General features: G+C 42.6%; 2 protein-coding genes across 6 annotated transcripts; one reads left to right on the forward strand and one right to left on the reverse strand.

Moving 5' to 3' along the window:
- The first annotated feature begins 7,395 nt into the window (after positions 1–7,395).
- On the forward strand, positions 7,396–54,368 carry polr1e (RNA polymerase I subunit E). Of its 4 annotated transcripts, none has more exons than XR_013580442.1 (13): positions 7,396–7,548; positions 16,035–16,138; positions 16,303–16,379; positions 18,909–18,994; positions 22,298–22,353; positions 23,902–24,046; positions 27,176–27,283; positions 30,778–30,871; positions 31,166–31,305; positions 40,138–40,219; positions 45,746–45,877; positions 48,911–49,396; positions 49,453–54,368. XR_013580442.1 is itself a non-coding variant. In XM_078569922.1 (13 exons), coding segments are annotated over exons 4-13 (1,002 nt in total). In that variant the 5' UTR covers positions 7,425–7,548; positions 16,035–16,138; positions 16,303–16,379; positions 17,030–17,149; the 3' UTR covers positions 49,068–54,368. The 4 variants fall into 4 exon arrangements, 3 of the variants coding, with proteins under 3 accessions (XP_078426036.1, XP_078426041.1, XP_078426048.1); XM_078569922.1 differs by adding an exon at positions 17,030–17,151 and having other exon boundaries at positions 7,425–7,548; positions 48,911–54,368; XM_078569910.1 differs by having other exon boundaries at positions 48,911–54,368.
- fbxo10 (F-box protein 10) lies at positions 50,529–101,940 on the reverse strand. 2 transcript variants are annotated; one of them, XR_013580431.1, is made up of 12 exons: positions 101,701–101,940; positions 95,416–96,006; positions 85,753–86,613; positions 74,851–75,000; positions 73,390–73,526; positions 69,823–69,893; positions 68,734–68,886; positions 59,564–59,839; positions 57,355–57,665; positions 56,916–57,097; positions 56,431–56,567; positions 50,529–54,890 (listed from the first exon to the last, which is right to left on the reverse strand). XR_013580431.1 is itself a non-coding variant. In XM_078569847.1 (11 exons), exons 2-11 carry the CDS (start codon positions 95,998–96,000, stop codon positions 54,704–54,706), a joined length of 2,913 nt encoding a protein of 970 aa, XP_078425973.1. In that variant the 5' UTR covers positions 96,001–96,006; positions 101,701–101,939; the 3' UTR covers positions 50,529–54,703. The 2 variants fall into 2 exon arrangements, 1 of the variants encoding a protein (XP_078425973.1); XM_078569847.1 differs by lacking the exon at positions 56,431–56,567 and having other exon boundaries at positions 101,701–101,939.
- Positions 101,941–144,179: the final 42,239 nt, after the last annotated feature.

The raw sequence follows: 144,179 nt of genomic DNA on the forward strand, positions 1-144,179 counted from the left end.
TTTGTTTTATAATTGTTTATATATATATATATATATTTGGTAAAAGAAATATAGGAATTATAGATGTGGAAACATGTGACATTGTTTCCTTCTGTTTGTTTAAATAAAATGCTCACGTTTTTTTCAAAGTTTTAATTTAAAAAGAAAAGAGGGGAATCTGTCAAGGTGACAATCACCTTGTTAAAACAAAACAGTTAAACAGGTGATGGTCATTGATTATCCCATCTAAATAGAAAAAAGATACAGTTGGAACACTTTGTGTGGAAGCTACTTGGAAGTCAGTAGCACTGAGGAGTTGTCTTGAAAATAAACCAGCTTGAGCCAAAAGACCAGCCTGGATTTATTATTCCACCACAACCTCTTATTATGTATAACAGCCTTGTCTACATTACAACAATAATTACACTTCAAAAGTACTTTAAGAGCACAAGGCGTAGGAGCAGGAGTAGACCATATGGCCCATCAAGCCTGTTCCACTATTCAATACGATCATGGCTGATCTTGGGCTTCAACTCCATTTTCCCACATTCTCCCCATATCCCTTAATTCCCTGAGGGAGCAAAAATCTGTCTGTCCCAGCCTTAAATGTTATCACCTTCATTGGCTGTAAAGTGTTTTGAGACATGTAGTGGTCAAGAAAAGCGCTATATTAATCCAATTATTTCTTTCTTTTCTGAGTGAAGAAATTTCTCATTATTTCAGTCGTAAATGGCCAACCCCTTAACTTGAGACTGTTTCTACTAGTTCTAGACTCTCCAGCCAGGGGAAGCAATCTCTCAGCATCTACCCTGTCAAGCCCTCGAAGAATTTTATGGCCTGAATTTTACCTTTGGCGGGCGCGCCCAATTGGCAGGCCCAGGAGGGGTCGGGAATCAGACTGCCGACCGCGATCGGCCCCCAACCACAATTTCACGTTGGCTGGTCAATTAACGGGCAGCCAGTGTGAAATGTGCGCTGAAATGCTCAGCGCTGCTGGGGTGGGGGGCTGGAAGAGGGTGGGCGATAACGTCATCACGGGTGTGGATGAGTGCTGCGAGAAAGCTCCCTGAAGGCATTCAGCTGCCTCAGGCAGCTGTGACTCTTCAGATACTGAAGCAGCCCATGTCCAAATGCAGCAAGACCTGGACAATATCCAGGCTGACAAGTGGCAAGTAACATTCGCGCCATACGAGTGTCAGGCAATGACCATCTCCAACAAGAGAGTCCAACCATTGCTCCTTGATGTTCAATGGCATTACCATCACTGAATCCCCCACTATTAACATCCTGAAGGTTACCATTGACCAGAAACTGAACTGGACTAGCCATATAAATACTGTGGCTACAAAAGCAGGTCAGAGGCTGGGAATCCTGCGACGAGTAACTTGCCTCCTGGCTCCCCAAAGCCTGTCCACCATCTACAAGGCACAAGTCAGGAGTAAGATGGAATACTCTCCACTTGACTGGATGAGTGCAGCTCCTACAACACTGAAGAAGCTGGACACCGTCCAGGACAAAGCAGGCTGCTTGACTGGCACCACATCCACAAACATTCATTCCCTCCACCACCGATGCACAGTAGCAGCAGTGTGTACCATCTACGAGATTTACTGCAGGAATTCACCAAGGCTCCTTAGACAGCACCTTCCAAACCCATGACCACTGCCATCTAGAAGGACAAGGGCAGCAGATAGATGGGAACACCACCACCTTGAAGTTCCCCTCCAAGTCACTCACCTTCCTGTATTGGAAATATATCGCCGTTCCTTCACTGTCGCTGGGTCAAAATCCTGGAACTCCCTCCCTAACAACACTGTGGGTGTACCTACACCACATGGACCGCAGTGGTTCAAGGAGGGAACTCACCACCACCTTCTCAAGGGCAACTAGGAATGGGCAATAAATGCTGGCCCAGCCAGCGAAGCCCACATCCCGTGAATAAATAAAAAAAAAAGACCTGAAAATCATCAAAGGTTTTAAAAGCTGAAAAAAATTGTCAATGCGTCACAATTAATCACTTGAAAATATAGCTGATTAAAATGCTGCCCACAGATTTTTTTAAATTTTATTTCATAACGGAAATTTCATCCAGCCCTTGGATGAGGTTTGATGAAAAATGCAAAGTCCTCCTGGCCGATTCTACCATCCGCCAATCATGAGGTTGGACAGGCAATGAAAAATCTGAGACAATTGCATCATTGATGGGCTTAATTGCTCTCTTAATGGCATGCACGCTTCCGACTTTTGCGTGCATTACGCCGAGCGAAATATCGCGTGAGTGCATGATGATGTCAGCACGCTTGCCTGACATTTTACGCCTGATTGGGTCGGGTGCGCACCCGCCCATGGGATGTAAATTTCAGCCCTATATGCTTCAATGAAATCACTCTCATTCTTTTAAACTCCAGAGTATCAGCCTATTCTACTCAATCTCTCCTCATCGGACAACCCTCTCATTCCTGGAAACAATATTGTGAACCTTCATTGCCGCCCTCCAGCGAAGAATCTATTGTATTTGGAATGAGCAGTGGGTATGGGTTTGCAACCATCTACAAAGTAAAAATGTAATAATGAGTAGTCAGCATGGACTTCAAAAGGGAAAGTCTTGCTTGACCAACTTCATTGAATTCTTTGTTAACAGAGATAGTAGACAAGGGTAATATAGTAGATGTAACCTTTCTAGATTTTCAAAAGGTCTTTGATAAGGTGCTACATAAAACACTAATGAAATCATGTTATGAATGAGAGACTTTATAAAGCAGTAATGTTTTAAATTATCTCTTTTAATTTAACGTAAAACAGAATGTCCTGGAATGGGGGGATGACGTTCATTCTAAATGCTGCCTGGAGACAGCGGACAGAGGTCCAGGCCAAATCCCATAGAAACTCAAGTGTCATTTTTCACACCTCTACACAAAAGCAGGGCAGTTGGTATTGCTGAACCCATACTCTCAGACTCAGGCAGGCAAAGAGACTTGGAGAGGAAGACCAAAAAAAGCTACTGCCATGCCATGCAGAGGGAAAGACTGTTTTTGTGTTAATCACCAAGCAGAGTGCTGGTGAGAACAGATTTCCTGTTGAAGAGACAAGACTTCCAGAGATTTAAAAATCAAGGAGTGCCTTGCTGCTGGAATTTGGTTTGATGAAACTCAGGAGTTTGTGTGAAAGGATTTGCAAAGGGACACTGGAAGAGTCATCCTGGTGTGGCAGGGAGAAGAGAACTTGTTGAATAGGAGTTTGGGACTTTATCTTTAAGGCTATAAAGCTGCTGAGAGTGTGGTGTAATGTATAAACCTGGTGTGGTGTTTTCCGTTGTGTTAATTGGTTAATGGGGAAAGTACTTTTCTGTAGTTTGTGTATTAGTTGCTTATTTATTAATGTTTAATTGATGATGATTTTATTCATTCTCAAAAGTTATTGGTCTCAGCGGGGATTGTAACATTAGATCAGAGCAGGCAGAGTCGGGACAGTGGCAGAATAGATAGATAGCTTGTTGGAAGACAGAGAGCAAAGAGTAGGAGTAATAAAGTGTATCTATTCAGAGTTGTGGAAAGTGGAGTTCCACTGTTGTTCATTTATATTAATGATTTAGACTTTGGAATCGAGAACACAATTTCTAAAGTTGAAGATGACACAAAATTGTTGGGTGTGGGGTGGGGGCATATTCTATAATCCTGAGGATGGAACAAATCACAAGAAGACATTGAACTTGCAGAACCGGTATATAATTGACAAATGAATTTTAACATAAGTGTAAGGTGTTACCCTTTTTTAGTGGGAATAATGAGGTTACATATTAGTTAGAGATTAACAAGCTAAATGGGGTAGATGAGCAAAGGGGTCTAAGACAGCATATGCATGAAGGCTGCATCTGTTATCAACGCCACATTAGGCCCGGATAACCCGCATTGGCCACACACAGGGCAGAATCTTCTGCCTGTCGGGCGGGCTGGTTGGGCGCAGGCAGACATGGAGCCGATCACTGCCCACGATAAGCTGCACGCCGCCATTTTACGTGGGCGGGCCAATTAAGGCCCGTCCAGCGTGATGCATGCCCAGTAGCATATGCGTGAAAAAGCACAGGAGTCTCCCTGAGGTACAGAGCTACCTCGGAGAGTTAAAGTTCAAATTGAAAGTTAGGGGGGAAAAAAAATTATTCGGGCATGTCCCCTCATGTGACAGTATCACATGAACTGGGATTTTTTAATTAATAAAACCTTCATGAAACCTCATCCTGCCCATGGATGAGGTTTCAGGCAAAACGTGAAGGCTGCTTGGGCTCTTTGCCTGCCCACCAACCTTAAGGTTGGACGGGCAGCCCTGCCAATTAGTTTAATTGCTGTATTAATGGCCTTAACAGGCCTTTGACAGTTCGGTGGGTGCACAGCTGACTCCGGTGCGCGCCCGCTGAGCGAAAGACCGGAATGACGCGCGGTAACATCAGGGCGCATGCCCGACGTCACCCTGCGTCATTTTATGCGTCAGCGTATGGAGGTGGGCCCCGCTTGCCGAAGAGAAAATTCTGCCCACAGCGATACATTAATGACAAAGTAGCAATGCAGATCAATAAGGTCATAACAAAAGCTCTAGGGTTTATTTCTAGATGGATAGAATTGAAAAAGACAAGTTATGCCAGACTTGTACACCTCAGGCTGCCAAAGGGATTGACAAGAATGATACCAGAAATACAAGGTTACACCTATCAAGGAAGGATAAACAGGCTGGACCTCTTTTCTTGGCCAAATAGAGATCTGTAAAATTATAATACGTTTTGACAGAGACACAGAAAAAAATGTTTCCACTTGTGGGAAGAACAAAATCAGAGGCCAACAATATAAGATACTCACCAAGAAATCAAATATGAAATTCAGAAGAAACTTCTTCAGCCAAAGTGTGGTGAGAATGTGAAACTGGCTACCACAGGGAGTAGTTGAAGCAAATAGTATAGATGCATGTAAGGGGTGGCTTGAGAAGTATATGAGGGAGAAGAGAACAAAGGGTTATAATGATAAAAGCTAGATAAGGAAGAATAGGAAGAGGGTGAAGTAAAGCATAGGTGCCATTTGGACTGGTTGGGTCAAATGGCTTGTTTCTGTGCTGTATATTCTCTGTATATCTATGGGGGAGGTGATGACATTATGGTATTGTCACTGGCCTAGTAATCCAGGGATGCAGAGTAATGCTCTGGGGATCTGGGTTCAAATCCCACCATTTCAGGTGGTGAAATTTGAAGTCTATAAAAACCTGGAATTAAAAGTCTGCTGATGACCCATGGTAAAAACCCAACTGGTTCACTAATGCCCTTTAAGGGAAGGAAATCTGCTGTCCTTACCTGGTTTGGCCTACATGTGACTCCAAACCCACAGCAATGGGTCTTAAATGCCCTCTGAACAAGGGCAATTAGGGATGGGCAATAAATGCTGGCCTAGCCAGTGACACCCACATCCCACGGATGAATAAAAAAAATGTAATTTTGTAATTCATGTGCCACTTACTCCAATTGATGGATGTCACACAGCTACTTTGTTAATGCATATTTTTAACTAAAAAAATAAGATCTGGAAATGTACATTGTGGCGCTCATGCCATATGCTGTGAACTTATGGAGATGATGGATGTGTTTACTTTTTTAAAATAAAAGAACATGGCTTATGGACAATTTACCTTGACCCAAGATGGAATCCAAGGGGTCAGGTGAATTTTTGTGATTTCTGCTCAGGCAAGGACCAACTCATGTCTCTGGAAAGTCTTTAAAATGTAAATGTCCATGAGTGGAGGATACTTGTGGAATGTACAGCTCCTATTGTCTGGATATTTACTGATGTTCAAATTCAATGGTCACTCCAGACTCTGTCTGTGAACTCGAAATCTAACAGAGGTATGAAAAAGAAGTTTTTATTACAAGGAGGTGTGAACAGCCACCATTCATCTTCCATTGAGAGCAATGGTTCCTATCATTGTATCATCCGTGTGGATAATGGAAGTATTGATCATGTGGTCACATGATCAAAACTGACTTGCAATAACACATCTTATTATTCCAGGGGCCAGCCAGGGATAAGTGAGCCTGGAAACTAACAGGGCACATGAGGGACCATCCTCCAGCAAAAGGAAGAAATCCTGCCTAATGCAGGCATCTCAGGCAGTGGGAGAGGGGCTAACTTGTCATCAGCAGCAAGATTCGTTTTTACTGGAGCTTGGCCACAGCTTTGTGCAAAAACCCAGAAACGTTCAACCTAAGTTTATCTTCAGGAAACCAAGAGAAGGAATTTATCATGCTTGCAACATTTCCCATCTTAAAGAACTAATTTAAAACATTGGTTTGTTTCTTGTTATTTTGTTAATAAACTAAGTGTATGCATTATTTCTAGAACTCATCTTTTCTTGTATGTGTATGTATGGGGGAGGGAACATTTTGTTGTAGTTACATTTTATGTATTGTGTGAATAAACATATATCATTTCTTTGATTTAAACTTACCAGAAGGCCTGTTTTGTCTCTATTCTTTAATTTCACAACACTCAGAAGGTTTAAAACACTCCTTCTAAAAAAGTTAACGTTTTGAATCCGTATGACTCTTCACCAGAACTGGTGTTCGGCATAGGAAGGGTTAATGTGGGACTGGAGAACAGCATCTCCCACAGTATAATGTACAGAGACACATGACAGAGGACAGAGTTTTATGGAAAGACCAAGTGGAAGGAAGTCAGCATGAAGTTAGCTCCTAGTCTGGACTATATTTTATACATATGTTTATAGTTATGTATTACCAATAAACAGTACAACCTTACAAATCTCTGAACTCTTCACGAGACCTTTTGAACAACTAATAACAATCTTTGCCGCTAACTTTCTCACCTCATTAAATATTGGTCTTAAAGCCTACCATTTTGACCAAGCATTTGGCCATCTGCCCTAATATCTTCATACGTGGCTTAGTGTAAAATTTTATTCCATAACACTGCTGCGAACCGTTTTGGAAAGTTTGTACGTTAAAGACGTTATATAAATACAAATTGGTGTTTTTGTAATCCAAATCTTCAGTTGGTGATGTGCGGCTTTGACCTCTAGATGACGGTGTTCCAAAGGCACTGCGAGCACATCGTTAGCGGTGTTCCTGGCGACGAGCGGCCTCGGCCTGTAGGTGGCGGTGTTACTGCCGTCGAGCGGCCTAGGCCTGTAGGTGGCGGTGTTACTGCCGTCGAGCGGCCTGGGCCTGTAGGTGGCGGAATTACTGGCGCCGTGGTCTGGACCAGTAGGTGGCAGTATTGCTGGAGCTTGGTGGCTTAGGCCGGTAGGTGGCGGTATTCCTGGCGCTGAGTAGTCTGGACCAGTCGGGTAGGGGTATTGTTGGCGCTGAGTGGCCTAGGCCGGTAGGTGGCGGTATTCCTGGAGCCGAGTGGTTTGGACCAGTAGGTGGCGGTGTTGCTGGCGCCGAGCGGCCTGGGCCTGTTGGGTCCTGTGTTAGAATTAGCGGCGTGTTTGCAGTGGCTGTGGTGATGGCGGTGGTCGGTGTGTGGAAGTACAGACATTCAGCGGAGTTGAGTCCAGAACAGACGGCCACACTTGGTAACGCCTGCGAGTGCCCGATTGGGTGGAATATTTATCCTGGATTAGACGGGCAGCGGTGAAAGGCCCGGAACTGAGCGGTAGCGCGGAGACAGAGAGAGACATGGGCACAGAGAGAGTCTGAGTATTAGATTCACAGATGGCGAGAAAGGGGAGAAGAGAGCTGGAGTGCAGGGGGTGGGCTGAGGGGGGAGACACACACAAAGCTAAAGAGGGGTGAAGGAAAGAAAGACTTGCATTTATATAGCATCTTTCATGACCACCTAGATGTTTCAAATTACTTTAGCCAATGAAGTACTTTTGAAATATAGGCAGGAATTATCCAGGCCCATTGGCGTCAGGCAGCATGGCAGGCGGGGGGAGAATATGGCGAGAAGGCCAAAAATCGGTTTGGCGGCATCATGAAAGCAGGTTGCGATTGTCCGTTCCACCTGTCAGTAGCGGGCCATGTTTCCTGCTGCTGCACGTCAGGAACCTGAGTTTAATACTTTAGCATCTCATTATAAGCCCTGCTCACCAGAATCATCCCCCCACGCTGGATCACCAGGGCACGATCATGCCGACATGTTTCACAACTGTACATAAGGGACGTGCACCTGGCGAGCAGCACTTCACCCGGGGCTTCGAGGCTTGTTTGCCTACCTTGTGTGAGAGTTTAGAGTGATAAGATGGTTGCCTTACCCTGACGGCATGGATGAGATAATTCATCTGTTTTTTGCACTGGTTGGCTGACCTCTTGTGTGCAGCATTGGCACTGACTGCCACTGCCTTCCAAGCCGGAGTGGTGAGGCTGATAGGCCTCCCGCGGCCAGAGCGGCGGTAGAGGACATCGCGACAGGCTTCCATGGCATCCAGAAGGCGTCCAAGCGATGTGTCACTTAATCAGGGGGCTGTACTCTTCTTGCCTTTTGGGGCCATGTCTTCACCAGAGCAGCCCTGGGCTGCAAGCATTGAGAAGTGTGCCCACAGCTGCAGTTTAAATATGGTGCCTGGTGTGAGGAAACGGTGAGGCAAGTTGGAGGCCACCTGCCAGCGAGATGGCATGTTTCCTGTGGCTGCATAATTAATGAGGTGGGAATGGGACGATGTGGTGCAAAAACAAACTACTTTTTTCCTGCCCGCTACTGCGTTTTGTGCAAATCTGGGATGATTCCACCCATAATTACTGTGGTGATGCAGAAAACCTGGTAGCATATAGCCATGTGAAAATACGATGTTGTTGCGATAATGAAGCACTGGCTCAGAGAAGGGCAGTAATTGAAAAGCAGAGTAAGGCAAATGCTGGAGATCTGAAATAAAAACAGAAAATGCTGCAGATACTCAGTAGGTTAGGCAGCATGTGTGGAGGAAAACAGAGTTAATGCTTCAGGTGGATGATTTTCATCAGTAAGATTGGACGATATAAGAGTTAGCCTTCCAGGGCCAGAGTGAATGCTGATGGGGTAAGAACACAAACAAAAGATGTGCCTATAGAATATAAAAACAGAAAATGCTGGAAAAACTCAGCAGGTCTGGCAGCATCTGTGGAGAGAGAAACAGAGTTAACGTTTCGAGTCAGTATGACTTCAGTGTTAAACAGAAGTAGAAATGTGATGGATTTTATCCTGTTTAAGAGGGGGTGAAGCAAGGTAGAAGGTCAGGGAAGAGTCACATTTCTACTTCTCTTTAGCTCTGAAGAAGACCCATACGGACTCGAAACATTAACTCTGTTTCTCTCTCCACACATACTACCAGACCTGCTGAGTTTTTCCAGCATTTTGTTCTTTTTTTAGATTTCCAGCATCTGCAGTATTTTGCTTTCATCATATGTCTATAGCAGGAATGCTGCTGACTGAAAGCAAAAATTAAGAGAAAAATTAAGGAAAAGGGAATAAGATGGAGGCAGAGATTATGGTCTGAAATTGTTGAACTCAGTGGTGTATTTGTTATGATGCAAACTTCACATTATTGTTTCTGAGATATCTTTTTTCCTTATCTGAGGATTCCAACCCTCTTTTCCCGCATTGTAGTTTATAGGGTTCTTGACCTTGTCTGCCACATTTCTTGCACTACTCTCACTCCTTCCCCTCCCTCCCAGAACCACGATAGGGTTCCCCTTGTCCTCACCTTCCACACCACCAGCCATGGTATTCAGTGGATCATTTTCCACCATTTCTGCCACCTCGAGCACGACCACATCTTCTCTTCCCTTCCTCTCCCCTTTCACCATTTTAAAGAGACTGTTCACTCCATGATATCCCGGTCCGCTCCTCAGTCATCCCCAAAACGCCATCCCTTTCCCACGGCACCATTCCATGCAAATGCAGGAGGTGTAACACCTGCCCTTTTACCTCCTCCCTTGCTGTCCACGGCCCCAAACACTCCTTCCAGGTGAAGCAGCGATTTACATGTACTTCCTTCAATCTAGAGTGCTGTATTCATTGCTCACAATGTGGTCTCCTCTACATGGGGAAGACAAAACACAGATTGGGTGACTGCTTTGTGGAACACCTTTGCTCAGTCTGCAAGCATGACCCTGAGCTTCTGGTGACCTGTCATTTTAATTCTCCACCTTGCTGTTACACTGACATCTCTGTCCTCGGCCTACTGCACTGTTCCAGTGAAGCTCAACATAAGCTTGAGAAACAGCACCTCATCTTTCGGTTAGGCACTTCGCAACCTTCTGGACTCAACATTGAGTTCAATCATTTCAGGCCATAATGTCTGCCCCTATTTTGTTTCCATTTCTTTGCTTGTTTTGGCTTTTCGCTTTGTTTTGCTTTCAGACAGTAGCGCACTTGTTCTAGGCACATGGTTTGTTTCTTGTCCCATCATCATTCCCTTTGTGCCCGGTAGACTAACTTTTCTGTCATTCAATCGCTCCAATATTTCACCCTATCATAGACCTTCCTTTTTGTGTCCCACCCACCCCTTGCTCAAAATCTCTTATGTTTCTAACTTTTCCCAACTTTGATGAAAGGTCAACGACCTGATACGATCACTCTGTTTCTCTCTCTCCAATGGTGCTACTGACCTGCTGTGTGTTTCCAGCATTTTCTGTTTTTATTTCAAAGAAGGGTATCACTGGGTACTAAATATTCCTGGATACAAAGTGTTCAGAAACGATAAGGCAGGAAAGAAAGGTGGGCTAGCAGTATTGATTAAGGAAAGCATGGCAGTGCTGGGGAGAAAGGGAGGATGTCCCAGAGGGGTCAAGAACAAAATCTTTGCCCAGAGCTAAGAAACAATAGAGGCACATTGCTCGGTGTAGTCCATAGACCATCAACCAGAGGAACAGATTTGTGAGGAAATTACAGAGAAGTGCAAGAATTATAGAGTGGGTGTAATAGGGGCCTTTATTTATCTTAACATAGACTGAGATAGTAATAGTGTAAAGGACAGAGAGGAGAAAAATTCCCTAGAGTGTGTTCAGGTGAATTTTTTCCATCCATATGTTTCCAGTTCAATTAAAAAGGAGGCATTGCTTGACCTGTTTCTTGGGAATGAGGTGGGCCAAGTGGATCAAGTGTCTGTAGGGGAACATTTAGGGACAGTGGTCATTGCATCATAAGATTTAGGTTGGCTATATTTAGGACAAGGAGCAATTCAGAGTAAGAATAATTAATTGGGGAAGGGCAAACTTGAGTGGGTGAGCATGGATCTCACCCACATAAATTGGAATCAAAGATTGGCAGGCAAAACTCTAACTGAACAATTGGCTGCCTTTAAAGAGGACATAGTTCAGGTACAATCAAGGTGTATTCCCATGAGGGGGAAAGATAGGGCACACAAATCCAGAGCTGCTTGGATGACAAAAGAGATGGAGAGTAAGATGAAGCAGAAAAAGAGTACATATGACAGATGTCAGATGGGTAATACAATTGAGAATCAGATTCAATATAGAAGGTTTAGAGGAGAATTGAGAAAAGACATCAGAGAAGCAAAAAGAGAGTATGAGAAGAGACTGGTAGCTAACATAAAAGGGAATCCAGAAGTCTTCTGCAGGCATACAAATAAAAAGTAAAAGGAAAGATTCACAAGAATGGCTTGAAGGATGAGGAACTTCAGTTACATGGATTGGAGAAGCTGGGGCTGTTTCTCTTGAAAACAAGAAGGCTTACAGGAGATTTGATAGAGGTATTCAAAATCATGAGGGGTCTGGACAGAGTAGATAAGAAGAAACTGTTCCTATTGTATAAGGATTGGGAACAAGAAGACACTGATTTGAGGTGATTGACAAAAGAAGCTATGATGCCATGAGGAAAAAATGTTTGCCATCAAGTGTTTGGGATCTGGAATGCACTGCCTGAGTGGTGGAGGGTTTTTCAATGTGGCGTTCAAAAGAAAATTGGATCATTATCTGAGGAGGAAAAAATAGAAGGGCTACAGGGAAAAGGCAGGGGAGTAGCACTAGATAAATTGGTCTTGCAGAGAGTCAAATGGCAGCCTCCTGTGCTGTAACCATTCTATGATTCTATGAAATTTGTGCTCAGTAAGCTCCCATGTACAGCAGATATGATAATGACCAGGTAACCTTTTCAGGTGATGTTGGTTGACAGATAAATATTGGCTAGGACACTAGGGATAATGCCCTTACTGTTCAAAATAATGTCATGGGAACTTCTGTGTTAACCTGAGAGGGCAGGTGGGCCCTAGTTTAATATTGTCTCCGAGTGTCTGACAGTGTAGCATTCTCTCAGTTCTGCACTGAAGTGTCAGCCTTGAATTTTGTGCTCAAGGCCTGGAGTGGGACAAGTCAGAACCTTTTGACTTGGGTGAGAGGCTTACTCGAATGGAGTATTTTACCTAGGCAGCCCACAAAGATGGAGAACTTACTGGATTTGGTTATGAGTAATGAAGTAGCTTGGGTAGATGAATTGAGTGTGGATGAGCACCTTGGCAGTAGTGACCACATGATAAGAGTTAAGATCCAGCTGGAAAGGGAAAAAGTCAGTTCAAACACTAGAACACGAGATTGTATTAGATCAGATTTTTAAAAGATGGTGAGCAAGGTGAGGTGTAAGAAACTGGCAAACACAACTGAGCATCATTTACCAGCTAAACTACATTGATATTTAGTATAAGTATGCAAACATGCAATTTACTTTTAAATTGAAGAAGGTTAAGCCAGAGTGATGGGGGATGGGAGCCTGAGTGGGAAGGCACGAGAGGGAAACAAAGATAGAAATGGAAGACAAAAGTAAAAAGCAAAAATGAAAGGCAGAGGAAACAGGGACTAGCAGCAAATAGGGCCATACTACGAAAAAATATGTGTAAAAAGACAAGCCTAAAGGCACTGTATCTGAATGCACGGAGCATTCGCAATAAGATAGATGAATTAACAGCGCAAATAGATGTAAACGGGTATGATATAATTGTGATTATGGAGCCATGGCTGCAGGGTGACCAAGGCTCAGAACTGAATATCCAAGGGTATTCGATATTTAGAAAGGACAGGCAAAAAGGAAAAGGAGATGGCATGTCATTGTTAGTTAAGGATGAAATCAGTGTAATAGTGAGAGAGGATATTGGCTCAGAAAATCTAGATGTAGAATAAGTCTGGGGCTAAGAAGCAGCAAGGGGTAGAAAATATTAGTGGGAGTTGTTTATAGGCCTCCAAACAGCAGTGGTAAGGTAGGGGAAGGTAATTAAACAGGAAATTAGAGATGCATGTAACAAGAGTGCTACAGTAACCATGGGTGACTTTAATCTACATATAGATTGGGCAAACCAAATTAGCAATGCTACTGTCATGGATGAATTCCTGGAGTGGATTTTTAGACCAGTACATTGAGGAACTAACTAGGGAATAGGCCATCCTAGATTTGGTATTGTGCAATGAGAAGGGGTTAATTAATAATCTTGTTGTGCGGGGTCCTTTAATGGAACAGTGACCATAACATGATAGAATTCTTCCTTGGGTTGGAAAGTGAAGTAGTTCAATCCAAAATTAGGGTCCTAAATCTAAACAAAGGAAACTACGAAGGTATGAGGTGTGAGTTGGCTAAGAAAGATTGGGGGACTTAATTAAAAGGTGGATGGGCAATGGCTGATATTTAAGGAATGAATATATGCATTGCAACAGTTATATATTTCTTTCTGGCACAAAAACAACAGGAAAAGTGACCCAACCATGGCTAACAAGAAATTAAAGATAGTATTAGATCCAAAGAGAGTCATATAAAGTTGCTAGAAAAAGTAGCAAGCCTGAGGATTGGGAGCAGTTTAGAATTCAGCATTGGAGGACCAAGAGATTGGTTAAGAGGGGAAAAATAGAGTATGAGAGTAAACTTGCAAGGAACATAAAAGAGGGCTGTAAAAGCTTCCATAAGTATGTAAGAAGAAAAAGATTGGTGAAGACAAATGTAGTTCCCTTACAGTCTGAAACAGAAGAATTTATAATAGAGAACAAGCAAATGGGAGAGCAATTAAACAACTACTAGTTCTGCTTCAAGGAGGAAGACACAAATAACTTCTCAGAAATATTAGGGAATTGAGGGTTTAGTGAGAAGGAGGAATTGAAGGAAATTAGTATTACTAAAAAAACCGTGCTGGAGAAATTAACGGGACTGAAAGCCGATAAATCCCCAGGGCCTGATAATCTCATCCCAGGGTACTAAAGGAGGTGGCCATGGAAACAATGGATGTGTTGGTTGTCATCTTCCAAAATTCTGTAGATTCTGGAACAGTCCTGGCAGATTGGAGGGTGACAAATGTAACCCCACTATTTAAAAAAGGATAGAGGGAAAAAACAGGGAATAACAGACCTGTCAGCCTAACATCAGTGGTAGAGAAAATGCTAGAGTCTATTATAGAGGATGTGATAACAGGACACTTAGAAAGTATTAATGAGATTAGACAAAGTCAATATGGATTTATGAAAGGGAAATCATGTTTGACAAACCTACTGAAGTTTTTTGAGGATGTAACTAACAGAATAGATAAGGGAGAGCCAGTGGATGTGGTGTACTTGGATTTTCAGAAAGCTTTTGATGAGGTTAGTGTGCAAAATTAAAACATATGGGATTGGGGATAATATATTGGCATGGATTGAGAATTGGTTAGCAGACAGGAAACAGAGAGTAGGAATAAATGGGTCTTTTTCAGAATGGCAGGCAGTGACTAGTGGGGTACCACAGGGATCAGTGCCTGGGTCACAGCTATTCACAATATATACCAATGATCTGGATGAAGGAACCAAATGTAATATTTCCAATGCTGACGACACAAAACTCGGTGGTGAGGAGGATGTTAAGAGGCTTCAAGGCGATTTAGACAAGTTGAGTGAGTTGGTAAATACATGGCAGATGCAGTATAATGTGGATAAGTGTGAAGTCCATTTAGGACTGAGATGAGGAGAAACTTCTTCACTCAGAGGGTGGCAAACCTGTGGAACCACAGGTAGAGAATACTCCCCAGAAATACTAGGGAATCGAGGGTCTAGCGAGAAGGAGGAATTGAAGGAAATTAGTATTATTAAAAAGAACAGTGCTAGAGAAATTAATGGGACTGAAAACTGATAAATCCCCAGGACCCAGATAATCTACATCCCAGGGCACTAAAGGAAGTGGCCATGGAAATACTGGATGTGTTGGTTGTCAACTTCCAGAATTCTGTGGATTCTGGGAGGGCTGTGGAGGCCAAGCCACTGAATATATTTAAAAAGGAAATAGATACGTTTCTAGACTCTAAAGGCTTCAAGGGGTATGGGGAGAGAGTGGGAGTATGGTGTTGAGATAGAGGATCAGCCATGATCATATTGAATAGTGGAGCAGGCCCCAAAGGCCAAATGACCTACTCCTGCTTCTATTTTCTATGTTTCTATGTTAATTCAAATTACTGTTACTTTGAACTAATTGACAAAAAGAGACACCTTGTTCTGTTTTATTTAAATTACAGTACACAATGGTGATTTATATTTTTTCCCATTTAAAAAAAAAAGTTTGAATTACCAAGTGACTGGCATAGACTTGATGGGTCTAATTCCTCCTCCTGTGCAGTTCTGTTATGACCATGACTCTGTGTATAGGGTATGGTGACTTAGTAGCTCTTATTTTGGATCAGCAACCCACAATGGACAATGGGTTCAAATCCTATCAGGGAGAATTGTGCAATTGAATTCAATAAATTTAGTAATTTGTGGACTCGCCCCGGATAAAATAACCATCAAAGCTGCCAGATTATCATAAAAATTCAATTGCTTCATGAATGTCCTTCAGGGAAGGGAATCTGTCACCCTACTCAGTCTGGCCTACACATGACTGCAGCCCAAGGACATGATTGACCTTTAATAGGCTCAGGGCAACAAACTCTGCTTTGCTGGAATTAACCACAACCCAAGAATAAATCTAAAAAATGAATTTACTGATCTTCAGTTTAAAAATAAATCAGTTTAAAAATAAATCATATTGCATTGGTTGTTTTAAAAAAAAAAGTTACCAGAATCATGTACAACTTACTCTCTGGGCTGCTAATTAAGTTTATAAAAATGTTGTCCTGTTTTACAGTTCAGTTTTCCAATGGGAAGCTCACAAATTCAGAAAATGTGGAATTTCAGCTGCACAAAAATATACACAAAAATAACCCCCGGAAGAAGAATCAGCTTATCATGGTAAGAGTTAAGTGACGTAAAACACTTAACAGTTTGTGCCGTGGTTAAGCCTGGCAAGGCTGATTGCTCTGATTGTGCTATTCCTTAAAGCTGTGTTAACAACATTGCTAGTTCTTTGAAATTGTTCCACTTACTTGAGATGATTCTTTTTCATCCCCCTGTAGTCTGCTGAGACAGATAGATTGACGTACGTTGGGAATAATTTTGGATTGAGTGCCCTGAAGTGTAACTCACTGTGCAAGTAAGTGTGTTTCTTTGTTTCAAAGGCAGAATTCCAGTTAAATGTAAAGTGCTGAAAACATGGGTTGTCAGCATATCAGAAAAGGAAGCAGTTGTGATGACAAATAGGCACTCTCTTGTCACTTTTTGCATCTGCCCACACATTGAGTCCTGAGAGGGGTAATACAGATCAGCTGGAAAAAAATTGTCTTCCTTCTACTGTAGTGTAAAGTAAGTATAGTATCAACTAGTCAAATTTGCAGGATGAGGAATCAGTTGATATCTCTTTGAAAGAGCTGGCTCAGGCAAGTTGGGGAAATGGCTCTCTCCTGTGCCGGAAGGTACAATAATTAATTTTTCCCCAAAATACAGCAACATTTTGGACAAAGCGCATTTTTTGTTTCATTTAGCAATGGAGTCCTGGGAGCTGCATTTCCCATACACAGTACAAAGTTTGTTTGATGCTGGTCTTTGCAGTGAAAGCCAGATGTTGCAGTATGAAGTAGAGACATTCCTTGGTGTTTAGGAATAAACTACCCTTGGTAACTTGAGAAGGGAAGGGTGAGGGCGAGACAGGAGGAGGAAAGAGGAGGAAGTGTGTGCAGGTACAAGATATAGTTGTGCTGGTTGTCATTATAATGAGAATTTTTATCATTATTTTTATTTTAACAGATCTGCTATGGAATTGCTTACATTGAGTTGGAAGATACAGTATTTCATAACAATATGGCTATTCTCAACAAAGTGTGTCAGGGAAAGTGTTGCATTAAGTGTGGCAGGATCATGTGCTAGATGTGAGAATTTTAATATTTATATTAGTCTTACATTTGGCTGGCCTTTTGTCAAGTTTTTCTGTTATAATTCTTGTGTCCACATTTATAATATCTAATCTGTTTTTATAGTGGAAACTGCCTATGTAAATTCCCCCTCATGGGTGCAATTATAGTATGTCAACTGTGCATGGAGAACAGTTTGCAAACTTCTCAATATTCTCCTTGATAAACTTTAACACTATAATATATCATGAATATAAAACCTGGTGTATGTATGCACTTCCTGTACATCGTCTTTTTGAATGTCTCACACTGCCTAATTTAGGTTTCTGTGTCAGAACAGCAGTAATTATTTAGCATGTACAAACTCTTCAACAGGATATATCTGTCACAGCATCTGCAGCTTCTCAGTTGACTTGTATATGAATTCTTGAAGTATTACTTAAATTAATCACGCTTTGCAATTTGAGTGGGACACACACTCTTATGCCTTAATGGCAGAATAATACCTTGTGGTTTAATGGTATAATGTATGTGTCCTTACAATGCTGCACATCCTCTGACTTGCTCGTGTCCATATCCTGAACTTGACAATTTATATATAAAGTAAGAACAAGAAAGGGCCTCTCTGTTCTTTTTCCAGAACTTGCCCATCTCTTGCCTTAAAGATTCGGCATGCTCTATGTTAACTGCTTTTAGTTGGGGCTCTTTTTCAACTTCTTTATCCTTCCAGTACATCCACAGCTGTTGATGGCCCTTTGCTACCTTGTGTAAGTAGTTGCTGTTACAAGTATGAGCCTTGAGCCCTGTTTTCAGTCAACACTTACATTCATGTACTTTCCAGTAGAGACCGCTGGATAGTGATCAAGGTCAGGAAAGTTTCTCACCCATCTTATGGGCTATGGTGGCCAATTTAAGATCAAAATTCACCATCAAAGTGAACACATTATGAACTAGCATAAGTGGATAGTTTGGTCAAAGTGATGAAGAGTGCACCAATCCCTTGCACTTTGACTTTTTTTGTTCTCTGCCATTTTCTCCCTCTAAAGAGTTTTCGTAACTTAGTGAGCTCTGAACATTCTTTATGGATGAGCAATGAGTATTGAGAGGTTTTTGAACGCTGGGAAAGAGATGGGGGTGGGTGGTGGGAATCACAGTCAACCTTTATCCTGCTGTCATCTGATACCCAGATGCATGTTTCCAGCACAGAATGCTGGAGCACATCCCCATGCCAATTTTTCATTGTCCTGATGAGATGCTGGGTTCAATTATGGTACCTTTTCTACCTAAAATCAGCTAACCCACTGTAGACTCTGTTAAAACTAGGACCATTGCTCATTGCCATCAGAGACCAATGGTGCTTTAATTTTTATCTTGGCTCTTCTGGTAATCTTCTGAGAGTTCTGCGTTGACTTTCATTTTTTGAACCTGGGAAATTGACTAGGCAGAAAGTGACAAAAACAAGGTTTAACTTTATAATGTGGCTTACTCAGGCTGCTCAAGTTGCCCTTTGTTTTATATTTTTTTAATATGTAGTTAATTTGATTGTTCGCATGTTACATTTTGATTGGATTTTTAGCCTGTTCAGAGAGCTGAAGAATCTGTGTTACAGCATTGATAGGAGAGTGACTACGTGTTAACGTGCATGCGGTATTTTTGTAAAATAAAAGGTTAATGCTTGGAAATTACTGTTCCAAAAATGCAAATGTTTGGGAAGTTACTGCATAAAAATGATGATAAAGTTTTCATTGATCGGAATGTGTTCTTGACCCATTCAGGTATTTTGTTGGCGTGCTAAATAAAAGAACTGGGAAAATGGAGGTGCACGATGCTCAGTTGTTCAACATGCAACCCTTCTTTCCTGGTAAGTTCTTCAGTACATAGTTTTTGACCACCCAGTGAAGATAATTAGATATGGCTAAATCAGGCTTCTTTGCACCAACAACTTGGATGTATGTGCTACAGTTAATGTAGAAGCATTCATGGCACTTTGCAGAAATGTCATCAGCCAGAAAATGGGTACTGATTCAGAGAAGGGGATATTAGATGGATGACTGCAAACCTGTTGACAATTCTGCGTGGGGTGAGTGGGATAAGGAGCTTGGTAAAGTTAGCTCCCAGCAAGTGTGCTGAGCGGAGGTTGGCGAGAAAGGAGGATGAGGCAGCTGTGGATGCTGTTTCTAGGGTGGTAACAATGGGTGCCTAGATGGTTCGTTGAAAAATGCAACAAGAGGTACTGGGGATAGCTGTGGACTTATCCAAAAGGGATTGAAGCCTGGAATGACAGCAGGAGAGTAGAATGGGGCGTTGGGTCTGTGCAAAGTATCTGAGGGAAGAAATGAAGGGTGCCAGGAGAGTGGGGAAAATGGTAGCGTTGGTTTGGAGCAACAGCCGGAATGAGCACATGAATAAACATAAAGCAATTTAGGTTACATGTGACCTCATGATCTGTTGAAGGACGTTTTAAAGAATTTTTTTGAGTGGGTGGAAACAATAACTGGGATGAGATTGTTTTGAAACTGGCGAGTCTATCTTACCTTATTTTTCCCCAAGTAATACTAGCTGACCTCCTGTGACATTACTCTTGGGTAGTTTGGAATTCAGAGCAGGGTATAGTTGTTTGGGTGGAACTGTGCTTAATCGGGTTTGTCTTTTTTGAGACTACTGCTCAGGTGGTACTCCTTCTGATGGTATTACTTTTGATTGGTAAACGTCTTCTGGTTCTTGATGACTACTTAGCCAAATTGTGATTCTTGGTATGTCCACCTAGACAGTCTAGCAAGCTACTCGATCATCAGGAGCATCTCAGCTGGACTGCCCTCTGTCATTGTCTACATGTGCATATTTCCAGCTGGAGTCACTGGACAAAACCCTGGGTTTTGCTGCAGAGGCAAGTTAGGAGGCAGGTCTGTCAGCAGTTTCATTCAGCAGCATTGCTTGCTGGTTGTCCAATATGTTGCTGCCTTTGTGTGATTTTTCTGGAAGCAGCATCCTGAGGAAGAGGGACACCCGCCTGGAAGCAGCTGGACATCAAATAATCTCATTGTTAACCTGATTGAGTGATCTATTTCCAAATAGCTGCATCCAACTGCGCATGGGCCCCCTGTTGAAGCTAATGCCAGGCCATTGCCTGGAGGTGGCTTCCTGGTGACAGGTTGAGAGGCAGGGAGGCCTCCTTTAAATCCACCCACGGGCAACAGCGAGCCACAGTCATGGCTAGGTTTGCCAACCCTCCAGGATTGGCCCGGAGTCTCCAGGAATTGAAGATCAAACTCCAGGACACTGCTATGTGTAACCCTGGAGAAAAAATCATCAGGATGTTTAAAAAGGTTGTTTTATTTTGTCACTTTCTTTGAACATTTCTTGTTACCAGATATAAAAATATTGAAAATAGGTGAAAAAAGGCTGTTTTGGCTGACAGTCGAGCATTATCCAATTGGGTAATGAGCCTTTTGCTTTCCAGTTGGTGTAGAAAGGCAGTGTGTCAAAAGGGTGGATGCGTTGGCCAACCAATGGATAGTGTGTGGGGCAAGTCATGTGATGAAACCTCCAGGAATACATTTAATTACAGTTGGCATCCCAGTCGCAGCTGCAGGTTTCCTCATCACAATGATGGCCTGGCAACAGTGGCCTCATTTACTTTTAAAAATTTTAGAAGTCTTCGGAGGGCATCTCCATTTTGAGGCCCCCTTGAAGTCCCCTCCATGCATTGGCAGAACCCACGTACCCGGTGGAGTGCACAATTAACCCTGCCACTTGTGCAACTTGCCTGTTGTCCCCAATTAGACAGTGTTTCCAGAGGCAGCCTGTTAATCAGCTGCCTGCAGGAAAATCTCACAGGCGGGCAGGACTTGGATACCATCGGGGTTGGGACTCGTGTATGATCCTGACGCCTGCTGGAAAATTCAGCGTAGTGTGTGGGGATTGCACCCTGAGTAAACTTAGTATGAATTAATGATTGAACCTCAGACCTTTATGGTTTCTCTGGTTCAGTTCAATATGTGAAGCTTCAAGAATCCAGACTTTTGCTAGCTAGTTGCTAATCACTGTAATCCAGATCTCCGGTAACTCTTAAAAATAAGAAGGAGCCTGGAGAAGGCTATGGGCCAAGTGCTGGTAAACGGGATTAGTTAGGTAGGTCAGGTGTTTCTCACTTGTCGGTGTAGACTCGATGGGCCAAAGGGCCTCTTCTGCACTCTGTGATTCTGTGATTGTTATTGTCAGTTGCTTCCCTTTCTGGTAAGATTAATTTTCCACAATCAAGAGCATGCTATAATGTCTTTGCTTTTCCAGGTTTTTAAAGCTCTTCTATTATTAAATCTTATAACTTTAATGAATTTCATTCAGAGTATGAAAGGTAATTTTGAACTGGTTGATGCACATCCTGAAGGCTAATAGGAGAACTATTCCTCCCCCATCGCTGACTGCCTCTGTCGTTACAGCTATTTGAACACAACAAGCTCTGTACACAATGTAATGTAATTCAGCAACAACTTCCACTGATATGGTGCCTTCAATGTTGAAAAATATCCCAAGCTATTTCAGAGGCGTGATCAAAATACCAGTGCTGGGCCAAAGGAGGAGATGGCAGGATGGGTCACCCAAAGCTTGGCCAAAGAGATGGACTTTAAGGAGAGTAGGAATGGAATTTCAGAGTGTGGGGCCTGGATGACTCGAGGCATGCTTTGGCAATGGTATAGAAAAGGCAGTGTGCGGTGGGTGTGGCGTGGTGAATTGCACAAGAAAACAGGGTCGGTAAAACAGTTTGTATGGGTGGTGGAACAGGCAGGTGGGTTAGAGCTTTAAGAGGCTGCAAACCTGGAGAGGAATGAGGAAATGGAAAATTTAAACACAGGGTTAAGGATTTTAAATTTGAGGTGTTGAGGACCAGGAGCCAATCTTAGTCATTGAGAATAGAAGTAATAGGTGAACAGGATTCTATATAATGCACATAAGGATGTTTGTGGCATATGATCAGGCACAATATAAATGCACATTATTTTTATTTCTCTGGGCTTATTGGAGGATGTTTGGAATGGCTTTTTATTGTGGTCTAGCAAGGAACCACAGCACCATCACCTGTAAAATCGGTCTTCTAACCAAGAATTATTTGAAATGTCCATTTATGAATTGGAGCAGCATATTGATGCCAGTGTCATTTCCTCAGGTGAATCTGCTACAGAAGGAGATCCCAATGAAAAAAACACCTCTTACAGGGAGAAGGTAATTACTCTTTGTGAAGCATTTGACAAAGACTCCATTTGTGGGATGCACTGCAGCTACTTGCCAAGGCTGCTTCAGCAGCACTTCCCAAACCTGTGGCCTCTAGCAGCTGGAAGGACAAGGGCAGGAGGTACATGGGAGCGAGTACAATGAAGATTTACTAGACTGGTCCCTGGGATGAGGGGTCGTCTTATGAGGAGAAGTTAGCTGGACTAGGCCTATGCTCCCTGACCAATGAGAGAGAAGAATGAAAGGTGATCGAATTGAAACGTACAATTCTTAAGGGGCTTGACAGGGTAGATGCTGAGAAAACGTTTCCCTGGCTGGGGAATCCAGAACATGGGGTCACAGTCTAAGAATAAGCAGTCAGCCATTTCAGATTGAAATGAGGAAGATTTTTTTTCACTCAAAGGGTTCTGAATCTTTGGAATTCTCTACTCCAGAGAACTGTGGATGCTCAGTCATTGAGTATACAGTATTCTAGACTGAGGTTGATTGATTTTTGGGCACTAAGGGAATCAAAGGATATAGGGATAGTGCAGGAAGATGGAGTTGAGGTAGATGATCAGCCATGATCTTAATGAATGGTGGAGCAGGCTCCTAATTCAGCTCCTATTTCCTATGTTCTTAATTATGAATACGCCACGACCACAAGTTCAATAAACAAAAATATAGAGGAAGACACTGTAGATAAATCTATATTTATGAGTACAGTAGCTTGGTAGTGATATTGGACTAACATCCGGTGATTGAGACTTAAAATTTACTTAATAAATGATAAGTGTTTGAAAAAGAACAAGAAGATCGAGACAAAACCATTGTGAATATTTAGAATACAACTGGATATCACAATGGAAAAGTTAAGGTAGCAACCGGATGGGACACAATGCCTGATATTTTCTTACCCTGACATTTGTATGTTTGTAAAGTTCTTTCTCCTTCCCTTCTGCACACACAGCACCATTTCTAGGCTGAAGCATTGTAAACCCAGTGATTTTAAAAAAAATATATATCAGGCATCTCTGAATGTTGCTTTGTAAATAATTGCCAGTACTCTTGAGAGCAGCCTTAGATTTAACTGGTCTAGTCATTCTGCACCCCTTCATTTCTACTTTGTGCCTGTCATCAAGTGCAATAATGGAGCAAGTTTATCTTGACATTGGTGATGCTGCATCTCAGTGACAACACTCTTTAGCTGAGTGTTTGGGGCTTTCTCTCAGGCATTAACAAATCTGGCAGTCATCTAGCGGGAACCGCAGTTCAGTCCTTTGAGTTGGTTTGTGTTTACTTTTCCATCTCACATGGCATCATGTGCTCATGTGACAAATGAGAGCTCCTGAAATTTGCACAACAATGGTAAACAAGTGGGAGTAAGTGGAAAACCTCAGGTTCTTAATGCTTTTAGGGTGACTGCTTGTTCAGGAATTAGAATATTGCATTCAGTTTTATTTTAACCGGCCTGTACAGGCCTGTGAATAGGAAGGAGGTAATTAACCAAACCGATGTTTCGCTATTAAAGTATATTAACTGTTTGCTGTTGATTTCTAGGTGGATTCCCTCATTGAGGCCTTTGGTACTAACAAGCAGAAACGTGCCTTGAGCTCTCGCAGACTGAATCGGGTTGGGAATGAGACTTTGCAGGAAGCTGTGGCCAAAGCAGCAGAAAATATAATTGAAAAGAAAGGAATAACAGGTAAAGCAGCCAAATTGCAGGGCAGAGTCTACTCTATAAATATAAGATCAAACAGTCTGCCGACACAAAATAATTTTCAGTTACAGCAATCTGAGTTATTAAACTGAGGAAGATGCAAGAAGCAGAGCCACTGAGGTTTAACAACAATTTTGTCAAGTTATGTGGATAGATCACGTATGCATCTCAAAACCATCCATTGTGAAGATTGGTCAGTGCTAAGCTTTTGTATTACGTTGGGCATTGAGAATCAGCAGTCATGAGAAGAAGAATGCAACTTCGGAGACAGCTTTGGAGACAGCTAGTAAGATACGGCACCATTAAGTACATGATGCATGAAAGAATCTTTAATATAGTGAGACTGCTCATTTTGGATCTTCGCAGTTCTGGAGACTGCTGTTGGCTTTGAACAATTGGGGAACAACATCTATCTGGGAGAAAATCTATAAGAAGCAGTTTCCATGTTTACTTCGCAGTTTGTACTTAATACCTGAAGGTACTTCGTCCACCCACCCCAGGTTATGTTAACCTTTAAGAGATCAGTATGGGGACTATATTAAGACTTGAAGATTATTTAATCTTGTTACCATCTTTGTAGAGACTGATAACTTTTTAAAAGAGATGAATTTCCCAAACGACCAATGGAAATAACTGAAGGACAACTTTTCACATTTTAAGGCTTTTACTGTAGCAAACAATATAAAGACCTGAATCACCGTGAATGAAAGAGGGGAATAGTATTCTTAAGGCTGGGAAAAATTATTTTAAAGGGTATGAAAAGCACTGAGTAATGAAGACCAGGAATAGGCTGAAGTAAAGAATGGTGGGCTTATGTCAAAAAAATGGTATTTCTAAACGTGCTTTATATATCTATATTTTAAATAGCTTGTGGTCAATGTTAAAGAACTAGCAGACTTGTGCGGGTTTAAATAAATTTATTACACACTTGTTCTGAAAATATAAACGCTACCCCAGTCACAAACCACATGCTCAAGAAAGATGCAATGGAAGAAGATATTTCATTTCTCCAAGGTTAAACGAAAAGAATAGTTAACCATTCGCGTGTTTGGCAGTGTTGTAGGCGAACAGTCATTGCAGGCTCAGTAAAGATTCTTTTTCCACTCTTGAATTGTAGTTCAGATGGGTTCAAATAGCTGAAGCCAGATATCCTGATTATTGCAGGATTCCCTCGAAGAGGTGACTGCTCAGTAGGTCACAAAACTAGGCACTTGTGATTTTTGTATCAGGAAGGCAAATTTCTTTACAGACGGACTTGGAGTTTTGGAATCGGGCTGGGAGGCTTTTAAAACTTTATAGCTTCCCAGTTCTTAAAAGGTAAAAATGATACGAACAAGGAGCAGGAGTAGGCTATTCAGCCCCTTGAGCCTGCTCCGCCATTTAATAAGATCATGGCTGATCTGATAGTAACCAGAAATCTGCATTCCACTGACTGCCGATAATCTATCACCCCCTCGCTTACCAAGAATCTACCCACCTCTGCCTTAAAAATAACCAAAGACTCTGCTTCCACCACCTTTTCAGGAAGAGAATTCCAAAGACTCATGACCCTCTGAGTGAAAAAATTTCACCTCATCTCTGTTTTAAATGGGTAACCCCTTATTTTTAAACAGTGACTCGTAGTTATAGATTCTTCCACAAGAGGAAACATCCTCTCCACATCCACCATGTCAAGACCCCCCAGGATCTTATATGTTTCAATCAAGTCACCTCTTACTCTCCTAAACTCCAGCAGATACAAGCCTAGTCTGTCCAACCTTTCCTCATCAGACAACACACCCATTCCAGGTATTAGTCTGGTAAACCTTCTCTGAACTGCTTCCAATGCATTTACACCCTTCCTTAAATAAGGTGACCAATACTGTACATAGTACTCCAGATGTGGTCTCACTAGTTCCCTGTACAACTGAACCCAACTTTTGTACTCAATTCCCCTCGCAATAAATGATAACATTCTATTAGCTTTCCTAATTACTTGCTGTACTTGCATACTAGCCTTTTGTGATTCATGCACTAGGACACCCAGATCCATCTGTACCTCAGTTCTGCAATCTCTCACTATTTAGGTAATATGTTTCTCTTTTATTCTCCCTGCTAAAATGGACAATTTCACATTTTCCCACATTATACTCCATTTGCCAGATCTTTGCCCACTCACTTAACTTATCTATATCTGTTTGTAGCCTCCTTATGTCCTCTTCACAACTTACTTTCCTACCTATCTTTGTGTCATCAGCAAATTTAGCAATCATCCCTTCAATCCCTTCATCCAAGTCATTTACATAAATTGTAAACAGTAGAGGTCCCAGCACTGATTCCTGTGGCATGCCACTCATTTCATCTTGCCAACCTGAAAAAGACCCATTTATGCTTACTCTCAGCTTCCTGTTAGCCAGCCAATCTTCTATCCATGCCAATATGTTACCCCCTACACCATGAGCTTTTATTTTCCACAATAATCTTTGATGTGGCACTTTATCAAATGCCTTCTGGATGCTGCCTTTTCTGGAGCAGCTGGCTTGTGGGGGTTTTCTGCAGACGACCCAGGTGTTTTCTCAGTCTTTAGATTAAAACTCATTATCTCCAACTTGTTTCGATTACATGGTCAATGCTGGTATTGTCTAACCAGAATGGTTTGGAAGTCCAAAGACATCACTATACAATAGAAGATAGATAGTAGCGTTTCACACTTATTTTGTGGACAACTGGTTTCTTCAGCTCTCTTTTGTGAAACTTTGATCTTGGAGACAAGAAGTCTGGAGGTCTATTGACTTTAAGTTTTGGGTAAATCACAGACAATAGTATATGCAAATTCCACAGATAACATTGGTCTGGGTATGCCCATTCCAGGGGCTGGCCCACCCAAGGTGACTTGATTAGAACTTTCCGGAAGCTTCAGATGGTCTGTGTTGAATAAGCAAATGTCACCATATTCTTGGTGGCCATCTTAGTGCCTCGTGAGTGTCAATTTTAAAACACAAAAGACAGTTTCAGAAGCTTCCACAAAAATTATGAATGGGACATACCACTGTTTTTATGTGTTATTGTGGAATGTATTGAGTGCTGTTTTGTAATGTATATGTAATATATTTCCAACATTTTGTTTTCCTAAAGCTTTAACTAGCGAGGCAACGCAATTCGAGTCTCGGGACCAGTCGACTTTCCTTCCTCCCTGTCATGCTGATGCACATAAGCCTGAGGATGTTTATAAGTTTGAGGACCGTATCCTTTACTTGCTGAAAGTTGAACTTTTGCTATGTAGTTAGTTGCTCTTCACTGGTACAATATCACCGCTCCAGAAATGGTTTAATTTGTCTTTAGGAGACTCATAGACGTTTACACACTGAAGGAGGCCATTCGGCCCATCATGTCCACCCTGGTCAACAAAGATCTGACTACACTACTCCCATTTTCTAGCGCTTGGTCCATAGCCCTGGAGACTATGACAACACAAGTGAATATCTAAATACTACTTAAATGACTCAACCGCCCTTGCAGGCAGTGAGTTTCAGACTCCCACCACCATCTGGGTGAAAAAGTTTTTTCTCAGCTCCCCTCTTAGCCTTCTACCTCTTACCTTAAATCTATGCCCCCTGGTTACTGACCCCTCTACTAATGGAAAAAGTGCCTCCCTGTCCACATTATCGATGCCCCATATAATCTTATACACCTCTATCAGGTCCCCTCTCAACCTTTGCTGCTCCAAGGAAAACAACCCCAGCCTATCCAATCTTTCCTCATAACTCAGACCCTCCAGCCCAGGTAGCATCCTGGCAAATCTCCTCTGCACCCCCTCCAGTGCAATCATATCCTTCCTATAATGTGGTGACCTGAACTGCATGCAGTACTCCAGTTGTGGCCTAACCAGCGTTTTATAAATAACTTAGCTATTCACAAAGTTTGTAATGTTACTATTGTGCATTTCATGCTGTTATGAAAAGGGTTTTAGATTTGATGTTGTGGGGCAGGGGAGTGACAAAGTATTAAAATGTATTTACAGAATAGAAACAGGCAGTTTTGGCCCAACAGGTCTGTGCCAGTGTTTTATGCCGCACATGAGCCTTCACCCACCTTTCTTTATCCAACCCCATCAACAATTTCTTCTGTTCCTTGCTCCCTCATGCACTTATCTAATTTCCCTTTAAATGCATCTATGCCATTTACCTCAACTACTCCCTTGTATTAGTGAGCTCCACATCCTCACTATTCTCTGGGTCAAGAAAATTCTCCCTATCTGATTTATTAGAGACTATCCTATATATATATGGCCCCTAGTTCTTGTCTAGCCTGCAAGTGGAAACATCTTGTCAATGTCTACCTTTTCAAAAACAAAATAGTGTGGCTGTTGCAAATCTGAAATAAAAACGGAAAATGCTGGAAATACTCAGCAGGTTTCGCAGGATCTGTGGAGAGAGAAACAGTTTTGTCTTCGTTTTGGGAACTGCGGGTCGGGCTATTTCCAGGCATCACATTCCCTACTTCTAAAAGGGAATGCATTCATCTGGTGTTTTGGTCTCCAGGAGTCATGTGTGGGCTGGAGTTGGGATGCTGCCTCCCAAGGCGACAGTGGAAGTGGGCAGATGGTGAGGCCAACAGGTTAGAAAGTCCACCTCTGTTTACTGGGACATCGGCCCCATTCTATTCATGGTTGTTAGGCCCTTTAGCTGTGGCTCCTTCATATCTCCCATGACCCCTTCATATTTCCTATGCATCTTCCATGCTCTCTCACCCAGTATCCACTAGGTACAGAACCAATGAGCCAAATAATAAAACTGGCAAATCTTTGAAATGCTCATGAAATAAGAAAAATTAGTCCCTTTGAAAAAAATTGCCCCCCTCACATTCTCAAAACTGTCAATCAAACACAGGCAGTAAAAGTCCCGTTGAAAAAATCTGTAATTCACTTAACATCTTCTAATCTTGTCCACATAAACAAATAGGCATTGAAAAACCACTTCTAAGTTAGTTTTATGTGCTTGTAATATGGTTATCAGACAAACAAAGCTAGCAGTCCCCTATGAGGTGTGTAAACAGTCCCCTGCAGGGATGAATGTGTTAGTGTGTCTTGGAGGTTAGCCTGACATTCATAATGAGGCCTTCTGGCAAAATAGACGTCTGGCCATCTGTTCAGTCTGCTTTTGTTGATATACATGTCAGATGGCCTCATTATGAATGCTTGGTTGAGCTCCAATCCTTTTTGCATCTTCTTCGATGCCTCTATATTTTTAATAATATGGAAACCAGACTGTTCATTCTACTCTGTGTGGTTTAACCAAGGTCTACACAAGTTAACATAACTTCGCTGCTATTCAGTTATCCCTCTCTAGAGATGAATTACAGAACTATGACTTTTTTATGACCTTATTAACCCATGTCACTACTTTGTGACTTGTGGGTCTCTGACCCCAGATCGCTCTGTTCTCTGCTCAATTTAAATACTTAATTACCAAGGTGTTATGTCCTCATTCTTCTTACAAAATGTAGCACCTCACAGTTATCTATATTGATGTTCATTTACCAATTAACTGCCCATTCTGTTCTTCTAAGTGGTATAAGTCGCAGGTTTAGAAGTTGCCTTCGAAGGAGCCTTGGCAAGTTGCGGCAGTGATCTTGTAGATGGAACATACTGCTACCACTGTCTGCCAGTGGTGGAGGGAGTGAATGTTTAAGGTGGTGGATGGGTGCCGGTCAAGGGGGCTGCTTTGTCCTGAATGGTGTTGAGCATCTTGAGTGTTGTTGGAATTGCACTCATCCAGGCAAATGGAGAGTATTCCATCACACCCCTGACTTGCGTCTTGTAGATGATGGACAGATTTTGGGGAGTCAGGAGGTGAGTTACTTGCTACAAAATTCCCAGCCTCTGGCCTGCTGTTGTAGGCATAGTATTTATATAGCCTTCCATCAACACCAAAAGAATAAAGAAAGATTATGAATATTGCTGAAAAGAGACATGGTGCAAAGCTTTTCACCAGGACGAAAGCAAGAATGCCAAAATTCAAATGCTCTCTCAAACTATACTACAGGACCAAAGGGTGCTGATTGGTTTGCAAGTCGACTCTGATTGGCTGGGACATTGTCATGAAGAAAGCAATGACAGACTATAGGCTCCCTGAGCTCCTGGGTAATCAGAAACGGCGCAAGGCTTGAAGATATTCCTTTTGTCTGCAGGGAACGGGCTGCTGCATGTGAATGTATGTTGTTTCTAGTGACATAAAGATTTGGAGATTTTTGAAGCAGAATGTTATTAGGATGCAGAATGTCCTATCAGAAACAGTGGGGAAATCAGAATCCATAATAGTTTTTAAGAGGGAAGTTGATAAATATTGGTAAAAATGAAAATTAAAAGGGTATGGGAAAGGACAGGGAAATGAGACTAAATGATTAACAGATTCACAAAATGCAATCAGCTGAATCTCTTGTAAGAACATAAGAAGCAGAACTTGGTACAGGCCTTACAACTTCTCGAGCTCTACCATTTAAAAAGTTCAAGGTTGATCCCCAAAAGTGGCAAGTGCTGTAAAATTCTAAGATTGTGATAATTCGGTCCTGCAAAGATCCTAATGCTGAGACTTTCTTTAAGAAATGACAACCACTTGACCTGGTTACAGCTCTGGTGGTATGGTAGTAGACAGATGGACAAAATAATTAGGTGATTGTAGCTTGCGTCAGATTTTTTAAGGTTGTCAGACTTGGGTATCTCCTTAATTCACAACAAGTCATCTCACCTACTGAGTATCAAGCAATCGAAGCACACTGTGCACTGAAAATTAGCACTCCAGAAGAAATGTGCAAACTGGCACAAACTGGCAAGTAAGTTTAGTAGACAATCTGTTGGGATAATGTTGTCAGCCACAATAATTGCTGTAATTCTGATGCCTTTAACAAAAATTTCCTATTTGGAAGAGTACATTTTATAAAAGAAAATCATGATCTATACTCATCTTACAGTTCATTATGCCTGACCGCTCTTAATATCATCTTTTGTTACGTAATATTACATGCTTTAAGCAAATCAAGGTTGGAAACTCTGGAGTAGCAGAGGGTAGAAAAGGTTTGAAGCATGATATTTAAGAAGTGATCTAATGCTGTTGCGTTTATTTTTAGCTATTCCTCCTTTGTCCTGGAATCATTGAAATCCTTACCTCAGGATGAGGAAAGTCGTGATTATAAGTGTCACTGCCTGTTTTATGTACACACTCTGATCAGATTGCACAATTTAAAAAACCACAAATTGAAGCACAAAGGTAAAATTCATCTTTCCTTCCTTTGTATTTTTGTCAGTGATGCTAAAGATTGAAGTGTACATTAAGTCAGTTCAAAGAATTACACTTTGGAGAATTGAGAGCTTTAACATCAGTTGTGCAAAGGACAACATTCTCATTGCTTGTCTAGCATAAAAATACTAATTAGGGCCTAGGTTTAAATGTCATGAGTCATGATCAAGGTCAGGAATCAGAATTTGGTCAGATTTAGAACTCTTGGATTCTACCAGTTTCAGATGATTCAATTGAACTTTACACATCTTCAAATTAATAATTTATGTGAACTTTATATTTTTTTGTAGATATCAGATCCAGTTTACCTTCCAATAGATTTTACTTTTATCCCGGCAAAGTTAAAATCCACTCCCGATTGTTGATAATAGGCAAAGACGTTTTTGTTTTGTATCCACCATTTTGTGATGACAGTATGATTTCTGTTGTGATCAGTTTACGTTATCTGTATTACCACACTGTACAAAATGTTTACAAACAATTGGAAAATTACAGTTAGAAGTGCATGAACAGCTGTGCTACAGAGTGACTAAATAACAATTTTCCAGATGAATAATTACTAAATGAATCAATGTGTAAGTAATGATTTGGCAATTTGCTCATTTTCATGAGCTTAGATTGTGTGCTGATTTATCAACCTTCCTGGTGTCTGCAATGTTACAGAACTGGTCACTTAATTGTGGTGGTAATAGAATGGTTTTATTGTGTCAGCTTTGCTCATATGATCATAAGAAATAGGAGCAGGAGTAGGCTATGCGGCCCATCGAGTCTGCTCCGCCATTCAATAAAATCATGGCTGATCTGATAGTGGCCACTTTGCTGCCTGTTCTCCATGACCCTTGACTCCCTTGTAGATCAAAAATCTGTCTAACTCAGCCTTGAATATATTCAATGATCCAGCCTCCTCTGCTCTTTGTGGAAGAGAATTTCAAAGACTAACAATCCTCTGAGGGAAGAAATTATTCCTCATCCCTATCATAAACAGGAGACCTCTTATTTTTAAACTGAATCCCCTAGTTCTAGATTCCCACAGGAGGGGAACCATTCTGTCAGCATCTACGCTGTCAAGCCCCCTCAGAATCTTAAATGTTTCAATAAGATCACCCCGCATTCAAACTCCAATGAATATAGTCCCAACCTGCTCAACTTTTCCTCATAAGACAATCCCTTCATCCCAGGAATCAGCCTAGTGAACCTTCTTTGAACTGCTTCCCAATACATCCAATATGCAAGTATATCTCTTATTAACTAAGGAGGCCAAAACTGTACACAGTATTCTAGGTGTGCTCTCATCAATGCCTTGTACAGATGTGGCAACATTTCCCTTTTATACTCTCTCTTGCAAAAAGGCTAACATTCCATTTGCCTTCCTATTTACTTGCTCTATACCTGCATGCTAACTTTTGGTGATTCATGTACAAGGACACACAGATTCCTCTGTTCTGCAGCATTCTGTAGTCCCTCCCCATTTAAATAATATTCTGCTTTTCTATTCTTCCTGCCCAAATGGACAACCTCACATTTTCTCTCATTATACTCCATCTGCCAAATTTTTGCCCACTCACTTAACCTATCTATATCCCTTTGCAAACTCTTTATGTCCTCCTCACAACTTGCTTTCCTTACTATCTTTGTATTGTCAGCAAACTTGGCTACAATACAATTGGTCCCTTCATGTAAGTCATTAATGTAGGTAATAAAAATTGAGTCCCCAGCACTGATCCCTTTGTGCCCCAGTAGTTACAATTTGCCAACCTGAAAATTGACCCATTTATCCTGAAAAATGGTGGAACTCTGAGTCAGAGTTTATGGGTTCAAGTCCCGCTTCAGGACTTGAACATGTAATCTAGGTTGACTCTTCAAAGCTTTACTGCAGAAATTCTACACTGTTAGAGATGCCATCTTTTGATGAAACATTAAATTGAGACTCCATTTGTCCATTCAGGTGGGCATTCTGTCCAGGGGAGTTCTATCTGGCCAACATTTGTCCCTCAACCAATATCAAACAGATTATGCTGTCATTTGCTGTTTGTGAGATCATCCTGTGCACAAAATTGGCTGTTGTTTGTTTACAGAGCAAATGTGACTGCACTTCTAAAGTAGTTCATTGGCTGTGAAGCACTCTGGGATGAACTTAAAAAACGAAAAGTGTTAAGTAATAGAAGCTTTAACTTTTATAGCTCGAGGTCAGCCTTCCAATAACATGTCTCTTTTGCACTTTGTGGGAGTGCACGATGAAATGGAACTGCTTTCAGAATGTGGATTCAGATGAAGTAGGGAGATTTGGAAGTCAGCAGAGTGGTGGTGGAAGTGACTTGGAATCAATGAGTTTAGGCTGAGTTGTTGCTATTGTGAGTTTTGCTAATTAGTTAAATCCCAGGTCTCAAATATTGCCTCTAGTTTTATTACCATGCAGGGCAGTCACTGAAGTACTGATGTCCTTGGTTTAAATCTAGTATCTGATCCCCAGAGCATATAATAAATGAATGCAAACTGACGTGGTCATAGTGACTGACTTTGTACTCTACAGCATGGTACCAAGAAGTTGTATTTGAACCTTGGGATTTTCCTAATTGGAGACAAATTTTCAATAATTAAGAAAATGTCATCTCATTAATTTCCATAGTTAAGACAAAAATTGAGCAACTTGCCCCTAGGAAATGTGCTCCAAAAATCAATATGTCTTTATAATTTTAATTGATTTTTGAGCAGTTTTGAATTGCCTGCTGGGAGAGATGATAAGGGTATTTAGCATCAGTTTAAGATCCTTCATCTAGCTGACCCAAATTTCATCCAGTTAGTTTGGGCTTGAGTTCAAACCCATGTTGTTGGATGAAAGGTCACTGTCACTGTCCTCTGCACTGGTTGCTGCTTTCACAGCCTTTTTATTACTTTAAAATATATGCTGATTTTATTGGCAAGAAAGCATACTTGGGTTTGTGTGAATATTGTTGTAGTTTTCATAAATGTCTGGAGATTTCACCTAAACATGCCCGTGGGATTGAGTAAAATTCTTCAGATTTTTGTGACTGACTCTAGATGCAGTCATCTGATCCCTTGTCCAAAATTCAGCAAGGAGAGTTCCACACTCACATTATTCTGATGTATTATTCCCATATGCCATTCCCAATCACCCTTACTTAGAAGCTGATTCAGATTCAGGCAGTAGATTTCTCAGTGAGCTTGTCAGGATTCAACGATGTAACAAGATTACACTGTGGAGCATCCGTGAGTCTGACAGCATTGTGGATAGCATGTTTAGAGAGGCGGTCACACCGCAGATGAAGGAACTTGAGGAAGGAAGGGAATGGGTGACCACCAGGCAGTCCAAGAGAAACAGGCAGGTAGTTCAGGAGTCCCCTGGGGTCCCGCTCACAAATCGGTATTCCATTTTGGAGGCTGATGTGGACACTGGTTCCTTCTGGCACAAGTAGCCTGTCTGTACAGGAGGGGAGGAAGAGCAGTAATAATAGGGGTTTCTATAGTCAGGGGAACAGGAAGGTGCTACTGTGGCCGTCAACGTGACTCCAGGATGGTGTGTTGCCTCCCTGGTGCCAGGGTCTGGGATGTCACTGAACAGCTGCAGGGTATCCTGAAGGGAGAAGGTGATAAGGCAGAGGTCATGGTACATGTTGGTACCAATGACATAGGTAGAAAGAGGGATGAGGTCTTGCATCAAGAATTCAGGGAGTTAGGCAGTAGACTAAAAAGCAAGACCTCTCGGGTTGTAATCTCTGGATTACTCCCAGTGCCAGGTGCTAGCGAGCTCAGAAATAGGAGAATAGCGCAGATGAATATGTGGCTTAAGAGCTGGTGCAGGAGGGAAGGTTTTAGATTCCTGGATCACTGGGACCGTTTCTGGGGAAGGTGGGACCTGTACAAGCGGGACGGTCTACATCTGAACCAGAGCGGGACTAACATCCTTACGGGCGGGTTTGCTAGTGCTGTTGGCAGGGGGAGGAGACACAGAATGTTAGCAGAATAGAGACACAACATAATACAGTAAAACAATCAAGTCAGAGGGAGTACAGTTTCAAGGGAGTAAGGTGAGGCTGGATGGCCTCTAATGCCAGGAGTATTACAGATAAAATGGATGAGTTAAGGGTGAGGATTGACACATGGAATTGCGATATAGTAGCCATCACTGAGACGTGGTTGAGGGAGGGGCAGGATTGGCAGCTCAACATTCCGGGATATAGAATCTTCAGGCAAGAAAGGGGAAGGGGTAAAAGAGGAGGAGGCATTGCATTATTAGTTAAGGAGTCAGTTACTGAAGTAAGGAGAGATGATATCTTGGAGGGGGCATCGAATGAAGCTTTGTGGGTAGAGCTTAGGAATTAAAAAGGGGCAGCCACATTGTTAGGTGTTTATTATAGACCCCCAGATAGTCAGCGGGAAATTGAGGAGCAAATATGTGCACAATTTGCGGAGGTGTGTAAAAACAATAACGATAGTGTAATTAGGTGATTTCAACTTTCCCAACATTAATTGGGATAGACATGGTGTTAAGGGCTTGGATGGAGTGGATTTCTTCAAATGTGCACAGGAGAACTTTTCAGGTCAATATGTATAGGGTCCAACAAGAGACTCGGCAGTGCTGGACCTAATTCTGGGGAATGAAGCCGGACCGGTGGCTGAGGTGGTGGTGGGGGAGCATTTTAGTGATAGCGACCACAACATGGTACAATTTAAGCTTGTTATGGACAAAGAAATAAACAAGTTGCAAAAAAAGGTTTTGGATTGGGGGAGAGTGGATTTTAGTAAAATAAGGCAGGATCTAGCCAAGGTAGACTGGGAACAGGTACATGTGGGGAAATCTACAGAGGAACAGTGGGGGGCATTCAAAAAGGAAATGGGGCGGGTACAGGCTCAACATGTTCCGTCTAGGGTGATAGGAAGGAGTAACAAGCCCAGAGAACCATGGATGACCAGGGACATTCAGGATACGATGAGAAGGAAAAGAGAGGCTTTTAGCAGGTACAAGGGGAGCAAATCAGCGGAGGCATTAGTGGAGTACAGAAAGTGCAGGGTGGAGCTTAAGAAAGCAATTAGGAGAGCAAAGAGGGGATATGAGAAAGCTCTGGCTGGTAAAAGTAAGGAAAATCCCAAGATATTCTATAAGTATATCAATGGGAAGAGGATAACCAGGGAAAGAGTAGGGCCCATTAGGGACCAAGGGGGCAATCTGTGGGTGAGCCAGAGGACATCGGTAGAGTGTTGAACGAATACTTCACATCCGTCTTCACCCAAGAGAATGAGGATGAAGGTATGGAACTCGGGGAGAGAGACTGCGAGGTTCTTGAGCAAATTGATATAGGGAGTGACAAGGTATTGGAGGTGTTGGCAGGCTTAAAAGTGGACAAATCTCCAGGTCCAGATGATTTGTGTCCCAGACTGCTGAGGGAGGCAAGGGTGGAGATCGCAGGGGCTCTGACCCAAATTTTTAATTCCTCTCTGGCCACGGGGGAGGTGCCAGAGGACTGGAGAACAGCTAATGTGGTTCCGCTATTTAAGAAGGGTTGTAGAGAGAAGCCAGGGAATTACAGGCCAGTGAGTCTCACGTCAGTGGTAGGGAAACTATTGGAGAAAACCCTGAAGGAGAGAATCTATCTCCACTTGGAGAGGCAAGGTTTGATCAGGGATAGTCAGCATGGCTTTGTCGGGGGGAGGTTGTGCGTAACAAATTTAATTGAATTTTTTGAGGAGGTGACCAGATGTGTAGATGAGGGTAGTGTAGTTGATGTAGTTTATATGGATTTTAGCAAAGCCTTTGACAAGGTCCAACTTATAAAGAAGGCAAATGCACATGGGATACAGGGTAATTTGATAAGGTGGATTCAAAATTGGCTTAGTTGTAGGAGACAGAGGGTGATGACAGAAGGCTGCTTTAGTGACTGGAAGCTGGTGTCTAGTGGCGTACCACAGGGATCTGTGCTAGGTCCCCTATTATTTGTCATTTATATAAACGACATAGATGACTATGTGGGGCATAGGATTAGTAAGTTTGCGGATGACACAAGGATTGGCCGGGTGGTTAACAGTGAGGTTGAGTGTCTTGGGCTACAGGAAGATATAGACGGGATGGTCAAATGGGCAGATAAGTGGCAGATGGAATTTAACCCTGAGAAGTGTGAGGTGATACACTTTGGAAGGAGTAATTTGACAAGGAAGTATTCAATGAACGGCATGACACTAGGAAGTTCTGAGGAACAAAGAGACCTTGGCGTGTGTGTTCATAGATCTCTGAAGGCAGCGGGGCATGTTAGAGGGGTGGTGAAAAAGGCATATGGGACACTTGCCTTTATCAATCGAGGCATAGATTACAAAAGTAGGGAGGTCATGTTGGAGTTGTATAGTACCTTGGTGAGGTCGCAGCTGGAGTACTGTGTGCAGTTCTGGTCGCCACATTATAGGAAGGATGTGATTGCACTGGAGGGGGTGCTGGAGGGGGTGCAGAGGAGATTCACCAGGATGTTGCCTGGGATGAAACATTTAAGTTATGAAGAGAGGTTGTATAGACTTGGGTTGTTTTCGTTGGAGCAGAGAAGACTGAGGGGCGACCTGATCAAGGTGTACAAGATTATGAGGGGCAAGGACAGGGTGGATAGGGAGCAGCTGTTCCCCTTAGTTGAAGGGTCAGTCACGAAGGGACACAAGTTCAAGGTGAGGGGCAGGAGGTTTAGGGGGGATGTGAGGAAAAACATTTTTACTGAGAGGGTTGTGATGGTCTGGAATGCACTGCCTGGGCAGGTGTTGGGGGCGGGTTGCCTCACATCCTTTAAAAAGTATCTGGATGAGCACTTGGCACCTCATAACATTCAAGGCTATGGGCCAAGCGCTGGTAAATGGGATTATGTAGGTAGGTCAGGTGTTTCTCAGGTGTCGGTGCAGACTTGATAGGCCGAAGGGCCTCTTCTGCACTGTGAGATTCTGTGATTCTTCATAAATGCCAGCATTTTCTGTTTACTGCTGATCTGGTATTTGAGACTTAATCAGCATTTGAAGTGTAAGGAAAATTTTGTTCACGGTTTATGACAGATTAAAAGATATTTAGCAGTTTTCAAAAGCCTTCCGATTACTCAAAATTGAAGTAGCAGCTGCTGTGCACAGCCCATGAAGCTAATGTGAAACACTTGTAGCCAACCAACGTTTCTAAGCTCTCCTGGAGCTACAGGAGTTATACTTCAGAACAGAATTCTTTTTTTCAATTCTGAATTTAATTCAGTTTGCCACTTTTGTGCCAGATTAATAATTTCATAAGAGGTCTCCCTTCTGAAGGAACTCATTAAGTTAACAAAATATCAAAGTGAACATAGTCTGGCGTGTTACTGCCAAAGGGAGAAGTACTTCTATAACAGTTTGAAGGTTTAATTTGAGTACCTGGGAAGCACAGTCCACATGAAGCATTAGGATGATGAATAGAAAGAAAACAATGTCGTAGAAATAGAATTCAATATTTCATCCCTTAAGTGAATCAGGAAAGATTTCATCAGTGATTATTGCTCAAGAGCAAATGATCCAAGTCTTAGTCATTCTGCATTTTCTTTTTAGAAACATTCTCTCCATCCCTACTCCTCTGAAGGCTTGACTGCCTACTTGAGGTATGGTTCCTATCTCCCTTCAGTACTTTGGCCAAGTGGTCGTGGTTCTAGTGTGAGGTTTAACATTGATTATCGGCAGTTATTCAACAACACGAGATCCATGGCTAAACTAGGCGCTTCCCTTACCCAATTTCCGGTAGCCATCAAGGGGAGATACCTGTACTGGATTCTGAGACCAGTTGCACTGCCTCTTATTTTGTCCTCATTGAACAAAGAGTAAGAATGCAAACTTGGTGATCAAACGTGGTCTGTGCGGCACAGGCAGTCATTGATCCAACAGGGCAGCAACTTATTTGCAGGTTTAATTTCAGATGCTTTGCACAGTTCTGCCTTTTACTGCAGCAGCTGTCTGGTAACTGGAAAATCAAATAATTGTTCAGAGTTTGAAGCTATTGTGTATCTGCTTATCACTTACTCCGCTGACATACACGCATGTGTGCTGCAATCATCTTTTCTTCTTTTCAGCCTTTTGAAGAAATTTCTTTTTTGGGATAAGCCTTCCTTTGAAATATAATATATATAAAATAAAATCCCAGTCTGACTCAAATAGTTTGCGCTTTGACATACTTTTGAAGGTTTTTTTGTTCTGCACATTTCAGTTGAAATTTAATGGAGGAAATGATTTCAGTAACTGTTAATTATTTTGTCCCGCATTTTCTTGATAAACTTTCAATGATTGAAAAACTGAAGGATATTCATTGCCTGTTGTCACAGGAGAGTTACTGTTGGCATACATAAGCTCAAATTTGAATCAAGTCTTTCTATTAACTTTTCAGGTTATGTATTTTTTTTAAAGCAGTAAGCAGTACCATGAAATATTTTACAATTATAATCTTGTATCAAGTTCAGATGATAGTTATAAATTACTTAAGCTTTGTTCCCATCGTCTGAAAATCCTTGGTCAGGCTCCTGCCTTGTTGGTCACTACCCACATATCAGTTGACTTCTGACTTAACTCAAAGGATAATTGTAATGTTTTTAAAAGTGAAACTGATGAAGGGTAAGTAGTTTGTGCTAAACATCTATTTGTTTATATAGATTTAAAAAATCAGTATGCTAAGATAATTTTCCACATGTTTTTGTAATATTTTTGATCTTTTCCAAAAATGAAGATCCAATGCTGTGTTGCTACAATATGAGTAGTCCATTTCTGACTAAACTTCAGATTCATGTACAATATTAAAACATTGTCTTGCTTCAGGTTCCCTTGGGAGTGATGTTGCGGATGTTGTAAAAAACAGTTTGATGAAAAATTTCACAGTCCTGACTTACGACAGTGGACGGTAAAGATGCTTTAAATAGTTAAGCTTCTGAAGAAGGTGAATTGCATAGATTATGATTAATTGTTCAAATAGAAAGCCCTGAACATCGGCCGTGCCATTAACATTTCCTACAACATAATAAAAGAAAAAAGCTTTCAGCATCTCTTGAAAGCACATTATTACACTTGGAATATTGTTCCAAGATCTTTTATTCTGCTGTTCCTTCAATGCCCAGGAGTGCTGAGGAATCACAGAGTGCTATAAATGAGGGGGGAATTGATCAGTGTTTTGTTCCTGATAAAGTAAAACAGAATGGAAGGCTTTCTGACACTATTGTCCAGAACTTGTCTCATTCTTGTCTAGGTGGAAAACAGCCGGCTGATCTTAATTTCGCTGAAACAGTTAATATTCTGTTGTTAAAAGAAATCTATGAATCTATTAGCATGTGGTTAAGATGTAATTCGGATTTATCCTTTAATCCATTATTAATTCATTTTTAGAATACTTTTTTCTCATGTCTTTACCAATATTGGTAAAGGACAACTCCTTTGTGGTTAATTTTCTATTAATCTACAATATGTTATGCCTGTGTGTTTGTTCTGAATTTGGGTCATTTTAACTTAATTGGAGATTGGTGGTGCAGTTGCACTTGTGTTTGAGAGTTTGAAGTTCTTCTGCAAAGATTGGGGGACCCAACAGTAAACCCACTTACATTTGCCACCAGTCATAGTTCCCACTGGGAGGAAGGGAATGAAACCATCTAGTGAAATGATGCTTGCTGTCTCATTTGTGTTTCAGTGGCCAGAAGCCACTGGGTATTAATTTTGTATAGTAATTTGATTTGATGGCCTCCGTAAATTTGAATCCTAACTCACTGTAACTGTACTCAGCATTAAGGAGTATTTGTAACTTTCAGCAGCTTAGATTACATTCTGTACACAGCCCTAATTTATTACAATTTCATTTAATTTTGGGGTAAGTGGAGGTGAATGGTGGACAGATTATTACAAGCATTCATACTGCTTGTAATAAACCTCTGCTTCAAAGAGTTTACAGCCTAACGTAAGTGGCAGGGAAAGTTTCAGAGACCATAAACCAGACCAAAATTAATCGACGCTTGGAAAAACCAAAGCTTAAATGGATATTTGTGGACTGAGCGAAGGTGTTCCGCAAAGTGGTCACCCAGTCTGCATTTAGCCTCCTCACTGTAGAAGAGACTGTATTGGGAGCAGCGAACACAGTAGACCAAATTGAAGGAGGTGCGAGTGAAGTGCTGCTGCACCTGAAAGGAGTGTTTAGGCCCTTGGACAGTGAGGAGGGAGGAGGTAAAGGGGCAGGTGTTACACCTTCTACAATTGCATGAGAAGGTGCTGTGGGAAGGGGATGAGGAGTTAGGGGTGATGGAGGAGTGGACCAGGGTGTCACGGAGGGAACAGTCCCTACAGAATGCTGACAGGGTGGTGAGGGGAAGATGTGTTTGGTGGTGGTGTCATGCTGTAGTTGGCAAAAATGGCGGAGGATGATTCTTTGAATGACAAGGCCCTCAACCGTGTCTGATCCATCTCCCGCTCTGCCCTCACCCCTTCCCCTCCTTTTCAGAACCTAGATAGGGTGCCCCTTGTCCTCACTTTTCACCCCACCAGCGTCTGCATTCAAAGGATTTCAATTTCAATTTGATCTACTGTATTCGCTGCTCCCAATGTGGACTCCTGTACATCAGGGGGACTAAACGCAAACTAGGTGACTGCTTTGCGGAACACCTTCACTCAGTCAACAAGCATGACCCAGACCTTCCTGTCGTTTGCCATTTCAACACACCATCCTGCTCTCATGCCCACATGTCCTTCATTGGCCTGCTGCAATGTTCCAGTGAAGCTCAACGCAAACTGGAGGAACAGCACCTCATCTTCTGATTAGGTACTTTACAGCCTTCCAGACTTAACAACTTCAGACCATGAACTCTCTCCTACATCTTTACCCTTTTTTAATCCATTTTTTAAATTTTAATTTTTATATATTCATTCATTTTTTAAAATCCTTTTTCCCCATCTCCCCTGCCCTCCACAGGGCCGTCTGTCACTTGTTTCTAGGTTGTGCTTTCACAGAGCGCTGACCCTTGTTCTGCTATTAACACATTCTTCTATTTTACCTTTATGCCACTTCAGCACCTTCTTTAGCCTTTGCCACTACCATTAACACTCCCTTTGTCTTGTGTCCATGACATCTTTGTCAATCTCTCCTTAGCTCCCTTCTATCTTGCTCCACCCCCTCTTAAACAGTATAAAATCCATCACATTTCTACTTCTCTTTAGCTCTGAAGAAGAGTCATATGGACTGGAAATGTTAACTCTGTTTCTCTCTCCACAGATGCTGCCAGAACTACTGAGTTTTCCCAGCATTTTCTGTTTTTATTTCAAATTTCCAGCATCTGCAGTGTTTTGCTTTCATGTATAGTGATGTAATTTGAAAGGAGAAATGAAGAGAGGCAATTTATATTAAGTGGTGCAATTTTAAAAGAGGTGCAGGAATAAAGAGGCGTGGTGGGTTCACATACGCAGACCTTTGAAGGTGGTAAGACAAGTTGATAAGGCTATTCTTAAAAAAAATGGAGGCATAGAGTATAAAAGCAAGGAATTTATGGTAAATCTTTACAAATGATTGGTTACTCCTCAGCTAATTCTGGGCACCACACTTTTAGAAAGGATGTCATGGCCTTGGAGGAGCTGCAGAGGGGGAGATTTACTAAAATGGTACCAGGGATGGGGACTTGAGTTATGTGGAGAAAATAGAGAGTTACACTCCTTAGTGGAAAGGACGTGAAAGGGAAATTTAATAGATGTGGAGAAACTGATTCTACTGCAGGAGGCTTGGAAACCAGAAGACACAGATTTAATAAATGGAGAGAATTTTTTGATGCAGCAAGTTGTTACAGTCTAAAATACGCCTCCTGAAAGGATGTTGGAAGTAAATTCAATAATAATTTCCATAAGGGAATTGTGTAAATTTACTTGAAAAGGAGAAATTTGCATGGCTTTGGGAAAGACCAAAGGAGTGGGACTAAGTGGATAGCTCCTTCAAAGACCCAGCTTAGGCACAATGGGCCAAATGGCTTCCTTGCTCTGATGCTATGACATGTTTTGATACTTAAAAGCTTAAAGAGCCTACTGAAGCCTTCTTTCAATCAGGCTTTTGGTCACCCACCTCATTAGCACCTTCAACCTTTCCCTGTCTGTCTCCATTGTGAAGTGCCTTGGTGTCCTTTATGCTAAAGGCACAATATAATTGCAGGTTGTATTTGGATCGAGTCAAAAGATGAAAGACCCTTTTACTTAGTTTCTCGGATGAGGGAGAACCAGTTCTTTGTCAAGACTCTTTTTCTCAATGTGAAGAGTTGACCATTGCACATGAAAGTCTGAATGCTCTGTTTCTATGCATATTACTAACTAATGCCAGCTATTTGTGGGTTATATGTTCTCATTTTAAGTCTGTTTTGTGCTCCATAGTTTAGGTTCTTTCCTAAGCTCCCATTTTCTGCTTGTGACAATTTGTGTCATGCTAACTGTCTCTCTGGTAACCATCCCTGTGATAATAATGATTGGTGAGCTGCATCTCTGGTAACCATCCCTGTGATGATAAAGATTGGTGAGCTGCATGCAGTAGTAATGAGTGCATTATTTTTGTTCCTGATGAAGTCTTCTACTGGCTGCATCTCCATTTTCTTAGAAGCTAGGACCCATATGAGTTCCCATAGAAACACCTTTTATTTAAGGAATTGAGTGGTGTCAAATAAAAAGTTGTTCAGTGTGAAAACAAGTTCAGTCAGGCAGAGGAGAGTTTTGGTGGATGGGGACTGGTTGGGCCTCCATTCTCAACGAAAGCAGAGCACCCACAGGATGGACATTTGGAGGGATTGAACGTCCATGGTGAGAAGGAGGCAGGTTAGGAAAATGGTAAAGTGGTGGTGGGTGTAAGAAGAATCATGGATGTCAGTGAGAAGAGACTAGACAAAGGGAGAAAATAACTTTAAGACAGGAAGAAATCTGTTCCATGGGCAAGATCAGGCTGAAACGAGGGACTACCAAGGCAGTGCTATTTGTGGATCTTGAAGAGGTGAAAGTGAGCTGTGTTTGGGTTGCGGGGGACTATGAGGTTGGAGGGCAATTGAGATGAGGTTAGTTTTAACATCACTGTTCTTCAGTTAGCCAGGTAGAAATGCAAATTTGAAAATAAATTGTACTGTTATGCTCACTGGAGCTTTGGTATTTCTTTCAAAGAAGCTGCAAATTGATTGCGATTTTACAAGTAGATTACATACCCATATTCATGTTTCCCAATGCTATCTTTGCTGCATTATATTTTGCTCTCTCTCTTATCGTTACAATTTTTAGGAATGTTTGCTGCCACCGCTCTTGGTAGATTGAAAACAGAACTGTTGTGCTGTCATGGGTGCTATGCTGCTCTTAGGAGAGCAGCATAACTGATCAATTCATTTCATTTCATTTATTCCACTGTTTGGAAAAACACAACCAGCAGAGGAGAGCTGATTGAGAATGTGTAATATCGGTATTGAGTAACCTTTCTAGTGACATCTATCCAAGGTTTCCAAAATTGTTATTTTTAGATCTACATACTTCAGCATCAGATTAATTCAAGAAAGGAAACTACTATTTGGCCTGTGTTGAATATTTGCCAATTGCTTATTACTAATACAGTAACATTTGTTTCAATGGTGAAATTCCATTACAGTAATTCACTATATCTAGGTACTATATATGTAGCATGTTAGATCGACTGGAGCTCAGATCAACATTTGCAGTTAATCTGCCACTCAAATCTTTGCAAGAAACAAATGAGAGAAAAGAGTAGTGAAAATTCTAATGAGCCACCAAAAACAATGTCTTGATGCAATGGGAAAAGAAAGTGTTAAATTGAAAATTGATCAAAAAGATAAACATAAAAAGACTGCACAAATGAATAATAACATGCAGAGATTCTGAGTGGATTAAGCACTTTGGGATGAGAAGTACAATTTTCCTTTAACATGTGATGTACAATTCATTGTTTCTGGATTAAATCTAGACTATTATATATTGCTTTTGACTGAGTAATTTATTAGTATGTTTTATTTAGTCATGTGATACTGAATTCAGTCTCAAGAACTGTTAATGTATCTGTGTCTCTGGTTTTGCTGCATAATTTTATTTGGTGGAACAGATTTTTGTAAACATTAAAAACTGTCAGAATATTGTTTTTGAACTTTTGCAAGAGTATGACTGTTCTTGGAGCTCTTGGATTTAACATTTAAATCCAAGAGCATTCAGTAAGAATATATTTATCCTTCCTGTCTCTAAAATTAATTGTACACGACTCGCTTGATAAATTTACAATTTTTATGATTGGCACAGGAATTAATGATCAATGTCATATTTGACTGGTAGTAGCTTTATGGCTATTAATGGAAAAATGGGGTTTTGCAGTGATAGCTGCTGTGTGAAATCCTGCATTCAAACCTTGTATATAATCAATTCCTACTGTCTTTGTTTTCAGTATAAAAAACGTAATGCCAGCCTCCATGAAAGCTAAGATAGTGGCATACATTATTGCACTGGCTTTACACATCAACAGTTTTCAAACTGACCTCACGTATCTACAACGGGATTTAAAAATCAGTGAAAATAGGTAAGTATTCTTTAAGTATTTAAGTTCCTTTAAGTATTTTGTTAGTTGCTCAGTTATTTTGTCCCCTCAGATTATTAGTCAATTGGCGTATACTGGTTATTTGGTAACCAGCTCTTTGATTTGTGCAAGAGCAACCTGGGATTACTTGTCCCCAGATTTCCGTCTTCAGTGATGCCTTCCACCTAATGGTTAGGCCAAGGTTGGAAGCTTACCATCTGAGGAATTGCAAGTGTGCTCTTTGTTAACACAGAGGCTTTGACACACCAATATGCTACATCACTGGTGTACGATATCTATTTGATTCTATCCTGCATTGCTCTGGAAAAGCTGAATTCGATCTTTGGAGTGTTTTAAATTAATAAGGCCCACAGTTGCTATGTTTTGTGTATCATTATGCCTAATCTTATGTATCATTGTTGGGTGTTGCATGTGGGCCCCATTCAAGATGGAAAATTTGTATTTTGCCTAATTTTGCTTCAAAATTGATTCAGCGCAACATATCAATTTAACAGCAAGTAGTGGAGCCTGAAAGAAACTATTTAATAGCAAGCAGTACAGATTGGGAAGAACAGTGTATATTGCAAGGAAGGATTGGAAAGAGAAGTATGTTAATAGCAAGGAATACAGATTAGAAAGAATGGTGCGTTTAGTAGCAAGCAGTAGGTGTCAGCTATGGTTCTGTGGTACTATTCTTCCCATTGAGTCATAAATGCTGTGGGTTCAAGTTTGCACTAGGCTGACAATCCAGTGTCGTACTTTAGGAGTACTGCATTGTCAGAGGTGCCATCTTTCAGATGAGATGTTAAACTGAGGTTCTGTCTGGCCTCTCAGATGGATGTAAAAGATCCCACAGCAATATATAAAAGAAGAGCTGGTACTTCACCCAGGTGACCTGACCAATATTAATCCCTCAACCAAATCACAAAAACAGATTACCTGGTCACTACATTGCTGTTTGTGGAATCTTGTGTGCAAATTGGCTACCCTCTTTCCTGCATTACAACAGTAACCACACAAGTGCTTTGGGAAATCCTGGGATCACAAAAGGCACTATATAAATGCAAATTATTTCTTTAGATTGGAAACAGCAACCCAAATAATAGCAAGCAGTGCAGACTAAATAGTACAACCCAATTAATGGTCATTTTTTAAAAGGCACAAATTGTGACTATAGCAACGTGGCTCTCTCAACACAAGTAGGATTGTACATGTGCTCCCCATTGCAAGTTTAGATGCCACATGGAGAAAAACTATAAAAATGCTCAGATCCTGCACCCAGAAGTAGGCTGTACTCAGTGTTGTAAAAATGTATGCAAAGGTTTGAGATGTGAAGCACTTTAGGACATCGTAAGATATGTGAATATCAATGCTGATTTGTTCTAGTTCTATTTAAGATCTCAGCTATAGTACATTAAGCAGGAGTGCAACATGTTTGTGCCTTTATTTAGAAAGGAGCCCAAGTGAAGTGTTTTTCAGGTGTTATATGCCATTTTCAGATTGTTGTAATCTATTTTAAGTTTTTTATGTAGCTAAATATTAATAATTTTGTATAACATAAGATAAAGTTTAAATATGGTTATAATTTTTTAAAAATCCGTTACACAGATCCCTATATTTTCGAATAGCTCCCAGTAGCATTCAGTAGTGGATTAGTAGTACATTTAATATGGTTTTGACATCTGCATGCTGAATATAGATAACTTATATAAAATAAATTAAATGGTATCAATAAAAGCCTATTCATTGTGAAACCATCTTCCAGAACTCCTTCATTTAGCTCACTGGATTTGGACATGCATTTATTTTTTTGATTCCTTGCTGCTTTTGGAAAAAAGAACAATTGGGACTGCTTTGAAACGTAGGGCAGAATTTTGCCCTTGTCGGGCAGGCTCAGTGGGGGCGGTCGGGAAGCCGACTGCTGCCCATGATTGGGGCCGGACTGCGATTTCATGCTGGCGGGCCAATTAAGGCCCACCCAGCGTGAAACACGAGCAGCAGTGCTCAGCGCTGCCTGTGTGGGTGGGGGAGGAGGGCGAGCAGGGAACTTCACGCATGGGTGCGAGTGAGCGCTTGAAAACAGAGCTGCCTCAGGGAGATGAAGAGTTTTAAAAATTAGAAATAAAGATTTTAAAAATGTTATAAAAACATATCCCTACTCGTGACAGAGTCACATGAGTAGGGACATGGCATAAATGAAATTTAAAATTTTTTATTTGATGTTGAAAACCTCATCCCACTTGTGGGTGAGGTTTCCAAAAAAATGCAAGGGCCGCTTGACCTTTTTGCCTGCTTCCCCACTAAATCCTACGTTATCCACAGGAGTCGACGATCTCCTGCTCTGGATTCAAATGAGGCCTCAAGCCTTGCCAACCCAGCTGTTGAAGCCTAGGCAGCTCAGTCATTATATATTTTTATATGCCTTTTGTCTTTGAACTCTGTGGGCCTGGAGGTTTGAAAAGGGCTATTCTGAGCCCTGTTTTCTCATTGGTGAATAAATTCTAAATCAGAACACCAAGGCATGGGAATACAAATTAAATTTTGTATGTAGCCCCTGAAGCTTTATACTATGTTTCTTCTTGTGTCCCATGAAGGCAAAATCTTGAACAGTTCTGCTCCACATTACAGTAGGAATAAGAGTATGCCAATCAGCCCCTTGAGTCTGTCTCTTTTTCCCCCGCCCCAACCCCCTCCACCACCCTTTAGTTGATATGTATCTCAACTCCATTTACTTGTTTTTCCTCCATCTCCTTTGATAGCCTTACCCAACAAAAATCTATCTACCTATGGGGGGGGGGGGGGGGGGGGGGGGATATTGAACCCTTAACCATGGTAAGCCAAATATTCCCTTATCCAACAATTCAGATGCACAAACTTTGCTGATTATATAAATAATTAATTAGTGCATCAGCAAAAATTCCCCTCAAATGTGCTATTAACTGTTTTTGTACACATCTTTTTCTCACTCTTGGTCAATGTAGAGATTGGTTTTAAAAACTCTTCATTTCTCAACTTTTGTTTTGCTGTACTTTATAGAATTTTGGACATTGCAAGAGCGATGGGTTTAAATATTGCAAAGAAAAAGGTGGATATTCCTGGCAGTACTGCAGAGGATCATAAAATAGCAACACTCTCATTACCATTGGCTGTGCGAAGTAAACTTCAAGGTCGCAAAAGGAAGAAAATGATGTAAAACGTTGTAAACAGAGACACATAGCCAAAAGTCAAATCAGCTTTTGAGTCCACAAAGGCATATGCATGAAGAATCTCCAACAAGAAGCACATTATCTGGTATGAAGAGTTGGCAAATACTTCAAATATGTTTTAAATAGGAGGACCCAGTTACCATGACAGTGTGATTGAAATGTAATAGATATTTTGAACTATGAGTTAATAATTGACTGTTAAGATATGTCTCTTGTTTTCTTAATTAAACTTCAAAATAGTCAGTAACTTGATTGGAATTGAATATTTGTCCAGTTTATCAGGCAATGCAAAGGTGGATCAGAATTTGTATAACTGGTCACTTTGCACACCTCCACAGGACATCACTTTGTATCATTTAGTTATAATTTCAGACCAGATTCTTGTGGCTGTACTGAAACACAGTTGCTCAGTGAAGTTTGGTAATACATTGCCATTGAATAAGGTAAGGTTTGATATTCTGGAGTTTTACTCAATTACTTTTGAGGCTTGAGGGGGAAATTTTCAATGCTTTTCCTTGGCATTCAAAAATGTTGGCCAGTTGTAAGGTTGATGTAGCTGACAGCCCATTCATCTGCAGAAAAAAATTACCTTCCTATACAACATTCTAATATTTCTTAAATGATTCCACAGCTTCTTTATCCATCCCGTTTCAGTGCTCCTGAGTTGAAGAATTAGTTTAAACCAATCCTTAGTTTGCCTATCAACAGTTTGACTCTCTGCCTCCTTGTCCTACTGTCATAATTTAAGGTAGAAAATGTTCCAAAATGGTGTTAGCCAGGGCTAAGGGGTAGTCATGCTCACCTCTGTTGAAGGTTCACTCGAGAGACTTAAGCACATAATCCAGGTTGATATTTCAGTGCAGTACTGCGGAGGTGCTGCACTCTTGGAAGGTTCCATCTTTCACATGAAACATTAAAACGAGGCCCTATCTGCTCTCTAAGGTGGACATAAAAATACCATGGCACTTAATTCAAATAAAGGGGCATAATCAGCTGTTTTTCTTGCATTTTCTAGCAGCAGTTACTGAATAGTTTGATCATCAGCTGCTTGTCACATGCAGAACTTGTGTTTTGGAGAAATTATTAATTTAAACTACAAATGTGGCATATCTTATGCTGTGTTTTATGCCTTATGTTTTTGAGACTCTTTGATGCCTTTGATAAATATTGTCAAGATGAAAAAATCCTTAATCAACTGAAGTGCTTTGGGATGTCCTCAGGATGCAAAAGTGCTGTATAAATGCATCCCAAGAAAAAAATAACCTTTTTATTTATGTGCAACTGAATTGCATGTATAAAAGAACTGACAGTTTGGTTAATATAGTCTCTTAAAATCAAGACATCCCAAAGCACTTCGGGGTGACTTGACCAACAGTCAGTCGTTACATGGGTAAATATATCAGCTGATATGCATATAATGAATGAATAAAAAATCTTTTTATATGAAGTTAATTCAATAGTTGTAACGTTTAGTTTAATGTATCCAATCGATAGCAAACGGCACTCTTTAATTTTGATATCACAGGAACAGAAATTTTACAGCGGGTAGCATCTTGCCAATTGCCTCTCACCAACAGTTCAAAAAGTGGTTTGGTAAAGCAGGCTGCAGGTTTTTTACAATTTTGAAATGTTGGGAAATTCAGTACAATATACTTTCACTTTAAGATACTATGGTGAGGATCAAGAGTTCCTTGGGAGGCATTCTAAACCAGCTTAATCAAAAAGTTTCCTTATACAGATAAGCGAAAGTTATAAATTAAACAAATCTTCTATTAACATGGTGAACAGAGATCAGTGTTATTGGGATGTAGATGGAATCAGGAAGGAGCAGGCATGATGGACCAATTTTCTATCCTACCAGACTTTTTGCTGGGTGTATGCCAACGTCAATTTGGATCATAGAATCCTGCAGCACAGAAGGCTATTCGGCCAATTGTGCTTGTGCGGCTCTATGAGCTATTCAATTAGAGCCGCACTCCTTTCTCCATAGTGCTGCATTTTTCTCTTTTTTTTGTTAATGCATTTCAGACCTCGAATTTGTGTCCTATGGTCACTGAACTTCCTGTGAGTAGAAACAGTTTCTCCATATTTACTCTATCAAACCCCTTCATCTTAAAGCAGAGGTGTTCAAATTTTTGAACGTAAATCCATATTGCAGCAGCTTTTTCCTCTTGCAGTACTACTTTATCTCAGCAGATGGTGCTCAGGTTGAGAATGAGGTTCAGACTGAAACTTTGGGGTTGAAAGGTTGAAAGCATTGTTGTACTTACTGCCTCTGTGTTCAGTAATCGGGATATTGAATACCACAAGGCTTGTGTGTATTGTGGTGAGGTTTTTGGGGGGGAGAATCGTAAGCTTTACTTGTCTTTACTAGGCTCCCAAAATAATTGTATTCCCCTTTACTGCACTACTCCATACTTTGTGGGTTGGCTTGAAATTAGCAGGCACCCAAATACCTTTAAATACATTTACTTTATGTATGTGCATTTTTAAAAATTGTTTGAGACTGGAAGTTCCTTTCCTAGATTGCTGCAATATATTTATGTAGGCATAACCATTCTACTCTAGAGAGAATGGGCAGAGGGGTGAGCAACATCAGAGGCATGAAGAAAAGCATTTGGGCCATTGGGTGTATTGAGCACAAGGGAACACATTAGACAGATTATAGGTAATCTGGCAGAACGGATTGCCTCCCTGTTGATTTCAGTGCATTGAAGATCAATATTCTCTACCAGATAATCTGGAGTTCTGATACTGGGTAACTAGTGTTCCATTCCTTGATGCTGTTACTCTCACTTTGATTAGTGCAATCTGTAATAAATTCAGTACATGCAGCACTGTTTTTTATTGAAAACTCATGTGCCTATTAATCCTAGGTTGTGGAGTGCTAATTTTTTTTCCAATGTTAAAAGGTGTCACACATGTTGACTGCTATTTTATCATCCTGAGATCAGGTCACTTGGTTACTACAAATTACTTGATGTTTTCTAAGTATTTTTCTCAGTAACTGAAATTTCAAAAGAGCAAAATAGGAGTGTGAACAAAATTTTTAACAATACATATTTTACAACATGATTAAATTAATTCAGTGAATTATTTTTTATACTTCAATGCTTTTATTAAAATCTTTACTTGAAGACCTTACTCTTTCTATAAAGACTTGGACTTGATTTTTTTGCCACAGCTGAATTTGGATTATGTAGTCTGAGCATGTACATTTTATCAAAATCCCTTGGATGCATCAGTACAATTCAGTAGATTTTCATCAAATCATTTTGAGAAACATTTCAAAATCATTACGTTCTCTATTTAAATGTAAAGGGGCAGTAGGAAACAAATGATAAAACTGATCTGTTGTAGTTTTTATTTTGGAATACCAAACTTAGAGTGCATTAAGCTGAAGGGGAGGGAGAGAGTTGATGTTAATTTGGTTTTCAAAACTGAATAGCGGTTGAATTTTGAAGTCTACTAATTATTTAAAACCCTAAAACACAGATCCTAAATTGCTAAAACATCTGCTGCTGTGAGGATACAAAGATAGACAAAGGTTATTTCTGGAGGGAAATGGAGGTGGAGAATAACTTTACTGATAAGATTGTAATTAGTTTTCCATCCAGATTTTTGTCCTTTGCACCTGCAGGACCAGACTGAGCACTAATTGAAGGTCCCTCTTCACTGTGTAATGTAAGTGACTATTTATCTGGTGTGTTACTGAGTTAATCTTCCTCCAGTGGCATCACAGCCAAACTCGATGCATCCTTGCCCCAGATAATAGCATTTTTTTTAAATGGGGGTGAGAAGCAGCTGGACACCAGTTGACGTTTTATCACATGTAGACCACGCCTAGTTGCTGTTATCCCCACACCATCTTCTGGTATTGTAGTTTGCAGGATAAATATTGGCTAGGATACTAGGATAACTATGTCAAAATGTGCCAGAGATTCTTAGTTACAGATTGTGGGTTTTCACAATCATTTTTAATTTCTTAGTCATGAAGTGCAGAATATGAAGTGCAGAATATGAACTGTCACAGCTGAAGTGGTGCAAGCTACAGAATCACTAAAGGCTCAGTACACATGATTCAACTATTCATATTTACTTGTTTTTGCATCTACTTGCTTCAGTCATAGCACTCCTCTTAATTGGTTCAAGTTCCACACCAAAGACCTGAAAACATAATCAAGGCTGACACTTCACTGAAGTTTTCCCAATATCCTGGCCAACACCTGTATCACTAAAAAAAATGTAATTTGTGGCCCAATTTCAGTGCAAAATTGGTTGCTCTCTTTGCTTACATAACCACAATGTCTACAAAAGGTAATTCGCTGGCTAAAAATTTTTAATGCTGAGGAAGAGATATGTTAGAAAAATGAGAGTTCCTTTTTTTGTATTGAAATATAATATGGTTAGAGATCCCATGGCCTAAATTGAATTTACATTTACAAATTGACTCAGAGGCATCATGTGAGGTGGGACTAGAAAAAAATATTTTTCGTTATAAGCCAATAGGGAAATGAACAGCAGTGGTATCTTGATAACCTATCAATCTGCAAGAAGGCTTGGGAGAATTATTTAATTTAATAACAAACCTAGAAATTGAAAAACTCACTCCATATATAACCAATTTTAACCATTGTATCTGAAGAAAAACCAAATAGAATATTGTTTAAAATAGATACACAATTCAGCCTCTGTTGGGACTCAAATGGCCAGTGGTGGCTTGGTTTCCTTTTGAAGTGCCCCTGTTGTTTGAATGTTGCCTCCTTACTCTTAGGTTTCTAAATTTACAATAGTTGTTTTTATTTTCCTAGCTCATCCTTTTTATGTTAACACATTCGTACAATCAACTGAGGGCTATATAGAGAAAAGGTTGTCACTGCTTGTGTGAGGTAGCTGTTCACATTCTGACTCAAGTATCCCCCTTTGGAGTCATCCAAGCAGGAGAGTGATGAGACATGATCACAATGCAGACAGAACTCAAAGCAAACACTTCCCCAATTTCCCCCACCACCTGTAACTTCAGTAGAAGAGCTACAGTAACTCTTCCTGTTCTTCAATGATAAAGCCCACACCATGATGCGAAATGTTCTTTTACTCTTGAAGATAAAGCTTTAGGAGGAACTCATTACTGGTCCACAAAGAAAATGAAATGCACTGTAGCTTCTCAAATAAGTGAAATTCCATTCATAACCATCACTCTTTGAAGTGCTAGGAGAAATCTTACTTCTGTGTAGATGTCAGCTCAGAAAACATTCAGGTTCAGATTTGCATGGATACAAAAAATAAAAGTTGTCCCTTGTTACATTGCAGCCTGGAGTCAAAATACATGGATAAGATTGGCAGCTGTTAATAATGCAGACTGTAGTACGAAACTAGGAACTTTAATAAGCAGGTCTACGCTTCTATTAGAGGGTTGCACCATGTTATTAAACTCCAAAAGGAGGTTGCCAACAACTGTGGCATTCGTTTGATTATATTATGTTCAAGATAACCTGTAAGGAAGTGAATTAACAAAAGGCATGCCCCAAGTTTCTTTTCCATTACTGAAAACACATTTGATACAGGAATTGAGACATTAAATCGTTTTAGTGGCACATTCTGTACCAATGCTGATTTTAATTCATTAAAGTATGGAACAGAAAATGCTGCCATTATCATGGCAGCCCCCTTCGACCCTTGCAGCTATTCGAGTTGTCATGGATGCAACTCTTTGACGAGTCTGAACCATGGAGGTGGCTCGATTTGATCCATCGACAAGTGGCCTTGCTGGAGGATTGTCCAGTTTCCAGGCTATGCCAGATCTGCAAGAGCTAACAGAGAAATGTTCCATCAGGGACATAAAATGAGAAATATTGTTTACAGGTTTCACTTGTCATGGAACATAAGCAGCTAATTATGTAGGTCACTTTTACATTAATTTTTCATCAGACTATTGTAATGAAGGAGAGTTATTGAAGCAATCAAATTTGATAAACCATCCAAGAAACAAGATGAAAGATGGTCCCATACTTGAGGGGAATCATTTCAAGACCACATCAAGAACCTTACAATGTTGTGCCAGACAGGGAGTGGAGCAATTAGTAATACCAATGGAAAATGGTTAAATATAGGTCATGGCAAGCGTTCCAAAATAATTGCAGGACTGCATATACACCATCCAAATCATATTAGCACCAAAGCACCCAGTATTAGTATGCAAACTGCACATAGTCAGTTTGATGTCACAACAGTGGACACCAACACTGAGCATGTTTAATGTCCTCTATCAGTAGATAACATTAGTTGTGGAAGCTCAAAATCCTCCCATCATATGGAATACCATCCTACTGAGTGGTATTATGATGATCATTGCCACAGCCTGTCACACTACTAATCAGCCTGCAAATCCTTCCACTAAGGAAAGATGTGAAGATATGAAAATAGCAAATAAATTTTTTGTTACAAGGAGGGCTGCGTCAATACAGACTCAGATGTGTCTTATTGATTTCCCACTTTAAAAAAAGACTAACTACAGTACTAATAACAAGTAAATACCATTTTGAATCCTTTAAAACCTCAATGGAAACCATGGACATAATCTAAACAAAGCATCTCCTCATCCACACAAAATTAGCTTAAAATGGTCTTCAAATTCCATCTGGATGACATTTCCCAGAACTTAGAAGAATTGTGTACAACACATTTATGTCTTCATTCAAATTTGCTTTTTCATTTTAACCAAAGGAGCCTTGTCAATGGGTTAGGGAGATAAATCATTAGCTTTAGAAATAGCTTGCCCATCGGAATCAGGTGGTGCTGGTGCTACATGGATATCAAAAGTAAACTGGAGTAAATAAATTGTGATTCAGAGATTTTCTTTCTACTCAGAATGAAATTGTTCTCTTCGTATTCCCTTTTTTTTAAGGTTTTTTCTATCTTGTAGCACAGCAGCTGGTTATTAAAAGGTAAATTCACCAACTCCACACACAGGATACTGAACTCATTGGGAGAACCGGTTTCACAATGTTCTAGGCCATCCCTGAAACTTGTCACCTATGAGTAGAGGTTGCTGCAGGGAGTTTTGAATTGATGACCTTACCCAGCGACCAAGCCCTTAAATTGAGCCCATGCTTGCTCTGCGATCCATTAGATAAGTCTCACTGAAATTCAGTGTACAACACCTTTCCACTCTCAACACTGACTCAATCCCAATTTCATTATTCGAAACCTGCCTCAGAGTTCAGTAAGCTATAGGCAGACTGGGTTGAACTGTGGCCAGCATATGCATCTTCACTAGTGTATTAATGCTATGAGAGAGTTTAGACAAGGAATTTTAATAACTTTAAACTTCTAATATAGAATAACACGCACCAATTCCTGAAGCTTTCCCAATGGTTCCAGGAGATGGAAATACACTGTTTGGTGTATCACAGAAAGATCCTATGCCTGATCCCAGGGCTGTACTGAATTAGGCTTGCCACAGTTGCTGTTATGAGGCTTTTTTATTACTTCAATTAGAAAAGGCATTCACAAAGTTAAAAGCAGGTCAAGTAATAGAATTCTGAAGGTTCATTTCATACATATCACTCCTACAATGCGAGTACCATGTATTTTTTTAAAAATGGAGCTGAAATTCACAGGTTGAGTAAGTGGAATTCCAACACATGAGCTACTCCTCCCCCCTACCAAACCAGAAGTTCTAAGACACAAAGTCCCAGCCTGAGAAAATGTGGAGCAGAGAGATAAGAAAATAAACAGGTAGGGAAAATGACCACAGAGCGGGTGGCCATGTGACCCATGACATCTTTACCCAAGGGAAATTTTACCAAAAATAACTTACGAAGAACAGAACTTACTTTTTGCTGCAGGCTAAAATTTCATTACTCTGCACGGTACATCTTTCTGGGTTTTCCGTTTTTTCTAAAATGGTCTTCCCTACTTTTCCTCGGAAGATTTGATTTTCTTGCACTGCTCCCTTAGCTTGGTCCAAGATTGCAATCCCATAGTCGTGAAGAGATTGGATTCTGTTTTTTGTCACCTGAAGCAAAGCATATCTAAGCATTATGTCATGGACCCATCCCATCAGTACATAAGTCATCTCCTATAGTAAAAAGAAACCTCAGGCTATTTTAACATTGACAAGTAATGCAGCCAAAGTAGGCAAGATGGGTAGATGGAAGCATATTCTGGATTACACTCTAGATGCAAAATACTGCAGCTGTATGTTCATAGAAAATAATGGTTTGGCCCTCAAAGGTCGCTAAAGACTATTTAAAATTTTGATGCAGAACCCACCTTCATATCTGCATTCTCAAGTAGCTGCAGACCACATCCATGATTTCCCAGGATGTCATTCTCCAAGACAGTCCCTTCTCCCTTTGAGGTGACACCATGGCTGCTGTTGTCATAGATACCATTCCCCCGAAGTTCAACTTTGCATCCTGCTTCTACAAGAACTCCACCTACACTGTTGCAGGTGATGCTGTTGTTTGTGATGTGGGTAAATTGACTGCTCTGATAAACTGCAATCCCATTGTCATGATTGGCATGAACTGCGTTGGCTATTATGTTGAGTGTCTCACTGCTCTTTATGTACAGTCCAGCAGCTGGTGAGAAGAAATTAGAGGAAAAAGAAAGAATATCAGCCAGCACATGAAACTGCAGTAATAATGCACAGGCTGGAACAGCAAAAGAGTAGCTGGGTGAACAAACAATAAACCTTTCTATAACCAATTTGCATTATGGTTGAATTTTTATCTAAATGAACTGATAATTCCAATATTGCCATTTTGGGAGCACCATTACCACAAGGACTGTGGCAGTTAAGGGGAAGCCAACTAGACATGGGCAATAAATATGGTCTGGTCAGCATCACCCACAGGAACAGGAGTGAGCTTGTTTTGCCATTCTATCAGATAATGGCTGATCTGTATCTCAACTCCATTACCTGTCTTTGATCTAAATCTCTTGATAACCTTACCAAAAAACATTTCATCTCAGTCTTAACAATTTCAATTGACACTACCTTTCAGGAAAAGAGTATCAGATTTCCACTACACTTCATGCTAAGCGCACCAAGAACAAAACAAAAACCTGAACAATATGCTACTGGGACAGGTTAATGGAGGGAGAATGTCACATTATCACTGTGGAATAATACAATGATACACCTAGCCTTTAAAGCAGGTTGCTTGAAAAGTAACAACCCAGACTGCCAATCCTAGTGATGTTTTCTATTACTACCACTACGTAATCCCCTGCACACTTTCAGCCTTGGCAAAAGCTATTAATTGTTGAGATGACACTTTTTAAAACCATCCAGAATTTTGAAGAAGTCATACAGACTCAAAATATTAACTCTTTGTCTTTCTCTCCACAGATGCTGTTGGACCTGCTGAGTTTTTCCAGCATTTTCTGTTTTTGTTTCAGAATTTCTGTCATGTCTGTTGTGAATCTTTCATTTAACTATCACTATGGGGGATGGGAAAAATGGATATTCCAACTCTGGCAGGGAATCAAAATAAAGACGGCAGCAGATCAGCCTCCCACTCCACCCAAAGGAAAGGAAAATTAGGATGGAGTGTATAATGATCTACCACCACCTGTTTTGCACCCCCTCTAAAACTGAATTTTAATCTTCTACCCTTTGCATTTCACTTACACGCAATTTTCCACTCTCACTGCAAGTATGTGCCCTACACCAGCTAGAATTTGCAAATAAATCAAGGCAGTGGGCTGATCCAGAAATCTAGAGTGGTGGTCGCACATTGCGGGAGGGTAGCTGAAGTCAATGGAAATGAAAGTCGAGAGAATGTTTAATGGCTGGCTGAACCAATATTGATTTTTTTTTAATAGCTTTACGCCAAGTCAAAATTACACTTACCATTCTGAAGGGGGCGGGGGGGTCTTCAACAGTAGATCTTATCAATTTAGAACTGAATTACACCAGTAGGTGAAAATTGCCCCACAGTGTGCTTTGCATGGTATGGTGCCCCTACCCTTATACCGCAGCCCATCTTCCAATATATATTGAGCAACAATTGGGAGATTTGCTTGTGGCTAAAAAAAAGCACTTCATCAGAGCCACCTCGTCACTTAGAAAAAAAATTTAAGCCAAAGAAGAAACTGAGGTTTAATTGAATGTGAAAGCAGACTTAGAATTAACGGCACACAAAGTGGTAATTCAGCCCAACAGGGGTTTTTGTCAATGTTTAAGCTCCACAGGGACCTCTGCCCACCATCAACATTAGGAGTATTCTCACCAAGTTTACAAGTTTCTATTAGAATAAAGATAATAGTTTTATTTCTAATAACTACTACTTTCACTTTCATTATATATTCTCCATCAGCCAAACTGTGATTTTGTTTTTAAATTAAATTATCCTACACTAGCTTTGTGATCAAATGTCTGAAGACATTTAATACTCAGCCATTGAAATCAACTAGTCACATGTTTCTGGCAAGCTACATACGCTAGTTGCTATAACTTCAATTGCCCACTTACCGCCGTTGTGATTGATGTTGTTAAACTCAATCAGTGCCACGGTGATTGGCTTGTGCGACGTGTATCTCTCCTCGTCACTGTCAAAGTCATTTTCCCAATTGATGGTCTCCCCTTCATCATTGAAATTCTCATTGCCTCTTTGGTTGTTGAGGTAGTCATTTGCGTCATCTTTACGACAGAAGACAGCCACTCCATAGATATTGTTGCGGCTGATCTGATTATTGGCAATGTGGGGTAGACTAGAGGACATGACCCACACCCCACAACCCTTGTTACCTGCACAAACATTTACCAACAAAATTAATTTCTTAATTTGAGATTCAGAAAACAAAGAACAACTTTATTTGAGATGCATTTGTCCTTTCAGACTTCTTGCTTTTTCTTCTCTCTCTCTGGAAGTGTGAAATACAAACAGGTGTACAATTCCATCAGTAATCCCACCCTAAGACTGTCTGGTAGCTGATCTTGACGTAGGAGATTAGGTAGTGAGTACTGCCGCACAATTACAGAATCTGACCTCATTTGCACAGATACGGCCTTCCCAACTGCCATTTGCTGACAGCAGCTCCCTTGGTACTGACTGGAAATGGAATCCAAGACCATTCTGGCCACTGTGGTGAGGGGGAGTGGAACAGGGATTTTAACCCTGCTTACCCATTGTAAGTAAAGAAAGCAAGTAAAGCATCACTTTTACAGGGCAATTGAAGTACGGCTGACTGACAGGATGTTAATGAGACTAACACAGGATGAAACAGGAATAGACTTTTTACATGATGCACTAAAACTACAGCTTCTGCAGGATTTTTAGATATCAGTCCCTTTACCGGGATGTATGCAAGTCTCTAAAGAAACCTCTACTGTAATTACATCAAGTTTACAGCACAACAACTGGCCATTTAGCCAGCCAAACTAAACTATGCCAGCCTTTTTATCCACACAAGCCTCCTTCCCTTCTTTGCCTAACTCTAACAGCATATCTTTCTATTCATAGGAACAGCAGGAGACTACTTAGCCTCTCAAGGCTGTTCCACCATCATTCAATGAGATCATGGCTGATCTGGGACCTAGCTTCATATATGCTTTTTCCCCAGATCCCCTGATACCTTTGGTTTGACAAAAATCGATCAATCTCAGATTTAAAATTAATAATTAATCTACCAACTGTTATGACCACAGCCGGTGTTTCCCAGGGGGAAACTTGGCTTTCCGACCATAACCTTTTTTTGTATTCTGAAATCGAGAAGACGACGTACCGATCTCAGCAGTAAGAGGTCCAGTAACACTTTTGGGATTTTAAAAATTAAAAGTAAAAGTTTTATTAACCAAAATAAATGAAAACTTAAGTGCACAAAATTACAGTTACACAATTAAGGTTAGTCTTACAAAACATTCCCACAAAAAGACTCTACTTGTACAAGTAGATACCTCAAGGCAACACTCCCTTATAGATGTCCCTTAAAGAAATCCAATAACATTACATAAGGCAAACTGCTGTAGCTTCAGTAAAGGCAAACCACATGACCTCTACTTCCACTCTGCAGTGGAATTCACTTTAGAATAAAACTGCTTGTTGCAGCTCAAGACTTTTCTAGCTTGACTGGATGGTTGATTCAAACCGCATCCTCTCCCAGCCCAGAGCTCCAGCTATATCCCAACAGCTCAAGCAGCCCTGCTATCTCTCCACAGTAACACTAAATACATTTTTTCCCCTTTCATCTCTGGTTCCATTGTTCTCACACCTCTTTGAAACGCAAATCCTTCCAAAATATAAAATCCTTTGTCTCTATCTTGTCTTTGCTTTTGGGTCAAAATATAATAGTCCCACTACTATTTACCAATGGAACTCCTGCAAAATACAAACACGTTTCTTTTCACCTCTGACTCCCCTTTGATATTGAAACAAACTCTCAACATAATCGAAAAATGCAAATGTTAGACCTATTTACTTGTAACTCAAATTTAACACCTCTATCCTTTTCATGGCTCAATGCCACCCCCCCCCCACCCGCCCCCAGACAACCTGACTCCTATCAATCTCTTGCCCAGCTTAATTAAATCATACACATACATACACACATAGCCTTCTTTACACAGAATAACACATTTCACAAAAATATTTTAAAAAATAACATCCATTCTCACACCAACCTTTATGTGACCAAGTGTCTCCAACTTTCACTCCTGAAAGGGCTGGCTCTAATTTTTTGACTGTGTCCCTCAATCCCAGACTCCCCAACTAGTGAAAATAGCTTCTATCTACCCTATCTGTTTCCTTTAATATCTTGAAAACTTCAATCACCCTGAAACCTTCTAAATTCCAGGAAATACAACCACAGCTTGTTTGGTAAATCTACACTGTACTCCCTTCAAGGCCAATATATCTTTCCTAAGATTTAGGACCCAGAACTGCTCACAGTGCTCCAGGTGTGGTCTGATCAGGGCTTTGTGTAGCTGTAGCATGACTTCTTGTATTCTATTCCTCTAGATATAAAGACCAACATTCCATTAGCCTTCTTGATTTTCTGTACTTGCTCATAACATTTTAATGAACAGTACCTGCACCCCACCCCCCCGAAAGTCTTTGGAGTGCCAGTATTTCTAGTTTTCATTATTTAGAAAGTACCATGTTCTAACCATTGGAGGTCTAAAGTGAATGATCTCACTTGTCTACCTTGAAATCCATTTATCAAAGTTTTGCACATTTAATCTGTTAATATCTTTTTGTAATTTTATGCTTCCTTCTAAGCTGTTTACAATGCCACCTATCTTTGTACCATTGTCAAATTTAGATGTGTAGTTTTCTATCCCATCATCTAAGCCATTATTAATGAATAAAATGAATAGTCAAAGCCCCAATGCAGATCCTTGCAGGACACCACTTATCACATCCTGCCAATTACGGTACCTTCCCATTATTCCTACTGTCTCCTTCTGCTCAGACAATTTCCTAACTGGGTTAATAATTTGCCTCCAATCTGATAAACTAAAACTTTAGCTAACAGTCTCTTGAGGGACTTTATCAAATGCATTCTGAAAATCTAGGTAAATAACATACATTCCATAGAACCATAGAAAAGTTACAGCACAGAAGGAGGCCATTCGGCCCATCTTGCCCATGCCAGCCCGCGGACACCCAGGTGCCCTTTCTAATCCCACCTTCCTGCACCCGGCCCATAGCCCTGCAGCTTACAGCACTTAAGGTGCAGATCCAGGTACTTTTAAAAGAGTTTAGAGTTTCTGCCTCTACCACCAACTTGGGCAGTGAATTCCAGACACCCACTACCCTCTGCGTAAAAAAGTTCTTCCTCATGTACCCCCTACATCTTCTGCCACTTATCTTGAATCTATGTCCCCTGGTTCTAGAATTCTCCACTAAGGGAAACAATTTTATCCTGTCCACTCTATCTATTCCCCTCATAATTTTGTACACCTCAATCAAGTCACCTCTCAGCCTTCTTTGTTCTAAGGAAAATAACCTCAACCTATCCAATCTCTCCTCGTAGCTACACTTTTCTAACCCTGGCAACATTCTTGTAAACCTCCTCTGCACTCTCTCCAGAGCTATTATGTCCTTCCTGTAATGTGGTGACCAGAACTGCACACAATACTCCAGTTGTGGCCTCACCAGTGTTTTATACAATTCCAACATTATATCCTTACCTCCTTATATTCTATACCTCTGCCAATGAAGGAGAGCATTCCATATGCCTTCTTTACAACCTTGTCTACTTGAACTGCTCAGGGACCTGTGTACTTGTACGCCAAGATCTCTCACTTCATCTACCCCTCTTAGTATATTCCCATTTATTGTGTGATCCCTGTAACTGTTTGACCTCCCCAAATGTATGACCTCACACTCCTTTATGTTAAAATCCATCTGCCACTTTACCGCCCACTCCACCAACCCATCTATATCGTTTTGGAGATTATGACTATCCTCTAAACTATCCACTACTTGGGCAATCTTTGCGTCATCTGCAAATTTCCCAATCGTGCCCCCCATGTTCACGTCCAAATCATTAATATATAACACAAACAGCAAGGGTCCCAGCAGTGAGTCCTGTGGAACACCACTTGAGACAACTTTCCATTCGTAAGGGCATCCATTGACCATTACCCTTTGTTTCCTGTTACAAAGCCAACCTTTTATCCAGTTTGCCACATTACCCTGAATCCCATGGGCTTTTACTTTCCTGACCAGACTGCCATGTGGGACCTTGTCAAATGCCTTGCTAAAATCCATGTACACAACATCCACTGCACTACCTTCATCAACCCTTCTTGTCACTTGCTCAAAGAATTCAATTAAATTTGTGAGGCAAGACCTTCCTTTAACAAATCCATGCTGACCATCCCTGACTAGTCCATGCCTTTCCACATGACAGTTAATCCTATCTCTCAGGATTGATTCTACTAATTTGCCCACCACCGATGTAAGACTAACTGGCCTATAATTGTTTGGCATTTCCTTTGATCCCTTTTTAAACAATGGAACTACGTTTGCATTTCTCCAGTCCTCCGGTACCTCCCTTGTATCTAGCAAAGATTGGAAAATCATCCTCAGAGCATCTGCTATCTCCTCCCTGACTTCCTTCAGCAGCCTCGTAAACAATCCATCTGGCCCTGGTGACTAATCGACTTTCAAGGATTTCAACCCTTTGAGCACTTCCTCTCTCTTTATGACTATCCCTTCCAATATCTCACAATGTTCCTCCTGGATATCTACATCCTCCCTTTCCTTTGTAAACACGGAGATAAAATATTCATTCAAAACCCTTCCCACAGCCTCTGCATCTACACACAAGTTTCCATCTTCATCTCTGATTTTTCCTTAACTGACCTTTTAGCATTAATGTATTGGTAAAACATCTTTGGGTTATCTTTAACTTTACTAGCTAATCTTTTTTCATGCCCTCTCTTTGATTTCCTTATTTCCTTTTTTACTTTGTCCCTGCACTTCCTATATTCGTCTAGGCTATCTGCAGTGCTTAGTTCTTTGTGCCTATCGTACGCTTTCTTTTTCTGTTTGATCTTCCCCTATATTCTTCTAGACAACCAAGGGGGGTCTAGATTTGGCAGTACCACTCTTATTTTTGTAGGGGACATGTCTACTTTGTACAATTATGATCTCGCTTTTTAGTGCTTCCCACTGGTTTTCCACTGTTTTATCCTCCAGCAGTGCTGTCCAGTCCACCTCAGCCAAGTCCCTTCTCATTTCTGCAAAATTTGCCTTCCCCCAGTTCAAGACTTTTACTCCTGCCTTATCTCTGTCCTTTTCCATGGTAATGCTAAATCTAATCGAATTGTGATATGACCCCGATATGGTCGCCAACTGTCACTTCACCCACTTGCCCTTCTTCGTTCCCTAAGACTAGGTCTATAATTGCATCTCCTCTCATTGGGTTTGTCACTAATTGGTTGAAAAATTTTTCCCGGACACACTGCATAAGTTTTTCTCCCTCAGTGCCCCTTATGTTGTTTGAATCCCAGTTGATATTAGGGATTCATATTCAGTTGATATTCAGATGAAAGGTCACAGACCTGAAACATTAACTGTGTTTCTCCACAGATGCTGCCAGACCCACTGAGTGGCTGGGATTTTCTGGCCCTGTTGCGGGCGGGACCTGCCACAGGTGAGGCTACACCCCAGTCAGAAGTCCATTGACTTGCGGCGGGACCGGAAGATCGCGTCGGCGGGTGGATGCAGAAAATCCCGCCGAGTATTTCCAGCATTTTTTGTTTTAATCCATATAAATTTCCCTATTCACTACGCTAGTCACCTATTCAAAAAGCTCAATCAGATTAATCAGGCATAATCTATTCTTTACAATCCATGCTGGCTCTCCGTGACGAGCAGAAAATTTTCAAAGTGGTCAGTCATCTGATAAGTAATTATAGACTCTAGCAATTTCCTGACAACAGATGTTAGGCTAACTGTTCTATAATTCCCCAGTTTCTCTCTGTTACCTTTCTTAAAGAGGAGAATGACAGGCACAATTTTCCAACCTAAAGCAAGGTTCCTGAATTGATAGAACTTTGGCAGGTTATAGTTTGGACATCTGAAATGTTCTCACCTCCTTCCTTTAAAATCATGGGATGGAAACAATCTGCTCTGGGGATTTGTTGCTCTTTAGTGCCATCAATTTTTCCACAACAGTTATCTTGCTAATGTTATTTTTTGCTGTGTCCCTGATTCAATAATAGTTATCTTGAGATGTCTGGCAGGCTAACCTCTTCATCTATTGTAAATACTGGTGCAGAGTAATTATTTAGCATGTCTACCATTTCCTTATTTTCAATGACATCACCATTATCAGTTTTCAAAGAGCTCACATTCCTCTCGACCATCCTCTTTTCCTAATATAATGGTAAAAGTTGTGTTGATTTTGATAGCCCTTGCCAATTTCTTTTCATGCCCCTTTTTCGTAGCTCTAACTATCTGCTTTGACGCCCTTTACTACTCTTTGTATCCTTCCCATTTGCCAGGATTCACATTTTCTTCTATGCTTTTTCTTTTAGTTCTATGTTGTCCCTTTAGTTGTCTTTGGCTGTCTTTTTTGACAAATAAAACTCTTGCCTTTTAGCGGTAAGCACTTGCCCTGTGCCCTTTCTTGATCCAGATTTGCCCAGTTTATGGCGGATAGTCTCTGCCTCATCCCATTGAAATTCAGCCTTATCAAAACCTAGAATCATAGTTTTCCATGTTTCTCCCTTTCAAACATTACACTAAACTCATCCATATTATAATCACTATTAATGTTCACACATTGTTAGGCTATTAACTAAATCTAGCTCACTACCAAATCTAATATGGTCCACCTTTTCCCCCATATACTTGCCCTCAAATGTATCTATGTCATTCACTTCAACTACTCTTTGTGATAGCGAATTCCACATTCTCACCACTCTTTGGGTAAAGAAGTTTTTACTGAACTCTCTTTTGGATTCATTACTGACTGCCATATATTTAAGATCTCTAGTTTTGGTCCCACTCAAGTGGAAATATTTTCTCCAAGTTTATGCTTTCAAATAATTTTATTATTTTAAAGACCACGATTAGGTCACCTCTTCAGCCTTCTCGTTTCTAAATAAAGAGCCTCAGCTGTTCAGTCTTTCCTGATAGTTATAACCTCTCAATTCTGTCATCCTTATGAATCTTTTTTGCACTCTCTCAAGTGCCTCTACATCCTTCTTACATTATGGAATCCAGAACTGTGCACAGTACACATCAGATATGGCACATGGTTATAGAATAAAACAGACATACTGGAAGCGTCATTTTGAGTAACTGAACAGACTAATTAAAGTCCAATTCCAATGGAATTGTAAAGCATCCATAATATTGCAAACAAACTTTAAGGCTATAAAACAATATTCAATAAAGTGCCAGTACTCCCTAATCAAAAGAAATTAGACATAAGTACTCAAATGTGTTTAGATTTCATTCAGTATAATTATAAGCTCTAAGTGTAAAAGGTTAATTTCCTACTCGGGCCTTGTCATGACCGTGAAGGAGGGTGTTAACAGAGCACACTCATTTAGGACCATGCAAATTAAATCAGGGAGATTAACTACACCACATTCTCATCACAGCTATGGAATTCACAGTGCAATTTGGACCAATCACAGTGGGAAAATTTACATGAAATCACTGTGAATTAATGACACATTTGTTGAACATTCAGCAGTCCTGTGCAGAAAAGAAGTGAATGACAAAAGATGATGTGATTAAGATTGTGAGGATCTATCAACAATTTCCTATCCAGTTAATAAATCAGCCATCAATTAAACAAAGAAAACAAGATAATCTGCTTTTAGTGTTCACTTGATAAAAATACTGCTAAGAAAGCCTACTTGGCCCTATCTTAGGACAACTGTCCAAACACTCCCCCGCACACCCCTCTCCCCCCACCACTCCTGAGTGTCATAGAAACTTATAGCACTGAAACAGGTCATCTGGCCTATCATGCCTGTGCTAGCTCTTTGAAAGAGCTATTCAACTAGTTCCACTCCTCTGTTCCTTCCCCATAGCCCTGCAATGTTTTTCTTTTTAAGTATATATCCCATTTCTTTGTTCCCCCTCCACATTAGAACATCCAACTGTTTCTTAAATGATCCAAGGGTTTTCATCTTCATTACTCTACCTAAGTCCATTCAAAGTGTTGACCGAATTCTGAGTGAAGGAATATCAGACATAAATTTGCCATTTATAAGTTTGAATCTGTGTCCTATTTTCCCACTCTGGTGATTTAGTTTAGAGCAATTCTCCATTCTATCTTTTTCATGCTGTTTACAATGATGTAAAGCTCCACATAGTCACCACTCAGGCACCTCCTTTCTAGGCTGAAAAGCCAAGGTTTCACCTAGCTTTACCTTAATTTACACCCTTAACACTGGGGGTTTAGCCTTTTGGCTCTTCTCTGCACAACGTAATCAGTTGAATGTCTGTCTTGTGTCTTGGTGACCAGAACTGGACACAGTGCTCAAGGTGCCATCTGACCAAAGCACTATACAGTTTGATCATTAGTTCCTCTGACTTGTATTTTATTATTTAATGACATACTGTAGTTTAACATCCTATTGGGCTTTGTTGATTGCAGCTCTGCACTGGTTGGGCATGTTGAACATTGCATTTACTAAGACCCCTTGATCTCTTTAAACTGATCTACTTCAACACCATTCCTTACTCCAGTGGCCCAGGAGCACTCTGTTCTGTAGTAAAATACCTAGAAACTATTCCAAGATAGGGTGCCCTAGGGTGCCAGGATATTGGTTACTACAATATTTTCTCTTCTGTCTTGATTTGTTATTTGCAAAATGGCTGTTTCACCAGCAATCTGTCTATTTGGGGTGGATACAGCGGCAGGATGAAGGAGGTAATGAGACTAGGCTTGTATGGAGTATAAATTCTGGCATAGACTTAATGGGCCAAATGGCCTGTTTCTGTGCTATAGAGTCTATGTAATTCTGATCTGTATTCTATAAATCCCTTTCAACATTATGGAGATCTTTGTCACATCATTAATCGAACAGAACATCTTAATTCATTATCCTCAACCAATCTGCACTGAGGCCAGAGTAGTTAGCAAAAACGAACTTACTTTGAGATTTGATTACACAAAGCACAGAAACTTAAAAATGAGCTGAAATATAATCTATTGCACCCTTACCATATATGGTATTTCCTTCTATTAATCCTTTCCCTCGCTCACCCACGACAACTCCATCCGAATAACCGTAACAGATGAGATTCTTTCTCAGAATAGGATCTCCTCCTCGCCGAATATCTGCACCTCCCCAATGATTTTCACGTATAATATTTTCTAAAATTGCAACGAAATGTAGGTAATATGACAACCAAAAAACCAGTTGAAATGCAAACCAAGTTAAATGTCATGGAAGAACTTACCCATCTGTAACCAAGTAACTGAAATCAGTGGATTTTTGGTGGAACTGACAGAGTTTACCCATTTATGCCCATCTCTGGGAGTTGGAGTTGAACCTTGGTAGAAATTACTGGTGCATCAGCAAAGTGGGATGCACATAAAACTCTAAGGAATGGGGCAGTGATCAAGGTGTATACTTACTAGGAAAACACTGCACTGTGCCATTTCCAAGACCCATGGCTATTTCAGTAGCCCTGTATTATTCTCTTCTTTTTTCCAATATCCCCCCATCTCTCCTGAAGACTGTGACCAATGCTTACACATGCTTCTATGAGCTGCACACACCCTGCTCTACCTATTTTTCATTTGTGGATCTAAATAGTTAATGTCGTCAGGTTATATGACAGTAAGGAGCATCACAGCTGAGGCCAATCCTGCCCTAACCTACGCACTTCTCCAGTAGCCCCCAATTATTTTTGTGCTTCAGTTAACAGAAGAGCTCCAAACTCCAACTATAAGATCAAACCATGAACACAGTCAAGAGTTGTACACTGCCTGTGGGGAAAGTTTGTAGAGAGCCCTCCCCTGATGGATGCAGTTTTTTTGAAAGGTTGTGAACATTAAGCGGGAACAAAGGTACTCTTCATTCCAAAACAACAAGTACTTCAGACTTGGAAAAGATCATACACACAATAAGGTATAATAAAAATACATCCCCCCCCACATCATTTTCTTAAAAGACAGTGTGTGCTCAAGTCCTTGATAAAATATAGAATAGCAAGATAAGCACAGACTCGCAGAATACTTAATTCAAATATTTGTGCCTTGGTTAAAAAGCATAGTATTTTCTGTGTTGTAAAGTTGCATACTGACCTAATATTTGGCCCCTTCCATTTTCATTCACTGCAACACCTGCGGCAAGTCCTTGATATATGTGATTCCCACTGTGAATAGACACATTATCAACTGAATACACACTACATTAGGAAGTGTTACTGTCTATATTAGTGGTGGTTAAAGGAAGAAATCTCTGACCACACCTGTAAAGTCACCACTGGCACAACCCAGGATCCCAGCCTTAGCCCCCATTCGCATTCTCTCTTTTAAATGCTTCTCCTTTGGAGTGTCACCCAGAGGTTTTTGCATGCATATCAATGACACTCGATGCTTTGAATGGGTGAGTGAAGAAAGAACTTAAATTTACATAGAGTCTTTAATGATCTCAAGATACCCCACAGCCAATGAAGTAACTTGGATGTGTTGTCAATCTTGTAATGTAGGAAACATGGCAGCCAATTTGCACCAGCAAGATCCCACAAACAACAATGAAATAAAAACCAATATGACTTAAAAATAGGTTGGTCAGAGAGGTAAGTATTGACCAGGACCACCTGAAAGGGCAGATAGGACCTTAGCTTAATGCCTCCTCAAAAAGACAGCACAACATTGCAGCACTTCCAGCATGTCAGAATCCACGAGGAAAGGCATTATCACCCTCATCTACAAGCACAAGGGGGGCAGGGAGGAAATTAGAAATTGGCGACCCATTTCACTGTTGAATGTGGACTATAAGATTCTGTCCAAGGTCATCGCCAATCGGGTCAAATCCGCTCTGGAATTGGTGATTCACCCTGACCAGACCTGCACTGTGCCAGGCAGGAAGATCTCTGACAGCCCTGCGCTGCTCAGGGATACAATTGCCTATGTACAGGACAGGGATGTGGATACCTGCCTCATCAGCTTGGATCAGGAGAAGGCCTTTGACAGAATATCGCACACCTACATGGTGGATGTGCTCTCCAAAATGGGGTTTGGGGAGGGAATTCGAAATTGGATCCAACTGCTCTATACTAACATCAGTAGCGCAGTCTCAATCAATGGGTGGGAAACAGATAGCTTTCCGATTAAATCTGGAGTCAGGCACGGCTGTCCTCTCTCGCCTGTTCTTTTCGTGTGTTGCATAGAACCCTTTGCCGAGTCCATCAGGAAGGATCCAGGCATAAGAGGAGTGACAATCCCAGGCAGTGGAGGCACTCAGGTAAAAGCCTCCCTGTACATGGACGATGTCGCCGTCTTCTGCTCGGATCCGCTGTCGGTGCGCAGACTGATCCACATCTGCGACCAGTTCGAACTGGCCTCGGGAGCCAAGGTAAATCATGGGAAGAGCGAGGCCATGTTCTTTGGGAACTGGGCTGACCGATCCTTTGTCCCCTTCATTGTCAGGGCTGACGGCCTGAAGCTGCTGGGGATATGGTTCGGAGGGACCAGGGCATGCGTTAGAAACTGGAAGGAGCGAGTGTCTATGGTGAAAAGGAAACTGGGCATGTGGGAGCGACGCTCCCTCTCCATTGCGGGTAAGAACCTGGTCATCAGGTGTGAGGCACTCTCGCTGTTGCTGTACGTGGCGCAGGTCTGGCCCATTCCACACTCCTGCGTGGTGGCGATCACTCGAGCCATCTTCCGCTTTATCTGGAGGTCAAAAATGGATCGTGTCCGCAGGGACGCGATGTACAAGCCTCTAGATAAAGGGGGAAAAAACGTGCCCAACATCGCCCTCATACTGATGGCCACCTTTGTGTGTGGCTGCATCAAGCGGTGCGTAGACCCTCAGTACGCAAACACCAAGTGTCACTATGTGCTGAGGTTCTACCTGTCCCCGGTGTTGCGAAGGATGGGTCTGGCCACGCTGCCGCGGAACGCTCCAAGTAGTTGGACCGTGCCGTACCACCTGTCCCTCGTGGAAAAATTTATGCAGAAAAACACCTTTGACCACAAGTCCATCAGGCAGTGGTCAGCACGTAACATCTTAGAGGCCCTGAGGGAAAAGGAGAGGGTGGATCCTGTGGGATGGTTCCCCGAGCAGACTGTCAAAGTCATTTGGCAGAATGCCTCATCGCCAGAACTTTCCAACAAGCACCAAGACGTGGCTTGGCTGGTGGTGAGAAAGGCCCTCCCCGTCAGATCCTTCCTACACGCCAGGAGTCTCACCCCCTCTGCACGTTGCCCTCGAGGTGGCTGTGGTGGGGACGAGACCGTTGTTCACCTCCTTGTGGATTGTGCCTTTGCAAAGAAGGTCTGGAGAGAGATGCAGTGGTTGCTGTCGAGGTTCATCCCGCGCAGTTCTGTGACACAGGACTCTGTGCTCTACGGGCTGTTCCCAGGGACACACACCGAGACAAACATCAACTGCAGCTGGAGGATCATCAACTCGGTGAAAGGTGCGCTTTGGTCTGCCTGAAACTTGTTGGTCTTCCAGCACAAAGAGTTGTCCCCGACCGAGTGTTGCGGACTGGCACAATCCAAAGTCCAGGACTACGTGCTGAGGGACGCACTAAAGCTTGGGGCAGCTGCCGCAAAGGCACAATGGGGAAGGTTCGCTGTCTAAGACCTTTCTGCCACAGCGCAACGAGGGGCTGGGAACTGTTTAAACCCCCTTGGGCTGTACAGCTCAAAATGAAAGGCTGTAAATGATTGTAATATTGTTTGTACTGATGCACCTGGTGATACATTTTGTAAAAGTTGAACTGGATTGTAGCCTTGAAATGGTGTTTTTGGAATGGTTTGGAATGTGATTGAAGATATTTTATGAATAAAGTATATTTTTACAAAAAAAAAACATTGCAGCACTTCCTCAGTACTGCACTGAAATGTCAGTCTGGATTTTGTCAAGTCTTGAGTGGGACTTGAACCCATAACCTTCTGACTCAGAGGCAAAAGTGATACCACAGAGCCAAACCTCAATACTATCAACCCCAAAACTTGGGTTAAGGTAATTTTGGGACTAAACAGTGTTACTATCTGCTTCAGATGTCATGAAGATGTTCACTGACTTATCACCAACATCTTTATAACCTAGAATTCATGCAAAAACAGTCATAGCATAGTCTAATGACTGTTTGATGGTCAACTTTATTATCACAATAAGTCATTTATAATTGACTTTTGAAAATAAATACTCAGTACCTAAGCAAGACCTTAGCTTGGGAATATTCCATAATATTCTTTCAAAAAAAAAAATCAATGCTTTGAAACCATGTTTTAGCAAAACTCAATGAAATGGCTGATATCAAGGTTTCCAGACTTTGTTACAAATCTAAATGCACAATGTACCTTTTTCCACTGTTACTTTTTAATGAAGATATGCAGATTACATTTAACTATTCATGATATACACACAAAGGAGGTAATGCCACTTGGGATTTGTAGATTCAGCAATTACTCTTGACAAAAACACGGTGTATTGCCTATTTATACCTCAGGTGCTAAGCAACAAAATGCAATTCTTAGTTAACACAAATGTATTCAAAAGACTCCAGGTCATGCAAATATCTTTAATGCTCAGTCAGTCATTACACAAACCCCAGGAATCACAGCTGTGCCTGAGAGATTAGGACCCAAATGACAGAAGCTGCAAGTGAGACAGGTTACTAGAGCACTCACCACACCACTGGGTTTCCATTATATAAAATGTAGATGCCAGCTTCTTTATTTCCATAGATTCGATTACTGCGAATGATGCCTTTTCCATTTCCGAGCACAACAATCCCTGAGCGATGGCCACTGTGTATCTGGTTACACTGCAGAGCAAAACAAAAACAGGGAAACACCACAATTGAGTATTGCTGCATGAATGCCATCACCTCTGCCACGCAGCACTAAAGACCCATTGTTGTTTCTGAATATTCAGACTCAAACTGTTAGGCCATTATAAAATAGCTCAGATACAGCTCTGGTTGAGTAGCTGACCCATGCAGACAAGGACATCTCTCTTGTCTCATCCCCAACAGATTCAGCCCCCAAGTTTGTGCTGCTAGGGATAGGGTATTGCACACAGGTAGGGCACTCTCTGAGATTGGGGTTAAGGAATATTGTTGGGCCAGAATAGAGGGAGCCTTACTCTCCAACCTAGGCCATGTTTTGATGTTCAAGGTAGCCAAATGTTTCAGTGTTAGGGTGGTGGAAGCATGCTTTAATTAGCCTCAGGCCATTTGTTCCAGCTCCTGATTACAATTCAATGATTCTTCTCCGATGTCAGGTCATTACAGAGCTGCATTTGTCTGTAATCGAACTCCACCTAACGCCATGACAGAATTAGCATTATCAATCTTCATTCATGAAGAAAAAAGTCAGTTGATTTCTGGCTAATCAATATACATGTTTTGATTATCTAGGTCTCTTAACATGAGTTTGTTTTCATCCAACCCAATTTCCTAACCTAATGAAAAAAAAGACTTAAGCAGTAGGGGAAAAAATAGGAGTATGATGACTCAAAAATTGTTTTTTTTTGTTGCACCTTTCGTACACATTGGTGTGGAGGATCTGGCTGTTGTGGAGGGAAGCATTCACCACATTGAACAGCCAAAAATGGGCTAGGTGGAGTAAGTCACTCTCTACTCTGTCCCAACAATGAGTGGAGTGGCACTTCCATTTTCCACATCAGCCTTGATCATCACCTTTCTCAGTACAATCTCCAATTTAATGGCAATTTACACAAATTGGAGGTTCCTTTGCGTTATGAAGTGCTGGGTCATTAGGACATTGCCCAAAGTCATTCATGTAGAATCAGAACTGTCAGAAGAGTGATGCAGATTTTCATCCCATCAGTTTGGGCTGAATTCAGATTCAGACATTAAAAAGTAAAAAAAAAACATGTAACATGCTATGTTATTAGAAACGTTAAAGTGATGGTGTTACTACAAACGAAACAACCTACAAAACTATTTTTCAATGGACATTAAATGGAAAAATATTCTTGTGAAATACTTTTGCGAAGCAAATTCTGATACAACCAGTTTAAGTAAATTCTGTTTGGGATTAAGAGCTACACTGAGCTTGGCTGCTTGTCAAAATCAATGGTAGCAAACACAAACAAACAGCCATGCAAAACAAAGGGTTAATTACCAGTATCAAAGGGTTGGCTCCCTTCCGGATATCAATACCAGCCTCTGAGTTGGAGTGGATGTTGTTGTCCGCGATTAGACCACCTGCTGCCAGTCGTAAAAAGATTCCTGATGCTTTGCACTGACTAATTTCATTCTTTATCATTATAATCTGAAGGCGAGAAGCAGGACCATTAGCTATTTACCAAGCAGAGCACATTTGTTTAATACTAAACTACAGTAGCCACCCATGTTTACAAACTATTAATTACAGTATTAATTCATTAAACAATTCTATTTCATGGATATTCAACACAAATGGTCAGCCTTGGCTCAGTGGTGACACTCATAAGAGTCAGCAGGTTTTGCATTCTTACTTCACCGATTTAAATAGATAACCTAGCTCACACTTCAGAGCAGTACTGAGGGACTGTTGCACTGTCAGAGATGCCATCTCTCGCATGAGACTTTAGATCGAGGCTCTATCTCAGAAACTTTCTCCAGTTCTAAAATACTCTGAGAAATCCGCATTCCTCCTATTTTGTCCACCATTAATGGCTGTGCTTTCATTTGAATAGTACCTAACCTCTAGAACTCTCTCCCTAAACTTCGCCCCATACCTCTCCTCTAAGAACTTCCTTAAAAATCACCTCTTTCACCAAGCTTTTGGTCATCTGTCATAAGGCCTCCTGTTTTTTGCTTGGTGCCAATTTTTGTCTGATTACTTCATAGCTATGGGAAGTTTCATTACCTTAAAAGGTGCTATATATATGCAAGTTGTACTTGCGGACGTACTGAGTGAGGTGTTTTAGTGGGAGAATTGGGGGAACAGAGAGTATTTGTACCTCACATTTTTTTCTTAATAAAAAATCACCCCCCCCACCACCCAATTTTTGGAGCAATATTTTGGACTGCATTTTCTCACCAGCCATTCCAAGCTGTTATTGTCCAACTCCATGTTAATATGCACTGCAAAATAAAAAGGCAATAACCCTCATCACTTAAAGAGCACTTTAAAAATGTTTCTGAACAGGTTTTTTTCCCCCACAGCATAACACGCTAATTGCCTAAAGACACAATAATTTGGCCCAATAACCCGGATTATTTCTTCTGCATCACTTGTTCTACCATTTGTATTTGCTTTGAGTCCCTGTTATAGCTTGGGTCAAAACTATGGATTAGGATTTCAAACTCTACTGCCTAACAAATGTGTGCAACTTATTCAATATTAGAATTTGGACCATTTTCATTCTACTTCAAAGTTGCTTCTACAATAAATTGTAAAATTGCAGCTACAGAATGTATCAAATGAACACATTATGTGAATTACATACTACATTTGGTTAGGGAAAAAAATGGCAGTGTGGAAAGGAGCATTTGGAGGAGAAACCTCCAAAATACTAATCCAAAATCTCTCAAAATGGGCTGCTCGAGTGCCTTATAGTGGCTTGAGAGTGGCCCTCATTAAAAATGACAGCACAAGGAACTGGAGGCAATTTTTGTGACCTGGGTTGATGATTGGTTGGGAGCTAGGGAATACAGAGTAAGGATAAAGGAAATGTACTGTGATTGGCAGGACATGACAAGTGGTACTCCCTGGGGCCTGTACTAGGGCATCAGCTATATACCACATCTATCAATATCTTGAATGAAGGAAGAGTTTAATATCTAAATTTGCAGGTGACACCTGAGGCATGTTAAATTATGCAGATGGGAGCAGCAATTGGGAAAACTATGGCAGATGGAGTTTAATGTGAGGATGTGTGAGGTCATCTATTTTGGGTCAAAAAACAACAAACTGGACTTATTTTCTCAATGGTGAGACACTAGAAGATGACAGAGGACACAAATCATTAAAAGTCAGGTACAAAAAGTAATGAAAGAAGACTAATGAAATTTTTGACCTTTACCTCAAAGAGGTTAGACTTCAAAAAGTCTCGGCCAGGTGCTGCACCTCAGGAAAGATATATTGCCTTGGTGAAAGTACAGTGCAGATTCACCAGAATGATACCAGGGCTTAAAGAGTTAAAATATAAAGTCATTGGCAAATGTAACCCCACTATTTAAAAAAGGAGGCGGGGGGAGAAAACAGCGAATTACAGACCGGTTTAGCCTAACATAAGTAGTAGGGAAAATGCTACAGTCTATTATAAAGGATGTGATAACATTAGAAAATATCAACAGGAATAGACAAAGTCAACATGGATTTATGAAAGGGAAATCATGTTTGACAAACCTACTGGAGTTTTTCTGAGGGTGTAACTAGCAGAATAGATAAGAGAGTACCAGTGGATGTGATGTATTTGGATTTTCAGAAAGCTTTTGATAAAGTCCCACACAAGAGGTTAGTGTGTAAAACTGAAGCATATGAGATTGGGGATAACATATTGGCATGGATTGAGAATTGGTTAGCAGACAGGAAACAGAGAGTAGGAATAAACGGGTCCTTTTTGGAGTGGCAGGCAGTGACTAGTGGGGTACCGCAAGGATTAGTGCTTGGCCCCTAGCTATTCACAATATATATCAATGATTTGGGTGCGGGAACTGAATGTAACATTTCCAAGTTTGCTGATGACATGAAATGTGATGGGAATGTGAGCGATGAGGAGGGTGTTAAGAGGCTTCAAGGCCATTTAGACAAGTTGAGTGTGTGGGCAAATACATGACAGGTGCAGTATAACATGGATAAGTGTGAAGTTATCCGCTTTGGTAGGAAAAACAGAATGGCAGAGTATTATTTAAATGGTGTTAGATTGGGAAATTTTGATGTACAATGGGACCTGGGTGTCCTTGTCCACCAATCGCTGAAAGCAAGCATGCAGGTGCAGCAAGCAGTTAAGAAGGCAAACGATATTTTGGCCTTCATTGCAAGAGGACTTGAGTACAGGAGCAAGGATGTCTTACTGCAGCTGTACAGGGCCTTGGTGAGACCACACCTGGAGTACTGTGCGCAGTTTTGGTCTCCTTACCTAAGAAAGGAAATACTTGCCACTGATGGAGTGCAGCGAAGGTTCACCAGACTGATTCCTGGGAAGGCAGGATTATCATATGAGGAGAGATTGGGCCAACCACGCCTGTATTCACTGGAGTTTAGAAGAATGAGAGGAGATCTCATTGAAACATATAAAATTCTGGTGGAGAATGGACAGACTGGATGCAGGGGTGATGTTTCCACTGGCTGGGGGTGGGGGGGGGGGTTCTAGAACAAAGGGTCACAATCTCAGGATACAAGGTAGGCCGTTTAGGACTGAGACGAGGAGAAACTTCTTCACTCATAAGGTGGTGAACCTATGGAATTCTCTACCACAGAAGGCTGTGGAGGCCAAGTCGCTGAATATATTTAAGAAGGAAATAGATAGATTTCCAGACTCTAAAGGCGTCAAGGGGTATGGGAAGAGCGCAGGAGTGTGGCATTAAGATAGAGGATCAGCCATGATCATTTTATTTTCTATGTTTCCATGCTGCATAAATGGCTTGTGCTTCCTCAAGCTTAGAAGGCTGTGGGGTAAGCTAATCAAGGTCTTTAAAATAAAAGCTATAGTTTAGGTGAAGAGAAATTATTTCCTCTGGTGGGAGAATCCAGAACAAGGGGACATATTCTTAAAATTACAGTTAGGTCATTCAGGAGAAGCATGTTCTCTGCACCAAGGGTTGCGGAAATCTGGGGGAAGCCCCTCCCCCAAATAGTCATAAGCATTGGTCCAATTGAAATTTTTAAGACTGAAATAGAAGGACCTTTGTAAGATAAGGGTACCAATGGATATAGAACAATGGCAGGCAAATGCAGTTGAAGTAGAGATCAGCTGCGACCTAATCGAATGGTGGAACAGCCCTAATGGGTTGAATGGTCTATTCTCCTGTTGCTATATTCCTATGAATATCATTGATTTCACATCACTGGTCTCAATAGTGAGTAGTGGCTGGCTGTCCCGAGCATGGATACCATTAACCAATTGTGGCCTCAACTAACATTCCACTTATCCGTTTGATAACGGGGCTCACAATAACAGGAACTCCAATGATATTTTCTCCCCTTCTCCTGCCAGGGGTCCTGAGCCAATTGTAACACTTGACCGTCATCCTGCTTTGACCAGCTAACTTAGTAGAGATGAGGTAAGCTGTTCAAGTTTTGCTCTCTTGATTTAAAATCTCCTCTGAGCTCTTCGAGAAAATTCAGCTAAGTAGTCCTTGGGCGCCACTCGAGGACTTTTTATTCACAGGACAACTTAAGATCAATTGCACTTTACTGATGGAAGACATTATTGCATCAGAAAATCCTGAAAACAAATGACAAACACAGGGAGGAAGTTAATGGGCTGAATGACTGCAGTCTACTTAAAAGAAAAGCAGCAACTTGTTAGATGGCTTAAAATTAGGGTTAGGCTTAGGTTTTTATATCATTAAAGAATCTCCGCATTTTTTAAAAAGCAAGTTGCAGCTCTTTCAACTTATTACAGCTTCCTCTGTACTTGAAGTACCAGTCTCCCCTCTCCCCCTTTTTTTATAATGGTTCAAATGCTCCTCTATCTTTCAATTTAAGGGCCCTGAGCAAAGCAATATCTGTTTTCACCACAGCTGCTGACTGATCTGCTGTGTTTCAAGAATTTGCTGCTTTGCCTCTCAACCCAATTTTCAGCATTGCAGCTTTTTATTCCATGTCTTATATTCAATTCTGAAAATTGCTGTTTTAAGTCTTATTTCAGGACAATGTAATGATCAGTCTTTAAAATGTCAAGGTATTGACAACTTACCTATTTATATAGCACCTTTAAAATAGTAAAATGTCCCAAGGTGCTCCACAGGAGCATTACCAGGTGATCAAAGAGGTAGGTTTTAAGCAGAGTTTCAAAGGGAGAAGAGAGAGGTGGAGAGGTGAATAGGTTTGGGAGGGAATGCCAGAGGTTAAGGCTTAGAAGGTTGAGATACTGCATATAATTGAATGGTGAGACAAAGGAAGTGAGGGATGCACAAGAGGCCTGAGTTGCAGGAAAACAGAACTCTCAGGGGATGTAGGGCTTTGGGGTTGGTTACAGAAAAGGAAGATTTTGGAATCATTATGAGGTGGAAATTCAGTCCAACAATGGAATGCCCTCTCAGGAAAATTTACATATTTATTAAAGTTTTTCTGAGGATATAACTAGTTAGGTAGAGAAAGGGAACTAGTAGTAGTAGTATGCTTGGATTTTCAGAAGTCATTCAATAAGGTGACACACAAAAAGTTAATATGCAAGATAAGGTCTCATAGTGTTGGGAGTGATATATCAGCATGGCTAGAGGATTGGTTAACGGATAGAAAGCAAAGTGTAAGGATAAACAAGGCATTATCAATTTGGTAGGCTATAACTAGTGGAGTTCTGTAAGGATCAGTGCTTGGGCCTCAGCTACGTACAATCTATATTAATGACTTAGACAAAGAGACAGAGAGTAATGGATCTAAGTTTGCTGACAATACATAGCTAGGTGGGAATACAAGCTGTGAGGAGGGCACAAAGAGACTGGAAACATATATGCTGCCAGACCTGCTGAGTTTTTCCAGGTATTTCTGTTTCTGTCTTTGTTTTGGAAACATATAAAGACAGGTTAAGTGAGTGTGCAACAATGTAGCAGATTGAGTATATGGGGAAGTGTGAGGTTATTCACTTTGGTAGTAATAGAAAAACAGAATAACATTTACAAGTTTCACACATTTTAAAAACTGATGTTCAGAGGGACTTGAGTATACTCATACAAGGAACACAAAGTTAGTATACAGGTACAGCAAGCAATTTGGAATGCAAATGGCATGTCAGCCTCTGTTGCAAGAGGGTTGGAGTACAAGAATAAAGAAGTCTTGCTACAATTGCTCAGTGCTTTAGTCAGACCTCACCTAGAATATTGTGAGCAATTTTGGTCTCCATATTTAAGGAAGGATATACTTGCACTGGAGATAGTACAACGAAGGTTCATTAGATTGGTCCCTGGGATGAGAGGGTTGTCCTATGGTGAGAGGCTGAGTGAATTGGATTTATATTCTCTGGAGTTCAGAAGAATGAGAGGTGATCTCATTGAAACATACAAGATTCTGAAGAGGCTTGACAGGGAAGACACTGAGAGGCTGTTTCCCCTGGCTGGGGAATCTAGAATACAGGGGCACAGGCTCAGAACAAAGGGATGATCAATTAGGACTAAGATGAAGAGAAATTTCTTCATTCAAAGGGTTGTGAATCTTCGGAATTCTCTAACCCAGATGGTTGCGGATATTTCATAATTGAATATATTTATTGCTGAGATAGACAGATTTTTTGGTGTCTCAGGAAATCAAGGGATCTGGCTTCAACTCCACTTTCTAGCCCAAGATCAGCCATGATTGTACTGAATGATGGAACAGGTGCCACAGGCTATATGGTCTACTCCTGCTCCTATTTCTTGTGCTCTTATATCCTTAAAATCAATACTCAAAGGAGCTGCATTTCTTTTATATTTCTCAATACAAGGTGTCAAAAACGAAGTAATGAAATCATTACATTTTGGACTATTTTTGGCTGCTAAACTGAATTACAGTACAAGATCATTTCACATACAATTTATTTTAATTTAAATAAACATTTAGCAGATGAGATGAGATTTAAAATTGGATGAAATGAAATTATGCTGACCTGCAGTGCTCCTTTAAGTAAGTGACATAAAAATCATCACTGTAGAGGTGAGAGCTTTCCACATCAAACACAACCCCTTTGCATTATGTGAAGGATTACTTTAATATGTAGAAAAGACTTTACCTGGCTTCAGTTGGTGTCATATTTGAATCCAAATTGAGTGACTTATGATGCAGGCAGTAGGCAGCATCAAACTAGTGTCAAAGAGTCAAATTTGAATCCTCAATCTCTGTGCATTTTAACAGTTGCTCGATGTACTGTTCAAATTAAAATGGCCATGCAAGATTGAGGAAAAGCTAAAGAGAGAGAAGTGTCGAGAAAACAATGAACAATTGAGGATTCAAGATGGGAAAGGAGGAAAGAAGAATGGCCTGTAATTTATTTTTTTTTAAAAAAGGATAGGGCCACCCAGAAACAGACAACAGAGCATAAAATCCCATGCATATACAGTTCCAGAAAGAACTTGTAAAGAGAGAATACAGAATTTGTTTTTCACACCCTCAGGATATCCTAAAATGCTTCACAAGTGAATTATACCAGTTAAGGGAGGAATTTTGACCAAGACATCAGGGGAATTCCCCTGCATTTGAAACAGTGCTGTAGATCTTTTCCATTCTCCTATGGAGCCTTTGTTTGCTGTCTCTTCTGAAAGACAGCAATCCTGACAATGCAGCACACATTATGTATGGTGCACTGAAACCAGATGATATACTCAAGCTCTGGGGTCTCAAACCCAAAGTCTTCTGACCCCAATGCATGAATGCCAGCAACTAAGTCAAACCTACATGTAATAATTGTGTTTATGAATATCTATTCACTATAACTGTATTAACACATTTTTCTTTCAGCAGGAAGCTTTGCTTAGTCTCACTACCAATGTCTCAAAATTAAATGAAGATCTCTTTTTAAACTTATGTAGCTCTCCTGACACCTTAATGTATGCTTGCTCAGAGAAGTTTAACTATTATATTCAATGGTTTCTACACACTTGATTTTACCCTATTCTCAGCAGCACCAGGTTAGATGGAAATATTTAGAAATAGACAACTTTCTGGCATTGTTAATTATAATTTCTTGCTCTACAGGATTTTATGAATAGCACTAATGGGGATACTTCCTCTTTAAACATTATTTTAATCTCTATACATATGGACCTTGAAAAATGAACCACTGCTGTTGTGAATCCAACTGGCTCTCTGCTTTAGCTTGTCAAGATCGTTATATTCCAGAAAAATCTGTTGTTCTGCAAACTAGTCATAACAATTAATGTCAATTGCACAAGTAGAACATGTAAACCAAGGTTAATGCCAGTTAATGGTCATTAATCCAATTCAATTTTAAAAACATTTTTTGATATTTCCTCCTGCCTCGTATTAAATATTTGATCAGCTAGCTCACATTCAGTTTTTTTCCTCTTCCTCCACTCTTATACATGACAAACTGTGCATCTAAATTTAGCCAGAACCATAGCCTTTGTCTTGAATCGGTCATTGCTGATGAACGCTGGCTCAGATTATCAAGATGCAACTTAGTGCCTCGCTGTGCAATCACTTGTTGCCATGCGTCCGACCCAACATTTAGAAGAAATGTTGAACTAACATCAAGAATGATCATAGACTGAAGGCTTGTTTAGAGTCTGCAGTGTTCCTTTATAAGTAAATAAACAAGTTAGGCACAGTGTATACATACACTTCACTGCCGTACTGACAGAGCACTGCGTTGTTGAACATTTAGGTCTTTCAGATGAGATGATAATCTCTGTCTACCCTCCAAGGTTGATTTAAGACTGTAGAGTACCATCCCGGGTGTTCTCTCTGGTGTCCGGCAGAATATTTCTCCTTCAACCAACGTCATTCAAAACAGATTATCTGTTCATTTAACCCATGAAGTAACTACACTTCAAAAGTATTTCTTTGACTGTGAAGCACTTTGAGACATCCTGAGGATGTGAAACATGCTATATTAATTCTCTTTATAAATACATAGAATTTATATAATATCTAAGTTATATCAGAAACTAATTTTCGATTGTGTCCTCTACAGAATAAAATCAGATATCACAGTGGACATATTTCCACCTCCTGATGTCAGCCATTCCGGGAACATCAGTGGCGACCTTTTTCCATCAGATCATATGCATAGTGCTTGTACAGATCAAACAGACAAAATCCTGGGCTCTAGGAACCTTTATCCTTCAGCCAAAGTAGAGACTGGTAATTAACTCTGGAATTGTTAGAATTCACTATCCCTGTTCCTCTGATGTTTGTCACACTACCCTTGGGGGAAGTTTGAATGTGGCTGCACATTACAGTATTGAACCCTGATATTAGTGGGAAAACTGACCTCTGCCAGGCCACTATTGATGGAAATGTCCACAGTGGACTTTGTATTATGTTAGTATGGTTGCCTCTGACAAGCAGCAATGAGCCCCTCAGGGGTTTATGGGTAAACACACCATTCAGGGAGGATAGTGGAGGAAAACTCAGTGCAGATGTCTGCTCCTAGGATGCCTCGAAGTGTAGAGTAAGGTAAAACTTCCATCTATTTAAGGTCTTTCACAACCTCACGATGTTCCAAAAGCACTTTGGTGCTAAGGAAGTACTTTTCAAGTTTAGTCACTATTGAAATGTAGGAAACACAACAGCCATTTACACACACCATGGGCCCTCAAACAGGATTGGAATAAATGACCATTTGTTTTAGTGATGTTGGTTGAGGGATAAGTATTGGCAAGGACACCAGGGAAAACACCCCGATCATCTTCAAAAACCACCAATGGATTTTTTATATCCACCCAAGAGGGGAAAGATGGGACCTTACTGAGAAAAGCACCTCCAGCGGTGCAGCACTTTCTCAACAGTACATTTAAGCATCAGCCTAAAAGATTGTGTGCTCAAGTCCCGCAGCGGGTCTAATGATACAACTTGCTGACAAGGCGTGACTGCTACCACTGAGTCCAGGGCGTGCCGAGTTACTTCATTTCAGCTAAGGAATAATACTGATCTGTGCCCTGGACAAATGAAGGGGAAATCCAACAAAAATAAAACTCAGCTAGTATTTCTGCTCTTCTCCATCATTGACCTGTGTTGGAAAGTGCACCCATCTGGATAAATGGATGGGACAGGATTAGGTTTAGTACCACACCACCTCATGTGATGTACTATTCATGGTGAAAAGTCTACCAGCCTACCAACAATCAGTGGCCAGGTTCACTTGGACAAGACAACAGAGGGATCCTGGAGATTGTAACTGTAGGCTAGTATTAACCACCCTCTTCAGGACAAAACGAGGGCTGTGTGTATTGTTTACATGTATAATTGTTATTTTAGTAATAAAGTGAAAGAATAAATCTAGGGGCAGCTGCAATGATGGTAGGAATAGATGTAGGACTATCCAGGAAGGGACCATTAAAAAAGTTTCTTTTTTGAAAGCTGAAGTCCCTTCCAGTCTTTATTTGGTCCATTCGGCCTCCCCACGCTTTTTAAAAGTGACGTTTGGTCCTCCTCCCCACCCTTTCTTCAAGTATCTATTCAATTCCCTATCGGAAGTTTCTATTGCATTTACTTTGGCCGGCCCTTCTGCTGATGCATTCCAGATCATAACTTGGTGCGCAAAATATTTCTCATCTTCCTTCTGGTTCCTTTTGCCAATTATCTTAAGTGTGCATCCTCTCATTATCAACCCTTCTTCACTAGAGACAATTTTCCATTATTTACCCTATCAAAATCCTTCATAAATGTGAACGCCTCTATTAAAACTCCCCAATACCTTCTCTGCTCTAAGGAAAACAATCCTGTGCGCTCTAGTTCCTCCCCATAACAGAAGTACCTCATCCCTTGAAAATTTCTAGTAAACCTCATCTGCATCCTCTCCGAGGCTTTGTCATCCTTCCTAAAGTATGGTGACCAGAATTGAATATAATGCAAGTGATTTATAAACTTTTAGTATAACTTCCTTGCTTTTATACTCTACTAATAAAGCCAAGGATCCCATAGGCTCTTTTTTAAAAGACAGCTGTAACAACCTGTCCTGCCACCTTCAAAAATTTATGTGTACGAACTCCAAGTCTCTCTCTTTCTACACCTCATTTAAAACTGGACCATTTACTTCATGATGTCTCTCCTCATTCTTCCTTCCAAGTTGCATCATTTCACAGCATTAAATTGCATCCGCCATGTGTCAACCCATTTCACTAGTCTACATCATCCTGAAGCGTTCAGGGGTTCCCTGATGTTTAAAACTCTGTAACCTTGCCCAGCTGCGATTGAAATCGCTACCCTTAGTCATACCTTGGCATTTTGGATGCATCGCACAGCGTAGCTCAGATTTCTGAAGATATTGCATTCCAGTCTAGCTTGGCCTTGACTGCAGACAAATACACCGCCCTTTCCATCACGAAACAGGCACTTCCGGATTAAGCAGCCCTGAAGAGTGCTGGCAAGAATCTGAGCATCTTTATCCTTTTGCAGCTCCTTTTGGAGAGTTTTTAACTCCAAGTCCATTTGCAGAAGGTCAGTTCCCTTCTTCTGAGATCTAAATGGATTGGTCCTTGCCAACAAGCGACTCAGGCCATGAGACTGGTAAGACAGTTTATATACAGACTGCTCATCATCTTCATTCTCACTACATGTGCTCATTTCACTGTCACTGTAATCCGTCTCCAAGGTAATGACCTCCCCCTCACAAGGGTTCCGTTTCGTAACGAATCCTTCTCCGTTACACTGACCATCTCTCTCACAGGATATGTGGAAATTTTGTTTGGAGGCCGAAGCCTGGCGTGTATCAGTCACATTCTCGTTCAATTCACACGTTCTAAAGATGCTCGATGAATGCTGACAATAATTTTCAGAGCTACAAGCATTTGAAAGTGCTTGGCCTGGCACATTCAAAACAGAGTTGGATTTGGCAGCCACCGCTAGGTGTTTGCAGGCCCAGTTTCTGTCAGTCAGACCAGGGCCCTCCACAGTCACTGATGTACTCTCACTCCCAATAAACTCACAGTTTTCAATTATGCTGAGAGCTACATTATGGAAGTTGATGCTAGACTGGCTGAAAGTACAAAACTTCACTTGACAGGTTCCAGGTGCATGGATCTGCAGCTGCCCATTTTCTACATTGCAGTTATCAAACTGGACATGGCCGGACAACGTCTGTTGATTAAAAGTGACAAGGTCAACATGTATGCTCATCAATCTCTTTACATCTAGTTAAACTAAGAGTGTTCTTTTCAGTTTTTTTTTTGTTTGAGATGGGTGACACTGACAAGGCAGCACTTATTGCTCAACCCTGCTGTTCCGAGGGCATCGAGTTAACCACATAACATGGGACCAGAGCCATATATGGACCCTGATGGGTAGGGGTGGCAGCTTCCCCTTCCAGAAGGAAACCTTGTAGGGTTTTTTTTAAAACAAGCCAGTAGCTTTCACTTTCTGGCTACTGCCCACAAATTATCAGGTTTATTGGTGGCATTTTAACTTGCAACCTCTGGATTACTTATCTAGTACCACAGGCACTAAGATAACATATCCTATATATACACAAACAATTCCTAAATTGTCAAGGGTTGACTTTTATGATTCCCTCACTTGCAGCATTGGGTATTTTTTTGCGACAGAAACAGACATCAGGAATTCAAGTGCAGAATTCAGTATGATTTATGGCAGTCATGATTTTTCAGTGATTAATTTCAGTGGTTGAACAGTTGTGTGGCCCAAAATCATCTTACTAACCTTCGTGCCCTGATTAGTTTTATGGTCTGCGCCAGAGCACTAACTAAACTGTTATATTTAGTTACTAATAGAAAGAAGTTAAAGATTTGGGATTTTTCTAACACAAAAAAAACGGCATTTATTCTGCAGTTTTCTTTGTATTTTGTCTAACTATGGTCTTCTCAGAAACAAGCACTAATCCATGGACACATTCACCAACATTACTTCATGTTGCGATTCAGAGGTGTGCAAAAGCTACCCCAATGCAAGTCACTGCCTGATTTGCCCTCCATAATGGGAAGGCCGATTGGATCATCTCCTCAATGCTGAATCAGTCTGATCATGCACCGAGCAGAACTGGGGAAAATTAAGCATGCACTATTCAGCATGTGGCACTGTGCAATGAACCAAAAATTGAACTGTACTACATCAGTCTGTGGCACTGTGCAATGATAAACATTGAACTGCTCTCATAAACCTCTGTGCCATGATATTCAGCATTAAATTTTGTCCTAAAAATCTGTGACATTATACAATGATATTCAATATTGAATGTGACCCAGTCTGTGGCATCATGTTTTGTGTGTATTGATGTTCTGCTGCACCTGGTAGCAGTAGTGTTTTCTCAGCGGTGAAATCATGGTGATCCAATGGTAGTTTCATCACACATGTTACAGATACAACACAGCATTGTGACCAATGGAAGATACCACTGTTGCTGTTTACCCAGCTTCAACAGCTGTGGCAGATAGGACTCCCGAGCGAGAAATGGATATTCCTCACTGGCAGTATATGCACTGACAAGTCTAACCTGATGTTGCTGCCAACTGCTGGAGGCAATGTCAGCTGAGGATTGGTATAAAAACACATTGTAAATACTTATCCTGAAGGAAGTGCCAGTGAATTCAGCTATGACTCGATTGTGTGAATAACTCTAATTACAAACTCCAAGCTGCCATGGGTTTATCTGTGACTCAGCGGAGAATGAAACACAAAGCTAAAACAAATAGACTGATAGACACCACAGACACCTGAGTTAACTGGTAGAGATGCAGGGCAAGGATATTTCCCTTACAGCATCAATCTTGCCTGCTCCTTTGACGAAGATGAACAAAAGGCTACATGAAGCAGCCGAGCACTTTCTTATGGCAAGAAGGAAAATAAATAGAATTGCCAGCCTTTACAATTGTTAGTAGCTGCAGTGGAACAAGAATGCAGTTCCACAGTTGCTCATCCCCCATTGCATTATGCAAATCAGACAGTTTCCCCTCCACATTGGGACAAAAGGCCATTCATTTCAAACAAGGGTGTAGGAAGCTAATGAGCTCCGACTGTTTAATCCAGCAACTGAGAAACAAACATTTTGAAGGGATCTTGTATTCAAAATGAGCACAAAACCAGTTGTTACAGTTTTGAGTGTTGGATCATTAACTCAGCATTTAGAACTGCGGGTCCAATTCTGCTACTCAGCTCACTTCTTGCTGCAAGCCATCCTGAGCAGGCCAATGCTGAGGCGAGGCTGGTGAAGGGAAGATCAGATGGGAAAATCGAGCCAAGATGGTACCTTGCACCTCTTATCTAACTGGAGGAGCACTGGGAGAGGTGTGGGAGCTGGTCATCTACCTGACTCTTTAAAAAGTTGAGAGTGAAGACTGAGTCAGAACAAAAACACAGCAGTGATGAGAAATTGTCATAAATTCACACAAAGGAATTATTGTGACTCATCACATAGCAATGCAGTTTAATTCTATAACTTCAGGAGCTAGCGGGACACCTGATAATTATAGCTCTCTATCTCTGTACCATTTAGCAGTGTTCCTTGTAGAACTAGGCATTTATGATTGCTTCAATTGTGGCTTCAAGTTCAAAAATCTATTTTTTCAATAGTTATTATAAGTACCTGTAATTACAGTTTTGCAATAGAATTCATCTTACTCAAAAGGTCCATATTGAAAAATCCAATACAATCTTCCAGTAAATTACGTTCAATTAGAGTGACCAAGTTGTCCATTGTACATTAGTCAAGCTCTAAGGATCATAATTTTCTCATGTAGTGTGTTACTTTCCACGGTATTATAGGAATTTACAGCACAGCAGGCAGCCATTCAGATGATGTTGTGTGTGATATTTCTTTGCTAGAGTAATCAAAAATCTAGTCCCACAGCTCTGCTCTCCCCATAATCCAGTGTGTTCCCTTCTTCAACTATTTATATTCTCTTAAAGATTCAATGGTCTCTGCCTCAACCTTTCTTTGTGATAAGTATTGCATGCTCCAACAACACTCCATGTAAAGAATGTTTCCAAACTTCTTCTTAACACTTAGTGATGACATTAAATTGGGCTCTTCTTCGTCGACTCGCTCATCTAGTGGACAGTCTTCCCCTACTCAACCCATCAAATCCTTTCAGAATGTCTGCCCCGACTCCGATCTTCACTAGCAGCTGCTCTTTTCAGACTGACTACTCTCCTACCCAAATCCCTCACGACTCCAACACAGATTAATCAATCTCAGTATCTTAAATCTCTTCCCATAATCTTCAATTCTTAATGGTTGTAAAGGGTGAAGGCGTTTGCACTGTCTCCAGCTCTGACATATTTCACGTGGATTCCATCTGAAATTCCACCCCTCAGGTTTCACTTCCACTCACAATTACAGATATCTGCTAGCCATTCAGTGTTCCTCGAACTACTGTTCTCTTCGCTTCCTGATATCCACACTCAATGCCATACACCGCCACACGCATGCTCTCAACCTCTCTTTCTCAAAGCAGTCCTGGTCCACAGTTTCATTTCATCCTATGTCTCATCAAAATGTTTAAAAAAATAACTTTTTATTTCCTTTCAGGTGTGAAGGATTACAAGCTTCAGCAACTCATGGATAACAATGGACCTCCAGATCTCTCTTCCCCTATCCCTTTTTCTAATCTTACCCCTTGCCATGTATTAACAATACCCTCTAACCTTCCCCTCTCTGACTCAAAACAATCTGTCCTGAGGCAAGGCCTCAATTTCATCCCCTTACGCCCCAATCTCAATGACTTTTGAACATGGCACAATGTGGAGCTCTTCTTCCACCGCCTTCCAACTCCCCACCCACTTCTTTGGCCAGGAAGACCCCACACAACATCTTCAGAATTCGCCCTCCACCTGGACTCCTCCTTCTAGCCTCTTACCTTTGCCAGATAGTTTCATTAAGAAATGCCGATGTGGCATTGGCCACCTCAATTTCTCTGCTCCCCTCATTCACTTTAATCGCTCCCCTCTGAACTTTCTGCACTCCATTCTCTTAGGCCAAAAGACAACTCTCTGACACCTTCTCCTACCTCCACCAGATCATGACCCCACCAAAGATCAAGCCATCGTCTTCAGATCTGTCACTGACCTCATCCCCTCTGGAGCTCTTCTCTCCATGGTCTCCAACTTCATAGTCCCCCAACTCAGAATAGCCTGTTTCTACCTTCTTCCCAAGATCAACAAACTGCCCTGGTAGACCTATCATTTAGCATCTATCAAATCTCCTCACAACCTTTGCTTCTCTAAGGAAAACAATGCCAGCTGCTCCAATCTATCCAGAAACCAAAATAACCAAATTTACTGAATGACCTTCAAATGGAGAAATTATCAACAAGCTTTTTGTTGCTTTTACTTTAACTGGCAAAATTGAAGTCAATGGGAATCAGGGGGAAAACTCTCCACCGGATGGAATCATACCTAGCACAAAGAAAGATGTTTATAGATGTTGGAGGCCAATCATCTCAGTTCCAGGCAATCACTGCAGGTGCCCCTCAGGATAGTTTCCTAGGCCCAACCATCTTCAACTGCTTCATCAATGATCTTCCCTCCATCATAAGGTTGGAAATGGGAATGTTTGCCATTGATTGCACAACATTCAGTACCATTTGCAACTCCTCAGTTTGCAACTGAAGCAGTCTTTGTCCATATTCAGCAAGACCTGGACAACACTCAGGCTTTGGCTGTTAGGTAGCAAAACGGCATTCTACAAGTGCCAGGAAATGATCATCTCCAATGAGAGAGAATCTAATCATCTCCTATTGACATTCAATGGGATTACCATCACAGAATTTCCCACTATAAACATGCTGGGCTTACCATTGGCCAGAAACTGAACTGGACTAGCCAGATAAATACTGTGGCTACAAGAGCAGGTCAGAGGCTGGGATTTCTGCAGTGAGTAACTTACTTCTTGACTCCCCAAAGCCTATCCACCATCTATAAGGCACAAGTCAAGAGTGTGATGGAATAGTGTCCACTTGTCTGAATGAATGTGTCTCCAACAACACTCAAGAAGCCCAATATTACCAAGGACAAAGCACCCCACTTAATTGGCACCTCATCCACCAACTTAAATATTCATTCCCTCCATGGCTGATGCACAGTGGCAGCTCTGTGTACCATATACAAGATGCACTACAGCAACTCACCAAGGCTCCTTTGAGGGCACTTTCCAAATCCGCAACCTCTTCCACCAAGAAGGAAATGAGCAGCAGATGCATGGGAACACCACCACCTGCACTTCTTCACACTTCTCCAGGCCATCTCCCTCATCTATATCTCCTTTTCAGTTTACCAATCACCTACTTTTTGCTCTAACACAAAAAGGTTGTGTCACAATTTTAAAGCAGTCATTAACCTTTTATCTTCCATTTTGTCAAGCACTTTAAAAAAAAATCTCCCTGTAGGTAATTCTTGCATCTTAATTTGTGCATGATATGGAATTTAAAAATGCATAAATCAGTGAGCTACCGGACAAAACGTGCCCTTAATCAAAACTCTCAGTTAACAAAGCAACTTTCAAGGAAGTGGCAAAAAATGCTCTCACTCTTTCCACATCCACTTTGTTTTCCCACACCTACACTATTACCAACACTACTTTCTTCCATATTTACTCTAATTTGCCTTCCACAAAGCGCGAACCACAGCATTATCATCTATGCATTCAATTTCTCTCATACTGCTCTTGCAAACCTCACCTCACTTGCATGCTCCAGAGGTTACAATTCCTACAGAATACTATGACTTGTATGCTCGCCCATGCAAAGTTCCATACTCCTATCAAGCTCCACTGCATCCTCAATGAATTGGTTTTAATCCTTGTTTATTTCGTGGCATTGCTGCACCCAATTTCAGCAGCTCCTTACACTGATAAAGCTGCACATAGCCCTCTGTTTGTCTAGCACTGGCCTACTTCTCGTTCCCCTATGCAAGCTTAGTAATTTATGCTGCTTCCTAAATGCCTCCACCTCCCACCATTCTCTCAGATGGATCATGGCCATAGGCCAACAATCAGTGGCATGCAATTGGCCATAATTAGGTAATGTGATGAACTTCTGACAGATTGGCTTTTAGGATCAGGGAAAAATTTCAGAATTATTCTTTTAGACATCTTACATGTGATTATTCGGGAGATTAAACAAGTTTGAGAGTTTATAATAGTGTCAGTTGGACATTGTCTGTTTTAGATAGTTGTGTAGATAAGCCAAATGTTTTGTTTAATTCCAATCATTAAATTCCTAATTTGCATTTCAAGCTGCTCACAAGAAAGCAAAGTTTAAATCATTTGCATGTGCACTCCTTTCTCCATGCTCAAAAATGTAACAAAATAAGATTTTCCTCAAGTTATTGTTCATGCTAAACTTCTCTACAGTGACCAAGTTCCAGTGAGACCGCATCTTCACCTTTAATGTTTAACTATTTATTGACAGTATATTGATATGAATTACCGGAATAAAATTTGACAAGCTACTGAATTAGCTTAACTACAAGCAAATTGAATATTGACACTTAGAGAGGTTTATAATCAATAATCAAGTAAACTGATTTGAATTATTAATCTAAATTAGGTGATTAATTCATGATATATTCAACATGATTATATGCTGCATATCAGTAACAAAACATTGTCAACGAAATAGGAAATGGTCAGCTGCAGCAAATTAGTAATAATGCCCAGGACTATTTTTGTACAGTGCACCAGGTTATCTGTATAGGTCACAGGACTGAAGGACAAGATTGGGCCATCTTAAATGTTGTACGCTAGAGAATTGAGGAATAGGAGTAGGCCTTTTAGGCCCTTGAGCTCGTTCTAACATTTGATTAGATCATGGCTGATCTGTAGCTCAACTCCATTTATCTCTTTTTGATCCATAACCCTTGATACCCATACACAATATAAATCTATCAATCTCAGTCTTGAATATTACACAGTTTTGAACAGTGCAAAAAAATGCAAACTCCACCCTCAAAGCATATGAATAACCGTAGGGTAAATCAGTTTGCATCACTGGTATGTAGGGTGATTTTACATTTTAAAAATTGCAAAAACAAAATATTAACCAAATGCTGAAATTTGGCAAAATGTTAGCCTTCCTCCCACCTAGAACAGTATTAGACTTACAGCTTAAGTTAAATTGATACCTGATCGAATTAGTGAGTCTGATGCATCAAGGCAGGTTGGCAACTTGTATCCAACATATACGGTTTAAAAGATCTTGTGGCTTTCCAATATTATTGATTTTCAGAAGGCACCTCCCGCCCTGTACCAAAAACACTGCATGGACCATTAAATTTTCAGCTCACTTCTTTAATTGTTGCCAAGAGGTTCAGCACAAAGTGGCAGATGGAGACATCCCCACACCCCCACTCTTCCTCCCCACACCCCACTCCTCCCCCCCACACCCCCACTCCTCCCCCCCACACCCCCACTCCTCCCCCCCACACCCCCACTCCTCCCCCCCACACCCCCTCCCCACCCCCCCACTCCTCCTCCCCACACCCCCCCCACTCCTCCTCCCCACACCCCCCCCACTCCTCCTCCCCACACCCCTCCCACTCCTCCTCCCCACACCCCTCCCACTCCTCCTCCCCACAGCCCCCCCACTCCTCCTCCCCACAGCCCCCCCACTCCTCCTCCCCACAGCCCCCCCACTCCTCCTCCCCACAGCCCCCCCACTCCTCCTCCCCACAGCCCCCCCACTCCTCCTCCCCACAGCCCCCCCACTCCTCCTCCCCACAGCCCCCCCACTCCTCCTCCCCACAGCCCCCCCACTCCTCCTCCCCACAGCCCCCCCACTCCTCCTCCCCACAGCCCCCCCACTCCTCCTCCCCACAGCCCCCCCACTCCTCCTCCCCACAGCCCCCCCACTCCTCCTCCCCACAGCCCCCCCACTCCTCCTCCCCACAGCCCCCCCACTCCTCCTCCCCACAGCCCCCCCACTCCTCCTCCCCACAGCCCCCCCACTCCTCCTCCCCACAGCCCCCCCACTCCTCCTCCCCACAGCCCCCCCACTCCTCCTCCCCACAGCCCCCCCACTCCTCCTCCCCACAGCCCCCCCACTCCTCCTCCCCACAGCCCCCCCACTCCTCCTCCCCACAGCCCCCCCACTCCTCCTCCCCACAGCCCCCCCACTCCTCCTCCCCACAGCCCCCCCACTCCTCCTCCCCACAGCCCCCCCACTCCTCCTCCCCACAGCCCCCCCACTCCTCCTCCCCACAGCCCCCCTACTCCTCCTCCCCACAGCCCCCCTACTCCTCCTCCCCACACCCCCCCCACTCCTCCTCCCCACACCCCCCACTCCTCCTCCAAATTTAAATGTACCATTACCTGGCAAGCAGGCAAGAGCTTCTAATATCTGGTGGGTTTATATCATTACAATAGCCTGAGCCACACAAAGCACTTAGCTGCACAACATTGGATGTGGTTCAGCAAAGAAAAGTACAAAGCAATGTGGATTGAGCTTGTAGTTATTAAATCCATAAACCAGCAGATTCCATAAAAGCCAGACAACCAGAGCCTTTATAGCATTTTCTCAACCTTACTTTTCAGTATGCACTCTTGTGTATAGCTGAAGGATGATCACTGGCCAGTAAAAGGCCCCTCATTTCAAGAGGGCTTCTTGCGACTGGGGTGTACATTAGATCAAACTCTAGTCTTCAGCCCCTCAAATATGGTTTCAAATCCATTCAGCCTACTAGGGCAATCATCTCCTCTATTGGTTGCAAGGCTCCTGCGTAAGACAATCAATCTAACTCCTACTATGAATCAGCCTGCAACACAGGATTGACATTAAACTGGCAATCTGACTCAGGGCACAGGGTAGCTGGTGCAAGAAATGGAGAGCAGCTGATGGTGCTAGTTAGTGATTGGCAGTGCCCACTCACATTGGGGTGAAATGTTAGTTGAATGACTCCTAAGTTCCGACTTGATATTCTACAATGGATGCTCACCTTGTACACAACAGGTGTGAACCATGCAGGCATGAGGACCAGATTGCATAGCCGTGCTGTTGGACAGTGTTGGTCAAAACTAATGAGGAGTGCCACATCCCCTAGTTTTCCATGTCCAATTATTTCCACTGGGACCTTTAACGTCACCTCATTCTGTTCTTCATATACTCCAGGGGAAATAATAATCTTATCATACACATTGGCAACTGCTAAGGCACTCCTGATGTTTACATGTTCACTTGTTGGGCCAACAAATATAGTTTTTCTATCCTTCTTCCGCCTAAATAAATACAAGCAGTTTGAGGATTCCAGATCCTGGGCATTTCTGGTCCAGATTTTTGAAGTTAAATGGTGCTGTTTAAAAGCCTCCCGCCAGGAATGGGGCTCAACATCAGGCTGATTAGGCCAATTTGGGTGTTTGCACTCATTACATCCAAGACACAGCTGTCTCCATTGGGTATTATCCAGGCTGATAATCAGTTCATACCAGGCTCTGCACACCACACAGCAGCGACCCAGGTCTGGGAGAGGTAAATAAGCCAGAATCAGGCGCCACAACTCTAGTGGGAGACCACTGATCTCCATTGTCACCTATGGATTAAAGAGAGAGCATTAGACAAACTTATAAATACGAAAAGAAAGAAGTTGCATTGGTATAATGGCACTGAGTCATCAGAATATTGCTATTGCCAATGAATTACTTTGAAGTGCAGTCACTATATTACTTAACCAATTTGGGCACAAAGAGCAATGAGATGACTAACTGAATTTTTTTTTACTGATGTTAGTTGAAGGATATATATTGTCCAGGGTACCCATGCTCTTTTCCAAGCAGCAGCAGCACAGAAACTTCTGCATCCATCTGAACAGGGAGGCAGAACCTCACCTCATCCAAAGTCAGCATTCTGTGACACTGCAGCGCTCCCTCAGCAATGCAGTGAATTGTCAGTCTGCATTATGTGCTTAAATCCTAGAATAAGAATTAAAACCCAACTTTCTATCTCAGAGGCAAGGCTGCTATCACAGGGCCACAGTCAACATAGTCAGTAAATCTTGGAACGGCAAATTTTGTCTGTTTTTATCCTCTATACTGTTTTTGGGATGTGTCTCTTACTGTGCATGGCCCTTTAAGATGTCAAATTTGAGTTTCATCTGAATTAGTTACCAGAATGGCAGAGGAATTACAGTACTTGATCAGAATCTTGTTTTTAACCACTCATTCACTGCAATTTGGCTATTGGATGAACAGCATCACAATTCAGAAACAGTGAATATTATCACAGTATATTTACAGTGCAATTCACATTTTCACTCAGAACCATTAATTTGGTCTCTGACAATTCACTTAGCATCACACTTCTGGGTATTGGCATGTTTAGCTCATAGGAAATCCCTGTGATCTACATGGATGTAGTCATTTAAGCGATGAGCCAATCCAACATGCGGTCAGAAAACCTCCTTTGATTGCTTGATCAGCAGCTACTGTGAAAAATAACTCATCTAATTCTGTCTGTTCAATTCCAACTCATTGATCAAAGCTGTGTCACAAACAATTAAATAGGGGGAATAACAAGCAGCTCAGGCTACAGAGCAACAGCAACTCTTTTCATATAAATGTTTTAGAGAGTGCACTTACATCATACAACTGTACCACTGAACCATTTTGCACCAAAAGAACATGCATTCATATTGTGCCGTTCACAACCCCAGATAAGCAGCCAGTTAATCTGGCACTATTAACTTTACACAATCACTGCTCGTTCTTCCCGGCCTGTCTGCAGCCTTTGAAACGGTTGACCCTGCCACCTTCCTCCAACATCTCTCCACCTTTGCCCAGCTGGGTGGGACTATCCTCATTTGGTTTCATTCTTATCTATCCAGTAGCATCCAGAGAATCTCTTGCAATGGCTTCACTTCCCATTTCTGCCCCATTTTATTTGTAACCTGCATGCTGCCCCTCAGCAATATCATCTGAAAACAAGTCAGATTCCACAGATATCCTGACAACACATAACTCTACCTCAGCACCACCTCTCTTGACCCCAACAATGCCTCTGGTTAATCAGGCTGGTTAGACATCCAGTATTGAATGAGCAGAGATTTCCCCCCAGTTAGATAATTTTGGAAGTTCAAAGCCACTGTCTTCAGTCCCTCCATTCCTAGCCATCAATTCCATTCCCCTCTCTGGCCACCATCTGAAGCTGAACCTTGGTGTCCTATTTGATCCTGAGCTGAGCTTCTGTTCCATATCCTTTATCTCTAAGACTGCCTACTGTAACCTCCTTAATATTACCCAACTCTGCTCCTGCCTCAGCCCATCTGGAGCTTAAACCCTCATCAATACTTGGTTACCTCTAGACTCAACTATTCCAAAGCTCTCCTAACAAGCCTCCCATCTTCCACCCTCAGTAAACTTATACTCATCCAAAACTCTGCTGTCTGAATCCTAACTCACATCCAAATACTATTCAGCATCACCTGTGCTGGTTGACACACACTGGCTTCCAGTCCAGCAACACCTCACATTTAAAATCATCATCTCTATTCTCAAATCTGTCATGGTCTCCCACCTCCGCATTTCCGTAACTTCCTCCAGCCCTACAAAACTCCCAAGAAATCAGTGTTCCTCCAAGTCTGGCCCCTTATGCATTGCCAGCTTCTTTCACCCGACTGCCTTCAGCTGTCTGGACTCCAAGCTCTGGAATTCATCCCTAAACCTCTCTAGCTTTCTCTTCTCCTTTAAAGATGCTCCTTAAAGCCTACCTTTTTGATCAAGCAATTGGTCATTTGTCTTACTATGTCATGATGTGGTGCAGTGTCAAATTTCTGAAAAGTATTTCTAATATTTCTGAAAAGTACCTGGGATCTCGAACCACATTAAAGGCACTACATTTATGTAAGCTGTTGTTGTTACGTTGGTTGATGAAGCACATGAAAATGCAAAAACAACCTATTAGGTTTACAGCATTGATAATCTTAGTTAGTAGCCGAGCAAGATCCTTCACAGGGCAACAATACTCTTTAAGATGGCACAAAGTACATTTATATAAAAGGCCAAACTATTCAGCCGTAACTGAATCAAACTGTTTAAAGTTAGCTTGAATTGTTCATCTGGAATTGCACTCATTCCCATCAGAATTTCTGATAAAACCATCAGAATATATACCCTAAACAAGGGCTTGAATGTGCAGGGATACTACAGAAACCTAAAAGCTGCGAAGAAGCTGACTTTACCAATTCATCTGATTGTAATTGGTACATTAGTTGCCTTCATTTAGTTCCTTACGTATCAAAAGATTTTAAAGGGCTTCAGACACAATTACTAGCAGCTGTTATGTAGTCAAACATGACAGCCATTCTGCACCAGCAACATCAGACATATTTCTCTGGTGTTAATGATTGAGGGAGGAATATAGTCAAAACACCAGGAACACTGTCTACTCTTCTTCAAATGCTTGAGTTTTTATCCCAGCATTTTCTGTTTTTATTCCAGGCCTTTAATGCCACCTCTACCAGACAGACAGAAACCAAGACTTTGGTTTAGCATTGCAAATATTAAAAGGTATAGGAACTCATCCCTTACAGACAGGAGAGAGTTTAAATTAGTAAAGGCACTCAATTTATTCCTTAATGAAGAATAATTAACTTGAATTTATGCCACACCAAATCACTTCTCACAGACCATCCCAAAACAGTTGACCTACAATCAATTACTCTGAAGTGCTGTCCTACTAATGTTGATTTTCTTAAAGCATGTTTTGACGACATTATTGAGGTGACTAGCGTAAAAGAGTGAGAACCGGGTTTTACTGAGGTACAGTCACAAACACAGCAAAGATTCACCATCAGCTGCATTTATTAATTGCAATTTCTCAAATCTTCTAAACCAATAGGTCATTCTTAACATCGGTGTGCATTAAGGCAACGTAATAACTCCTTTATTACAACATATCATCATAGAACAGGCCAATGGGTCTATTCTAGCATTCAAGCTCCTCCCACCCTATTTCACCCGATCCAAACACCACAACCTTCGATTGCTTTCTCCCTTATGTACTTATCTAGCTTCTTCTTAAATGTATATATACTATTTAAGTCAACTACTACATGCTATGGCAAATTTCACATTCTGATCACTCTCTGGGTGAAGAATTCTCACCCGAAATCTATTGGGTCCAAGACTATTTTATATTTAAGGCCCCTAGTTTTGTATTCCCCAGAATCAGAACCATTTCCTGTACATCTACCTGATGGAACCCCTTCTTAATTTTTAAAGACTTTTGTTAGGTCACCCCTCAGCCCCCTGTTCAGTCCTTCCTGATGGTTATAACCTCTCAGTTGTGGTCTCATCCTTCCACCTTTCTTTGCTCCTTCTCCATATTCAGCCAATATCCTTTCTATAATACAGAGATCAGAACTGGGCACAGTACTCTAAGTGGGGTCCAACTAAGATTCTATACAAATTTAACATAAGTACCAGAGTAGTGACCAACTTTCCCTGCCAAGAAGCAGCCTAAAAATCTGGAAACAAAACACAAATAAGTAGATGGACAGTAGGACCTTAATGTAATCAGAATTATTGGCAGAGTCTTCCATAAACACGTAGCAAGATGCCATACTTAACCGTCTAAATCAGGAGACTTAGAGCTGGGTTATCACTTATCAGTTGGTACAACTCCATGATAACGTGTGAAATATCCCTTTAACGGCTAGAAATAATGAAGAACTCGTATTCTTACGACACATGATCATATCTCTCAAAACATCCCAAGATATTTAATGTACAGTGAATTACTCTGAAATGCAGTCATTTAGTCATTTAAATGCAGTTAATATTACTGACAATCTTTTAGCTAAAAGGAGTTCATGAGCTCACCTGTTAAAGAGCTGTTATTATTGAGATTACTTAAAAGGGTTTTCTCATGTTACTAAGGTCCCACTGGGTCCCCTTGTCAAATTGCCTAGCAGTATGTCCAGAGTAATTGTTTGTGCAGTGTATTGTTTACAAAGTAGGGAAATTGGAAACAGCACAATTTTAAGGGCTGAATCCAACACCTCTTTTCTTCCTGGACCCTTTAAGTGAAGAGAAAATTATTTGGACACACTTCATAAAACACTGGTTTATCCTCAGCTGAAGTACAGCGTGGGCACCACACTTTAGAATGGATGCCAAGGCCTTAGAGGATGCAGAAGAGATTTATCAGAACGGTACCAGGGATGAGAGATGGAAAAGTTTTGATTGTTCTCCTGTTCTCCTTCGAACACAGAGAAGAGATTTGACAAATGTTCAAAATCATGAAGGCTTTAATAGAAGGAGAAACTGTTTCCAGTGGCAGAAGGGTTATGACCAGAGAACAGATTTAAGGTGATTGGAAAAAGAACCAGAGATGACATGAGGAAACTTATTTTTTAATGCAGTCAGTTGTCACAGGGTGACCAACTTTCCTAGATTTTCCAGGAACGTACCGGCAGTTCAGCCTTTTGTCTGACATCTTCCCAGGACACGTTTTGTCCCGAATATCTTGGGTTTCGGCAGGCCTTTTATTTGTGCATGCATTGGGAGCAGCAGGTTTGTGGTTTGTGTTCAGGGCTGTCCTACAGGTATCCAGCGGGTGTGGATCTGGCAGGTAGCAGTATCAGAATTGGGGTATGTCGCACACCTGTATCCCCCGCTCTTAAAGTTTTGTCACCCTTGCTAACACAGGTTTCCCAACCACCCTTCCCCCCCGGCCCCCTCTCATAGGTTCGTCAGCCCCGCTGTGAAGGCTTCGCCAGCACCCACACAGCGAAGTGTCCCTTATTTTCCTTTTGACCAGAGTTGGTCACCCTGAGTTGTGATCTGGAATACACTGCCTGGAAGGGAGGTGGAGCAGATTCAATTGTAACGTTCAATATGGAATTGGATAAATACTTTAAGGGAAAACACTGCAGACTGTGAAGAATCAGGATAGTGAGACTAGCTGGATAACTCTATCCAAGATCCAGTACTAGGCATGTGGCCTCCTTCTGTGCAGTTTTCTTCTTTGATAATGGGGGTATTTGCCATGCCTCCAACTAAGAAAGGTGCATTGTAAGAAAATGCATGGGATAACTGATACTTTCCCACTTGTAATGTGGGCTTAACAGATTTCTCATAGTGGATTTGCTTTAATTGTACAACGTTTTTTCATAAGGAAGATTTCAACTCATTTGTATCGATTCCAGAGTGTCTGTCGGGGTAGGGACCCAGCTTGGGAAGGGTTCGTACACCAACTCTAACAGTGCCGGTACCGGGCTCCAACTCACCTTTTGTTTCTTCAGTGAGGCCGACACATGGCGCCCGCAGCTCGAGTCCGCGGACTCTCACTCACCGCTCGGCCCGGCCTGGCCGCAGCAACCACCAGCCGCCTTCTGCCGCTCCATCAGCTCCCGGAAGCAGCTGAGAGCAGCGACCTGAACGTTCGTCCACCGCCCGGCCGGCCAGCCGGCTGCCTCCACCAGAATGCTGCAACCAGCCCCCGCCACCAGGCATCCCGAGCTCGAGCTCGAGCCCGAGCCTGGGGGGTGACATCACCTAGCAACCGCACGGTTGTTAGGGAGATGAGCTGCAGGCTTCCAAAAGGCAAAAAAGTGCATTGGAGTAAGAGATAGCTCCAATATACATTTAACACAGAAAGGAAGAAGATATTGTCACATAATGCAACTCACTGACAGATTTTATTAATGAAAAAATCTATTCAAAGCAGTGCCTGTGTGCTGTAAACACGAAAGCCTAACACTTTCAATCCTGCCGACAAATACATCTGAAAATGTGGCATTAAAAAAAGTTAGGGTGCATTTAATACTCAAATACTGACACTTTCACAGGTAGATGAATTTGTTAAAATGCACCTAAATTATGAAAATTTCATAAGTCACTTCCATGCCATTGATTCCAAATGGCTTTGCTGTCAACCAAATTCTAAATAGGATGTACGTAATTGTAAGTAGAAGCGACCTTTCCCAGCTCCAAAACAAGTTACAAATACTGGCTTGACAACTAGTCGTCTGGATAAACTCTGGTCTTCATATGCTCCATTCCTCGACGATATTTAAGGCTTGACCGAATACTTGAAAATATTTTTAATAAAGCCAATTCTGTAGCATTTTAAGCAGAGTCATTTTGAGTACAGAAAATATTCATCAAACCCCCTATGTATTTTGAATCACTGATTTTTTTTAAATTGCGGCATTACTTTTGGAGCTTTATTTGCCGATTGCAGACAGCTTTAAAAGATCCCTCAGACAAGTTTTCCCACCAGGAAAATCTTTAGGAGCACACCTGGGAAATAAAATCTTGGGACGATTTTTCCTTTTCTGTTCCCCAAATCCCCACTTCAAGAATTATGAACCGAAATTCCTCTAAGCAAGCACTGGGACATTTATTGTTAAGTAGACCATGAATCATTAACGTTTCCTGACGGTATAACACCAGTACTTCTGTGATAGTCTATATAGAACAGTGTGTTATACGACAGACTTCTACACTGGACAGAACATCTTCAAAACCCATGAACAGGTTTTGAACAGCAGGGCTGGAATTTAAACTTGTCAATGACAAGACGGAACAGCAAAGTCGCCCCCTCCCCAGATTTTATTATTTTTGGATATATTGGGACACTTCCATGTACAATGTAGAATTTCCAGTACTATAGTAACACCAGCACAACTGGTATTCATGTATAGGTGAGCCTAATTTTGTAAGAGAAAACTACACATTGCCATGACTCACTGGGGATAGTGCGCTGCGATATTATGCCCCACTGCTCCTTGAGCCGCGACAAATGTGAAAAAGTTTGATGAACCTACCTAATTGTTTAATTTAAGTTAACAGAATATGAGCACCAGGTTTGTAAATTTAATAAGTAAATAAATGTTTATTGACCAAATTGTCCTTAACCGTGGCAAAAAAAGAAATATGAACTGCTAATTTCCAACTCTATAACCTAAACTCTACTGCTTCTTAAATCCCTACACACACATACAAGACACGTAAGACACACAAAAACATGGATTTTAAAAGCGGGAAAGAACAGTTCAATAGCAATTCTGAGGTACAGGATTCAATGGGTTGATTTTGATTGATGTCTTCCAAGTTCCTTTCAGTTCTTTATTGATGACATGAGGTGGTCTTCCAGCACTTTCAGTCTTTAGTTCATTGGTTGAGCACTTGCCTTTCAATGTTTCTAACAGCGACTTTCCCCTTTGCCTCTTGACAAGGGTTTTCAAAGAGAGAGCAGGTTATAGAGATGTGAGGAGAAAAAAACCAGCTAGCTATTATTGTAGACTTACTGGAATCTTACACACACAGGAGAGGGAGGTTTTAGGTCTTTTTGCTTTCAGGCTAGGAGCTAATCTGCTGCACTGCTCTCACACAAACCCTGGTCATCTGGTCAGGAGCCAATTAAAACATTGTTGCCAGACAATTCCCCATTAGACCAGACTCTTCCTCGGCACCATCCTGTCTTTCATGGCACACTCTGTTCCAGGGCAACAACATTTTCCATATCCCTCATACTGTTCTAGTGGACATGTCTCTCGAACTTCAGCCATTGTAATTTTAATCCACAGTCCAACAGAAATAAAAAGACATGTTCTTTACAACAAAAATAAAAACATATGTTCCTTACAACACTACCTCCAGATATAACTCCAAATAGTAAGGATTATTTAGTTGACTTAACCATCTGCACTTAGGATGTCATTATTTTCAAGCAGCTCTTAACTCCAAAAGTATCCTTACAGATCCTGGGCTGCAGCGGAACCACTTTGCTATACATTTATTACAGCTCAATCTTCACCATATTTTTGGTCTCATGTGGAAGCTACATATTTTATAGCAGCATTGCAGATGTGTCTTCCTGGATGCCTGCAAAGTCTGGAAGTATCAGGAGTTAAGAGCTAAATTAAAAAGAAGGACCTCAAAGGTAATAATCTCTGAATTATTATTATTTTTAAATGTATTCATTCATGGGAAGTGTACATCACTGGCAAGGCCAACATTTGTTGCCCATCCCTAATTGCCCTTGAAATGGGTGACTTGCAAAGCCATTTCAGAGGGCAGTTAAGAGTCAACCACATTGCTGTGGGTCTGGAATCACATGTAGGCCAGACCAGATAAGGACAGCAAATTTTCTCCCCCTAATGGACATTAATGAACCAAGTAGGTTTTTATGACAATTGATGATAGTTTCTTAGTCACCATTATTGAGACAAGCTTTCAATTCCAAACTTGATTAATTGAATTTAAATTCCACCAGCTGCTGTGGTGGGATTTGAACCTGTGTCCCAAGAGAATTACTTTATCACTACGCCACAATCTCCTTCTGTTGACCAAACCAAGTACAAATTGGGATATGGAAAAGGCAAATCAGGACATAGGAACATAATAAATCAGAGCATGAGAAGGCCATTCGGCCCCTCAAGGCTGATCTGCCATTCAATTAGATCATGGCTGATGTGATTGTGGCCTCAACTCCACTTTTCTGCCTGTCCTCCATAACCCTTTACTCCCTTCTAGATCAAAAAACGATCTAGCTCAGCCTTAAATTTATGTAATGTCTCACCTCCAATGCTCTTTGGGGTAGAGAATTCCAATGCTTAATAACCCTCTGGGAGAAGAAATTTCTCCTCACTTCCATCTTAAATGGGAGACCCCTTATTCTGAAGCTGTGCCCCCTAGTTCTAGATTTCCCCACGAGGGGAAACATCCTCTCAGCATCTACCTTGCCAAGCTCCCTCAGAATCTTATATGCTTCAATAAGATCACTTTTTATTCTTCTGAACTCAAAAGAGTATAGACCCAATGTGCTCAGCCTTTCTTCATAAGGCAATTCCTTAATCCCAGGAATCAACCCAGTGAATCTTCTCTGAACTACCTCCAATGCAAGTATATCTCTCCTTAGATAAGGAGACCAAAACTGTACACAGTACTCTAGGAGTGGTCTCACCAATGCCCTGTAGAGTTGTAACAAGACTTCCCTACTTTTATACTCCACACTGCTAGCAATAAAGGCTAACATCCCATTTGTCTTCCTAATTAATTGTTGTACCTGCATGCTAACTTTTTTGTGATTCATGTACAAGGCCACCCAGGTGTCTCTGTACTGCAGCATTATGTAGTCTCATTCCATTTAGATAATTTTGTGCTTTTCTGTTCTTCCTACCAAAATAGATCACCTCACATTTCCCCACAAAATTTTCCATCTGTCAAATTTTTGCCTACTCACTTAACCTATCTATATCCTTTTGCCTGGACACTGCACTCCAGACCTGCCTGGCTCTATTGCAGGGATAGGCATGCCCTAGTCCTCTGCAATTTTCATGGAGCTGGACCAGCTTTTAAAGGACTTGTCATTTATGGCCCCTCAGAGGATTCATGAACCATGGTCTTCATGAGGGACTTTTTAAAAGGTAAGTTCAAAAGGTCCCCTCATGCCCCCCCATGCCAAGGTATGCCCCAGCTCACCTTCTATGGGTCCTCTTGCCCCCATGCCAGGGTAAGGCTCCCCACCTGTCCCCATTGGCCCCTCATGCCCCCATGTCAAGATAAGGCCCTCACCAACCCTCCAAGGCCCCACAAACCCCCATGCCAATGTAAGGCCCCCTACCCACCCCTATGGCTCCTCATGCCCCTTGAAAAGGTATGTCCTTTACAGGAAGGACATAATTGCTCCGAAGAGCGTAAAGAGGAGATTTACAAGAATGTTGCCAGGGCTTGAAAATTGTAGCTTTGAGGAAAGATTGGATAGGCCAGCATTGTTTTCCTTAGAACAGTGGAGGCTGGGGTGTGACCTAATTGAGTTGCACAAAATTATGAGCTGCCTAGATAGGGTAGACAGGAAAGACCTGTTTCCCCTAGCTGAAGGGTCAATTACCAGGGGGCAGAGATTCAAGGTGATTTGTAGAAGGATTAGAAGGGACATGAGGAAGAACTTTTTTACCCAGAGGATGGTGTGTGTCTGGAATTCACTGCCTGAATTGGCAGTTGAGGCTGAAACGCTCAACTAATTTCAAAGGTACCTGGATCTGCATCTGAAGTGCTGTAACCCGCAAAGCAATAGACCAGGTGCTGGTAAGTGCGATTAAAATGATCCTCTATTTTTTCCCCCTTTTTTGGCCAGTGCAGACATGATGGTTTGAATGGCCACTTTCTGTGCCATAAGTTTTGTATGGTTCTATGGTTCTATGTCCCCCAAGATCCACTGCCTATGGCCCCTTATACCCCCAATCCGAGGTTTGTCCCCCCCCCCACCCACCCCCATGGCCCCTCGTGCCCACCATGCCAAGACAAGGCCGCCACTCACCCCACCATGGTCCCTCATATCCCCCATGCCAAGATAAGATCCCCCTCACCTGCCCTCTATGGCCCCTCATACCCCCATGTCAAAGTAAGGGCCCCCACCCACCCCCTATGACTTCTCATGCCCCTTGCCAAGGTATGCCCCCCAGATCCACTCCCTATGGCTCCTCATGCCCCCATGTCAAAGTAAGGACCTCTACCCACCCCCTATGGCTCCTCATGACCCCATGCCAAGGTCACCCCCCCCACCCATCCTCTATCAACCCTCAGCCCCTCACACCAAGATAAGGCCCTCCACACAATCCTATGGCCTCTCATGCCCCTCTTGCCAAACTATCCCACTTCCATTCCATTTCACCCACTACACACTGCATTGAAGCAATGGACCCTACAGTGGCAATAGGATGCCTGGAAAGCTTCAAATAAGTCATTCGTTGATAATTTACCACCTTCTTAAAAATAACTCCTTTTTAATACGGGGCAATAAATGTGTCAATCATCTGAAAACTTTAAAGTTTCAATAGCTTTCAAATAGCTTTATTGTTCAGGCACCCTCTTTACAGGGTGTAAGAAATAACATACCATTCAACCCATCCAAACTTCTCAGTTGCCTCCCTATGTGCTACACAGGACCTTAGCTACAATGTATGTTCTGCAGTGTCCATTGATATCTGATGAGGAAGCAGGTTGCTGATAGAGAATGCAGAGAAGCAGTTTAAGCAGCCCTTCTCTTTAAGACATAAATATGGATGTCTCACTTAAAGATTGGAAATTCTTGTGACGCAATTTCAATTCAGGTTTGCTGAGCTAACTGGCGGTATCTGGAATAAAAACAGGACAAATGTGAATGCACAGCAGTTTACTTAGCATCCAATAGAGCCAACAGAGAAAGTTGGTTCATCTTTCAGGTGAGAACCTTCATTAAGACAGGCCAAGGGCCAATTTAACTGAAGTGATTGAATGAAATGAAGCTGCAGCATCCAGCACAGTAAAGGCCCATTTCCATAGGCACAATCTTAATCTCAACAGATTTGGCCTAAACTCAAGAACAAGCAGCTCTCACATGTGTAAACAGCCAGGCTGTAGGTCTTTAAGCAGGTGAGAGAACCTCCCATTAAGCAGCTCAGGGAATGTTCAGCCTGCAAGTTTTCCCAGTGGGTTTATGGTATTCTATCGTGGCCTAATAAGTGTTATGTAGTTTGTGGAAAGATATTATATTGAATGATTGTTTACTACTTCATCTCACGCTCTGGGCTGAAATGATCTCTTTCCATGCTACAAACAGAGGACAGTCCTCCGGGAAGAATTATGTGAAGTATGAATTATTTCCTCATGAGTGAGATTTTATAAAGTATAATTCATTTTTCTTATCCAATACAACTATAACTAATCTATAAAGAAAAGTGATATTCCAAGGCTCTCCCAGCTGGCCTCCCATCCTCCACCTTCTGTGAACTTCAGCTCAATCAAAACACTGCTGATGTTATTCTATTGGACACCAGATCTTGGTCATGTTTCACTCCTGTCCACAATATGCAGTCCATCAATGTCTCCAATATAAAATTTTCATCGTTCTGCTTAATTCACTTTATGGCTTCACCTCTTCCTAACCTCTTCCAGCTCCACAACTCCTCCTGAACACTCCATTATTCTGATTCTGACTTCCTGTGAATCCTTCTCCACTTTGCCCCACCATGGTAATCGTGATTTTAGTCATCTAAGCGCTATGCTCTGGAACTTCTCAATGGATTGCCAGCTTGACATGATGTTCCATGTTTGTACACTCTGATGATCCCTTCAGCGATGCCGTTGGGAGCTCCTTGCTCCTGGTAGGACCACCCATGGCAGCAAGGTCAGGGGGAGGTGCTGGGTAAAGTGCAGTGCAAAAGGTCCTCAACAGCAGAACAGGTGAAGAAAGACTATGCATCTCACTGCTGCGAAGGCAGAAGAAGGCTGCAGTAGCAAAGTGGTGCCAGTCATCGTGATTTAACACGTCACCAAAATCCAATCAGCAACCGTCAAAATCTTATGGACAAAATTGGTGACGGGGCCCGTAAACCTTGGAGTCCCTATAGAAGAACCTGCGCACAGGCAATAGATGCATGAAGGTTGTTAGATACTTATGTTGGGACAGAGGTGTCTTTGGGCAGCAGCATCTGTGACTGAGCAGTTCTCTTCAGGAGACCCTCTGCTCACCCCAAATGGGGAAGGAGCTAGAAAAGATCCCTAAAAATAAGCTGTCCCACTTTCTCCTGGCTGGGGAGCCACATCCTGTGGAATTTTTGTGGTCAAAGAATGAAAACTTTAAATTTTTCAACTTGGAATGTTAGAACACTAATGGGTAATCTCAAGAGTGACCATCTGGAAAGAAGAGCTGCAATCATATTACGTGAGCTCTCAAGGCTCCAAATTGACATCACCACCCTCGGTGAGACCTGTCTTCCTAGGTAGCGACAGCTGAAGGAACAAGCAAAGGGGCACACCTTCTACTGGAAAGGAATGGCCGACAGCGACCCTCGAGTTCACCAAGTTGGTTATGCCATCTGGAATAGAATCTTGGATGCCAGAAATTCCAACTGTATAAATGAATGATGAAATCCTCACTGCCACCCCAAAAGAAGTAAAGATCATTCTTCTGGGGGACTTTAATGCCAGGGTTGGCCGTGACTCAATGTCTGCAACAGAACCATTTGGCAAAAACTGGGTGTGAAAAACCAATGCAAATGGCATCCTCCTGCTGACAAAGTGTGCTTATGGCCTCATTATAACAAACACCCTCTTCTGCCAGAAGGATTAGTACAAAACCAGTTGGAGGCATTGGCACCTCCTAGATTATGTCATAGATCGGGTGAAAGATCTAAGTGATGTCTGTATCACTTGATCCATGCTGGGGACTGATGCCTGCTGGACAGATCATCATCTTGTTCGACTGGTGATGAACATCCACCTCACACCAAGACATCGCAAGGCCCAAAAGTCCAAGAGAAAGAAGATCAACGTCTCAGCCCTAAAGCAGCCTGACCGAAGAGAGAAATTCCAAGTGCAGCTCATGACCAATCTGGAAAATTTTCACACATCGAATTCAACTCCAGAACAGTGGGATCAAACAAAGTTAGCTGTACCAGATTCCTGTGCCTAGACTATTGGATTTGAGCATCGTCGTCACCAGGACTGATTCCTCAAAAATGATGCTGAAATATCTGACCTACTGGAACTAAAATGAGCAGCCTTCATCGCTTTCATGGCAGCCACAAGGTCGTAAATCAAGAAGGCAGCATTTCAACAACTCAAGGCTAACACCCAAAGAAAAATCCAGAAGATAAAGGACGTGATGGGAAGAGAAAGCCCAAGAGATCCAACAATGCGCTGACCAACATAACATGCAAAGCTTTTTTTGAAACCACCAGGACCATTATCTATAGACCAAAGTCAAATGGACAAAATCCCCTTTGCTCACAAGATGGTGTTTCTCTTCTTAAACATGACAATGCCATCCATCAATGCTGGAAAGAATATTTTGAACAACTCTTCAAGCGTGAATCCATAGTGACAGCTGATACCCTGCAGGCTATCCCCCTGTACCCTGAGGTAGAATCCAAGGGTGATCCACTATCAAAGTGATCAAATGGATGAAGAACAACAAAGCCTGCATCCCCAGTGGTATTTCAGCTGAGGTCTTCAAAGCTGGCGAATTTTTGCTTACTTCAAAATTCCATACGCTCATCCTATGGCTTTTGGACGAAAAAGAACTCCCTACGAACTCAGAAATGTGACAATTGTAACTATCTTAAAGAAGGGAAGTAAATCACGCTGTAGAAACTATTGAGGTATTTCCCTCTTGTCCACAGCAGGGAAAATCCTGACACACATTCTGCTGAATTGCTTACTTCCTGTGACTGAGGAAATCCTCCCAGAGGCACAGTGTTGCTTTGGACCTCCAAGAGGAATCTTGGACATGGTCTTTGTTGCAACAAATCCAAGAAAACTGTTGAGAACAACACGAAGAATTCTGCATTGCATTCATCAACCTGACCAAAGCATCTGATTCAGTAAATTGCGAGGCTCTGTAGATTGTGCTCCAAGGATTTGAATATCCGAGAAACTCCATCACAATCCTGCAATTTTTTTCATGATGATACAACTGCAACTGTCCCACCATCAAGAAACAAATTCAAAATCCGGACTGTGGTCAAGCAAGGCTGTATGATAGTGCCCATACTATTTACAATCTATTTAACAGTGGCTATTCACCTCATCAAAGATCAACTGCCCTCTGGTGCCAGTATTAAATATTATCTAAATGGAAAACTCTTTAAACTCAGTTTCCTCCATGCTAACCTAAACTGACCACCATAAATATACATGTGATCTACAGTTTGTGGATGACTGCAATGTCATTGTCCACTCTGCATGTGATTTGCAAGCCACTCTCGATCTTTTCAATTCTGCAGACGTGAAACTCGGCCTGTCCTTGAATGTTGCCAAAATAAAACTCAAACATCAACCCACACCTGATCAGTCATTTATTCCACCTCCCATTTATGTTAATGGAGAGAATCTGGAATATGTTGTGTGCTTCCCATACCTTGGCAGCCATTCCTCTCAAAAGTCCCCAATTGACGAGGAGACCCAACACCAGATCAGCTGCCAGCTCAGCCTTCTACAAACTTCAGCAGCGAGTGTTTGACAACGAAGATCTCTGCAAATCAACAGATGTCCTATTGTACAGAGCAGTTGTTGTCAGCACGCTCCTGTGTAGACCATGCTGCTCCTGGAGACCGCTCTGCCATTCAATGTGGCCATGTCTGATCTGCTGCCTCAACGCCACTTTCTGGCAGGGTTTCCATATCCCATCATTCCCTAAATGAATAAAATCTTGTCTCTCTCAGCCTTAAATATAGTGTGGCCTGAACTTCTGCGGAGTGGCAATCAGAGTCGGATTGCCACTCCACTCCTAGTGTCCTACCTCAAAATCCAGGCGATCCTTTCTTGCCTGACCTTTGCACTCTGGCGGGTGGGAACTGTGTAGGGCAGCGCGCTTCATGCTCCACAGTCGAGGGCTGCACAGTCAGACATAAGGTGACCACATCTCCTCGTAAAGCAGATAGGTTTAGAGGTCCAGCCACTTTCAAGCCATGGAAAAGGTAGGTTTGTAAGGTAAGTGGGTAGGACTGGAGGGTGGGGTGGTGGGTCAGTGGGACGACAGGTCGGGTGGTCAGTGCGTGGGGGTGGTCAGCAGGACGGTTGGTCAGGAGGAGGTCAGGTGGTCAGTGGCGTGGTTTCGGCCGGCGGAGGGTGTTTGGTCGGTGGGGGGGGGGGAGGTCGGGTGGTCAGTGGGGGATGGGGTGGGGTGGTCAGTGGGGGGTTTTGGAGGGTGGGACTCAGGTGGGCAGTGGGGTGGGTCGAGGGCTGGGGGTCAGGTGGTTGTTGGTGGGGGGCAGGCAGTGAGGTTGGTTGGGGGGGTTCAGGTTGTCAGTGAGATGGGTGGAAGTTGGGTGGCCAGTTGGAGGGGCACCAGCCTGGGGTTTGGGTGGTCAGTAGGGGTGAGGTTGGTTGGTCGGTGGGTGTCAGTCAGAGGAGGGGTCGGATGATCGGGGATATGAGGGTTGGATGGTCAGTGGGGGCGTGGGGGCCGGGTGTTCAGTGGGGGAGGTCGGTCAGGGGGAGGTTGGTTGGTCAGTGGGGTGGGGTCGGTTGGTCGAAGGGTCGATCAAGGAGGTTGGTTGGTTGGGGGGGACATCAATTGGGTTGGGGGTCGGGTGGTCAGTGCAGGAATTGGGGTGGGGGTCGGGCAATCCATGGTGGGGGGGGGCGGTGGTTGGTTGGTCAGTGGGGGTGTGCAGGCTGGGTGATCAGTGTGGGGTACGGGTGGGTGTCAGTTGATCAGTGAGGAGGCAGTGGTGGGGGTTGGGTGGTAAGTGAGGAGAAGACAAAGTCCCGTCTTCACTTTGAGGACACCCTCCATTGTGTTGTGTGGCACTACCACAGTCCTAAATGGGATAGATTTCAAACACACCTAGCAATTCAAGACTGGATACCCATGAGGCGCTGTAAGCCATCAGCAGCAGCAGAATTGTACTCGAACACAATCTGTAACCTCAAGCCCAGCATATCCCCCACTCTACCGTTACCATAAGCCAGGGGATTAACCCTTGTTCAATGAAGAATGCAGGAGGGCATGCCAGGAGCAGCACCAGGCATACCTAAAAATGAGTTGTCAGCTTGGTGAAGCTATAACACAGGACTACTTGCATGCCAAACAGCATAAACAGCAAGTGATAGACAGGGCTAAGCGATCCCACAACCAACGGATCAGATCTAATCTCTGCAGTCCTGCCACATCCAGTCGTGAGTGGTGGTGGACAATTAAACAATTCACTGGAGGAGGAGGCTCCACAAATATCCCCATCCTCAATGATGGGAGAGCCCAGCACATCAGTGCAAAAGATAAGGCTGAAGCATTTGCAACAAACTTAAGCCAGAAGTGCTGAGTGGATGATCCATCTTGGCCTTCTCCGGAGGTCCCCAGCAACACAGATGCCAGTCTTCAGCCAATTTGATTCACTCCACGTGATATCAAGAAACGGCTGAAGGCATTGGATACTGCAAAGGCTATGGACCCTGACAATATTCCGGCAATAGTACTGAAGACTTGTGCTCCACAACTTGCCGTGCCCCTAGCCAAGCTGTTCCATTACAGCTACAACACTGGCATCAACCCGGCTATGTGAAAAATTGCCCAGGTATGTCCTGTACACAAAAAGCAGGACAAATCCAACCCGGCCAATTACTGCCCCATCAGTCTACTCTCGATCATCAGTAAAGTAATGGAAGGGGTCATCAACAGTGCTATAAATCGGCACTTGCTTAGCAATAACCTGCTCATTGATGCCCAGTTTGGGTTCCGCCAGGGCCATTCAGCTCCTGACCTCATTACAGCCTTGGTTCAAACATGGGCAAAAGACTTGAACTCCCAAGTTGAGGTGAAAGTGACTGCCCTTGGCACCAAGGAAGCATTTGACAAAATATGGCATCAAGGAGCCTGAGCAAAACTGTAGTCAATTGGATACAGGGGGAAAACTCTCTACTGGTTGGAGTCATACCTAGCACAAAGAAAGATGGTTGTGGTTGTTGGAGGTCAGTCATCTCAGCTTCCTGACATCACTGTAGGAGTTCCTCAGGGTAGTGTCCATGGCCCAATCATCTTCAGCTGCTTCATCAATGACCTTCCTCCATCATAAGGTTAGAAGTGAGGATGTTCGCTGATGATTGCACAATGTTCAGCACCATTTGCGACTCCTCAGATACTGAAGTGGTTCATGTCCAAATGCAGCAAGACCTGGGCAATATCCAGGCTTTGGCTGATAAGTGGCAAGTAACATTTGTGCCACACATGTGTCAGGCATGACCATCCCCAGCAAGAGAGAATCTAGCCATCGCCCCCTGACGTTCAATGGCATTACCATCACTGAGTCCCCACTATCAACATCCTGGGGGTTACCAGTGACCAGAAACTGAACTTGACTAGCCATATAAATACTGTGGCTACAAGAGCAGGTCAGAGGCTAGGAATACTGTGACGAGTAACTCACGTCCAGACTCCCCAAAGCCTGTCCACCATCTACAAGGCACAAGTCAGGAGCATGATGGAATACTCTCCACTTGCCTGGATGAGTGCAGTTCCAGAAACACTCAAGAAGCTTGACACTGTCCAGGACAAAGCAGCCCACTTGATTGGCAGCATATCCACAAACATTCACTCCCTCCACCACCGACGCACAGTAGCAGCAGTGTGTACCATCTACAAGATGCACTGCAGGAATTCACCAAGGCTCCTTCGAAAGCACCTTTCAAACCCATGATCACTACCACCTAGAAGGACAAGGGCAGCAGATAGATGGGAACACCACCACCTTGAAGTTCCCCTCCAAGTCACTCACCATCCTGACTTGGAAATATATCACCGTTCCTTCACTGTCGCTGTGTCAAAATCCTGGAACTCCCTTCCTAACAGCACAGTGGGTGTACCTACACCACATGGACTGCAGTGGTTCAAGAAGGTAGCTCACCACCACCTTCTCAAGGGCAACTAGGGATGGGCAACAAATGCTGACCCAGCCAGCGAAGCCCACATCCCGTGAATGAATTTAAAAAAGCTGGTTGGGGGGTGTTGGTTTGTCAGTGAGGGCGGTCAGTTGAGGGCGGTGTAGTTGGGTATCTGTAGTAGAGGGGTGTGCAGTTGTGGAGGGTGCAGTCGGGGAGAGGTGCAGTTGGGAGGTTGTAGTTGGGGGTTGCTTGTGGGTCGGGTGGGTATGGGCATCCCATTGTGGGGGGTAGTTGAGGGTGAGGGGTTAGTGGGGGGTGGGGTTAGTTGGGGGGGTTCTATGGTGGTTGTGGGGGTGTCCCATGGGCGTTGGGGGGGCTGCTGTAATGGGGCGGTTGGGAGTAGTCAGGAGTCCCGTGGGGTGTTGGATGAGGTCAGTAGTTACCCAGAAGCTAGAAGTGGTTTTAATTCTTCCAACTTTTTCTGGGTAATAATTCCTGTAAGCACGTGGAACCATCTGAAGTGGTTTAAATTGCATTTTCAGGTGGTTCCCAGTGCCGGGCAATTCCCATCAGAAGTTTGAACTTCCTGGGCAATTGCCGTGCAATCCTTACCTGGGAACCTCCTGCGGTGGTTTCCCAGGACACCTTTGCGGTACCCCACAGATACACTGCCCCGGAAATTATGGTCCATTTAATTATGGAGCATTCACAACTCTCTGGGATAGAGAATTCCAAAGATTCACAACCTTTTGAGTGAAGAAAGTTTTCCTCATCTCAGTCCTAAATGATCGTTCCCTTACCTTGGGACTGTGCCCCCATGTTCTTAATTCCCCAGCAGGGGAAACAGTGTCTACCCTGTCAAGCCCCTTCAGAATCTTGCATGTTTCAATGAGATCGCCTTTTATTCTTCTAAACTCCAGAGAGTATAGGCCTAATTTACTCAACCTCTCATCTAAGGACAGCCCTCTCATCCCAGGAACTAATCTAGTGAATGTTCACTATACTGCTTCCAAGACTAATATATCCTTTCTTAGATATGGAGACTATAACTTTGCACAGTTCTCCAGGTGAAGTGCAACCTAAGCCCTGGAAAATTGTAGCAAGGCTTCCTTATTCATGTACGGCAATCCTCTTGCAGTAAAGGCCAACATGCCATTTGCCTTTCTAATTGCTTGCTGTACCTTCATACTAACTTTCTGTGTTCCTTGTATGCATACACCCAAGTCCCTCTGAATATTGAAATTTACAAGTTTCACATCTTTCAGAAAATATTCTGCTTTTCTATTCTTGCTACCAAAATGAATAACATCACACTTCCCCGCATTGTACTCCATTCTGCCATCTTGTTGCCCACTCACTTAACCTGTCTATGGCCGGGATTTTCCGTGCCCGCTGTCATTGGGCCTGTATGGTGCCCATTGACGGTGGGCCACGTTCTCCGCCATTGAACTTTGGGATCCTCATTGTAATACATCAACATATCATTATAAGGCCGCCTGCTGGACTCACCCCCCCCACCCCCTAACCGCTGGATCATCAGCCCACGTCGGCGGGAAAACACGCTGGTGCAGAACACGTCTTAACAACTGTGATGTGCAGAAGTCGGGACTTACCGCCAGGGCCTTGCTCACATTGCGGATGTCTGAGCAGCAGAAGATGCTGGAGCCCGACACCAATGGCACACTGGAGGAACATCCATGGCATGCTGGGTGGATTCTCGTGGACATGACTCTGTTGTGTAGCAGCTCACGGAAGTTGGAAAGTCACAGTTGATGCTCACAACAGGCGATGGTCGAGTGGGTGGGAGTGGAAGGTCTAGGATCGATTGGGAGAGGGAGCGGTGTCAGGGGGGTGAGGTTGGGAGGGGGAGAATTAAGTTGTCGGCAGAGTGAGGTTGGGAGGAGAGGAATGAAGGTGTCGGGGGTGAGGTTGGGAGGGGGGAATGAAGATGTCGGGGGGATGAGGTTGAGAGGGGGAAATGAAGATGTCGGGGGGGGGAGGTTGGGAGGGGGTGGAGGGAGTACGGAGGGAGGAGGAGGTAACGGGGAAAAGATGGCAACTGGGGAGGTAGGTGTAAGGTGGGTGTAAGGTGTAAGGGAAGGAGTTCAGAGCGGGAAGGGAGTCCGGGGGGTAGGAAGGAATGTGGAGAGGGGAGGGAGTAAGGGTGTAGGAAGAAGTAAGGGTGGGGGAAGGAGTTGGGAAGGGGCAAGGAGTAAAGCTGGAGGAAGAAGTGAGACTGGAGGAAGAGGTAAGGCTAGAGTAAGGAGTCGGGAGGGGGAAGGACTAAGGGTGGCAGAAGAAGTAAGGGTGTCTGAGGGAGTCAGGAAAAGGGAGGGACTAAGTGGGGGGGCGAGTCCTAAGGAGGGGGGTGGAAGGGGTTCTGGGGGTAAGGAGTTCCAGGTGGGGAAGGGGTCTGGAGGGCGGAGGACGTAAGGGGTTCTGGGGGCAAGGGGTCCGGGGTGGGGGGGGATGTCCAGGTGAATGTTCAAGGGAGGGTTCTGATGGGTCCATGACTGCCTCCTGGGGAGCGAACTGAGGGCGGGCATGGTATGAGGGAATGGTGAGAATGACTGAGGCAGAGTGAGGCAGTAGGGTGAGAGGGTGAGGGTTCGATGGTTGCAGTATAAGGGACAGCGAGGGTGGTTGGTGGGGACTCAGAGGCAGACACAAACCCTGGGGTGGGAAGGAGGAGGTCAGGGAGGTGAATCTGGATGGGGGTGGGATTTTCGGGAAGGAAGGGAACGTGTATGTTCAGCTGGACATCCTCAAAGGAAAAGGGTTGTAGCTGGTAGGTCACAGGGGAGAGGTGGAAGGTGATGCCGGTGGGGGATGCTGGGGGTGGTGGTCAGCTGTGATGGGGAAAGGAAATGGTGACTGGGGTGGTGGAAAAGACGGGTGAGCACACAAAAAACCGAATCAAAACTGTGCTGTCCAAATCAAAAGAGAAACGACAGTTGTGGTGGGCGAGGTCAGGTGCTGCAGGGGAGCGTGATCAGTGGGTGGCGGAGGCGCAGCTCGGATGGACAACTGAAAGTGAACCCAGCAGGCGGCATTGAAAATGCTCAGGACATTGAGGTGAGTGTGATATATGAAGGATCACTGTGCGTGGGAGAATGTTTGCTTGAGGCTCGAAAAGCCCTGTCACACACATACTTTTTCCTCCAGAATCACTTGTTGGCCAGTTGCTCTCTCTGCGGTGACAGGGGATGAGGTTGAAGGGCTCACAGGCAAAAGAGATTCAGAGGGAGAGGACAGCTTCTGAGACTCCTGAGTGGATAACCCAGGGGTGTCCAGCTGCCGCTCCTCCTTCCTTCTGCCTGAGGGCCCCGGCCTGACTCCTTGTGGGGAAGGGGCACCTGGAGGGATGCCAAGGTGCCCCGTTTCCCTCTTGCATTGCCACTGCAGGAACTCCCCCATGGCTCCCGCGATGGTGTGGAGGTCTGCACACATCTCCGCATTCTGCTGGATCAAGATCTCCATGGCGTTCGCCATCCTCCCCATGGAGACCTCCATGCAAGCACATATGGGCACCACTTCATCAGAGAGCAGGCGGATGCACTCCTCCGACTCATGTGCCACTCTGCTGAAGGCTTCCAACAACTCTGTGTGATGTTCTCCCGCCTTCTGCTGACTCTCCAGGGTGAGTTGGAAGGTCAAATCTAGAGGCTCGTCACCTGACTCAGACCTGACAGATGCCTGATCCCCAGCAGTCCTCCAAGTGCCGGGGAGCTCGGCTGAACCTGCCTCCTCCTGCTGCAGACATGTGTCCGTGCGGTCGCCACCAGATTGTGAACTGAGCCTGCTCTAGGTCTAGGTCCAACTGAGGTGGTGTCTCTGTGTAAGAGCAGGATCTGGGTAAGTACTGTGACGGGTCTTCCAGGCTGCTTATTTCCAGCTCCTCAATGGAGGAGGAGTCCTCTTGGTTGGAGGTGAGGATGTGGATGGAGCTGAGGACTGGCTGGCTGAGGGTGTTGGTCGCTTGGCAGAGCTCCCTGTGAACCAAAGTACAGATAATTAGTGCATGGCAGCAGAGTCAAAAGCAGGATAGAGAGCACTCTCAGTTGTGTTGAGAGAAGGATGATGCGGTACAGGATCCTTACGAGGGTGTTGACCGCTGACCTCACTGTTGCCGCAGACACAGTCCACATCCTCACCAGGCAGCGCGATAGCACACTCCTCAAAGTGAGTGAGGAGCCTAATGTGGGCTACTCCATCCCCAGTCTGGGACCTCTTCCTGTTGAGGTGAGCCAGCTTCTCCCGCATGAAAACAGATCAAGAAAGTGTGAGCAGGGCACATGACACTGTGTGTAATGTTTGTGTGGTGAGCGGAGCCATGGACAGGACGAGCTGCAAGCTGGAAAGGATATGAGCCTGATGGAGATGTTGAGGTGTGTGAGAGTTAGTGGTGTTGTCCCTTGAGGTGTGAGATCCCTGTGGATATGTGATGGGTTTGTGAGTGTCTGAGTTGAGAGTGATGAGAAAAGTGACTTACGCTGGCAGAACGGATGAGACCATTCATCCTGTAGTGGCACTGGGTGGCTGTCCTCTTTTGCACGGCATTGGTGCTGACCACTGCTGCCACCACCTCCCAAGCTGGTTTAATGAGGTTGTAATGAGGTCTATGACATCTTTGGCAATCTCTTCTTTGCCTCCACCTATCACTGGCCCCCTATCCAGCCCAACCTGTCCCAACCCCCTCAAACAGCTTATATTTCACCACATTTCTATATTTCCTTAGTTCTGATGAAGAGTCATATGGACTCGAAACGTTAACTGTATTCCTCTCCACAGGTGCTTTCAGACCTGCTGAGTTTTTCCAGCTATTTTTGTTTTTGTTTAATGAGGTTGCTGCCCATCCTGCAGCCAGAGCGAGGGTAGAGGACGAGCGAGCCTCCACTGTCTGAAAGGCGCTCGAGGGATGCGTCATTGAACCTAGGGCTGTGGAGACTCACAGGGGAGATAGAAATATTTTTTCTCTACCAAGGCAAGGCAGGCAGGGCATTGTGTTTGGAGGGGTTCGCTTTAATTTAATTATAAGACATAAGTCAATTACAATTGTTAGACTGAGTGGGAAGAGTTGATTTAAAAAGGACTTCTTATTCCAACTAGCTATAAGACCACTCTGGGTAGAAGTGTATTGTCACAAGCTTCACAGAATTTATTAAGTTAATTACAATAAGTACAAAAATACAATACTTAGTCTTCTTCTTATCGTGTCCACGGACAGTCTATACATGGCGCAGCCAGAACTGGACACATTTTTGCACCTTGTTGTTGAATTCGGCAAGATCTGCAACAGTGCGGGGTTCCTTTAGCGATAGGCATTGCAGGAGATGTTGCATAGTCTGTGGCTCCGTTCCACATTCACAAGTTGTCGGGCTGGTTGTATATCCCCACTTGCTTAGTGATACCTTTGTACGACCTACACCAGTCCTAAGTCTGTTAAGGCACTTCCAGGTTGCCCAGTTGCAATTAGCTCCTGGGGGAAGGCTTTCATCTGGTAGAATTTCCATCGCTGGGGGTTGTTCAAGACTGGCGAGCTGGTCTTTCCACAAGGCGATGCGGACTTCAGATGGGGTTGATTGTAATGGAACAACACTGTTCATGAAGCTCTTCCTTGACTTTAGGCGGCTGGGTGTAGGTGTATGACCATGTAGAGGGTGCCTCTCATCTGATGTTTGACGGAGTTGCTCTTTCTTGCTGGCTACCGTTCTTCTTATATCAGGGGGAGCGATACCTACCAGGATATATAGGCTGTTGGTGTTTGTTGGTTTTAAACAACCTGTGATAAGTTGACAGCTTGCATTCAGAACGGCATCTATCTTCTTAGCTTGAGTAGATCTTTCCCATGCAGGGCAGGCATATTCGGCAGTGGAATAGCAAAGAGCAAGTGCACTGGTTCGCAATGTTTTCGAGCTTGCTCCCCATTTTGTGTTAGTGAGCTTATTCAGGATGTTGTTTCATGTGTTCACTTTTGCCTTTGTCTTTTCAATGTGGTTCTTGAAGGTGAGGCATCTGTCAAGGGTGACTCTTAAGTAGATAGGGTGCTCGCAATGTGTCAGTGTTGCTCCACACCAGGTTACTTTAAGCTGGCGTTTGGCTTCACGGTTTCTGAGGTGGAATGCACAAACTTGCGTCTTTGATGGGTTTGCGCGAAGGTGGTTTTCTTCATAGTAGGATGTTAGTCCCTCCAAGGCCTCAGAAAGCATTTTCTCCATGGTGTTAAAATCAGTGCTTTGGGCAGTGACACATAAGTCATCAGCATATATAAAACGGCGTGTGACACCGTCTATAGGTTGGTCATTCATATAGATGTTGTACAGCAGCGGTGCAAGCACGCTTCCCTGAGGAAGACCATTCTTCTGAATATGCCACCTGCTGCACTTCCCACCTAGTTCAACATAGAACCTGCGATTCTGAAGCATGCTTTCTAATAGCTCTGTTAAGTGAATATCTTTTGTCATCTCTAGGATCTTGCAGAGGAGACATCTATGGTTCACTGTATCGTATGCTGCTGACAGGTCTACAAAAACAGCACCTGTTACCATCCCTTGCTCAAAACCATCTTTGATATGTTGTGTGAGGTTGAGCAGTTGGCTTGTTGTTGATTTGCCGGGGCGGAAACCTGTTTTACTTAGTAAAGACAGTGGAAGCTGTCAGTTCACTTTGGATCACCAGTTTGTGACTTCCAGACGACTGCAGCACTGTCACTTGAGATGTGCTGTTGACTGAAGTCTATCTTCCTTCTTGCTTCTTCATGCTGCGCATCTGGCTGCTAAAAGTTTCTGCTCATTAACCTTTGCTAGCCATTACCTCTGTGCATGGTCAGTAACATCTGTTCTGATTGGTCCAGGCAATGCACGATCAGTCCCTGATTGGTTAGGTGATGCGTGCTTAGTGTCCGATTGGTTTCTTAAAGGTGATGGTCAGTTTACTGATGTCACTTCCTGTTAACTCCTGACTGGTTCCCTAAGATGTCAGTCACTTTTGGGATTGTCCTTCTCATTACAGCTTTTCTCTGTTATTTTATTAAGTTTATAGCTTTCCACTAAGACAGTGAAGCACCACAACGTAATTCATGTGTCTGCTTAAGAGAATGTGTGGTGTCACATCCTAAATGTTTAATTGATACATCTAGGTGTTCTGGAGAGTTCAAGGCGTATACGTGCTTATGCCTGGAGCAAGTTAAATAAAAATAACAACAGAGTACAAAAGGCACACAGCCCCAATTACAAAGTTATTCCAACATGAAATCTATACAAAGTATGTATAAAAATCAGGGCATAGAGACAACCAGTGTGGTAAAACTGAACAAGATACAAGTATAATATACAGCAAAATACATTCAAGTAATACATATTCCTAGGTAATAAAAATCTTAAGAACTACATAACTGATCACAGTACCTCATTCCAAAGTGCATATATATAGTACTTATATATATATTATGTATATACATATATGTGATATATAAGCCTGTTACATACTTTAAAAGAAAGTAACTTTTAAGTTAAAAAGCTAAGTCAATTTAAGACAGAACCGTAGCTTGAGACCTAAAACTGTTTTACTTCACACAATAGGCTTTTGAGAGGAATACAGCAGGATCAGCGTTAAATCATTTCCCAGAGCTTAACTTATCCAAACTTGACAATCTTTGCAGCATTTGCTTTGACAATTAAACTACAAGTGACCTCACATTGGTCCTGTAAAAAAGCCATAAAATGTAACTGTGGATTTCCTCCAACATTTGTCTCATAGTAAGGCCATAAAACATAACTGTACTTTAGCCTAAAGGCAATATGGCACATTTCACTTGTCAAGGAGGAATGCAACTAAAGACAAAGTCTCACATGGTGTGATACTAGTGTCTTACAATTAATTACCAGTGTTGTACAACTAATTAGAATATCATATTAAGTTAATTGATTAATATACTTTGATTCCTTCATAATTGCACCTAACTAAACTAAAACTAATTATTAAACATTGCCTTTCCTAAAACAATGGTGTCTTTGCTGCCCTGGGCCCCCTCCTTGGGCCACGGAGCCTCCGAGTACGATGCTCCTCACCACAACCCCCCTCCCCCAACCCCCCCCAACCCCTCTCTCCCCCAAGGAAGCCATCAGGAGGCTGCCAACATGCTGCTCCACTGTCAGCAAAATACCAGCATCCGGGAAAATGGTTCCTAATTGTGCCTTCAATGGTCTAAATTGACAGTCTGCTGCCATTCCCATCACTTGTAAAATTTCCTGGTGGCAGGACTGTGTCAAGGTGTCCTCCTGGCATGGCTCCGCAGCATTTTATGCCTCCGCCTCCTATCCTACCACCAGTGGGCGGCAAAATGCCACCCGATATTCCCACATTTGGGGACCCAAAACTCGGGTCCATAAATGTAAGATTGCCACTAATGAATCCAATCAGTAATTGAAGGGAAACTTCTTTCCCAGAGAGTGGTTAGAATGTGGAACTTGCTACCATGAGGAATAGTTGAGAAAGATAGCACAGATGCAGTAAAGAGGATGTTTGATAAACACACGAGGGAGAATGCAATAGAAGTTATGCTGGCAGGGTTATATGAAGTGAGATGGGAGGAGCCTATTGTGGAGAATAAACACTGATTTAGACCTGTTGTGTTGAAAGTTTTGTTTCTATGCTGTACATTTTGTGTAAAGTAATTTGAGGATTCAGTGTCACCATGCTCCCCATTGTCCCAGTCACACTGGTCTCCTCTCCTTTCCGTTTCAATTTTACATTATTACATATAGTTAAATAGGAAACTTGGGAAGCAGAGAAGTAGAGTTGGTTGAAGCTCTCTTCAGTACAGGCCAGAGAGCCAGAGATGCTAAACTGTGGTGCTCTTGCATGACCATTGGCAGGGAGGTGCAATTACATTGTGACAAGTTTATATAGGTCATTTCTATTCTAAATATGGACATCGAATTTTCCAAAAAACAAGTTGACCTAAAAATGTGAGAAAAAACTTGACAACAGGAAATAAAGTTTTGTTGTCAGGAAATGTGTACAGATATAAAAAAATAATGTGTTACTTAGGCATCAGACAGAAAATAGTAACTGTCCCAAAATATCTAGATAAATTGACACTGAACAGCAGTAATTGACATTATTTTGTTTTATACGCCTTCAAATAGTAACATTTTAAACTCTTATTTAGAAGTTTTAGATAAAAAAATTTGTAAGCTGGTAATTTGGTTCACCGTTGATTGAAAATAATTGAAACAATTCTGTATGGTTTAACCAGGAATGAACCAGTTTAAACATCAAAGAATGCATTACGCTGGCCACAGTATCACTTGAGGATATTCCCTGAAATCCATCTGGCATATGGATTAATGGAGCTGTGACTAACCAGACTAAATGGACAATGCTTGGTGGAAGTACTCCAGGGAGCAGAGTACCTGTTGTGTGAACTGGAGCAGTCTTGCTGCAACAAAGTGTTGCTTACACAATTTATCATTGCGCAGAAAGTTATTTTTATTTTAATTCTTGAAATATGGACATTGTTGTACTATGGGTTCTTTAGATGTTCTCAATGATGAGATCTTGAGATTTGTATATTTAAACATGAACTGTTTATTGTTAACCTTTAACTATTTACAGTTCCCAGGTTACGTCATGCATGGTGCTGTTACCTCCATGCAGGCTGGTTCCAGGGTGTTGTCTCTAGACCATTCTCTCAGTCTGTTACCATGTGACTCTATATATCATACCATGGGCAGTGCTCTTCTCCAGTCCCACACTGACCCTTGCTCTGCCGAGCATCTTTACATTACAATGGCACGCAAGCACATACAACATCCCCCTTTCTTCTCCAAAGAAAGCTTTCCTCCCTTCCAATGGATTGTTACAATACAATCTTTACTTCCCCCCCATGCACCCACCCCCCCCCAACCTCAAGTCTCTGATTTTATGAATTCAGACGGTCTTGAGGCTTGACAGTGCTTCCACATCTCAGTCTGTCACGTTCGGAGGAATGGTAGTAGTACTCTGTATTCCTGGTACTTGGTTATCTCTGTTTGATTTGCTTTTTGCGCTCCTTCAAGTTGTGTTTCTCTTTATTAACAATTTGTCTGCTTTTTTCTGGACACTGTGGGTTTGTCCCTTTCTTTCCAAAGGGAATGTACACTCCATTCATTCCTAGAGTGGACTTGCATTTTCTTTTTCCGTGGTCTCATGTATATGTTGGACGTATATGTTTTGCAAATGGAACTTTCATTTCCACCTATTTCACAATCTCAGCCAAACATTTGTTTGCTGTTTTATTTTCAAACCATTTTGCAAGCTTATGAATCTTATCATTCAGCTCAATGGTTCTCAGTATGTCTGAGACATCCAGTGCTCTTTCTTCTTCTAGTTCCTTGCTCTTCAGCCTCGTACTTACATTTTCCAATCTTATTTCTGTCTTTTCTCTTTCTGTCTGCAACACAACTTTGTCCTTTTCCTTCACTTTGGTTTCACTGTTGGCCAGGTCTGTCGCTGGTGAAGTCTTAACTTGTTTCAGTACTGTAATTGTGCTACTCATGGCTTCATTATCCACTCACAGTTTGAAAAGTTTTACAGCTTTTCCTTTCAATGCCTCCTCTTTTCCATTCAACAGCTTCTTCAGCTCCTCAGCCTGTTTCTTGTAGCTTTCGGCTTTCTCCTAGAATATTGAACATTGCTGAGTCTTCTCTGCCAACTGGTTCTTCAGTTTGTTCAGGGTAATGTTAAATTCATTTTCCTTCTCTTCATAATTTTCCAGAGGAATAAATATTGTCTTAAGGAATTCTTGTAGCGTGTGAAGGTCTGTCAACAGGTTTTCCTTTTCTTTGCAAAGCTTGCTTGCTTCATCTTGAGCTTTCCTGTAATTCAATAGAGGCTCTTTGAGTTTCTTCCAACGTGCTTCCATTCTTCTGTTGAAGACAGTTTTCATTTTGCTGAATGGTTAATATGCTTCTTTTGCATTTGATCTTGAAGGACAATCAATTGTTCTTTCAACTGTTCATTTTCTTGTTGACCTCTTTCCAACTCACTCTGGGCTTCAGTGCATCATTTTGTTACTACTAATAGTTCTAACACGGCTTTTTCTGAAGTAATATTAACATCCTTTTTAGTTCTTTATGTTTTTCCATGGCTACATATTGATTCTACAAGGAGTCCTTCAGTGTTGCAACTTCTTTGCATGCCTTTTCTGCCTGCTGTTTTGCCTGGCTATAGATCTGGTCGAGCTTTTCTAACTCCTGCTTTAATTTGGAATTGAGGGTGGTTATTTCCTCCTGATACCTTTGTGTTGTCTCTGAAATTTGTTTATTTAGATCTCAAACAGCTTGACTTCAGTTTATTGTGTGTTTTCAAAGGTATGTATGTACTCAGCATGAATCTTGTGCTTCAAATCTTCCAGTTCAGCTCTGATGCGAACATTTTCTTGTAAAATAGCTTCATTTACTTTTTGCATGTTTTTCTACTCTTGAGTTACTTTGGATAGCTTTTCTTCATTCATAGGTATCAGTGCAGAGCGAGCAGATGGCTATTTCCCTCGCCCTGGGGTCTTTTGGCTCCCTTTCTCTGGGGTTTGCTGTTGCCCTTGCTCTGGAGTCTTTTGTTGCCCTCGCTCTGGGGTCTTTTGTTGTGCTTGGTACTTTATTGGGAGCTGCCCTCTCTCTGAGGCCTCTTGTTGCCCTCGGTACAATTGCTAGGAAACAGTTGGCTTCCCTCTGTCTTTATTTATAGAGACTTGTTGCTGGAGAGATTTTTAACCCAGCTTTGAAAGAAAAGCTTTGCAGGTGTTGCAACAAATCTATCAGAGTGTTCCAGTGTTTGGTACTGTCCTGTATTTTCTTACTGTGCTCTGCAGGTTTCTCTATTTAACTCTGCCAGCTTTTTTTTCTGCAGTTTTTTTAAAACCTTTGTTTTGTATTTACAGCTCTTTTTCAGCTGCCCACTGGACGCTGAACTCTTGGGACCGCCACCTATTCTGAAAATTAAGTACAGCTACTTTTTTTTTGTAGTTTTGCTCACCATCTCATGAACGGTGTCTCTCAGGTTCTTGCAATTTTTTGTAATGGACTTCGACACACTCTGGTGGATTCCTCACTTCCAATTCTGTAGTGAAGCTTCTTCAACTTTTCTTCAAGTTTTCTTCTTAGGTGCACGTATCTCTAGTTAGGCTTTAGTTGCTTGTAGCTTTTCATACCTCAGGATGCTGTTCTGGCTTCATGCATTTAGCTGTCACCTTTTATATCATTGCAGATCACCATGTCGGACTATAGTACTACCTCTGATGTGATATCTTTTAGAAGCTACCACCACTGCCAACAATGTTGTACTATGAGTTCTTTAGATATATCAGTGATGAGATCTTGAGATTTGTATATTTAAACATGAACCATTTATTGTTAACCTTTAACTATTTACAGTTCCCCGGTTGCTGTCATGCATGGTGCTATTACCTCCATGCAAGCTGGTTCCAGGTTGTTCTCTCCAGTCCGTTTTCTCAGTCTATTGCCATGTGACTCTATACATTATATCATGGGTGGGGACATTCTCCAGTCCCACATTAACCCTTGCTCTGCTGAGTGCTTTTACACTACAAAGGCATGCAGGCACATACAACTAGCAAGGTTAGCATTTATTGTCCATCCCTAGTTGCCCTGAAAAGGTGATGGTGATGGGCCTTCTTCTTGAACCACTGAAAGAGGTTTGATACAAATCAGTAGCTCGCTAGTCCACTTCAGGGGACAGTTAAGGGAAACTATATTGATGTGGATGGACTGAAGTTGCACATAGGCCAGATCTGATATGGATGGCAAGTTTCCTTCCCTAAAGGACATTAGTGAACTGGTTGGATTTCTAGAACAATCCAACAAATTTGTGGTCATTTTTACTGATACAATCTTGGTATCTCACAGCCTACAAATTCACAGGATCTATTTCAGTGTCTGGTGTCTGACTACCTTTGATTGTAGGTGAACTGAATGCATGGTTACTCTGGCTAATATTAGCCTCCTCTCTCAATAGCATCTTCACTTGATGCTCGGTGCCTTTTCTTAAATTGACATATGAAAGTTCCTGTGCATCCTCCCCTGTGTAATATATTTCCAACTCCTTGGCTTTTGGTTTCACCGAAGACTTTCCTCTTCCTCGGAGATCTGTTCTTAACAATCGTCAGATGCAAGCATGGGTTTGTTTGGAAGTGGTAGTTGTGTCTCTGAAATGATTGAGTCATCTGTGAATATATGAATATGCCAATTCAAATTAATGACTTTGTAAAGATCACCATGAAGGTGTGAGAGCAAATAGTTTGGTGTGAAAAATGTAGTGATAGAAAGTTTGCTGAAATATATAAAAATATTGCATAGGTTCTCCGTCCTTTAGACATCTGCTATAATAGTTATTTTGATGATCTTATACTCAGTTGTCTCAACATGAACTTTCTGGAAAGCAGTAAATGGTGGATAACAGACTCCCAGGCTGACTTCTGTTACTTTATCAAAATAACATTCTTCATGTAATGGAAATCTATTTGTATATTCAGGAGAATCACAATCAAAGATGATGCACTCACACACATGCATGCACACACAGAAATGACGCACACACACGTGTATACATTAGGGTTGCCAATTCTGGTTAGTTATATTGTTGGAGATTTTATCACATGACATTTGATCATTGTTGTTGTATTTACTGTAAATACTGTGGCTACAAAAGCAGGTCAGAGCTGGGAATTCTGCAGTGAATAATTCACCTCCTGACTCCCCTAAACCTGTCCACCATCTGCAAGGCATGAGTCAGGAGTATGATGGAATACTCTCCACTTGCCTGGATGAGCGCACCTCAAAGTGGGATTTTCTGGGATTTTCCAGGAATTTGGTTTCCTGTTCTGCATCCCTTGTGGCAGGCCCGATTGGAGTGGTCCGGGCAGGCCCAAGTTGGAGGGGTCTGGACAAACCCAAGAGGAGGGGTGTCTAGCAGGCCCGAAGGAGAAGGGGATCCAGATAGACATGAGGGGGAGGGGGTTCTGGCAGGCCCAAGGGTGAAGGAGGATTGGACAGGCCTGAGTGGGGAGGGGTTCCTGGTAAGCCCCAGGGAGAGGGGATCCATGCAGGCCCGGGGGTGGGGGGGCGGGTGGCATGCAGGCTCGAGCGGGTGGGTTTCCAGGCAGGTCCTAGGGAGACGGGGTCTGGGCAGGCCCAAAGTGGGGGAGTCTGGCAGGCCTGATGGGAAGGGGGGGTCTAGGCAGGCCTGATGGGGAGAGATGTCCAGCAGGCTCAAGGGGGTTTTGAGAGGGGCTGCTGAGTGAGCAGTGGAAAGGGGGTTTGTGGAGAAGGGGGTCTGGGTGAGTGGGGGAAAGGGGGTTTGGGGAGAGGAGCTGCTGAATTGGGCAAGTGAAAGTGGGGCTGGGGTGTGAGGCTTCTGAGTGAGTGGGGGAAAGGGAATTTGGGGAGAGGGGTTGCTGAGTGAGTGGGAAAAGAGGGGTTGGGGAGAGGGGCTTCTGAGACAATGTGGGGAAAGGGGGTTTTGGAAGAGGGGCCTCTGAGAGTGCGGGGCAGGGGTCGATGCTGTGCATGTTGTTCCCCTGAAGCTCCCACCCCTGGGACTCTAGTCTTCTAGTCCCCCCCTACACTACTCCAGCCTCGTCAGTCACCCACTCTCCAATATTCCAGCGAAGTGTCCCTTATATTTTTTCCCCAGAGTTGGTCACCCTGTGTTGAAGTATTCAACAGGCAGGTTGCTGAACCTGTTGGGTTACCTTTCAACTAAAAGGAAGATAAAACCACCAATCACATCAATATTCACTATAACGGACAGCTCTAAAAAATCTCATGCAATTCTCTTTAAGGGGACACTGATGAACTTTACATTCAGAATTATATATGTGCAAGGAGTTTATGTTATCATAATTTAGCTGGAGAGTCTGTGATTATTAACCCATTTGAATAGGGATCTTTCAATCAAAAAGGTTCGAGAACCACTAGGTTAGAACAGTTGGAAACATGACAAAAATAAGCATGGGGAGCAGTGAGAAACCTGAAGAGAAACAGCTTCAGCTGCACTTTTACCTATCGTCTGGTCTCACCGGATAGGACTTAAAATATTCCAGGTTCAATAGTATGCCATTCTGAATGGCTTAATGCATCATTGTCATTCACAATACATCAGTGATATCAGTCCAAGCATGCTTTTATACTCCATTAATATACAGTGTATCACCATGTTTTACTCAATCTATTTATTTCATCATAATTGAAAATTAAGGGGACCAAAAACTAATAGTTTAAATACTCTCTCTTTTTTTTAGAAACCAGAGATACATGGGGACAGAAATCACAGAAATAATGAGTTGACAATGGGAACCCAAGGGGAAAAGATGGGAAGGGATAGAGACCATCAACACACATGGAGTTAGTGACGGAACACAGACACAGGCAAGGACCAAGAAACAACTACAAGTACACATGGAAAAGAGAAACGGAACCATAGGCACATGCAGGAATATAGGGCAAGATTTTCCCTGCGGGCTTCTGAATTCTGTCATCAGGCTTAATTGTGGTTCAGAAGCCCACACTTTGTGGGAAACAATCACTAAGTGTGATCTTTCCCGGAGCGATCAATTAATGGTCTGGGAATGGTTAGCTGTCCAATTAAGGACAGTGGGTCGGCTCACAAAGCTCGAGGAGCAATCAGAGAGCTTCCAGCTGCAGGGAAGGTAGGTGAGGGAGACAGTACCCTAAAATAGAAACGGCAAGTCTCCAGCTGTTTCAAACTTTGAATTAAAAATAGCCCTGTAGCCTAGTCACCACTGTGGAGAGGTTGGGAGCAACACCTCCACAGGGCAGCCTGCAGTTGATGCTGCACCCAGGCAGGCAGGGAGGGCCCATAAGCATGCCTGGAGCACTGATCCAGCCCCCACCCTTAGTCATTTCCAGGCAGCTATCCTAGCTTCCGGGAATCTAGAGGCCGACTATAAAACCCCAGTCGATCTCAGTTAAAAGACCTTCATTGACCTTGAATTGGGACCATGGGCCAAGGCTTGTGGGGCAGGTAGTCCTGCCATTCCCCACCACCCCCACTACACCCTGCCTCCAGGAAAATGGCCCAAGGGCAAGATAGAGCTGGGGGACAGCTGTGAAATTCCACGCTCATTTGCTTCCGTTCCTGGTCCTAGCTGGGGGGCTAAAAATCCAACCCATAGAAACAATCACAGATACACATGTGAAGAAGACAGAGGCACAGACACACAGGGGAACCAGAGAGAGAATCGCTTGCATGCACAATGACTGAGAAAGGAACACAGACATGTCAGGACAGAGTGATAGAATTGCAGACACACAAAGCTGCGATTACAGACAGACAAAGGAACATAAAGAATTATAAACACATATGGCAGCAGAGTAAGAGAGAGAGAAAGGAGAGAGGTACCTCTCACAGGTAGCAGGGATGAGCAATTGAGATCATTTACTGTCAAGAATGGACTTGTCTTATGCCAGGCTTACAAAGCGTTTCAAAAATCACTTCACTTCAGTAAAACTACTGTCTACACTAAAGGAACTCTGCACTCATAGAAGCATGCTACATTGGTAAGTACATTTCTGTTTTGTCATTGGACAGCTACCATTCCTGAGCATCCTCCTTCCTGAACCAAGTCATTGGAATGTGATACTGTGAAACAACTTTCAATTCATTGAAGCAGTAGTTAATCATTTGTTAATGCAGGTTTTAAAATGTTTTGAAATATAATCAAATTCTTCTTCAGTTTTATTTATGATTTGAACAGATAACTTGCACTCAATAAATATCATTGAAAGTAGTTTGCAGCGGTCATAGCCTGTGCCCTACCTGGCTTGCTGTAGTCTTGTGACCTCTGCCATGAGGGAATGTCTGGGGGCAATAATGATACATTCATTTCAATAAAGACGTTACACTAGACACACTGTAGTCTTTGAGCTCGTAACATGATGTCAGAGTGGAGCTGAGATTGAGTTTTGAAAAGCTGGAAGAGAAGCCACAGCTACTGAAAGAGGAACGCTGAAATGTTCCAACCTGCAAAAAACTGCTGAAGAAAAAAAAACAGACAAGGAAAAGCTAACACAAGCTGAAGGCTGCAAGTAAAATATTGGGTGAGACAAAGATGGGTATAAATTTTCCACTCCCAGCTCCTGTCAAAATGAAAGGAGATATACAGCAATTTATATATATATATATATATATATATATATATATGGCAATTTTTCCATTTGGAATGGCAAGACTCCAAGATTACAACAGACTTAATTAACATGCTGGAGCTGATACGAATAGCTACATTTTTAATATTGTTGGGGAGAACTGCTACAAGTTGTATTCCAACCTAAATCTATCTGAAGTACAGAAAAAAAAAGATGACAGAGATTTTGAAAGCCTTAACTCCAAGTGAACTTAACTTATGAATGGTATGTGTTCACTATCCGGGCTCAAGGTGAAAAATAGTCCATTGATCAGTGCAAGACTGCAGTAACACAGCTCACAGAATTCTGTGAATTCGGGCAACTAAAAGATAATCTCATTAAAAATAGAATTGTCTTAGGCATAAGAGATCCGACAGTGAGAACAAGTCTACTGAGTGGAGAAACATGGAGCTCGTAAAACATCAGCTAGAGCACATGTATGGCAGAACAGAGCAGGAGATACATTATGCTGAGAGATATTCCAGGCTGAAAGAGCAGAACAAGCATGGACAGAGGGCAGGATGCAAATACTGTGGATGACATCATACAAAGGAAAAGAAGTCTTGCCCAGCGTGGGGAAAGCAGTGTTTTAATGGCAAGAAGCCTAATCATTTTGCACACAAGCGTTTGGCTAGAAAGAAGCAAAACAAGCATATACAGATGGCCACTGGAGAGATATCAGCTGAAGAGTTTGATAAATCGCTGTACAAAATACAACAAGCCAGTTCCGTCGAGTCTAAAGGGGATAAATGGTTTGTGACTGTTAGAATGATGACCGCAGAAAGAAAGCATCAGATGAACAAGAAGTGTCAGATAGACACTGGTGCATCATGCAACATCATGACCTTCACAGACCTGTGTGAAGTGGCTCAACATGGTGATCCAAAAATGAAGCCCTCGAAAGTAAGGTTGAGGCCATGTGCTGGCACAATACTCATACCGAGAGGACAAATTAATCTGAGAGTTCAAAGCAATGGCAAGAATGAGGATCTGGAGTTCCAGATCATTGACGGTACACAACAGCCTCTCATCTCAGCTGGAGCAAGTCTAAAGCTTGGACAGGTAACCCTAAATGTGCCAACAGAGATTTACAACGTGTCGTAGCTCACAAAACCATTGACTGTTGAACAGATCCCAGAGGAGTATAACAACATGTTTACAGGGTTTTGATGTCTTCCTGGTGAATATCATCTCGAAGTAGATGAGAGTGTGAGACCAGTTCAGCATCTGCCAAGAAGAGTTCCAGCTGCCCTCAAGTCAAGCCTAAAACAAATTAGAAGAGCTGGGAAAGAAGGGAGTAATCGAGAAAGTTACAATTCCTACAGACTGGATTAGCAGCATGGTAGCAGTTAAACAACCTGGAAAGCCCAAAAGGATCTCAATAAAGTGCTGAAGAGATCTCACTACCCCATGCCAACCATCGAAGGAATTTTGCCACAACTTGCCAAGACAAAGGTCTTTACTGCCCCAGATGCGAAGGATGGTTTACAAAATTGTGAGGGGTATAGACAGAGTAAATGCGAGTAGGCTCTTTCCACTTAGATTAGGAGAAATAAACACGAGAAGACATGGCTTTAGGGTGAAAGGGGAAAGGTTTAGGGGGAACATTAGGGGGAACTTCTTCACTCAGAGAGTGGTGAGAGTGTGGAACGAGCTACCATCTGACGTGGTAAATGCGGGCTCACTCTTAAGTTTTAAGAATAAATTAGATAGATACATGGATGGGAGAGGTCTGGAGGGTTATGGACTAGGTGCAAGTCAATGGGACTAGCGGAATAATATTTTGGCACAGACTAGAAGGGCCAAATGGCCTGTTTTCTGTGCTGTAGTGTTCTATGGTTCTATGGTTACTGGTAAGTGAAGCTGGATGAAAGCAGCAGCTTTCTAACTATATTCTGGACGCTGGTCAGGAGATACAGATTGTTGCACAAGCTGCTTGGCTTTTCCATGGCTCCAGAAGAGTTTCAGTGCAGAGAACATGAGACAGTTAGTGATCTTCCCGGAGTGGAATCCGTAGTGGATGATCTGTTAATCTATGGATGTGGAGACACGATGGAAGAAACCATAGCTGACCATGAACAGAATTTAATACGACTAATGGAGAGAGCTCACCAGTTGAACCTGAAGCTGAACAAGAAAAAATTGCAGTTGAAGATGCCTGAAGTCAGGTACATAGGCCATGTTCTGACAGCAAAATGTCTTTGCCCGGATCCTGACAAGGTGAGAGCTGTCGCAGCGATACAGTGACCAATAGATGCAAAAGCAGTGCAACGATTTGTTGGATTCTTGAACTATTTAGCAAAATGTTTGCCATTTTGTCATCAGAGTGTGAACAATTACGCAAGCTCACTGTCAAGGGTGTGCTGTGGTATTGGGGCACCTATTGGGGCAGAAGTCACCTTGCAGTGTGATGCCAGCGAGACAGGTCTTGGAGCAACCTTAATGCAGCAAGGACAACCAATCCCACTTGCACCCAGGGCATTAATGAAAACTGAATGACGCTGCACTCAGATCGAGAAAGAGTGCCTGGGTATTTTTTTGCTTGTAAGCATTTTCATCAACACCTGCTTAGGAGAGAAAAAGTAAGAGTGGAATCCAACTACAAGCCACTTCAAAGCATTTTTCTCAAACCACTACCATATGCTCCAAAGTGTTCGCTAAGAATGTTACTTTGTTTACAGAGATATCATCTGGATGTGACATGCAGGCAAGGGAAACAGATGTACATCACTGACATTCTGTTGAGAGCAGCACTTCCCATGAAGAAAGTTGAGGATGCTACAATAGAATGTGAAATATTTCAGACTCAACGTGAAGCAGCTTGACATGCTCTGGACATCATCAACCCAGCAGAGACATTGAATCTGACAGACAAGCACCTTGCTCAAATCAAGCAAACTACCAACAAGATGCAACTTTACAAGCGCTACAGGAAGTAGTGATGAAAGGATGGCATGAGAGCATCAAGGACACCTGTGGTCACAAGAGCATATTGGACATACCAAGATGAATTCACAGCCCAAGATGGCAACTTGTACAAAGGAAATAGAGTCATTATCCCTAAGGAGATGAGCGGAGAGATGCTGAAGCACATCCATGCAAGCCATCAAGGAATTGAATTGATTCTGAGGAAGGCAAGAGAAGTGTTCTACTGCCCAAACATGAGCAATGAAATGAAAGACCACATCGGCCAGTGCGGTGGTTGTAACGAGTACCAAGCTAAACAATCTAGAAAACCGTTGATGATGTCTGATATCCCAGACAGACCATGGATGAAGCTGGGAGTAGACCTCTTCACTATAGCAGGAACCGATTATCTTGTCACTGTGGACTACTATTCTGACTACTGGGACTTAGACCAGCTGACTTCAATGATGACAGGAGAGATAGTAGAATGACTGAAAACACACTTCAGTCATTACGGCATTCCATAAATTGTGATGAGTGACAATGGCCCTCAGTTCACAAGTGAAGAATTCAGCCGCTTCACAAAAGATTGGGAAATTGAAGACTATATGTCATCTCCGCACTATCCCCAGTTCAATGGGAAGTCTGAGGCGGCAGTGAAAATCATTAAGAAATTGAGCAAATCTAGCATATGTATTCAAGTCAATCCTTGAGTGGAGAAACACACTGACTGAAGGTATGAAAAGTAGTCCAGTCCAAAGATTATTGTCACACCATACCCAAACTACTCTTCCAATAGCTAAAAAGCTACTGAAGCCAGAAGTAGTAACAGGCATGAGTGAAAAAATCAAGGCCAAATGGCAGAAAACCAAATTTCATTTTGACAAGACTGCCAAACTATTGCCAGAGTTGGGCATTGGAGACTCAGTTCCGGGTACAAACCTTCAATGCTCTCAATAGGAGTCAGCCCACGTGGCAAATTGGGGCAGTTGTCACATCGATCATACGCGGTGGAAGTGATCGACCAAATATACCGGTGCAACTGCAGGCATATACGAACAACTAGAGAAGCTGTTCCTTCACTGCAGGCAGATGATTAGGAAGATGGGATCTCACCAGCTACACAGAGTATAGAACAACCATCAGTCCCAGAGGTCCACCGGTCCCCGACAACAGAAATGGTAGAACAACCACAGTACCATGGCAACGAGTGCTGTGGGAATGATACTCCCTGGAGACGGAACATCACCCAGATGAACAGCCAATGACAACACGCACGCGTACCATTAAAAGACCTGCATGATTTAATGACTATGCATGCAAGTGATGAGAAAAATGTGCAGTTTGTTAATACATGAGAACAGTTGAGGTATAGTGGGTAACTTGGGTAACTCACAGTTACACATGTTACTGCCTGCAAATTTGTGTATTGCTTATTATGAAAAGGGGAATGTTTGGGTTTTGAAATGCAAACATGAATACATGTCTTACCTGGCTTGCTGTTGTCATGTGACCTCTGCTATGAGGAAATGTCTTGGGGCAGCCATGACACATTCAGTTCAATAAAGATACTACACTAGGCTCACTGTAGTCTTTGAGCTCGTAACAGTCTGGAAGGTATAGAAATCATAGAAACACATACGGGATACTAGATTAACCTAGAGATTTAGAAGACAGCAAATGTTAGATACCTGGAAATATACAGTAGATCAGCCATCTTCTGAAAAGGGGAAAAACAAGCTAATAACAATTCTAAAGATTGGTGTCTACCTGGAATGTTAACCTATCTTTTTGCATCTCAAACCTTGACAGAACATGCTACATGTATTCTAGAACAAAAACAAAAATACCTGGAAAAACTCAGCAGGTCTGACAGCATCTGCAGAGAGGGACACAGGACTTGAAACGTCAACTGTGTCCCTCTCTGCAGATGCTGTCAGACCTGCTGAGCTTTTCCAGGTATTTTTGTTTTTGTTCTAGATTTCCAGCATCCACAGTATTTTGCTTTTTTCTACATGTATTCTACCTGGCCACTAGATGGAGTGCCTTACAGATATAAAGAAAGCTTCACTTCAGAAACTGAAGAAGAACATATTTGCATTTGGTCGTGGAGTGGGGAGAAGGGGGGCTGGTGGTGGTGGAAGGGGTGTAGAAACAGACGAATATTGATGATGGCAGAAGTGTGGAGACAGGGAGAAAATGGGGAAAGAAAGTAAGACTGGGATGGGAAGTAGTGGGTTTTTTTACACTAGATTTTTGGAGAAGTTGAAGGAGTCCATTGGAGGCTGTGAACCTTCATCCTGCTCGGGGCCCTCTCACATTCCTCCATGCCTGCTTTTTGTTTCTCTGCCCTTGAACATTACTACCCCAGTCCCTTGCACTTCCCCTTCTGCTTCCTGTGCTCCACCAATACGCCCCTGCTTCTGCTTCCCAACCCACTTTGCCTCACTTCATTCCCTTCCTTTTTCACCTCCCCATTTCCCCTAGCCTTTATCTCCTCCCTTTCTCCCCAATACCTCCCTTTACCCTTCCCCTAACTTGCTCTAAGCCTGGACACTGTTTAAAAAGGCTTATTGTTTTTCACAATACACTTATAATCTACTCTGATAGCTTCAGGCTACCAACCAGGCTCAAATTGATAAAAGCTAGGTACACCTGAGCTTTGGTCACTACACAGGCCCTGTTCCTTTTATATTAACTATGATAACGTTTTAGAAATACAACTACAGCTATTGGCCTGCTAAGCCATCCGATCTTTCATCAACACTCCATTCCTAGAATTTTTTTTTTCTTTTTGGCCATTCAGCCATTTTTCTTTCAATTTCATTCCCAATGGACCCTCGTTAAACTTTATATATTGTACCCTAGTCCTGAACTTGTATTGTTCTCAGGTTCCCCTTCTAACTCCCCTTATGCCTGCTTCAAATTGATATTCTCCATGAGAAACGCTGGCTGAGCCCTCAACCCAATTCCCACTAAACTTGAAGAATAAAAAAGCAGAATACTATTTAAATGGAGAGAGATTACAGAACTTGGTGGTACAGAGGGATCTGGGTATCCTGGTACATGAATCATAAAAAGCTGGTATGTAGGTACAGCCAGAGATTAGGAAGGCAAAAGGAATGTTAGGGTTTATTGGAATATGAAAGTAAGGAAGTTTTACTACACTGTACAGGGCATTAGTGAAACCACATCTGGAGTACTGTGTACAGTTTTTGTCTCCTTATTTGAAAAAAATATATAATTGTGTTCGAAGCAGTTCAGCGGAGGTTCACTCGACTCATTCCTGGGATGAGGTGAGGGGCTTACTTTTGTCAGAATCATATCGCTCAAAGCTGAAGTTTTCTTTTACAAAATGAAAGGATTTGGCATGATCTGGACATGTGGGTGCTAACCTGGGATTTTTTTTAAAAAGAAGGTCGTAAGTTCACCTTAGAACTGTAAAAAGCAGGCCTTTTCCAAGAAATCACCTGATCTATATGGTACTTGAGGAGGAGTTGTTTGTTTGTGTTGAACTGCAAAGCGCTTTAATTAATGAAAAGCTGGGAGACAAAAGGCAATCACATGGGAGGGAGGAAAAAGACTTAAGTTGTGAACCTGCTTGTTTTGAAGGCAGTCTTGTTGGAGAACAAGCTGAGAAAGGAAGGCTACCTTGACTGGCTCTCTCTCGCTACCTTGCCTAAAATTGTGTGTGGCTATCAACCTGTAGCCAGAGAACTCTCATCTAAGTGTAACCAGTCTGCATTTGGACCTGGAAAGCTGAGACCAGTGGTGAGAACTTCCAGGCATCCACTGGGATCTGCACATGAGAGAACTCCAGGTTGACAGTGTCGAGACCCTTCCTTTAATTTATAACGCTCATCCTCCAAAGCCCATCTCGGCAGGGAGACTCTAAGGGCAGAATAGTTCACTTGTTGGGTGGGCATGTGTCCGACCCGAACAAACGTAAAATGATGCGCGATGACGTCGGTCAAGCATCCTGACGTCATCACGCACTTGCGCGATATTTTGGTCGGCGGGCGCATGTGGGAGTCAGCAGCACGTCCGCCAACAATTAAATGGCCTATTAAGGCCATTAAAGTCATGATTAAAAGAAATTTTTCGCTGCTCAGCCAACCTTATGGTTGGTGGGCAAGCGAATCGGCCGGGCATCCTTTGGATTTTTTGTGAAGCCTCATCCATGGGGTTTCAATCAGTGATTAAAAAAATAAAAAATTTTCAGACTAATTTTTAATATGCCCCTGCTCATGTGACAGACTCACATGAGGGGACATGTTTTTAACATTTTTAAATTCTTTATTTTTTATTTTAAATATCTTCAGCTCCCTGAAGTAGCTCTGTGCCTCAGGGGGCTTTTACTGTGCGCACCCGCACCCATACGCGAATTTACACGCTCGCCTTCCTCACTCCTCAACCCCGGCAGCGCTGAGCGCTGGAGCGCCTGATTCACTCTCGCTGTCCATTAATTGGCTGCTCCCGCTCACCCCTGTTAAGCCCGCCCGACAACTGGAAAATCTTGGTCTACCTGTTTGTCATTTGTTTGTCTGTGTGTGTGCTGAGAGAATTCTTTAGAAAGAGATAAACAGTTATACTTCCCAATTGCAATTGTGTGTTAACCAGTACTTGCAACTTGTTAAAAGAAGTTTTGTTTTAAAATAAATTAATCATTCTGAGTTTTTGAAAGAAGCCTGGTCAGAGTCTCTTTTCTTCTGGGTACGAGAGGTGTACGTACACAATTGGCCATTTTGGTGAGAAAATTAAACATTTAAATTAATGGTATGGCCTGCAGAGTAGTGAGACTTGATAATTCGCGCATCCTCCCATCCCAGTTGTAACACCTTATGAAGAAAGGTTGAACAGGTTGGGCTTATACCCATTGGAGTTTAGCGGAATGAAGCATGATCTTATTGAACTATTTAAGATCCTGAGGGGATTTGATAGAGTAGGTACTGGGTGGATGTTTACATTTGTGGAAGAGACTAGAACCAGGGAGCACAGTTTAAGAAGGTTTGCCTTTTAAGACAAAGATGAGGAGAATTTTTTTCTCTCCAAGGCTTGTTGGTATATGGAATTCTCTTCCCCAGAAAGCAGTGGAGCCTGGGTCCTTGAATTTATTCAAGGCAGAGTTAGGTAGATTTTTGATAGACAAGGGAGTCAGGGGTTATGGGGGGTGGGGTGGGGGGTCGCAAAAGGCAAAGTGGAGTTGAGACCATAAGCAGATCAGCCATGATCTTATTGAATGGTGGAGCAGACTCAAAGGGCTAAATGGCCTGCTCCTGCTTCTAAGTCCTATGTTCCTATGTTCTGGCTACCAAACTTCCGTTCCTGGCTCAGATGTTAGCTGGCATTATTACCGGGTCTATCTCCTCAGCCACTCTGCTTCCATCACAGTCCTGAAACATTGGGCGGAATTTTCCGTGCCTGCTGGTGTTGGGCGTGTTTGACGGCGTGAGCTGCCAATACGGCGAGAAGGCCAAAAATCGGTTTCATGCCATCGTGAAACCAGTTTGCAATTGTCTGCCCTGCCTATCAATGGCGGGCCACATTTTCTGCTGCCTCTCGGGAACTTCATTGTAATACATTGGCCAATGGTTATAAGCCCAGCTTGCCGGAATCATCCCCCCGTGTTGGATCATCCGAGTACATCGGCAGGAAAACATGCCGGTACAGAACACGTCTTGACAAGTGTGATGTGCAGAAGTTGGGACTTACCGTCAGGGCCTTGCTCACATCACGGACATCCGAGAAACAGAAGATGCTGGAGCCTGACAGCAAAGGGACCCTGGAGGAACACCCATGGCATGCTGGGTAGATTCTCATGGACATGGTTCTGCCGTGAAGCAGCTCATGGAAGGCTGAAAGTCATTGTTGAGGGTCTGCTCACAATGGATGATCATTGAGGGTGTGGAGAGGAAGGTCCAGCTATGATTGGGAGAGGAAGATGCACTGGGAGGTGGGAGAGGAAGGTGTGTCGGTGGGGTGCGGGGGTGAGGTTGGGTTGGGACAAGGGGGAAATTAATGTGTCTGGGTAGGTGAGGTTGGGAGAGGGGTAACGAAGGTGGCTCATGACGCCTCTCTGCCACTCAAGAACAGAGGCGGAGCAGCGGTACAACAGGAGCCACACCTCCACAAGGGCAGTGGTAGAGAGAACCATAGGTCTTCTCAAGGTGCGTTTCTGATGCGTGGACCATTCAGGGGGGCACACTGCAATATCTGCCCCCCTGAATGGTGGGTGGTACTGTTGGTAGTTGAATGCTGCGCTGTCCACAATCTGACACTGGCAAGGGGGAATCCACTGGAGGAAGAGGATCTTGACGCAGCTCCACAGGCCACAGAGGCTGAATCCGGTAGCAAGCCTGAAGAGGAGCACGGTGAGGAGAATGCTGAGGGCATGGAGCCAGACCTTGGTAACCTCCGGGGATGCAGGGACACCAGGGATGCCTTGATCCAACGCTTCTTCAGCTAGGCTGCCAAATGAGAACTACTACCTCATGCCAGGGCTGCCGCCCACATCTTGGATCGCAGAAATGACCCTTTCCTTGACTCCCAAGTTACATTCAGTGCCTGTGCAATGAAGTTTCGAGCCACCCATGTCCAGCATTACATACTGGCCTACAAAATAAATGAAGCATGCTCAGGTCAAAAACACAAAAGCAAATGTAATTTTATGTTTGAACTCACATGGCCTTGAATGTGAAAAAAACCCATGACCAGTCGCTCTTGTGCTTAGGGTGCTTTAAACCTACATTTACAGGTGCTATGTCTAGGTGCTCCCCCCTCGCTGGCACCGGCATTGGAGACAGCTGCTCACTCTGCTGTCTTGTTGACCTTGATGACCTCGGCAGGCGTCCTCTGGCCCCTGGAGCCTGTGCTGGCCCCGCCTGGGAGGGAGCGGCCAGTGCCACGCCTGGCATCTCCCTAGTCGCCACAGCCTCCTCAGATTCCACGGTCACTGGCAGAGGGGCTGCCATCATTCAGAGGGCCCTAAGAGGAGCCCGCAGAGATGACAAGTAGCTCGTGTTCCAACATGAGGTCACTCTGGACCTCCCTGCTTGCCATTGGACAGGCACCTAGCTGGGATACTGGGTGCCCCATCCATTTCACACAGACACTGACCAGCTGAGGTCAGTGCCTGTGTGAGGGCTTGCAGGTCCGAGCGCAACCCCAGAAGCCACTGATTCTGTTCCTGGAGTAGCCTCTTCATGAGAGTTGCAACTTTCTCCATGGAGGAGGCAGTGCTCGTGCTCCACAGGGACTCCTCCATAAAGGAGACCATGGCATGCAGACCCTCTTGGAACTCCACCAGATCCTTCCGCACACCCTGCTGGACGTCCAGCATCTGCTGCCTGATGGATGATTCCAGAGACCCATCATTGGCCTTCGACTAAGCATCATCCTGGTCTCCAGCAGTCCTCTGACTGCAGACGCCCTGGGAACTCTCTGCCTCCGCCTGCATCTCAAGCGAGTGTGAAGTGCCTTCACCAATCTGCACCGAGATACTAGCTGCCGAATTAACGCCCACCAAGGTATCTGTGCTGGTGCCTGGTTCAGAGATTGGGTATGACGCAGGTTCTTGGGCAGCATGGTGGTCCTCCGGTGTCAGGGTGGCCCTACAGGGTCTGGAGAGCGAACGCCTGCTGGTGAACCTAAAAGTGAGAAGAAGGACATATCATTAGTTAAAGTCATCACACTGTCACTGTGCATGCCAGGCACCCTGGTGAGACAATAGAGCACCGAAAAATGTGCCATTGATCATTCAATGATCAATGGGGACTCCAGGTTTGAGGCTCACATCAATGAGGAGACTGCACTAGAATGGTTGCACAAACCGAAACTCTTACCTCAGTGCACTTCGTCTGACACCCCAGCATCACCATGGATGCTTGACCGAGGTGCATGGCGCCTCTTGAGCTCCAAGGCCTCCTGCTTATACTGCGAGAGGAGGTGTGGGTGTCTCCCGCCAGTCCACAATCTCTCAATATTATTATGGGATGTCTTCTTCTGAAAGGCCAGAGGAGCGTTGAGTAGTCCACTCTGTACCTGCAGCACCATTGCAGCCTGGCCAACCCCAGCTGAGGAGCACCTTGCAGGGCAGATCTGAGTGATGACCCTCAAACTGCATGGCACTCAGTCCAAGCAGCCAGGGCTCAGCCCCTTGGCCAGCTGGCGTGATTGACACTTGGCACTCAGACTCTAACACCCCTGAGCTCCATGGAGGCTGGCCAGCCCAAAACAATTGAACACACTGACCCATGTCAACACGATACTCACCCTTCCTGAACACAGCAGGTCATTGAAGCGCTTCCGACGCTGCACCCAGTTGTGCTGCACCACATCGTGGCTGCTCACCCAGGTTTCCACCTCCTTCCATGCCTTCTTTGTGAGTTGCGGTGGCCTCTTCTTCCCATCTCTGGGAACAAGTGTGTCCCTTCCGGAAGCCGCCTCTTCCAGGAGGGTAGCAAGGCACACATTGGAAAAACGGCCCGGGGGGGGTGCCGAGTATCCACCCGACCTGCCCTCCTGCCTTGCGTTTGCTGCCGCACTCGAGTCCATCTTTACAACGGCAAACAGATGTCTTTCCCTGGTAGCCTTTCTGGGGCTGCCTGGGCCATTTTTAAACAGGCCGCTGGGTTGCCATTGGACCCGGCGGCCAACAGGCCCCCGTACCCCCTCGGCCCTTCCTGGCCAATGGCGAGCTGTGTTTCACGCTGGGTTGGCCTTAATTGACCCACCAGCGTGAAATCATGGTTAGCAGGCGGCGGTGGGCTTCCCGACTGCTCCCATCTGCCCTGGCCGAGCCTGCCTGGCGAAGGCAAAATTCTGCCCATAAAGAACATAGTGAGGGGGTGAGCATTTTCAGGTGGTAAAGCGAGCGTGAGCATTGTTGGGAGATGGGAGGTTGAGCATTGTCGGGCTTGGGGTTGAGCATTGTTGGGGGTTTGAGGGGGGTGAGCACTGTCAGGGCATGAGGGGTTTGAGCATTGTCATGGGGTGAGGTGGGTGTTGAGCATTGTTGGGGGTGGGGGGGGTGGTGGAGGGTGGGCATTGTTGGGGGGTTGTGATCACCGTTGAGGGTTAGGGTGAGGAAAACTATGGAAATTAAAGAAATATATCTAAGGTTTCAGTGCTTATTCCAATGCTTTTTGATGAGATCTGTTTTGCTAAAAAAGGTGTGCTCAAATAAAAAACAGATTTTATTGATACCAAAGATAAACTTTCAGGCACCTTTTTGATGCATTGTTGATTATTTATGGGGCGGCAAAGCAGAATTTAAGAAAGTCGTCATT

This window comes from Cetorhinus maximus, chromosome 2 (assembly GCF_964194155.1).
Source record: "Cetorhinus maximus chromosome 2, sCetMax3.hap1.1, whole genome shotgun sequence".
Lineage (NCBI taxonomy): Eukaryota > Metazoa > Chordata > Chondrichthyes > Lamniformes > Cetorhinidae > Cetorhinus > Cetorhinus maximus.

Excerpts from the sequence above, each read along its gene's own strand:
- polr1e (XM_078569910.1), top strand. The coding sequence starts at position 7,479 with ATGGCGGTGGTCGGTGTGTGGAAGTACAGACATTCAGCGGAGTTGAGT. Across the intron at positions 7,549-16,034 it reads AGAACAGACGGCCACACTTG|TTCAGTTTTCCAATGGGAAG; the intron begins GTAACGCCTGCG and ends CCTGTTTTACAG. Across the intron at positions 16,380-18,908 it reads AAGTGTAACTCACTGTGCAA|GTATTTTGTTGGCGTGCTAA; the intron begins GTAAGTGTGTTT and ends TGACCCATTCAG.
- fbxo10 (XM_078569847.1), bottom strand. The coding sequence starts at position 96,000 with ATGGAGATCAGTGGTCTCCCACTAGAGTTGTGGCGCCTGATTCTGGCT. Across the intron at positions 57,666-59,563 it reads CAACATCAATCACAACGGCG|CTGCTGGACTGTACATAAAG; the intron begins GTAAGTGGGCAA and ends TCTTCTCACCAG. Across the intron at positions 54,891-56,915 it reads ATTTTAGCCTGCAGCAAAAA|CTCTTGCAGATCTGGCATAG; the intron begins GTAAGTTCTGTT and ends TTTCTCTGTTAG.